This window comes from Acomys russatus, chromosome 9 (genome assembly GCF_903995435.1).
Source record: "Acomys russatus chromosome 9, mAcoRus1.1, whole genome shotgun sequence".
Taxonomy (NCBI): domain Eukaryota; kingdom Metazoa; phylum Chordata; class Mammalia; order Rodentia; family Muridae; genus Acomys; species Acomys russatus.
Window position 1 is genome coordinate 33,868,801 of NC_067145.1, and position 144,179 is coordinate 34,012,979.

A 144,179-nucleotide genomic window follows, 5' to 3' on the forward strand; every position below is an offset into this window, starting at 1 on the left:
CTATCTATCTATCTACCTACCTGGAGCTGAGAGGCTGTGCAACACATGCACATTTCAGGTGTTGGTTCTCTCCTTCTATTTTGGGTCCTATAGATTGAGCTCAGGTTGTGAGGCTTGGAGACAAGCACCTTAAGTCACCAAGCCATCTTGCCCATCCTAATAACCCACCTTAAGTGAGTTGAAAGTCTTTATAAAATAAAGGATTCCTGGTACAGCTATCATCTAACCAACTAATGGGAAACACCCTGCTTTTATTCAATTGTAAACAACCAAGTGAGACCAAGTTAATTTAGATTAAATTGAAGTTTATTGATGTTTATTGACCCACAGAATGAGAAGTAGGGCTAAAGAAACAGATGTCATGGTGATAATGTTGGCCTTTCTGCTCTTTCATTTGCTTTTAGCTCAGTCAGTGTGGAGGGAAGGAGCTAACCTGTGTTCTTTAAACAGGAGAAAATGTCAGTGCCTCTCAGTACTGGTCACAACAGCTGAGTTTCAGAATTTCCCTCGATGTCCATCAGGAGGAATGGATTAAAAAAAAAATGTAGACACGCATCTATTCTGCCATTAAGAAGAGTAAAATTATGCTGTTTTCAGGATATTATCCAAATGCATTACATGCCTCTATAAAATTCTCAAAGAATAAATAAAATGATATTTTAGAAATAAAACTGTTTTTATGAAAGCTATTATTATATATAGTAAATACTTGCCAATTAAAAAACAACAACAAAATGTGGGCCATGCTGCCTTCAGGTCCGTTTCCACGCTAAGCTTCTGTGACTCTATAACCCCCATTGCCAATGTGGATCCTCAAAGTTCAACCAAATAGTCAGCGACAAGGCTGTGCACAGAAGGTATAATCTGTCCCCGTTAATGCTAGAGGAGATAAGTAGCTTGGATTTGTGAAGACTGTTAAGTAATGAAAATAGGATGGATACCTTTCTCACAAGACACTTTGTAATTTTTGGTCCCGTTCTTAAGCACCTGGTGCCAGTGATTCAGCTGAAGCTAAGATTTTTACATGGAAAATGACCTACCAGTCAGTGGGCTTCTAAGTCCTTATTTCTACAGCTCCACTTCAGCAGAAGAGCAGGACAGTGTACCGAGGTAGACCAGTTGCTCTAAAGCAGATATTCCAGACTAGCGAAGATGGATGGGGAACGTAAAAGATGTATCAGATCATCAAAGTCATAAAGGGAAGGCTCACAAAACTTGTTAAAAGTCAAAGTATAATGGTTTAATGATAAAGTATCTTTTAATGGGTAAAATTAAGAGTGCATTCTAAATGAACTGCCGTGTGAACAAAACTGCAGCAAAGGAGTCTGAGATTTCTTTAGCTGTCAAACTGGTAGATCAAGAGCTTGAGGAGTCAAAATCCTTAAGTTACTAGGTCTTCAAAAGGCTTTCAAGTGTTTAAAGAATGAAGGACACTTAAAGGTGCCAATAAGGACTACTTAAAACAAAAATAAAACAAAACAAAAAGTCCAAAGCCGGGTGTGGTGGTGCATGCCTTTAATTCCAGCACTCGGGAGTCAGAGGCAGGCGGATTGCTGTGAGTTCAAGGACAGCCTGGACAACAAAGTGAATCTAGGACGGCCAAGGCTACACAGAGAAACCTTGTCTTAAAAAACCAACCAACCAAACAAACAAACAGAAAAGTTCTGCAGCTGGAAAGATGGCTCAGTGATTAAAACACTTGTCGCTCTTGCAGAGGACCAGGGTTCAGGATCCAGCACCCACATAGCAGTTCATAACCATCTGTAGCTCCTGTTTAAGGAAAATGACACCTCTTCTAGCAACCATAGGCACCAGGGTGCACATGCATACAGGTAAACACTTGTGCACATAAAATAAAAGTAGGTATTGTAAAATAATCTTGATCTAGACATTCGTCAGCATTCATGGAGTATGCAAATGCTGGAGGCCTGTTTTCTATTCTGAACATTTTCTTCCCTCCCCTCCTTGCTTACTAAGAATGTCGTCTAAGTTCTGGGGAGTGAAGTTTCAAAGAATTCAGGCAAGGGAGGGCAGTGGCAGCAGACTTTCTACATCAGACCATGGAGATATCTGTAGAGATGTGCAGTGTACTGCCTGGCCATTATGTCAGATGCACACAGGTCTGCACATCAAGTCTAGGAGACTGCCAGGCACCCAAAGTAAATAAACCTCATCACTTCCTCCTGAGTTCCCTCACTGTCCTGTTCCTGGGGGCAGGAAGCCTCAGTGCCCCTCATACCGTCTCCTGACAGGTCTCCTGGCCATGTCCTTCCCCGTGCCCTGCTCGTCTGTTCAAACTCAAACTCCAATATTTCTTTTTATCCTTTGACCTTTTGTTCCCTTGCACAAGAATCCCACATAAACAAGATGCTGGGCTGAGCCCCAGAAACACTGATGGGTTCCATCTGGGGGTGAGGCCAGATAGGGGGAGCCTGGTAAGCGTCCAGATGATTCTAATTCACAGTGAGCTTAACAACTTGAGAATGCTTAGTTAACAGGAAGTTCTTTAGAAAGAAAGAAAAAAAAAAAAAAAAAAAAAAAGGAAAAGAAAATTTGGTTAATGTTTCATGTTATTTCCCAATCACACACAAACAGTGGAGGTTAGGCAAGTCCTTGGAAGCAAATCTGTATCTAAGCCTGAAAGAGAGGTTTGAAGAAAACTATAAAAATATTTCATAGCATGGTAAATGCCTACTAATTTTTTGTGGGAATGGGAAGTGGGGCTCAGATATCTGAATGCCACCCAGGTGGGATACTGGAAAGCCTCACTTTCTATCTCGCACTTTTAATTGTCTTTGTTTTCTTTTGTTTTCATTTTATTTTATTTCTTTCTGGAGGGCATCCAGTTAGGACCAAGATCTATGGCATTTTTATGTGAAAGAACTGAATCTAACTGGACTGCAACTGGTGACCAATAAGACAACCCAACACAGAATCAAATCCTGACAGAGCCGTCAAAGAAAGGGTACTCGTCCCAATCCAAACCACCCTTGCTGTCTCTGATGAGCCCAGGCTCTGCCGGATGGCATCAAGCCATACCCAGCTTCCTGCTCAGCTGCCCTGGGAGCTGCCTAGAATACAGGTCCTCAGGAGATGCCAAGCTTTCTGTAAGGGTAAAGGCTTTAAGCGCATTGCATTCCAAATCAGAATGGGTCACTGGGTTGTGAGATCATTACTGTAGCAATGAAATCTCATGACTAGGAGGGATACCACAATAGTAGACAAATATACAGAAATAAATAATTTACAAAGGAAAGACAGTGGTGCTCACTCTAAGGCCAATGTGTAGAACATGAGGCCTAGAATCAGACCCAAATCGTGCCTCTACCTCCTGTCAGCTGTGTGCTCTTCAGGAAGTTGCAGGCCCTCTCTGTGCTTCACTGGTCACATGATCAAGGCAAGATTATTACAAAACTTTCCTTGCCACAGTCTTTACAAAAACTGAATTCAAAAATATTGATTAAAGTTCTTGGCAAATGATGCGTAAGACAGACTTTCTGTTCATTCCATGGATGAATCTCTTCTACGGAGAGATGGAGATCACCCTCAAGAGTGTAAATGCTGAGACGAAAGTGTAAAAACAAGAAAGTGAAGAGCACAGGTGGCCATGTGATGGTGTCCAACAGCTAACTTTTAGAATGATTTTCAAAACATTTCTCATATGCACATGCATATGCATGTGTGCCACATGTGTTCAGTGCCCATGGAGGCAAGAAGAGGCCATTAGGTCCCCTGGAAATGTAATTACAATCAGTTGTGAGGCACCATGTGGGCGCGGGAAACTGAACCGGGATCCTCTGCAAGAGCAGCAAGTGATCTTAACCATCTCTCCAGCTATTTGATATGATGTGTGTGTGTGTGTGTGTGTGTGTGTGTGTGTGTGTGTTCCAAGGCTCCCCACAGACAGCCACCAAAAATTTGAAATTATCAAGCATGCTTCCTAAGATGATGAAAACTTTGCACAGGCCCACTCCCAACCCCTGACACCGTCCGGTACACTCTCTAGGTTACCTTCAATACCAAATGCAATGTAAACTCTGTGTAAAAAGTTGCTATACTGCACTTTTGAGGGGATAATAATAAGAAAACATACACATATGTTTAGCACCCTTACAGGGATCATGAGGTAACACACACAGTATTCTACCCTTGCCGAGCAGAGTCTGTCAGTGAGGAAGCCCACGGGTATGGTGGCAAAGGGTCTAAGAAAGGAAGATCTAATCTGTTCCTCTCTCTCTTTTAAAAATTTAGCTGTAATCCCAGCACTCGGGGAGGTGGAGGCAGGCAGATCTCTGTGAGTTCAAGGTCAATTTGGTCTACAAAGTGATCCCAGGACAGCCAAGGCTTTACAGAGAAACCCTGTCTTGAAACAAACAAACAAACAAACAAAACAAACAAACAAAACAAAACAAGTTATTTGTTTAGGTATATGTGTGTTCACCTGTGAGAGGTTATGTGCAGCATAGAATGCCATGCCTGGGAAGGTCAGAAGAAGACATTAGATTCTCTCCAGCTGAAGCTATAGGCTGTTGTGGGCTGCCACGTGAGTGCTGGGTCCTCCTCAGGAACAGTAAGTGTCCCTAACAGCCAAGCCATCTGTGCAGCTGCCTGTCTGCTCTTCTCAATCATCCTGTGCTGCTAGCACCTCCATCCATGTCTGGGTTCTTCTAGAACAGTGGTTCTCGCCCTGTGGGTTGAACCTCTTTGGGGGTTGAATGATCTTTTCGCAGGGGTTGTGAAGATCATCAGAAATCTCAAGTATTTCCGTTACGATTCAAACAGCAAAATGACAGCTATGAAGCAGCCATGAAAATGATCATGTGGCTTCCTCGGCGCTGCCTGCGAGGTGGCTGCCATCTCTTTTGCGGCATCATGGCTGCCCTCCGGCCTCTGGTGAAGCCCAAGATCATTAAAAAGAGGACCAAGAAGTTCATCAGGCACCAGTCAGACCGATATGTCAAAATCAAGCGAAACTGGCGGAAACCCAGAGGTATCGACAACAGGGTGCGGAGAAGATTCAAGGGCCAGATCCTGATGCCCAACATTGGTTATGGGAGCAACAAGAAGACCAAGCACATACTGCCTAGCGGCTTCCGGAAGTTTCTGGTCCACAATGTCAAGGAGCTGGAAGTGCTGCTGATGTGCAACAAATCTTACTGTGCTGAGATTGCTCACAATGTTTCCTCCAAGAACCGAAAAGCCATCGTAGAAAGAGCAGCACAGCTGGCCATCCGAGTCACCAATCCCAACGCCAGGCTGTGCAGCGAAGAAAATGAGTGGATGGCTTGAGTGCGTGTTTTATTTGTGTTTAAATAAAACCACAAAAACTACCAACAACAACAACAACAACAACAACAACAACAAAAAAAAAAAAAAAAAAAAAAAAAAAAAAGAAAGAAAGAAAGAAAGAAAGAAAGAAAGAAAAAAGAAAATGGCCATGTGGTTGGGTGTCACAGCAGCATAGGAAACTGCATTAACGGGTCTTGTTGTTAGGAAAGACAAGAACTGCTACTCTAGAAGATGCTGCTTGTATTCGGCTCTCCCTTTCCTCAGGGAGGAAAACTTGGGAAGAGCTAAAAAGCTTTAAAATAAGCTCAAATTTTATACAAGAATGGATTTAATGATACATAAAATCCACGGCTTAAAATAAGAAAAGCGGTTTTGGAAAAAAAAAATCTCCGATTCCTGCTCACAAGGTAAAATATACATTACGTTAAAATAATAGCGTGGCAGCAGGTACAATGGGAGTTAATTACCACTTCTCCTGCCAGCCTTGGCCTCGCTTCTCCTCTCGCCCTTGCTATCTAGAGCACTTTTCTAACACATACAAACCTCCCACACGTGTTTGCACACTGCCAAGTGATACCCACAACCCGACCCAGAGTCCAACAGTCTTGGGGAGAATTGTACCAAGAGCACACTGATCAGAATGTGTTTTAAAACTAAAGCAAACTGCCTGTGTGTTGGCTGAGACCCCACCCTTACTGGAGAGCGAGCGGCCTTATGAGCATGTAAGGTGCTCTGAGGGACATCTTGGATGGCAGCTTCCTAGCTTGGCTGTTGATAAATTCTCCCCCTCCCTCCTTGCTCTCTCAACAGTGATGGTCAAATCTCACTAATGCATTTGTGCATTTTCCTACAGAAACCAGAAAACCCAAACAGAAAGAGATAGAATGGTATGAGGGAATTAAAAGTCTTTTTATAATCTTTTAAAACTCTGCCATCAGTTTTTGTTTTTTGTTTTTGTCAAGGAGGAGGGAGAGGGAGGGAAAGAAGGAAGAGGAAAGGGAGAAGGAATAGCTCCCACTCAGAGCTCTCATCTGTGGCTGTCACACAGAGACTGGGCCTGAGTCTTCTAGCAGTGATGCCAGCTGTGTTCCAGGTGCTCAGCTGGGCTGCTGGCCAGGACACCTCCACATGGATCTCCGTGTGCCCCGGGCCTTTCTTCCATCAAGACAGCTCCGTTCCAACAGCACATCACCCTGTGCCAACCTTGAGGACCACTCTTTATGGTCTCATAGTGACACTTCTGCCACCTTCTGCTTACCATAGAGGAGAGAGAGAAATGGACTAGCCTCCTGGTTGGAGTATTACTGAGCTTGCACCTGACTGCCACATTGTAGCTGGTCACCTGTCTCCTCGGAGATTCCTCACATCTTGTCTGTCAGTCACTCACGCCAGTGTTCATCCCACGTACACCACTAGTTCTCTTCATATTTTATAACTTTTCATTGAAACTGGAGCCTTCACAGCTGTCAACCTCACCATTGCCCCCTTCAGATTTGATGCCCTCCCACCTTTCTGGAACCCCGTGTGCTCTCGGATCTAACAGCACTGTGATAGTTACTAAGGAAGCCTTACTCACATTCCTGGTTATGGATTCCAAGCTAGCTATGGTCTCCTGCTACAAAGAAATTGGGTCCCTCTCCACACCATCCACCGTGTGTTCGGAAGCTCTTTGTGGCTCTGCCTCCACACTCACACTCATAGAAAAGTGATTCTTTGGCTCAACAGTGCTCTCGCCGCATGCCAACCCACTTCAGTTGTCTTGATTTAGAAAGGGAAGGCTCAAGTTCCAGTGTTATAAACCTTAAGATACGACATTCAATAAGGTCATCCAAGCACTGTGACAATGAGCATTCTCTCCTCTTTTGTTTTAGGACAAGGTCCCACATAGCGCAGGCTGTTTTTGAACTCTGTATGGCTGAGGATGACATTGACATTCCAATCTTTATGCTACGCCACAACCATTCACACTGTATGCAGTGCTTAGGAGAAACCCACTCTGTGCAGGCCAGGCAAACTCCCTCCCAGCTGAGCTATGCTTATCCCCAAGATGGCATCAATCTGCCTCTTCCCTGAGTGAGCAAGTGGACCCTGGTGGCACACTAGAGCACAGTGGCCTTCTCTGGGAAATGGTGGGCAAGAAGATCGTCTTTCTTTGAAGATAGTGATAAGAAACAGGTCTGTGGTAAGGCTTACACACCTATTTACAGAGCCCATAGTCATCAGGAGAACCACAAGGTCTGAAGACCCCAGAGGCAGCACAGCAGGGCACACTGGAGCTCACGAGGCTGAGGGGTCTTACTCCAGATCCCACCGACAGCAGGCAGGGTCTTACAACCAACACTGTGGCTTTAGTCTACACTCAGCATGGACTTCTCAGAAAGACGGAGGAGCACCTAGCCTCAATCTTAGGGCGCTCACATGCATCCACAGTATGGACTTGCCTGGTTTCCGTCTGTCAGCTAACAAACCAACGAACTCGTGCAGGTCGGAATTACTGCAGAATTTCTCGTGAATTCTTCCAGCCCATCCTATCACTCAGCATCATATGCGCGGACATGATACCATCTCTATTTTCTACTTCCATATTTGGTCTCTTACCCCTAAACACTGCCTGACAATTGGAAGCCTCCGAGAGAAGCTTTCAGACAGAGGGTCTCACTTCACCCACTTCAGCCCAGCTGCTGCAAACTGGAATTCTGAGACAAACACCCAATTGGCTTTGAAGGGTAGTTGTGTTCGGTGTTCACATGGGTCACCTTCAGGCGGTCTGAAATGAGGAGGAGCTGGCACTCTGTGGGGGGTCTTCGGGGACTTGTCGGATAAGCCAATAGAATGCTCAACGGGAAAGGGACCCTCAGTTGAGTGCCTAGAAGAACGCCAGGTTCAATAGTCTAAGGAGAATGTGCTCATGTATTCCATTTAGTGAGAGCTGGTTTTGGGGATTTCTTTTACTGCACAAGCACTTAGCAATGGAGGTCCCAGCAGGGCAGTACCTTTGAAATCTCAGCAACACAGCCCACCATTATTCCTTCAGCAAATATCTGTTGAGAACCTATTGTACTAACGCAGTATTCAGACGCCAGGGACACCGAGAGAACAAAGCCAAGTCTTTCTCCTAGAGAGATTATGTCCTAGAGAGATGATATGTGGGCTGACTAAGAAGTGCTGCGGAGGAGAGGCAGAGCCTGGGAGTGGAAGGGGGTTGCTCAGCATAGAGACAATCAAGAAGTCCTCTGATACAGCACCACGGAGCAGGGGCCTAAAGAAAGTGTGAGGGTGTGCTGTGCAGGAGTGTGGAGGAGGCAGGGGACATGGAAGCAGGGTGTGGAGGAGGCACACAGAGGCAGGCATGTGGAAACAGGATATTTCTAGCAGAGGATTGAGCATGAAGGGGAAATCAAGGTGGAAGCCACTTTAGCCAGTCCCACCACCACCCTAGCCCATGCTCTTTCTAGCAGCTTGAAGCTTAGAGATTCCTCTTTATTCCAGACCAAGATTTAGGCTATTATAAGATGTTAATTATGTTCTTGGTAACTGAAAATAGGTTTGTCATCTTCTCAAGAAAACAATGTCCTTGTAACCAGCAGCAGAGGTTTATGTATTCACAAATGAGTGGCACTTAGGGAAAAAAAAAAAAAAAAGGAAAATTGGGAGAGAAAGAAAAAGATAGAAAACGTGGGGAGAAAAGGAGAGCCAGGATGGTTAGCCACCAAGTACCACATGTCAGGCTCAGGGCAGCTAGACTTGCATCTATGAGAATGTGTCGCACTGCAGTGTTGCTGTGATGAAAGCCTTTAAAGGTCACAGTCCGTCACTGAGGTAAGTAATTAGACAGGAGCCTGGAGGAGGCAGGACCCATGGAGGAATGCTGCCTGCTGGCTTGCTCTCTGGCTCACTCACAGGCACATGCTTCGCTTTCTTAAACAGCCCAGGAATATCTGCCCCGGAAATGACGTTGCACAGTGTAGACTGAGCCTTCCTACATCACTTAAAACAGAAAAGGCTATTCCTCACAGACATGACCACAAATGACCTGAGAGAGCCAATTCATCAATTGATGCTTTTTCAGGTGACTCCAGGCAAAAGTGACAATTAAAGCTGCCCGGGACCCAAGGCAAGGTCTCTCCAAACAGTGCATGGGTGTCATTGCGGTATCTCCAGAGGCACCAAAAGGAAAGCTTTGAACTTACAACCTGTGCACGTAGAAAATAGAGCACCAAGCACAGGACTCAGGCGAACCATTTCAAAATGAATTTTTAGAATGAATAAAAAGATACCTCCGCTGCCTACCTAACTCATGAGCTGGGGAGTAGACTCTGGGTAGATCACATGCTTAGCTAGCTTGAGTCCCTCTGGGCTCACTTATGGCACCTCAGCGGGGAAAGACCAATTCATATGAAGTGAGGCAAACAACTCACCTGACTATGAAGTCTTTCTTTCTTTTTTTTTCTTTTATTCTTATTTATTTTATTTTATTGGTTTTTTGAGACAGGGTTTCTCTGTGTTAGCCTTGGCTTCCTGGACTTGCTTTGTAGACCAGGTTGGCCTCGAACTCACAGCGATCCACCAGCCTTCCAAATGCTGGGATTAAAGGTGTGCACCACCACGTCAGGCTATGAAGTCTTCTTTAAGTGCATTTGATTAAAGAATGGTTGTTGTGAAAATATTTTCTGTTTCAAAGATTTATTTATTTTAAGTACTTATTTAAGTACAGTCTGTATGTTTATCACATGCATGCAGTGCTTGCAGAGGTCAGAAGAGGGCATCAGGTTCCCTGAAACTAGACTTACAGATGGTCATAAGCTGCTGTGTGGGTACTGGGAACTAATTTTCTGGAAGAGCAGCGAATGTTCTTTTTAAAAAATATTTTATTAATTTATTCATATTACATCTCAATTGTTATCCCATCCCTTGTACCCTCCCATTCCTCCCTCCTTCCCACTTTTCCCATACTCCCCTCCTCTATGACTGTGACTGAGGGGGACCTCCTCCCCCTGTATATGCTCATAGGGTATCAAGTCTCTTCTTGGTAGCCTGCTATCCTTCCTTTGAGTGCTACCAGGTCTCCCCATCCAGGGGACGTGGTCAAATATGGGGCACCAGAGTTCGTGTGAAAGTCAGTCCCCACTCTCCACTCAACTGTGGAGAATGTTCTGTCCATTGGCTAGATCTGGGTAGGGGTTCGAAGTTTACTGCACATATTGTCCTTGGCTGGTGCCATAGTTTGAGCAGGACCCCTGGGCCCAGATCTGCCCATCATAATGTTCTTCTTGTAGGTTTCTAGGACCCTCTGGATCCTTCTATTTCTGCATTCTCCCATGCTTCTCTCACCTAAAGTCCCAATAGGATGTCCTCCCCTCTGACCCACTTTCCTGGTAAGTGAAGACTTTCATGGGACATGCCCCTTGGGCTAGCGTCTAGATATAAGTGAATATATACCATTTGACTTTTTCTGCTTCTGGGTGAACTCACTCATTATGATCATTTCTAGTTCAATCCATTTGTCCACAAATTTCAGGAATTCCTTGTTTTTAATAGCAGCCAGTGTTCTTAACCACTGAGCCATCTCTCCAGCTCTGAACACATTTTCCTTTAAGTATATTTTTAAATGATACACTTGGAAAACCTCTCCCTGTTGGTCTACTTTATTTATGTATGTATTTCATGTACTTATATCTTTTGTACATTATTTTTTCAAGCACATGGGTACAACAGGTTCCTAGTCCTCAGTAGCCCCATCTTGGAGCTTTTTTTTTTTTTTTTTTTTTTTTGGGTTTAAAACGGCATCATTATCTGATACTCAAGACATCCTAAGCTACTTCTGTGAAGCCTTTTAAATGACCTGAACCAGAGATGACTGGCCTTTCAAATACCACTAATCCTTAACACTGGCTGTCATTATGGGATGCAGGTGTTCCGGTCTCCTGGCCAGACCTGAGCCCCTGGAAGCATGTAATTAATAGGTGTTGATTGATACCTGCCACCCTCCTGGCTCTGGCTCCACCATCTGCAAAGGGCTGTGGCACTGGCTCCTCTGACTCAGGTGTGAGCGAGCTGAGGCGTTCTGTTGACTCTAGGAGTCACCTGCAAGTTCTTACACAAAATAAAGTCAAGAACAAACTCAGAGGAAAACTGCTTTTGTCTGCTTTTTTAAAAACTTGTTATCAACACAGAAGGTTGTCATTCAAAACACGCCATTGAGCTCGTTGACATTTAGATATACAAACAAAAGAAAATAATTTCTAACATAATTTCAGATAATAGCTGACAGCACAAAAATGTGTGTGTGTGTGTGTGTGTGTGTGTGTGTGTGCAGTTGTAAGTTAGTTGAGTCAAAAGTCTTGGCATGTGGCCTATGTTGGCCACTGACTTTCAGTTTTCCTGCCACCACACCCAGGTTCTGAGTTTCATTCTGTTGCGTAGAGGCACATGATTCTAGATGCCTAGAACAAAACCTAAATAGCTCAACCATGGACTTACACAGCAGCCTAGAAATAGCGTCAGCTGCACAGACTTACAGCTGCCTAGAAATTGGCCCTTAAAAAAAAAAAAAAAAAAAAAAAAAAAAGAAACCAGGAACCTCCCTCCACGGCAAGTTCTAAAATGTTTAATTTTTTTCCCAGTGAGTACAACCTATCAGTCTATTACTCTTGTGTATGGAGAAATCTGTTCATGACCACAAATCTCTAATCATGCCCTAAAGGTTCCCCCTGGCCTCAGCCCTTAACACTTCACAGTGGAGATTCAATGTCAACCAGAGTTTCAGAGGAGATAAAATTCAAATTTTATCCTGACAAATTCTTTCCCCATGGTTTCAGAAACCAGAAATGGAAACACAAATGACTTCTCTCGTTTTTCCTGAGGCAAAGTCTTTACGATAGAGCCCAGTCTGGTCTCAAACTCATGATCCCTCTGCCTCAACTTTCTGAACACTGAAACTGTAGCAACGTGCCTCCATGCCTGAGCCTTTTCAACTCCGTACAAGATATTTGATGACAGAATTAATTTTCCCACTGGAGTCATGGAATCAAACAGTTCTGAGGTCCTAATGCTCAAAGGAAATGGCCTTCTAGCAGGGCCCCTGGTGTCTGTTCTGTTTAGTTAGGAGCCAAGACCTTGCACGGCCTCATCTCACACTTGACCCGGTAAACAGAGAGGTCTTTATACTGACAAAGCAAGGGGGACTATCCAGATCCTGTGACTGGATGGGTTATAAGGAACAATTGTCCTAGAACCCAGGAGGTTGACTGGGGCATCTCTTAGCATTTTCTGGCCAGAAGCTTCTAGTACACTGACCTGAGGTAATAAAGAAAAAGTAACCAAGCATAGAGCTCAGATCTCAGATGGATGAGGAGAGGTAAAGTACAACCCTGGCTGAAACACAACCCTGGCAGGAAAGAGGGTTCCTGGGATGGGTGTTCCTTGCCTTTATGCTGTGTGGAATTGTCTTTTTTGGTCCTGGACATTCAACCGTATTTGTCCGAGGCAAGAACCATTAATACTCACTACACAGTCAGGAGTTAACCAGTACCCAGCTTAAGGTAACTTTCTGAGCATGCTACAAAATCAGGGGGAGGGAGTAGAGCTCTCAAATTCTTTCTCGTGTGTGTGTGTGTGTGTGTGTGTGTGTGTGTGTGTGTGTGTGTGTGCGCGCGCAAGTATGCATTTGTGCACATGTGCGTAAATGCGCGTGTGTCTATGTATGAATGTGTGTTAGTGCTTGTATGTGAGTGCATGCATATGTGTATGTATATGTGTGTGTTTGTGCATGTTTGTGTATGTGTGTACATGTGCAGGTATGTGTGTATATGTGTGTGTTTATGTATGTATGCATGCCCAGGGTCTCATACATGCTGAGAATGCACTCTACTTTGGAGCCACATCCCCTCCCCTTCCTGTCATTCTTTTTAAAACAAGATCAATTTTATTACATCAACAATTTAAATAAGGAAAAGCTTCTTCCTCACCTCAACATTTATAGAAAAGAGCCCTTGAAAATGTTCATGTCTTTTGACTTTGACTATTCATGAGACTTTATGGACTATTGTCTCAGGGTTTCTATTGCTGCAGTGAAACACCGTGACCAAAACTCAAGTTGGGGAGGAAAGGGTTTATCCAGATTACACTTTCACATCACTGTTCATCACCAAAGGAAGTCAGGACAGGAACTCACGCAGGGCAGGAACCTGGAGGCAGCACCTGATGCAGAGGCCATGGAGGGGTGCTGCTTACTGACTTGCTCCTCATGGCTACCTCAGCCTGCTTTCTTATAGAACCCAAGACCACCAGCCCAGGGATGGCACCACCCACCATGAGCTGGATCCCCCCTCATTGATCACTAACTGAGAAAATGCCTCACAGCTGGGCCTCAAGGAGGCATTTCCTCAACTGAGGCTCCTTCCTCTCTGATGACTCTAGCCTGTGTCATGTTGGCATAAGACAAGCTGGTACAAACATATAGAAATCTATAGGACCTATGGAAATTATGGAGATCAAAAAATGTATACTTTAATATTGTATTTAACTGATAAAAATCAAAGCAACCGTAGCATTAACCAGGAGACAAACTATCTGGCACGTTATAGAAGTTTCATAAAACAGAATGTTAGCTAGTAACAGAATGCCTGGAGGGAAACACTAGTGTCCCTGAAAAGTGGTTATGCTGAATCAGCGAGGAAAACACCAAAGTCCAAAAACTGACTCCAGATAGAACTGCTTGCTCATATTTTGTTTTCATAGATATGAGCCTATGCTACTTTCATACTGAGAGTTTTGAAGAACAGCTCTAAGTCCTGGTAACATGTGACTTTAATTCAGACATGGTCCTTGTCTGAGCACCCTCAGAGAGGACTGTCTCCTGAGGTGAAGAAATAATAATTTTGATATATTTATTACTTTGTTCTTAGTCTTGGTGTTTTAGTTTATGGGGTTTCATTATTGCTGTTTGGTTTGTTTCATTGGTTCTTGTGCTGAGGATTGAGCCTAAGGCCCTGGGCGAGCACCTGCCTCTAAGCTATGGCCCAGACCTAATCTACCCTTGTGTACGTTTGTGCTTTTTGAAAAGTTTAAAATGCTGCGGAAGATGGATTTTTGAAGGAATCCGATCCTTCCCAGATCTGGCAACGATATGGCTTAGGAGACTGCAATAGGGCTTATCCTGATTTCTCCACAGATTGTATTGCCTTTGACTGCCCTGACTTCAAAAGACAAGCCATGGCCACTCTCTGAGGAGACTGCAAAGGAGAGTGCAGCGGTTGCTGCTTGCTTCATTCTAACTCTGCTTCTTCATTCTGACCATTTCCCAAGCACATTACTACAGGAGAAACCTCATGCAAAGGCCGCGCTGTACAGCAAGTGAAGCAAGCAGAGCTCATAACTATATGTCACAAAATGCCAGGCTCTTCCATGCAGCAAGATGCCCTGTGCTTAAGTAAGAAGGAAAAGCCAGCATCCTGCACAGGCTGACTATGGAGGAAGGGGCAGGCAGACAAACCAGAATTTCACCCTAAACTCTCAAGCCCTGATGCAATTATGTTTTCTGGATTCTGTAGCAAATACATCTTAGAAGATTCCACTAACTTCCAGTGCTATCCAGGACCTTCCTTCCTTCCTTCCCTTTCCCCCTTCCTTTTCTTCCCTCCCTCCCTCCCTCCTCCCATCCTTCTTATGTCTGCAGAAAAAAATCTGATGTTGGGTCATGCCATTTTTTCAATGATGCAGTGTATTAAGTGCCCAGGCCCTCAGCGATTCACCCTGAAGCGGAAAAAACACTATTGTCAGTGTCAGAATGCAGCTGGCCTCCCCTCTCTCTATACACCTATTATTTGTGCTAAAAAATTTCATATCAATTTCTCCCCTTGAGGAGATTTCCTGTGGAACCCTAGACTTTCTAGTTTACTTCTTATGCTTCCTTGGGAACCAATCACCCTTTTTACTGGGTTAGAATTCCCATGCATTGTGTCCCTGTCACAAGTTACCTTTACAAACACACATCTTTGATTCCATCACTCAGGGAGGCAGAGCGCAAAGGATCTCCGTGAGTCAAGCCTCTATGATTTACATAGAGAGTTCCAGAACAGCCAGGGCCACACAGGGAGAAACTGTCTTAGAGAAAAATTAGGGGCGGAGATCACAATTTGTATGTATTTAACCTCTAAAACAAGGTTCAATTGTGTTTTTTTTTTTTAAAGATTTGTAAGAACCATAATTAAACAATCAGTTAATAAAGAAGCTAATTTTAAATTACTTAATACTGTGTGCGTGTTGAACACTGTTTGCTGTCAGCTAAAGAGAATCGGTTAACACTGCATTTTAAACCAGGCATAGTGGTACACACCTTTAATCCCCGCACTTGGGAGACAGAAGCAGATGGATCTCTGTGAGTTTGAGACCAGCTGGGTTTACATAGTGAGTTCCAGGACAGTCACGGCTATATAGTGAAACTGTCTCAAAGCAAAACAGAACAGAACAGATAGATGATACATATGTGTATGTACATATATATACACACATATACATATGTATACATACATATGTATATACACACACATACATATGATAGATGATAGACTATTTTATAAAATTACCAATGAATTTCATTATTCTCTCTTTCCTTACTCTCCCCTGACTCCAACCCATGACCCAGAAAATATCAAAATCTTCTGGAAGTCACTAACGAGATGCCAGAAGGTCCTTTTATTAACTCCTTGATGGTTCCCATTGTCACCGAGGAAAGTGCAATGTCCCTAAGATGAGTGCCCTAAACTATCTGGCCTCGTGTCTATCTTCTCAGCTACAACCTATGCCTTTGATCTTTCAGATCCTGGACACTCGGGCCTTAACCAAAGGCACCACCAACGCCTGTTTCAACTTTGGCAGCTTTAGAAACAGCCAGTGCTGAGTCTGAAAAGTTGTCTCTATGGTTAAGATCACTGGGCATTCTGGCAAGGACCCAGGTTCAATACCCATCACCAACAAGGTAGCTCACACCGATGGCAGGATGTCTGATATCTCTGCCTCTGCTGCACACATATAGTACACAGGCAAGCATTCAGACAAAACACTCTTACACATAAAATAAACTCAGAAAGAAAAAAAAGTTCAGTGCTACCTTGTGCCCACCTCTGTTTCTCTCTTCCCAGGCATCTGGGTTCACCAGAGTTTAGGTTTCCATATTCTGTCCACCCCCACCCACACTATCTGTATACTTAGCAATAAAGGAATAGAAGCTACATGGGTCCTAGAGTCACCTTTTGCAAGAGAGTTATGCAGGAAGAGCTGTCTTCTCCATCTTGGACTTTATTTGCCATCCCTGAGATGTGGGGGAGCCTGCTTACTGTGGCAGCAGTCATCCAATGAGCCAAAGTCTACAAAAGTGTCCTCCCTTCATCTTTCCACAACCCTTTCACCTTGCTGCCATTTCCTCTCTAAATTTCTGTACAGATATCTCCAGGGTTCCTCACCATTCACAGCAAGGTTCATATGTCACTGAATTCACTCATCATAGTCCATTAAAATGTCTCAGCTACAGCTCTTTGGCCTGCATAGACTTCAGATCTCAAAAGAGCCTCACAAGCACTAAGCTTCCTGTCTCCAACTGTGTCCCCAGTGCCAGCATGGAATGTGCCACAGAACATGCGAAACCAGTATTTGAGAACAAATGAACCAAAAAGGACTTAGTTTTTGCCATTGTAATTGCCAATATGATTTTCCTTATTTCCTTGTGTTTGTTTTATTATTTTATTTTAGGTATATGAGCATTTTGCCTCCATGCATGTCTGCACACTATGTGCCTGGTGTCCTCAGAGGCCAGAAGAAAACATTGGGTCCCCTGGGACTGGAGTACAAACAGCTGTGAGCTACCATGTGGGTACTGAGAATTAAGACCTAGGTCCTCTGGAAGAACAGCCAGTGCTCTTTACTGCTGAGCCATTTCTCCAGCCTGAATTTCCTTTTTTTTTTTTTTTTTTTTTTTTTAAGATAAGAGACTTCCTTTAAGGGAAATTTGAGAAACTCCATATGCAAATAAACCAGCAGATAAATCCTAAGTAAGAAAGCCGTTCACAGCCCAACAATTACTGTCTACAAAAACCAGTTGAAAACTGTGTCAATCAACTTACAGGAAGTCAGATCACGTTCTCAAGCAATCAGCTGAAGCCAGTCAATCCTATCGTTGGCCCCCGAAATAAATAATAACTCACAGTTTCCCTGATTTTGTCTCCAATTTCAACTGGAAAGCCAAATGAACCCCCAGATCACTCATACAGGGTGTCTGCTAGCCCACCTCCCAGTTCCCTATAGGAGCCTCTGATGACACTATCCCAGAAGCAAGTCTGATCTTCCTATGTATGGCTTTTCTATTTCTCTGCCTGCCTTTTTGTCTCTGCCAAAATGTGACGGTGGCCAACTCCCTTGTCGCAAGAAGTGAACGAAGAGGAGCAGACGCAGTCTGGTGGCGTCTCGGTGACAGAACCAGCACTTCCAGGGACGTTACTCAGGGTGTAAGATCTCAAACTCTAATGCAGAGTTGCTGAGTCAGAAGTCCTGGGGCCTCTGTGCAGAAACCTGCTTGACAACAGTGTAACCAGGTCTGAATTACTTAGCGTCTCACAGGCACTTTTATCTTTGGAGATGTATTTGTAAGTGGAACCAGAAGGCTCTTTCCCTACGACTAGGTTCTACCAATCTGTTATTCCCCCAGTTACTGCTACCAAGCGCCAGACAAGCCCCAGCTGAAGAGTAGGGAAGGCACATGCCCTCCACTGGGATCCATGCCTTTTGCATAACACAACAACTCTCTTTGAAACCCGCTGCTTTCCTCCCCTCTCTGTGCCACCTGGTGTTATGATCTGTTAGAAGACAAACACCAGTTTTGGCTGTACCTAGTAACTAACTGTTCCCAAGAACCAGCCAAATTATCCCTATGACACAGCATCCTTACTGGAGACATTTATAGAGATTTGCAAGCAGTGGTCTAGTGGGTGGAAATTGCATGCCCCCGTTGGGAATCTTAGTCTGTAGAAACTCTAAGCATGGAGTCATGAAAGATGTCTCTAGCGCTTATTGACTTTCCTTGGGCTCAAATGTATAATTTCCAGCTCTTGAGTTGAAATTCTCTATATAAGCCAGGCATGATGGTACAAGTCTTTAGTCTCAGCACTTGGGAGGCCGAGGTAAGGAGCTATCTTCCGGTCTGAGGCCAGTCTGGTCTACATAGTGAGTTCTAGAATAGTCAGGACTGCATGGTGAGGTCCTACCTCCAAAAAGAAAAGATAGGAGGGAAGAAAGGAAGGAAGGAAGACAGAAAGAGAAAGAGTAAAAGAAAGGAAGGAAGGAAGGAAAGAAGGAAGGAAGGAAGGTAAGTTTGTTGTGTCAAAGAACTCAGCAACCATAGGCTAGGAGATGGGTATAGTACTTTTGGTGGAGACCATTTAACTTATGTATTAAGACTCCGTTGTTTAAAAGCTTCACTAAATAAATTATTTTTACAGAAGCATCTCAGTAGTTTCAACTTCTATGTCACTTGGAACCAGGGACAGATCTATCAGCTGGCTCTAAATCTTAAGTGGTTTCCGGGTTTCCATTTTATTAATCTTTTTAAAGATGAAAAATTGGGTACAGATACAAGAGGGAAAAAAAAACCCACAACAGAAGATGAAACTGTGAGCACTGAGAAATATTGCTAACATCATAAGCTGCAGGGAAGCTAAAATAAAAATAAATGAACCTACAAGAGCAAATGACACCCTGAGCTATTGCAGCACTGTTCTCATCCTGGAGTGTCAGCTGTGCAGTGTGACAAGGGTGTTGTAACATGGAAAACAAGATCAGACGTCTTCCTTCTAACGCGGTTGATAGAATTTTTAAATTGACTGTGTAAAAAGTTCTTTCAGCATCTCACCCTTTATGTATGATGTTATAAAAATTGTCTGGATGGTGATCACGCTTAGGAAATTTTCTTTATGTGAGTTTTCAGTTTTAAAGCTCTTCCAGTATACTGGATTGAGGTTGTGTGGCTTTTAAAGATGGGGGCTCCTCCAGAAACACATTACAAAAAAAAAAGCATCTTCAGCAAATGGTGCCGGTCAAACTGGACAGCTGCATGTAGAAAAACGCAAATAAATCCATATTTACCACCCTGCCTAAATGGATCAGAGACCTCAACATGAAGTCAGATACACTGAACCTGGTAGGAGAGAAAGTGGGGAATAGTTTTGAACTCACTGGCACAGAAGATTTTCTGGACAGAACTCCGCTAGCACAGGCACTTAGACCAACAACTAATACATGGGACCTCATGAACTAAAAACCTGTTCAGCAAAGGACACTGTTATTCAGACAGAATGACAGTCTACAGAAAGGGAAAAGATTTTCCCCCACTCCACATACAATAGAGGACTAACATTCAAGATATATAATGAACTAAGAAAATAGATAATAAGAAAACAAATAACCCAAACTTTAAAAATGGGGCACAGGCCGGGCATGGTGTCGCATGCCTGTAATACCAGTGTTCGGGAGGCAGAGGCAGGTGGATCTCTGTGAGTTCGAGGCCAGCCTGGTCTACAAAGTGAGTCCAGGACAGCCAGGGCTATTACACAGAGAAATCCTGTCTCAAAAACAAAAACAAACAAACAAACAGAAACAAAAAAAATGAGGCGCAGATCTGAATAGAAAATTCTCAAAAGAGAAAACTCAGTGGCAGAGAAACACTTGAAATGTGCAATATCCTTAGTTATCACGGAAATGCAAATAAAAACTACTTTGAGATTTTTATCTTATATCTGTCAGAATGTCTGAGATCCATAAAACAGGTGACAGCTCATGATGGTGAGGATCTAAAACAAGGAGACCTCTCCCCTCCATTGCTGGTGGAAGTGCAAACTAGTACAGATGCTATGTAAATCAGTGTGGCAGTTCCTCAGAAAGGTGGGAATCGCTCTACCTCAAGATTCAGCTGTACCACTCTTGGGCACATATCCGAAAGTCACTTTATCCTACCACAGAGACATTTGATCAACCATATTCATTGATGCTCTCTATTCATGATGGCTGGAAATTGGAAACAACCTAGGTGTCTCACAACAGGAAATAGATAATGAAAATGTGGTACATTTACACAATGGAGTGTTACTCAACCATTTTTTTTTATAAATTATGAAAATTGCAAATAAATAAATGGAACTAAAAATATCATTCTCAGTGGAGTAATCCAGACCCAGAAAGACAAATATGGTAGGTATTATATTATATATGTATGTTAGCATTAAGTCAAGGTAACCAAGGTACAATCCATAGGACCACAGAGGTTAGGTATAGAGTGAAGGACTGAGGAGGGGGCTGGTAGACGGATCTCCCTAGGAACAGAAGATAGACTAGACAGTCCTGTATGGATGGGGTGGGAGCTGAAATGAGAAGATCAAATGGAGAGGGAAGGAAAAAGGCAGGACAAAGGAGGGAATATAAGGAGAGACAGACAAAATTAAGGGCCATTTGAAGGATAGTATGGAAACCTAATACAGTAGCTTCTTAAAATACATACACAAATGAAAGCTATCTATATGAAATTGCTAAATAATGGCTAAACAGAGACCCAACTGACCATCTTTTGTCACCAAATTAAGTTTCCGGAACCAGGATTGGGTTATATCTGAGTCATTAGCCAAAGGAGTCTTGTGGAACCCCCCAAACAACCCAGATGGTTGCCAAGACTACAGGTTGCTCTCCACAAACTGACAGCAAGGCCCCATTGCTGAAGCCAGCACCCACCAACTCACTGAACACGGAGAAGTCAAGCTGGTGCCTACACAGAGTCTTCACCTCTACAGGCTAGTGTTTTGGGTACAGGGAGGTACTCTCCTTCCTTCCTTCCTTCCTTCCTTCCTCCCTCCCTCCCTTCCTTCCTTCCTTCTTTCTTTCCTCCTTCCTTCCCTTGATATATACTATCAAAGGGGAAACATCAACCCCACCCAGCCACAAACCCTTTGATCTACAATGCTGTCCTGCCTGTAAGATCTGCTAGGGCAGTGGTGGCACAAAACTCATGGGAGTGACCAACCTATATCTGATTCAACTGAAGACCCAAGGCCCATTCTATAAGATGGCACCCAGACCTGACACTGCTTGGGTGCCTAAGAGTATGAGACTAAGTAGCCTGAAGACCTAGGGTAAAACCAAATCCTACTGGTCTAACAACAAAACAAAACAAAACAAATAAACAAACAAAACAAAAAACAAAAAAAGAAAAAGGCAATAAAATTACTCCTAATAACATTCTACTATATGCAAGAATCAGTACCTTGCTCAGCCATCATCAGAGAAGCTTTCTCCTCCAGCAGATGAAAACAAATACAGAGACCCACAGCCAGACATTATGCTGAGAGTGAGAGATCCTGGAGCGCTCAGCCCTGAACTGGATGTCTCTATCAAATCCCTCCCCTCAGGGATCAGCGAACCCCACAGAACAGTGCCCTTATTTACAAATACATTATGGCTTCAAGCTTAGTAGTTGTTTTCTTTTTTCTTTTTCTTTTTCTTTTCTTTCTTTTTTTTTTTTTTTTTTTTTTTTTTTACAGGATTCCTGAGTGCGTGAATAAGTGGATCTCTTTGTTTTTGTCCAATTCCAATGTGCCAGGGTTTTAAAATCTGATTATATTCTATTACTATATTTTATTATTATGCCTTAGATGCATATTTGTTTTCTACCAAGGCAGAAAGGGGATGGATTCAAACGGGAGGGAAAAAAGGGAGGAGCTGGGAGGAGAAGAGGAAGGAGGAACCATAATCAGGATATATTATGTGATGGGGGAAATCTATTTTCAGTAAAAGAGAAGGAAAGATGGTACTTCTCAGAGTTAGGGTTCCAGTACCAAAGAGACCGACCCACTTACTTTACAGTGACATTCCAGGTTGTCCCTTTATGTCTGTAGACCTGGACAGCATTACTGTGGGAGGGTGGGGATGGAGCGCCTTTCTCCATGGGGAGAGTTAGCAGGAGCAGACACCTTGCACAGCCCCAATTCCATGTGAACCCAGTTCGATCCCTGGGGTCTTCTCAAAGATCCATGGCTACATGATGCCCAAATACGAGAGGAGGAAGCTTTTTGTCAAAAGATGCTGTAGAAGAGACGAGGCTACATACTTGGCACAACTGAGCTTCACAGTAAGTGACCAATGACCAGCCTCCAGGGCCTGAGCAGGCAATGGCCCTGCAGCTGCCTTGCTCGGGCCACCTCTGTGACTTCTGGCAGGTGAAGGAAGGTTGGATCTATGTGTTTAGGTGACCAGGAAGGTCAGGGGAGTGAACCGAAGGTGACAGAGGCATGCTGTAGAGAAAGTTAAGAGAAAAACAGTGGTGAGTGGGGGCTTGTGTGTGTGTGTGTGTGTGTGTGTGTGCGTGTGTGTGTGTGTAGGTGTGTAGGTGGGTGGGTGGGGGCTTGTGTGTGTGTGTGTGTGTGTGTGTAGGTGTGTAGGTGGGTGGGCGGAGGCTTGTGTGTGTGTGTAGGTGGGTGGGTGGGGCATAAATTAGGCCAGAGCGTCCACACAGCTCTTCAAGCGAATTTCCAACTCAAAGCACAAAGATCAGCTAAGTAAAGTGGCCATAAATGATTAACTTCTAGAAAAGAGATCATTTACACACATGGGCACCGCTGCCTGCAAGAACCTCAGGCCAGGATCCTGCAGCACCGGGCACATTTTGTTGCCAGTCCCTCAAGAACTGGAAAGGAATGACACTCCTTTACCTCAAGGACCAGAATCACTTAGGTCGAAGCTGTGGGCCTCAGACACTGGTCTCGCTGCAGCTTTGAAAATGTGGCAGATTTATCAAAAGGATTCCAAAGCTGGGACACCAGAAAGAGAAAGCAAAACAAAAAGGAAGATAGCACAACGGCGACGGAAGCGGCCAAGCGACTACATGTTTCTCAGCCACCAGAAATGATTCCAAAGCAGCTTTAATTGGAAGGGCTGATTGAGATACAGATTGTGGATGCACGGCACATTCGCCCCAGTCCCCTGCTTCCAAACAGCTTTGTATCACAAACATATTTTCAAATTGGATCACAGCCTCTTTCCCTGGGGAGTTCTTGTTTCATCCAGACAAAGCCCAGCCAGGTCTTCAACAAATAAAATGCAAATGAGAATGGAGAAAATTAATTAGAAACAAAGATCAGAATTTCTTTTCATTAAAAAAAAAAAAAATCCTTGCCCCCGCCCTCTTCTCCCCCTCAAAGTAGCCTTCAAGCACGCTCATTTGCTCAAAGTAAAATGCAATTCAGCACGTGTTTTCTTTGCGGTGACCTTGCCGCCCTGAAATTAATGAACTGGTCAGCCCAGAGATTATGGCTTAAAAGGCGTTTTCCCCTCCAAAGCAGAAGGTCAGGATTATGTTAGAAAGCATGTGCCTGATCCACGGTCATAAAATATTCTTCCCTTAGGATGTGGGAAGCAAGGGCACACTGAGCAAGAAGCCTGTTCTTTGCATGGTTGCTGATCTCTATGGGACAGGCATCAAGTGCATGGTGATGGATATATGCAGAATAAGTATTGTCTTTTTACTTTACACTGTGTCCATATGGATACAGACTCGGGGTCCTGTGAAGGGCATCCTCCCTGCCCACCTAAGGCAGGCTTTCATGTAGTTCACCTGCCTCAGACTCATGGCTCAGAACTCCTCATCTCTTCCTGTGTGCTCTGGGTCCCCAGCGTCACAGAAACCTACACGGTGGCACGGTGGCACATGCCTGCAATCCCAGTGGATGGTTAATTATTCTAGGTCTTTTAAAAATGCATTTAATGCTACTTGGCTGAGGTGGAGCATACCTGGAATCCCAGACACTCTAGGAACCGAGCAGGAGGATCGCAGGTTCAAGGCCAAGTTAGGGAGGTTTGGCCAAGATAAAATAAGGACTCAGTGCACAGCACTTGCCTGGTAACGGCAAATTGTTGCACTTGCATTTATAGAGACATACAAGCATTTCTTTCTATTTTCCTTTTGCCTTGCTGGGGATGGAGAGTTCACACAAGTTCTCTACCACTGTACACAGCTAATCTTTATACACAAATTTTCCTGGATAGTTTTAGGTCAACTTGACACAGGCTAAAGTCATCCGAGAGGAAGGAAGTCAATTAAGAAAACGCCTCCATAAGATTGGGCTGTAGGCAAACCTGTAAGGCATTTTCTTAACTCGTGATTGATGTGGGAGTACCCAGCCCATCGTGGGTGGTGCCATCCCTGGGCTGCTGGGTCTGCCTCTATAAGAAAGCAGGCTGAGCAAGCCATGAAGAGCAAGCCAGTGAGCAGCACCCCTCCATGGCTCTGCATCAGCTCCTCCTTCCAGGTTCCAGCCCTGCTTGACTTCCTGTCCTGACTTCCTTCAGCGATGGACTATGATGTGGAAGTGTGAGCCAAACAAACCCTTTCCTCCCCAAGTTGCTTTGATCATAGTGTTTCATTGAAGCAATAGTAACTCTAATTAAAACACAAATATTTCTTTTTTTAAATGTTTAATTTTGGGGGAGTGTTTTGTCTGAAGTTATATATATATGTATATTTGAAGTTATATATGTGTGTGTGTATGTATGTATGTATGTATGTATGTATGTATGTATGTATGTATGTATGTATGTATAACATGGTCTTGTGCTTTCAGAGGCCAGAAGAGGGCATCAGATCCCCAGGAATTGGAGTTACAGACAATCATGAACCATTTTGTAGGGGCTGGGAGCTAGGCTTGGGTCCTCTGGAAGGGCAGTCAGTGATCTTATTATCCACAGAGTTTTGTGGGTTGGACTGGTGCTATGTGTTCTAATGCTAATTATTGGCCTCCAAGATCTGTACATCCTCACACATACTGGTCTCTATTGTGTATACCTCCCTCTACCTAATTTAAAGTTGTTAAGTTAATAATGCTGCTGAAGCCTGTAACTGGGCAGAAGGGAAGTAGGCGGAGCTTAGGTTCTCAGTCTTAGGGTCTGAGAGGAAGCACGAGGCCATGTGGAAAAGGAAGGGGGAGAGGAAGATGAAGACGTAGAAGGAGGAAAGGAAGCTGGAGAGAAGGAAGTCGCCATGGGCCAGTGTGGACCGTGAGCACGTGGCCATGAGGGCTGGCCTGAGGGAGCAGAAGCAGCCCAGGCAGGAACTATTAAGGCAAGTAACATGGGCTGTGTAGCTGGGAAATAGCAAAATGGCTTACAGGGTTGATACCTGCTCAGTTATTGTGCCTTAAAGCTTTTATAAACCCAAGAGGTCTCTGTTTAATTATTTGGGAACTAGCTGGGGCAGAGAAGCCTTCCAGCGCCATCTCTTCAGTTCCTCCAAATATTTTTTTAGACAAACTCTTGGATGCAGAAGTCCCTGACCTAAGGAATTAAATTGTGGTAATCTATTTTTCTAAGGACTGTCAATCTGTGCTCTGACCAATACCGAGTATGCTTCCTGTTTCATACCCCTGTCCTGTAGTTACAAATTGTTGCTATAACTTCCACTCCTCTGATATGATCAAAGTTAAACATCTTTTCTTGCATGTGTAAAAACAACTCTGGTTTCAAAAGTCCCCTTTCCATGTGATGGTTTCTAGGTCCCAAGAATTTTCAAGGAAGACATCTGGATTTCTGATCTCCTGGGTATCATATCCCTTTTGCATCAGGTTTCCATGGAAACAACTTATGAACCTCCCAATTCAAACAGAACCAGAAGAAAGAATGACTATATCCTCATATCTTTATATGTGAAGGGACAAACGCCAAGGACTAGTGGCTGAATCATCAGGAGCACATTTCTGCCACCACTTCCTGGTTATTCTGGTTCATCTAATAAATTAGATTTCGTGTGCTCCCACTGTCTTTGGGAGCACATGGAAGAGCAGGAGGGTTTTTAAAGCTTCACAACTGACTCTCAGATGTCTCATTTTCTGTACAAGGATCCGAGATGGGTTCACAGAGGTTAGAAGGGTGCTGGAAGCCCCACCCCTCAGAGAAAGGTTTAGGGGCTGTGGAGATGGCTCGGCGAGTGAAGTTCTTGCTATAAAAAAAAATGAGGATCTGAGTTTGGGTCTCCAGTACCCACATAAAAGCTGGGCACAGCAATATGTGCTTCTAATGCCAACACTGGGAGAGCAGAGGCAGGAGGATCTCTGGGGACTCACTGCCCACCAGTGCAGCCAAAATGTCATCTCTGAGTTTAGCAAGAGACTATGTCTCAAAGATAACATGGTGAGCAATTGAGGACTATGTCTCAATGTCAACCTATGGGAGAGCATACTTGTACATGGATGCATATGACACACACACACACACACACACACACACACACACACACACACACACAATTTTATAATAGAGTCAAGCATAGGCATCAATAGCCAGAAAATTGTTGTGAACATAGTGGAATCTGCCTCAAATCCCAGGACTAGGAAGAAAAAGGTAGGAGGAGAAGGCATTCAAGGCTATCCTCAGCTTCATAGCAAGTCTGAGGTCAGCCTGGGCTACATGAAACTATGTCTCAAAAAGGAAAGAAAGAGAAAGAAAAAGAGGAAGAGGAGGAGGGTGGAGAAGAGAAGAGAGGAGAGGAGAGGAGAGGAGAGGAGAAGAGAAGAGAGCAAGTAAAGGTATTTGCTGCCAAGACCAGAGGTCAGTTCCTGGAACCACATGGTGGACAAGAAAACTGTCTCCACCTGTGCTCTGATTTCCACATGCTTGTCCTGGCATGAACACACCTGAACTCAAACATACCATACATGAACACACATACATACCACGTGTACACATACAATAAGTGTAAACAATTTTTAGAGAAGAAAAGTGTGTATGCACACTTCTCAGGGGAGAGCCAAGTTTGTCTTTACAACAGTTCTGTATGTGATTTTTGGTAGCTTCTGAAGTTAGCTCTCAGGGGTTGCTAAAGAAATTGGGGTGGGGTGGTAAATGAAATCATGAGGTACACCCACAGGTCATAAAAGAGTTAAGATATGCTTTTGCTGTAATCAAATAATTTAGTTGTGTTTGTGAGATTCCCAGAAAATTGCAGGTTTTCAGCTGAGAATGGACTGCAGCCTTACTTAAAGGTCACACTTAGAGCAAGCACAGATCATTGCTATTTTCACATTCTGATGTGAACTATCCCTGAATGAAAGGCACACTGTTTCTGTGCAGGCAGTCTTCACAGCAAGAAAGGCATGGTGACTCAAAATAGCAACCTAAGCGAAGGCACAGAGGGAGGGAGGAGTGCTGCTAAAGAAACAACAGTAAGAGACTGCGTCTAGGCCACAGGCTCAGCAGCAGCCAGAGGAAGTGTCCAGAGCAACGAGTTGGTCTGCTTTCAGGGCCTTTAAAATGATTTATTATTATTTACATGTATATATGTATATAACTCTGTATGTATGCTGTGCATGCATGCAAGTGTGTGTGTGTGTGTGTGTGTGTGTGTGTGCGTGCGTGTGCGCATGCACATGTACACCTGTGGAAGCCAGCAGAAGGTGTCAGATTCCGAGTAGCTAGAGCTATAGGTGGTTGTGAGGTGCCCAACAGGAGCTGAGAACCAAACTCCAGTCACCAGCAAGAGCAGTCCCCACTCTTAACCACCGAGCCATTTCTCCAGTGCCTGCTTCAGAGTCGGTATGGACCTTGCTAAGGATTTTGTCCATTGTCCTGAAGGAAATAGGGAGAGCCACTGAATTCCATAAGCACAGGAGAGGATGTGAGGGGCAGCCATCACACTCTTTGATAATAACAAATCAAGGTACTATTTACAGAACCTAGTGCTCACATGGTCATGTAGCACTGCGGCAGGATACAAAGGCGGGACAATTAAGGAGCGTGAAGATAAAGGAGCCTGACCCAGGAGTCTTGCCGAGTGTCGGTCACTAAGACTCAAGGCATTGCAAGCATGTGCGGCTACATTCAGCTCTTATATAGGATCTAAAGATCCAAACTTGGGTCCTCACACTCGGCTAGCAAGAACTTCACCCACTGAGTACACACACACACACACACACACACACATACACACACACACACACACTCACAGAGAGAGAGAGAGAGAATACACACACACATACACACACGTCAATAAAAATAAATAGTTTTTAAAAGATGCTAAACTCATTGTCAAATGTTTGAATTAGGAGAGGGTAAAGGCTGGAATCCTGGGTCCTACTCTTGGCTTTTTTGCTGGTTATAATCACTTCATGAGACAAAAGTCCAAAGGCATATCCCAGAAGCTAAATTTCCAGACCCTATTGCAGCAGCAAGAACCAGGATGTAGAAATGCCAGTCAATACAAACTCTAAAACTACAGGAGTAGCAGCCTGGGAAACAGGTTCTAGTAGCTTCTGTGTTCCAAAGAAGACAGACGTGGGCATCAATATCAAGTACTGAACATTAAAAGGGGGCAGAGCACCATGAGTAACCGAAAGAGCAGCACGGACAGAAAGGTTCTAGCTACGCATCCACGACTCTGGGCCTGGAGTCAATCTTGGATGACTCCAGACTCTTGAAGTCAAAGGTTAGAATTGACCAAAGTTCACATTCTGGGGAGAAGCTGGTGCTGTGCCCCAGCCCTGTTCCCTAAAGGGCTTCCTACCTTTGGTTTGAAAGGTTCCTGTAGTTTTGCTTTTTGTGACTTTCCTTTTACTGTCACAGCAGGCAGCCATACTGACAGCGTGCACACTGTGGACCTGACTAATGCTTCAGGTTCCTCTGTGGTGGGGGTTGGTGTGGGTCCACAGCAGCGGTTCCCTGTAGTCCCCCAGCCCAGCCTTTGGCAATGGCTCTTGGCTCTTATTTATTCAGTTTCAATATTATTTAGTATTATTATGTGTGTAAGTATGCATGATCTGGGGGCAGGTACATGTGCCATGGCATACACATGGTCAGAACACACTCACAGATCTACTTCTTGAATTCTGAGAGTAGAATTTCAAGCACTTAGAGCAACTGCTGCTGGGTAAGGTACATCTGTTTCCATATTAACCATTATTAATCTCCTCCTCACTAAATATTTTTATTCTTCAAAGTCTTTGAGACTGCCTAAAATCCATGAGTTTGCACCACAAGGTATGTTTCCTTACCACCAAAAAACAAAACAAAAAAACTCCAGCTGCTTTGGTTTAATTCCTGTTTAATTCAGTTTATCTGCCGCAGGATGAGATGAAAAACTCCACATACTACTAGGGTAAAAAAACAAAACAAAACAAAACAAAACCCTAAAGAATCTTGTTGACGGCTTTCTACAGGATCAGTGTAAGGGATTTACTTTTGCATGAGACAGTAGGTTCTTGTCTAATTTTAGATTCAATAAAGCATTTCCTGGGATCCACAGGGACCCTGGCTTCTCTTATTACCGACGACACACACACACACACACACACACACACACACACACACACACCCCTAAGAGATTTTGTGAAAAGAGAGAAGAAAAAGTAAGAGAAAGAATTGGTGGCTAACGCTTTTTGTCACCACTGAAGCACATCAGGAAGATGCCACACACTATGCCCGAGAGCTTCCTAAAGGATGATCACCAGCTGGGCTCAGAGGCAGCAAGGCTGGCAGAATACTTGCCTGGCACTACATAATGTGTTGATGCTTGCCTGCAGCCACAGCACTAAAGAAATAGAACCAGGAGAACCAGGAGTTCAAGGGCATCCTCAGCTATGTAGTTAGTTCAAAGGGGAGGGGGGGAATCTCCTAACAGACACTTTCATGAGTCTAAGTGAAGGCCTCTGACAGTTTATGACACTCTGGGCTATCTCCTCTAAATGACTGCTTAGGCAGCCATCGCTGTCATCAGCCCATGTCAGTGGTGTTACATAAAGCAAAGCTAATGGGGGGTAAACCTGACAGGACCTCTGAAGGTGGTAATTCTAAGCAGCTCACAGCAGATGCAGCTGGAGGGTGTGCTCAGGCTTTCCCTTGGTTTTACACCCGGTCTCTTGATTTTCAGAAGCACAGGTCGAGCGGCACAAAGCTTTTGGTGTGGTTGGTTTGTTTGGGAGGGTGGTGTCAGCGTATTCTAATGGAGGGCTTGAGTGACGTTCTAACTCCTGTGTACACCAGTTAATGACTGAATAGGACTTTTGTCTCAAAGTTTAGTCATGTCTTTGGGGTTAACATCAATGTACCACGTATGTATCCAGAGAGGAAATGCTTGCTAGAGCACTGAGCCAGGCCATGCCCACAGCCTTGCTCTTGTCTCCTCTACCAGTAATTGTTTTGTTTCTTGTATTTATTTATTTTATGTGTGTATTTTGCCTGCGTTTATATGTATATACCATATTCTTACCTGGCGCCCTTGAAGGTCAGAAGATGGTATCAGATCCTTTGGAACTGGTGACAGTTGTGAGCCACCATGTAGGTGCTGGAAATTAAACCTGGGTCCTCTGCAAGAACAGCCAGTGCGTGTTCTCTCTCTCTCTTTCTCTCTCTCTCTCTCTCTCTCTCTCTCTCTCTCTCTCTCTCTCTCTCTCTCTCTGTTTCCTTTTGCTTCAGAGTTTAAATTGCTTCATTTGTTTCTTTATCATGCTATCCTCTTTAAACATAAACTATTTCCCCAGTGAAGCACGGAGGCCAATGCCCTTCCCCCCTCAGCTCTCAGCAGCCACATATATCATCGGGGTTCAGTGGTCATCACAGCGACCTCAGCCTTAGAAACAGGCTCCCTCACTATTACTTGAACCACTTTGGCCCCAGAGTAGAAATCCACTTTCCAACCCAAGAGCCAGCCAGTAGCATCTCTGCTACTTTAAGATTTCTTTTTTTAATTACATGTACTGGGGGAGGGGGGAAGCCCAGAGGTGTTAGGTGCCTGAGGCAGGACTTGCAGGTAGTTGTGAGCAGCCTGACATGAGTACTGGGAATGAAATGCCCGGATCTCTGCAAGGCAAGAGCAGGCCATGCTCTGAACCGCTTCGCCATCACATCTCTGCAGCTTTCCTTCGTTTCTTAAAGCGAAGCATTGGAAGATAACAGTGACAGCACATTCAAGCCACCCACGAGCTGCCTGCATGGCTGTGCCATCCCAGAAAAGAAAGCAAACTGTGCGGAATGTTTTTGTGGATATCCAATGGGGAAATGCTTTCCAGAGAGCTGAGCCAGGCCACGCCCACAGCAGGAAAGCCTTGCTCTAGCCTCCTTTTCCAGCGCGAGCGAGCAGCGTAAAACGCTGTCTGCCTTCTGAGTGTTTCTTGACATTTGTGGATAGTGCTTATTAAAAACACAATTTAAACAGCAAAGGCGGTCTATCTTTGCATCTATTTAGGGGCTGAAATTGAGAAGGCCCGGTGTCCTGTGTTTCCCTCTTCCATTTGACTCATCTGAGGTTGACTCACTCTTTAAATTTTGTAGAACACTTGCTCTTGAGAAAATGCTGTAAGCAGCATCGGGGAGTGCTAGGGGCTTGCCCTATGGTACCTGACAGAATCCAGTTACCTCCTTAAGTCACAGTGGTGTCTGCTTCTCCATGCATAAAATTCAGAAAATAAACCCAGAGTTTTATCCCAGCATTCAGGAGAGAGGCAGGAGGATCTCTGCGAGATTAAGGTTAGCCTGGTCTACATAGCCAGTTCCAGGCCATCCAGGAATGTATAGTGAGACCTTATCTCAGTAAGGAGAGGGAGAGAGAGAGAGAGAGAGAGAGAGAGAGAGAGAGAGAGAGAGAGAGAGAGAGAGAGAGAGAGGGAGGGAGGGAGGGAGGGAGGGAGGGAGGGAGGGAGGGAGGGAGGGAGGGAGGAATTCAAGAGAATAATAGCAATTGTCTTGTAAGACCAATCCAACAATGAAATGAGACTAGTTATTGTTATTGAACGTCTTTGACACAATGCCTGGCACAAAATAAACACTAAATACATGTCAGCTTACAAATCAGACATCCTTACTCCAGTCCCTCAGCCCCTGCAGATGATCCCACGTGACTCCTGCTTGCTGAGATGTTTATTCCATTTGCCTTCATGCTTATCCTGGACCCTGGCTGCCTCAGCCTCACCTCCTATTTCTATCTCAAGGGAAGATGTCCTTCCATGCCAAGACAACCCTGCCTTTTAGATCTCCCTTCTTTCCCTCCCTTCCTTGCTCCGTCCTTCCTTTCTTTTCCCCTCTCCAACCCTCCTCCTTCCCTCCTTCACCCTTTCCTCCCTCCCTTCTTCCTTCTTTTGTCCTTCCCTCCCTCTGGCTTGGAACCTTTCTCAGTTCTCTTCTCTCTTAGATGAGTAGTTTTTTCTTGGAAGACACCCTCCTTTTTTGAGCAATTCTTTCCTGCCCTATTGCAACAAATCAACCTTAAACATCATGTTTTCATTATCTGTTGCTACATAATAAACTATTCCATGAAGCACTTCTCTCTCACGCCTCCTGTTAGCCAAGTATCAGTAGGAGTCCCCAATGGCTCCAGAGAGCTATAGCAAAGAAAGCTACAGTCACTAGAATTTCCACATACTTAACACTTAATACCTTGCTACAGTTTTTATTTATGCACACGCTGGGTGCTGTTACCAATAATAACCTTTATCTTACAAAATTGAGGCATAAAACAGAGACAATCTGTATCCTTTTTCCCCCCACGTGTTATTATTACTTGGAATCCCCTTGTCTGGGCTCTGCCTGCCGGTGACACTTGATCACACATAGTGCTGATTCTACAGAGATGTGGGCAACTGAACTACAGAAGCTCCAAAAGACAGTTGGGGGAAAAAAATCAGTTATTTTGTTGCTATGATAAAACACCAAGATCAAAAGCAATTTGTTTGGCCTTACAATTACAGAGGGATGACAGTCCATCAGGGCAGAGATGACATGGCAGGCTGAGAGAACACATCGCTACCCACATGTAGGAGGGAGAGAGAAAGAGCGCAAACTCTCAGAGGCTCCCCAGAGGCATACCTCCTTCAGCAAGGCGCCATCTCCTGAAGCTCCCACAACATCCCCAAACAGCATCATCAACCAGGGTCAAGTGTCCAAAAACCTAGGGGGACAGTTCTCATTCAAACTTCCACAGGCAATGGCCATTGGGACCCTCTGAGAAGGTAGCTAGTGTTCTGTCTGCTTTTCACCAGATAGTATGATCTCAGGCAAAGTTCCCATGTGCAAGCATGTTGTTATAAAGAAAGAAAATCCTTATCATTCAACTTTAACACACTGAAGACTCAGTATCCAAATGCTGGGGTGAAAGCCCACTAGCTCAGAGAGGCAGAGGAAGCACTCTGCTGACCTTTCTACTCAGCTGACATCCCAGAAGGAAAAAAAAACTTTTTTTTCCCTCTCCACTATGTCACTAGGTCTTAAATATCCTTCAACTCAATGTCCCTCCTTCCTGTGCTCACTCCCTGACAGCTGGTTGCTTGCTCTTGCCTACAGAAAGCTCTTGGGTTAAAAGTGTATGCTAAGGCTGAGCCATACCACAACAAGAAGCAGGTTTTTCCAGTTCGCAATTTTAGGGTAAACAATGGAATAGAATATCCTGCAACATAAGTAACTAGGGTTGACTCCAAGTATGCAGAGCAGAAAGTCATTGAAATTGCATTGGCAGAGCCAGAAAGGCAGCGTTGCTGATGTTGAACTTCAGAGACGACACCTAAAACCAGGGCCCGGAGCACTCCAAGAAGAGATGATCCCTGCTTCCCTATACCGTCAGTACATTCCACTGAGCTCCTCCAAACAACATGGCTACACCCCATACTCCATACCCATTCCTCCACCTCCTTCTTCTCCCCTTCTCTCTCCCTTTCTCCCTCCTTCCTTTCCTCCCTCTGTCCCTCCTCTATTTCAGCAGGGCTTTTTTCCTTTTTAAAAGACATTTGTTTGTTTGTTTGTGCCTGTATGTGCTAGTCAGAAGACAACTTGTCTGAGTCTTCTTCGTCTACCATGTAGGCTTTATGAATTGAACAACAGTCCCATCCCCAAGCCAGCTGCTAAGCAAATGGTTGATATAGCTGTGTCTGATGTGTGTGACATCACATTGCAGCAGTGAACCTGCTCAAAACGCTAGAAGTTTCTAATTTTTGAGTTCTGCTTTGATGGAGCAAGAAACAAAAATCTGGAAATAACCCAAACATAATAAAGGCATTGAAAAAAATGTAAGATACCCAAAGAGAAGGGCAGTGTCTGTGACTCCCACTCTTTTCACACTCTTTGTAATTGGCCATGGCCTGCCATTTCACTAAAGCTATTCCATGAGGGTAAATGCGCTTCTCCATCCATGAGGTATTCCTGTGTCTACATTGGGAAGTTAAAATGCTCTTTGGCCATCAGACACAGCAGCTTGGGGAAGAATTTCCTCTGGATGATTTGCTGAGGAGATTTCTCCAGAGAATCCAGGTTAGGAAACTTGGAGAAAAGGCAGGAAGAGGAAGAAACAGAATGGGGCAGGACGCAGTTTCCAAGCAAGACAAATGGAATACATCCCACCTGGTTCCACAAGGGATCTGTGAGCAGAAGTTAGGTTGCAGACCTCAGCCTCCCCAAGGCCACAGAGCAGAGGTTTCATGAGTGAGGTAAGCAATAAGGGACTCCTGGCACCTCAGTTGTGCAGGTGAAGGGTGGCCCTGGGCATCTGTAGGCAGTGTGCTGGAAAAGATGCAGATTTGAATCATGAAAGGACAAAGCACACAGATGCCCTGTAGAGAACAGTACTTTGTGGTGGTGGAAGAGAGATACAGTGCCCAGTACAGCCAGGGTCTGAGAGGAAGCATCCGTGCCCTCCCATGAATCTGCCCCAATTCGGGGTCTATAGCCTTGCCAAGCAAGAAGGGGTTTCTGCCCTTAGCTACTCCCCACTAAGCCATACTTTTCCCTAGTACCCTGAATCTATCCAGGTTCATAGTTGGCTTACCCCAAATATGCCCAATCCTCTTTTTTTTTTTTTCCTTAACATTTTCCACTTTCAAATGCTATGAATGCTCTCACTCATTTTGATACAATGCATTTTTTTCTCCAGGGTGTGGCTCCAAAGTTGGCGCCATCCCAGCAGTTACAGCAGCTCCCTCATGAGTGACATCACTCTCTGAGGGATGTTCTCACACACTTTATTATGAGTGTTTTGTTGTTGCTGTTTTGGTTTGGTTGGTTGCTTTTCAAGGCAAGGTTTCTCTGTGTAGCCCTGGCTGTCCTGGAATTACTCTGTAGACCAGGGTGGTCTCAAACTCACAGTGATCTGCCTGCCTCTGCCTCCCTGAGTGCTGGTGTTAAAGGTGTGCGCCACCATGCCTGGCTTATTACAAATGTTTGTGCTCCCTTTTCCCCAGTGGCCTTTAGCTTGTTGTTTTATTTGTTTTGAGTCTCATGTAGCCCAGGTTGGCCTCAAGCTCACTATGTAGGTGGGAATGACCCGGTCTTCAGCTCTGTGGGGATGGGATTATAGGCATGCACCACCATGCCCAGTGTCACAGGGTACTAGGGATGGGATCCAGGGCTTTGTGCATGCCAGGTGAGGGCTCTACCAAATGAACCCCCATCCCCATCTGTGAAATCATATTTGCATACAACACCTTGTTAGTTGTGTTCATTTGCATGTTTTTGTTAAAAGAATAAAAGCCGTCTTGTTTTTGAGTCCATGATACGTACAGGGCATTTGAGTCATGTTTAAAGTTGAACATTTCATGAAGCTGAGCAAATTCATGTATTTTAAAGAAACCTCTAATGTGCTCACTAACTTCAGTATGTCTCATGCCCTCTCATAGCATCACCCTGATCCTAACAGTTCATGGGGAAGTAGAGAGTCTGGTTTTGAGTCTCCTACCAGAAATATTCTAGGAAATCTCTCCAACTCTGTTTAAATAGTTGTCCTGTGAGCATACCCACAGTCCCACCTCCTCTCGGGGACTGGGTAGCCTCCTGTGTTCTCCTCTATAAGATCTATTGGTGGCTTCATTGTTCCAACGCAGAGTTTAGCTGAGGACTCACAGTACATGGTAGGGTCCTGTTCACCTTCTCTATATCAGCTCATGGTACTTTCCTGTCCCCACACGTCTCTGTCTGCCACAGCCCGCTCTCTGCCTTCCGCACACCATGCTTCCTGCTGTACAGCAACTGTCCTTGCTCATCCCTCCGTTCGAGTGTTTTTCCTTGGAATGAGACTTAACTGACTGCTGATTCCTCCTCCTCTGGTGCAGAAAATGAACCCAGACTTGGGGGTGGGGGTGGTGGGGTACATGTCTTTAATCCCAGCACTTGGGCAGAGGCAGGCAGATCTCTGAGTTCAAGGCCAGCCTAATTAATAGAGTGAGTTCCAGGATGGCCAAGGCTACATATGCGCAGAGAAACCTTGTCTCAAAAAACAAATCAAGGGCCCAGGGGTCCCACTCAAACTAAGGCACCAGCCAAGGACAATACAGGCGGTAAACGGGCACGCCTTTAATCCCAGCACTCGGGAGGCAGAGTCAGGCGGATCACTGTGAGTTCAAGGCCAGCCTGGTCTACGAAGTGAGTCCAGGACAGCCAAGGCTACACAGAGAAACCCTGTCTCGAAAAACAAAACAAAACAAAATACAGGCGGTAAACTTTAAACCCCTACTCAGATCTAGCCAATGGACAGAACATTCTCCACAGTTGAGTGGAGAGTGGGATATGACTTTCACACGAACTCTGGTGCCTCATATTTGACCATGCCCCCTGGAGGGGGAGACCTGGTGGCACTCAGAGGAAGGATAGCAAGCTACCAAGAAGAGACTTGATACCCTATGAGCATATACAGGGGGAGGAAATCCCCCTCAAGAACAGTCATAGGGGAGGGGAATAAGGGGAAAATGGGAGGGAGGGAAGAATGGGAGGATACAAGGGATGGGATAACCATTGAGATGTAACAAGAATAAATTAATAAAAAATTAAAAATAACAAATCAAAGCAAAAAGACAAAAAAATTAAAATAAAAGAAAGAAAGAGAAAAGAAAGGATTTTTTTTTTTTTTAAGAGAAAGGGAAAGAAGGGGGGAAATGAACGAACTCAGGGTTTTGGACGCATTAGGCAAGTGAGCTGCACACCCAGCCATGGTTGGTCCCTCCATATCCCTCAGGCCTCAGTGTGTTAACATCCTATCCACAGCATCCGTTACACCCTTTCTCCATGTGTTATCAGTTGTATGATTCTGCTCATGTTGCCCACAGCCTCATGACCGGAAGCCATGAGTGAATGTCTCCGAGTGCTGTCTCTCTTCTGACTGAGGGAGGTCGCCTTCTACGAATGCCCACAACAACAGCAATGCCTAGATTCTCACACGCGTGGCAGCGATGTGAACGAAGAGGGTGATTTTGAGGTGGAAAAAGTCTTATTAAGACAATTTTTAAAACCACAGAACCAAAATAATAAACTTAACATCACAGTTTACCAGTTTTATAGGATAAAATACAAGCACCCCCAAATCACAAGAAATCCTTGGAATACGTATGACCTATAATAGATACGTTCATGTAGCTCTGCCACACAAAATGGCTGCTCTTGCACAAACAAGATGGCCCCATGTTATAAAAGGTCAAACACGGTCTTAGATTCCAACAGGATGAGAGGTTGGAGCAGGAAGATTGTGAATTCAAGGATACTTTGAGAGAAATGGCAAGATCCTGTCTCAAAACCAACCGAACAGGGCCTAGGGAAATGTTTCAGTGGGTGAATGTGCTTGCAGCTAACTCCTACAAATTGTACATACACACACACACACACACACACACACACACACACACACACACACACACGTGTAATTAAAAAACAACAACAACAACAAAACACTCAGAAAAGCTAATCAGTTCCAAGTAAGCAAGATTGGTTTGCTGTGTGGCTGTTAAATTCCCAGTGGACACTGGGACTGTTTTCTGCATTCCACATTTCACACCAGAAATCCCGGAATCACCCATATGCACACTCTGTTAAGGAATGAGTCTGTTTATTACCAGGTCTTCCAGATAATCCCTGGGAGGCTCTGGGGAAAGCAACGATGCCATATTAGTCACTGTATCCAAGGGCAGCGTGAAGCTTGCCACAGTGTGCATGTAACATAGGGAGGAGACACAGGAATAAAGCCTCACTGCCGCGGCTGAGGGGTGACTGGAGGTGCTGCCTTCCTGCCTAAGGATCAGGACGGGAAGCGGAGGCTGGTGAAGGGGTCCATATGTGATAATGGCTTCACTGACAGAAAGAGAGGAATTTAAGAGTCTTGAGGAAAAGGAAGAGGGCACGTAGTGGTCACATGAGACGGGAATTGATGTTGTGGGCAAGACAGGAAAACAAGTCATCTTCCAGCTTAAGAAGGACCCCCGAGTGGCGCTGACTGTCCCATTGACGTGGGTGATTGTGATTTAAAGCAAGAACTAATCAATACAGCTGTGCACACCATCCAACAGGAATGAATGGGTTAAGGCAAGGTGCCTAGGAGGTGAGGTTTTACATTTCATCATGGTTGCTTCTTTGCTTACTGAGTAAGTCCCCCGGAAGAGGAGGCCTACAAAATCTTGACATGCGCAAGAGGTGACTACAAGAATGAGCTGTCAACTAACATGAGAAGAAAGGGCAGTGAGAACACGATAAAGGGCCTGGAGGTAAACACGCATCAGGACCTAAGAATGACTTAGGCTGGAAAGGCGGCTCAGGATTAACAGCCCTAGATGCTACTGCAGAGGATCAGAGGTTGATTCCTAGCACCAATATGATAACCCACAAGCACCTGTAAGTCCAACACCCTCTTCTGGATGCTAGGATTATCTGCATGCACATGTCCACACGTGCACACAGACACACAAGTACACAGAAGTAAATAATGAAATAAACCTTAAAGAGAAGAATGACACCACTAATCGAAGTTATGGACCTGTTGGGATGGAGTGAGAGACAGAGGGTGAACAGTGAAACAGCTCAGTACAAAAGCTAGTTGTGAGGGCTCATGGCTCAGTCATGGCAGAATGTTCATAGTGCAGTCACGGTAGTGAGCGGCTTAGCAGTATAAAAGAAAATAATGAAAGAAGTAGAGAGATTGACAGCCTGGTCCAAGGTTAAACCTCCATGTGGTCGTAAAATTCTCACAGGGTGGGGTTGAGTTCTGAATGGAAGGGTTTATCTCAGGAATTCTACATGGCATGACATGTTTACCCACATTGTATACAAGAAGGTATTTTGAATAATTGCATAAGGTCACTGGGAGTGGAGGGTTGAGCTGAATTTGAACCATAGTTCATCTTGGTCTGAAGGTTATTAAATTCTTGCAACACACTCTGTACATTCCACTTTTATTGTTAAAGCTAAGCAGAAGTGGATCAAATTATGACCTGTATATCAGCTAGTAAATTCTAAGCCCAGAAGGTAAATAAAGGAATTGTTGAAATGCCCAAGGAAGGGAGGAATCAGGCCCTAGAAACCCTCAGCCTCATTAATTTCATTGTCATGTCATTAATTTCTGGACATGTTCAATACAAGTATAATTTAATAGGTACACCAGAGGCTTCAGAAAGGAAAGTACATAATTGAAACTCGGAAGCTCAGAGCCAGAAGCAAGCTAACCAAGGCTTTGCACAACTTAATTTCCTTGGAAAACACATTTTTAAAAAATGTTAGATGGCTTACCTCATTTCACAAAGTCTACTCCAGGTCACTCAGGAGTGTCCACCCTTGATACCATATAGAGTGCGGTTCCCTTTCTCTGCCCCAAGACTGTATCTTGGCTTAGATGAACAACCAAGCCAAGCCATTTTGTTTAGGCATCTCATCCTGTTTGGTACTCCTGGCATCCATGTTGTAATTTTGCAGATGTCCAGCTGCCTTCAGGTCCACAAACAGTCTCTTCATAGGAACAATTAATGTCAATCACCTGCTGTAAACACTGGCTCAAAGCTTGCCAGAACCCATCTTCCTGATGGTACCATTCCCAAGATGCCCTTGAGAAACTGGGCAGCTGGATGCTTGAATGGTTCAAGCATCTTCGGTGAAGTGTGGCTTGACCCGGGGTGCTTTGTGCCTTCCAGGCTCCTGTTTCTGCAAGAAGCCAGCGCTAGAAGAAGGTGCTTAGAAAAATTGGGAAATGGCTTTCTTCTACACGACTTACTTCAGGAATAATTGATTGAGGCTCATCACCATGACTAAACATTGTGTTAAGCATCCTTAACAACATCGGCTTTCTAAAACGGGGCCTATTAAGGCAAGTGGCAGCGTAGGGCTCATAAATTATGAATTACTAGTCACGGCTGAATACAGATAACCTGTAATCAGGAGACAGATGGTAATTGGAAGCAACTCTTCTTTTGATTCAATTAAGCACCTGAGGAAATCGGTTTTGATTTGGATTTGTGTTTGAAAGCTACAGTATCCTTTAAAGCAGGAAAAGGTGACAGCCCCATGCATAAAACATCCCTGACAGATCTGCAGGAAAGCTTTCTCTACTATGGGTCAAAATCAGTAAATTAAGAGGAAATACCCTATAGCATATTACTGTTGGCAATAACTGTCATTGATTAGCTGGGAAGGGAGGCTAGGGCAGAAACCTTGAATTTCAAAATCTGATCTTCCCCCACCGTTAGCGAAGACTCTGCTCTAACCAGTTTAACCTACTGGAAACCTAGGACCAGGAGGCTGGTCAGTTCCTGCCCAGAGAGCAGGATCCGGATGACACACAGATCCTCATTTTCTATGATAGGAATCGTTCTTTCCTGGTTAAATAAGCTAATTCCCGATATGCTAAAGTATTTATATGCAGGCTTATCGGAAGCAGATCTCAGCAGGCTCACAGGTCCTAAGGAATGGGGCCAGGGAAGCTGCCATTCAGGGGGAGACAAAAAAGGGGTGGGATGCACGTACGGGGGGGGGGGGGGGGGACGACGGGACAGGGGGGATGGGGATGCAGAAAGGGATGCACAAGCAGGGGGGCATGGGGAAACAGGGACTCAGAAAGAGAAAGGGGAGAGAACCAAAGTGTAAAGGAATGTTGATTCAGAACATGGCTGCTCTGGCAAGAGATCACATCCAAAGATCTTCTAGTTGTGGGTCCATGTGCTCTGACTGGAATACAAACATGCCCTTACTTCAGGAGTCAGAAGCAGACAGCTCTGAGTTCAAAGCCAGCCTGATGTAGAGCAAGTGTCAGGTAAAGAAAAGCTTAGGTCCAGGTGTGGTGGTACGTGCCATTAACCCCAAATGAAGGTAAAGATAGTTTGTAAAAGGAAACACCCATGCTTGAAAGTGATGCCTAATTGAGTGGCAGAAAAAGTGACAAATTAGAGATTTCACGGAATAGGATATGCAGTTTTACAGAGAGAGGGGGAAGATTTTTTTTTTTTTTTAAACCAGGACAGTAATAGAGAGATGGATTGCAGAGAGAGAGAGAACTCAGGTGAAGACAAAATGAGCTAGAAAATGAGAAGTCAGAAGATTAGAGCAAATTGCTGAGTTAGTTTGAGGCCAAGCAGAGCCATTCCGGGCCGAGAGAGAAGCCAGATTAAATAAGTCAGCTGGGAAAAGAGTTTGAGCCAGAACAGCTGAGTTGAACTAGCCAGCCCAGAGCTCAGGAAGAAAAAGTAATGGTGAGCTCATTTAAGCAGTAAGTCTCAGAGGCTGAAAACATCCTAGGCCTAGATTAAACTGTATGGAGGCCAGAAGCTTCTAGGCCTAGGCAAACAGTAAGCCTCCAAGACAACTGAAACAGGCAAATAAAAGATACCTTTACACCAAAATGTCTGGATTATAGTGAAGTCCAGTCCCTGGGCTGGAATGTTCAGGGTAGAGGACGGGGTGTGCCAGCCGCACCCTGCACAGGTAAGGAATGAAGGGTGCTGGAAGAGCCTGGAAGCCAGGTTGGCTTAGGTCAAAAAGGCACCTCATCCTGGGGTCTGAAGCCCAACATTCTAAGTCATGGTCCTGGAGGTATGTGGGCATCAGGGATGCAGGCAGGAGGGATGAGATGCAGGAAGCCTCCTGTACTGGTTCCTGTGCAGTTCTGATGAGATGTCAGCCGGAGGCAGATGTGTCCCTCCAACAAGACAGGAGTTGTTTTTTTTTTTTTTTATATATTTATTTATTATTATGCATACAGTGCTGAAAAGGGCATCAGATCACATTATAGATGGTTGTGAGCCACCGTATGATTGCTGGGAATTGAACTCATAACCTCTGGAAGAGCAGTCAGTGCTCTTAACCACTGAGCCATCTCTCCAGCCCCGAAGACAGGAGTTTTTTACAAAATCTAAGAAGTGTGGTTTACTTCCCTGGCAAAAAGATATTGGGTGGCACCATGAATTTTAAAGGAAGGTCAAATTCATTATTCCTAATGTCCAGAATGCTAGGAGCCAAATTCTCCGGTGATTTCTATGAATACAACACTGAGAATTTGCCAGCTACATTACTAGAGGGTGTTGGACCTCTAGGCCTACAAAGATAAATAGTCATAATTATGTTCACATTTGGCCATGGTGGTGGCCAGCTATGATCTCAGCACTCAAGAGCCAGGCAGGAAACTCAAGAGTCAGAGACCCACCTAGGATACATAATGAGACTCTGTTTCAAAAAATCACTCTAATAATAACAATGTTTCATTACAGACTTGGTACTTTGCTTCATATCAGGAGACACATATCCTTTAGAGAGGCCAACGTGGTAGGTGTTTATTTTAATTTTAAAAATGTGTATTTAAATATGTAATCAGATTACCATTTGTTGAAATGAATGTAGTTTCCTAGCATGAAGCTTGGTTTTTGGGGAAAGAATTTTAGGAATATCAAGTTAGAAATATAACCAAATAAGAGTCACTCACATGTGGTTGAGGTTTTATAAGTAATGATTTTGTCCTTGTGTTTTATGTGCTTCATAAAGGTGCCTGTGTTTCTTTGGAAACTATGTAATAATTTCTTTGAGCCAATGAAACTGATATGGGTTTGGTTTGGGGTTTCAGCACTTTACCTTTGACCTAAACCATCTCAGGACTTGGAATTGTAGGGTTAGTGACAGATGTCTGAAATTCCCCTCCTCTGAACTTGCCATGCTGTGATGGGGCAGCTGGCCTGACCAGACTGTGGCTCAGGAAGATAATAAGCAAGCCGAGGATGATGAAGTTCAGGAGGGTTACGATTTTTGCTAGGAAACCATTCTCATAACACATTCTTAAATGTGTGCATCAAGTTTTTCCTGGTACCCACCTAGCCCCGGCTCTACCCACAATATCTTTTGATGTTCCCACCACATTCAAGAAAAATTCTCTGGAGGATCTCAGAGTTCAGAACCCCAGCGGCTAACCTGATTGGTCTATCCCATTTAGAAATTATAACTAACTCTGTGGTGATGACACACTCCTTTCATAACTCCAGAGGAAGGCAGAGGCAGGTGGATCTCTGAGTTTGAGGGCCAGCCTGGTCTACAGAGTGAGTCTTAGGACAGCAAAGGCTCTGCAGGGAAACCCTAGCTCAAAAAACCAAAAACCAAAACCAACCAAACAAACAAACTAAAGGGCAATCATAGTGTGCATAGTTCTAATCTCAGCCCCAGGAAACAGAAGTAGAGGATCCAGAGCCATAGGCCATCCTTGTATGTAGAAAGAATTTGAAGCCAGTCTGAACTGCATGAAACCTGTCTCAAGGCTCCTCTACCCTCTCCTCAGGATCAGGTGGCTTCATTTGTTCGGCCTCTCACACGGGGCTTCTGTGATAGATGGTGTCCTGGCAGGAGAACACCTAAGAGGCAGGACAGCCTACATGGCACACAGGCATCACAACACTAGGGCAGGGCCAGGATCACTCTTTTATACAACTCACTCTCACGGGAATGAGTCTTGGAAGACAGAATCAACTCCAGGAGACCAGTGTTCATCCATTTCTGAAGCAAAACCCATACGAATGTATTACCTTCCACTGGACCCACCTGTTAAAGAGCTCACTACCGTAGTACCACCACTGCGGCGCGGCTCTCAGCATACCGGTGTTCAGGAGGAAACCACATCCAAAACATCACACAACCTCCACCTCTAGGCCTGTGCCCATCATCACGCAGGGTTTCCAGTGAGGTGTGCTAGTAGTACCCTGAAGCTATAGAAACCCAGGTAATTCTGGCTGAAGCACAGAAAGGTCTATTCTTCGCGTTGGAAAAGAAGTCTAGCCGGTCATGGTGATGTGCCCCTATAATCAAGGTCTCTGTCCTAGTCAATGATTAATCCACTCAAGGATTAATTGACTTGGGGGTTAATAGGACATCTCAAGAATGGTTCTGATCTAAAAGCCAGTTCAATCAGGTGATGGTCACTCCATGTTTAGTCCATCTAGGAAGCCTTCCTAAGATGCCTGGCAAGTGCTGATGCTATACTCAGAAACTTTCGCCCTCTAGAGCAAGAGTGTGTTCTTTAAACATTGCTCGATGAACTAAATCACCCCCTTTCAAAATGTTTTTCCTCACACTCCTAGGGCCTATTCCAGAAGGTCCATACACTGACCCTTTTGTTCAAATCTTCCCCTTGTGCTTCTTTGAAAGCCCCACAACCTTATGGCTTCAGGCAACCCTCCATTCTAGGGCAGAGAGACAGCTGGAGTTTGGGTCTATAATGTCCCCGAAAGAACTCGTGCTATCTCCAACTTGGCCCATCATAAACCTTAAGCAAAGGGTTAACTGAAGATGGCCTAAGTCCTCCAAAACTGTGAGACAAAATTAAAGTCTGTCTTTAAACTGATGATCTCAGGTGGCCAATACCAAGACAATTTCGATTCTGCCCACCAGAAAGGTTCTCTGTCCTCACTGCTCTTTTGTCGGAATGCTTTGATTGGCCACTCAGGTGGGGGTGGCAATTTTTAGGAACTCCTCAGTGGCAGAGGTTCACCACAACTGCCTGTAATTTTAACTCCAAGGGATTGGAGGCCTCTAACCTCCACATGCATCTGTACTCATGTGTGTACACACACACACACACACACACACACACACACACACACACACACACACATTTAAAAATATACATTTATAAAAAAAGAAAAAATCTGGAAGAATTGTAGATATAGGATAGGCTGGTCTCATATCCTGCAGCATTTGAAATGTGTCTCAGACTTGGCATTTTGATCCCAGATGGGCAATAAAACTCAGCATATTCATAATACTGTGGTCACAAGGCTCCATAGTGTGGTCAAAGCTAATGATCTCCAAGTAAAATATGTCAGGAGAGGAAACATTTAAGAATATCGTGACTAGCGAGCTGAGTAAGTGTCTTGTGCTATTTATAAATCAACGCTACTGATATCTGAATTCATTTGTGATGCTGTGTTTATTTTGTGATGTCCAGTTATTACCTTAGATGCTTGCACTTGCCTTTTGCTTGAGGGTCTGTGGCTGTCTCTGAGTTGCCAGGCTTTACACAGTTATTTTACTGGAGATGCAGAGTGGAGTGGGTCAGGCGAAGCAACTCAGCGGTGTGCTTCTGCTGGTTTCATGGGTGAGTTCTTAGAACCTCGGACTGGACATTGCCTTATCCTACAAGGTACAGTAAAGCAGCTAGAATCCAAATTGCCAAAGCTACTCTGGAGGCCGAGTGAAACTTGCTTATTTCACAGTCTGAATGGTGTATCATTGAAAACTTGGTCCCAGGCATGGGGCTGGGTTAGGTGGAGAGATTTAAAGGAACTTTAAGGACCTTGTGAGCTTTATAAATACCTCGAAGAGCCTTTTCCTTGGCCGAGGAAATCATGTCTCCTACAGAGAAGAAAGACAATAGCTTCTTCCATGCCTGTGTCATCTCTTGATTCTCAGGGCACCATGGCCCAAGCCTGAGGTGCACAGGTACGGATACAAAATTCAGATGTATATTTTGTTCAGCTTCTCCTAACATCTGCTTGTAGCAAGGGTGGCTAACTGAAGTTGGAGAAGCCACTAGACATGAGGAAAGATGATGCATACTAACTTACTTGGGGTTTGATGTGGATAGTGATGGCTGACATCCGCTTGGCAGGTGATGGAGGCAAAATTCCATCTTCAATTGTGTTGCAATCAAACATTTGAGTAGACCTTATAATGATGCTTCCCGCCCCCCCCCCCCGTTATATTTTCTAATTTAGCCAGTGCAAAAAACCCAAACCCAAACCAAACCAAACCAAACAAAAAACCCTAAAAATAAAGCTCACCCTGTATGGTTATGGTAGTTAAGACATTTAATAAGATGATACTTTGTATTGAAGATGCTCGTCTATTGACTGTTTTATGAATGAAGAAAAAGCAAATAAACCTCTTGTATGTAGCAAACTCCTATTCTAATGTGGTTCTTGTTGCTTGATACTATTTTATGAGAAGTTCAGTAACTCTGCAAACAATCACATAGCTTTGTGGTCTCTGAGCTATGGGGATTGTGCCTCTCAGTGGCCAGTGACATTTACCTATTCCATTAAGTGGAGAACATTGGAAATCTTCACTTTCACCTGATGAGATCAGCAGCACATCATTACCATCCTGTCTCAGAGCGCCTTCAACCCTGACTGTGCCAAGATTGGGTCTGCAAAGGCATAGCTGAATCATGGTTTGAAAGCATGTGCATGGTCCCGGCTTGCAGGGTGACCTTACGCTGTAGACCCGGAGTGCAGGAGACACCAGGCTCAACTGCTGTTCTAATGAGACGGGAGTCAAAGATACTTCAAAACACAAGCTTCTGGCGTGGCACTAGGTCATTGTAGTTTCCCATAAAAATACCTGTTACTGAATACTGTGTCTTTTCTCACCAAAAAAGAGGCTTGGTGCACAGTGAGTCTCTTTGGATGTTGGGTATTTTCTCTGAACCAGGGGCTCCAAGTGCTGTTAGCCTGGTGTAGATGCCAGAGATAGGACCTTCCTGTGGGCCTGCTTCCCTCTTCTCTTCTGGCTCGGAATTGTCAACAGTTCTTATAATGCCCACAGCAGGTCAGAAGGTGTGATGCTCCTATGTGATCCCAGGCAGTAAAAGTGTGACAAGGACTCCAAGGATTGCAGAGCAGCAACACGTGACTGTATGGAGTGAAGGACTTCTCAGGGAAGGGAACCCATCTTGCATGTAAATTTGGTATAGGTACATTACCATGGGCTAACGCTGTTTGGCACAGCCAGTCATGGTGCTGACTGGACCTTTGATGCCTAAGTCAGCCCTAAGAGATGGTGTTTCCACAACTGCATGGTTCACACTCCAGACATGCGTCCCACGGTTGTGCCTTTCTGTCCAACCTACACTTGCAAGTGTGTGGAGAACCTCTGCCACTGAGGAGTTCCTAAAAATTGCCACCCCCACCTGAGTGGCCAATCAAAGCATTCCGACAAAAGAGCAGTGAGGACAGAGAATCTTTCTGGTGGGCAGAATCGAAGTTGTCTTGGTATTGGCCACCTGAGATCATCAGTTTAAAGACAGACTTTAATTTTGTCTCACAGTTTTGGAGGACTTAGGCCGTCATTAGTTAACCCTTTGCTTAAGGTTTATGATGGGCCAAGTTGGAGATAGCACGGGTTCTTTCGGGGACATTATAGACCCAAACTCCAGCTGTCTCTCTGCCCTAGAATGGAGGGTTGCCTGAAGCCATAAGGTTGTGGGGCTTTCAAAGAAGCACAAGGGGAAGATTTGAACAAAAGGGTCAGTGTATGGACCTTCTGGAATAGGCCCTAGGAGTGTGAGGAAAAACATTTTGAAAGGGGGTGATTTAGTTCATCGAGCAATGTTTAAAGAACACACTCTTGCTCTAGAGGGCGAAAGTTTCTGAGTATAGCATTAGCACTTGCCAGGCATCTTAGGAAGGCTTCCTAGATGGACTAAACATGGAGTGACCATCACCTGATTGAACTGGCTTTTAGATCAGAACCATTCTTGAGATGTCCTATTAACCCCCAAGTCAATTAATCCTTGAGTGGATTGATCCATTGACTAGGACAGAGACCTTGATTATAGGGGCACATCACCATGACCGGCTAGACTTCTTTGCCAATGCGAAGAACAGACCTTTCTGTGCTTCAGCCAGAATTACCTGGGTTTCTATAGCTTCAGGGTACTACTAGCACACCTCACTGGAAACCCTGCGTGATGATGGGCACAGGCCTAGAGGTGGAGGTTGTGTGATGTTTTGGATGTGGTTTTCTCCTGAACACCGGTATGCTGAGAGCCGCGCCGCAGTGGTGGTACTACGGTAGTGAGCTCTTTAACAGGTGGGTCCAGTGGAAGGTAATACATTCGTATGGGTTTTGCTTCAGAAATGGATGAACACTGGTCTCCTGGAGTTGATTCTGTCTTCCAAGACTCATTCCCGTGAGAGTGAGTTGTATAAAAGAGTGATCCTGGCCCTGCCCTAGTGTTGTGATGCCTGTGTGCCATGTAGGCTGTCCTGCCTCTTAGGTGTTCTCCTGCCAGGACACCATCTATCACAGAAGCCCCGTGTGAGAGGCCGAACAAATGAAGCCACCTGACCTGGGGAGAGGGTAGAAGAGCCTTGAGACAGGTTTCATGCAGTTCAGACTGGCTTCAAATTCTTTCTACATACAAGGATGGCCTACGGCTCTTGAGCCTCTTACTTCTGTTTCCTGGGGCTGAGATTAGAACTATGCACACTATGCTTGCCCTTTAGTTTGTTTGTTTGGTTGGTTTTGGTTTTTGGTTTTTTGAGCTAGGGTTTCCCTGCAGAGCCTTTGCTGTCCTAAGACTCACTCTGTAGACCAGGCTGGCCCTCAAACTCAGAGATCCACCTGCCTCTGCCTTCCTCTGGAGTGCTGGGGTTATGAAAGGAGTGTGTCATCACCACAGAGTTAGTTATAATTTCTAAATGGGATAGACCAATCAGGTTAGCCGCTGGGGTTCTGAACTCTGAGATCCTCCAGAGAATTTTTCTTGAATGTGGTGGGAACATCAAAAGATATTGTGGGTAGATCCGAGGATAGGTGGGTACCAGGAAAAACTTGATGCACACATTTAAGAATGTGTCATGAGGTGCACAGATATGCATACAGGCAGATACTCATAGATACAAAATAAAATAAATAAGCATTTTAAAATGAGGTTTAAACTTGTTCAAAGCCATAGCCATGAGCTGGGCATGGTGCACATTACCAGTTAGGCAGTGGAGACAGGAGATCATGGGCTGTAGCCAGGGAGTCTACCAAACAGACAGACAAAGCCAGCCACGGTGACAGCTCTTCCAAGACACCCCCCTGCATGGCACCTTGCATCCTCCCTGCAGGTGGTGACTAGGCAGGCAGCTCTTGGGTCCCTAGATTGACACTGGAGCAGACATGGGGCATTCATCCGCTTCCTCCATTTGAGTTCAAGTCCTGTGACCCCTGACCTTACAGTTTATGATGTCTATTCCTGCCCTCATCTTTGTACCACATTTCCCATCTCATCCCTCCTTGTTCTGTCAAACTGCCAGTCAGGCCCTGTGACCTCAGTTCCGCAAGGTCAGAACACTGCATCCGCCTGGATTGGTGGCATTCCTGAATCTGAGTCTTCAGCATGAGTGGCTGGAGAGGCCTTAGGGCAAGCATGTAAATATTGCTGAATTGTGCTCTTGATGTTCAGAAGGCTCTTAGCTTTGGACCCTAAAGGGAATTAGAAAACCCACCCCTCCATGTGGCACTTTGGCATGGGGGCTATTTGGAGCTGAAGACAACTAGGAAATAGCAAATACAGGCAGAATTATCTGCCCTAAATCAGGCATAAATTTCCCTTTGTGCCAATGCCCCTTCCCAGCCTTTCTCATCAGGCAGAAGAGAACCTCCCTTTTCCCTGGAGACAGAAAGTCCGGCACCAAGACCAGGTTACATAAACAACCTTTGCCAGAATAATCCTTATCTTCTGTTAGGCTGGCACAGAGCCACATCCCCACAGCTCACCACTCCCACGAGGCCTGACTTCCCTCTCTCGATTCTCCACCCTTCTCAAGGTGGCACACTGGTTTCCAGGCCCCTGCTTTGGTAGTGTAGTGGTATTTCCATTCTAGGAAATGTTCTATGTGTGTGAAAACAACCCTCTCCTGTGTGTGTATCTTTGTCAGTTAATTTGAAAGCCTCAGTAGGGAGAGGTGAAGCTTCTACTCAGCATGGCCACAGTGACAGGAGTTGAGAAGTCTGATGTGGCCAATGGCAGAATCCCTACCAGACAGCTGGGACATGACGGGATAGGCATTCCTCAACTGCTGAGCTCTGTGAGTGAAGTGCTCATTCATTGGGAAATTCCAGAATTGTTTATTCTAATCTGAGTGGTGGAAATTGGGATGGGAGATTCTCAATGCCACAGATCATCTACCAGTGTGTGTGTGGGGGGGGGGGGGACCAAACCCTTCACACCCAGCCCAACCATGTGGTTCTTCTCCAACCTGGGGCGGGGGGCTGTTGGCCACAAGGCCACCAAAGCAAGAGGAGCAGAAGACAAGGCACAGAGCTTGGAAGGCTGCAAGCAGGACGGAGATCAAACACTCCAGGAAACACTTCAGGAGCTAGTACAACTTAAATCAGGGAGAACAAAGGCTGTATAGCCCTTGGGGAGTAGTTGAGGGCCTTCCAGGATAGGGGTACATAATTGGTTGAAATCAGGCAATTTTGGGATGTTTGTTTTGTATTTGGCAGCTGTTCCTATCATATGGATGGAAGCACAGTATCTAATTATCCTATAGGCGCAGGGAGGGGAGAGCTAGGGAGCTGTGCCAAGGGCCATATATCAAATGTGGTTAGGGACATCTATGTGTACAGACACTCTCTAGATGAAGTAAGGCAGAGAGCAGGAGGCTCTGCTGGGGAGAGGGAGTCCTGCACCTGAGCTCAGAATGGCTATCCAGATTGGGAGAACGGCAACCTCAAACAGCAGGGTCCTTCCAACACAACCATACTTTGTTTTTAAGATGAGACTGATGACAGAAAAAAACAAAACAAACAAAACTTTGTATTAATTAGAAATACTTATAATGTCTACTTGTCTCCACTGAGCAAACACTAACATGAACAGGGCTTTTCAAACCGAGTGTATGATTCATCCTTGGACATTGTGATGGAGCCAGAACATTTGTTCACAGCCAGGATTAAAACTCACAGACCTGTGATGATACCAAAAGTGTTACATCCCTTTGTGCCATGCTACGCACAGCAGAGGAAGCAGGCTGGTCTGGTGTGATGCAAGCAGGGTAGTAAACTGGCAGTGATGGAGCAGATTTCAGTGGCTGCCAAGGCAGCTCTACCATCACCATTGCTGCCTTGACTGTCTTGACCAGCAGTCAAGCCCCAGAATAAATGGAGTCTCAGATGGTCATGGTGGAGGAATGTTGCAAGCATGAAAGAGAAAGCCAGCCTACCTTTATTTATAAACCTTGGGCAGCGGGGAGAGGTTTGTAGGTGAATGTGTCTGATTTGCTGGGGCTATGGGTGTCAGGATACTTAATACCTCATTTACACGCAGCAACACAGGGGTCCTGTCACAAGAAGGAAAACACAGTACTTAATTACCTTATGAGTGGGGGAAGAACTTCTAGGTGCGATTATAGGTTATACACTGAAAGCTAGGATCTCCTTAGCATAGGGTGGGGGGGTACTACAAGTAATCCCCAGGTGCTTGCTAAATAGGTTCTATCTGGAGAAGGCTGGGCCTGTAATCTTCCCTAAGGGCTATGTGACACTCTTTACAAGATCTGGGGTTCTCCAGATCAGGTAAAGAGTGAACCCTGCTGAGAAAGGGAGTCCATCAGAGTAAACTGAGCTCAGTTGGTTCTGTGGTTATGCCAGAGTTCAACCTTTCCAGGAGCACTCCACAATATTCTGCCTCCCACCCAGGCCTGTAGACAGCGATCACAACAATGGCCTTTATAAACACCACTGGGGCCAGCAGACCGTGCCATGTGTCTCACTTGCATATGGCCATTTGGTTCTTAACACTTCTATACATGAGACAAATAGGGTTATTTGTCCCTCCATAGTCAGTGAAGGCCAGAGTATCATTCCAAAGCTGAGGAGTACAATGGACATAGGAAGTTGAGTCTGAGTCCAGGGTCCAGGCTATAACCCCTGCACTCCACCCCACCGAGTCAGAAGCAGGCCTCTCCTGATGGGGAGTCGATGCCAGGCTTCTAGGGTCAAAGTCTATGGTTACTTACTCTGGCTTGGATGAGCATGTTTCAGGGGTTCATGTCTTGGAGGCTTGAACCCCAAGATGGAACAGTCTAGGGCAATCTGTGGATCTTTAGAAGCAGAGGTCTTCTGAAAAGTCTGAAGATCACTAGGGGTGGGATTGCCCTCCAAGGGATGTGGGAACCCAGCCTGTCCCTCTTGTTCTCTCTTTGTCTAGCTTTGCTGTGCTACACACTCTTCTATGATGTATCACCAAACCTAAAGTTATGGAGTCATCTGCCATTGATGTTTAATGATTAAACCGTGAGCCCAAATTCTAACCACCTTAGTAATATCATTACTATAAAGGCGAGCTAACTCAAGGAAAGCCGATATTTGTTTTTTGGACAAGGTCTCACATACCCCAGCTGACTTAAAACTCATGAAGTGCTGAAGATGACCTTAAACTTCTAACTCTCCCACTTTTACCTCTCAAGGGCTGGAATTAGAGGTGTACGCCCTGAGGCCAATACTTAAAGTAAAACCCTGAAAGTAGTCCTGGAATTTAATAAATAACTACTGTCAGTGATTCTTTTCCAAAGTTCTTCAGTTCCTGTTTCTCCCAGAAGGAGAACACCACTCTTGTCTGATGTCATCTTCTAAAAACAGATTTTTAGAACTGCTGCAGAGGAGGGGACTGGGAGACAAAACTGACCCTAAGTTGATTCTTACAATTCAGTTTTCAAACCTTAGTGTAGAACTGAATCTCCTCAAAGTAGGATTGCTTCTTAGAACTTTCTTTTCTATATACATAATTCAGAGAACTAGTTTAACAAGAATTTTCACTTAAGAAGTCTACACTGGTAAGAGCCTGCTCTGCGGAGCTGATGCTGTCAGGTGAGGAAGCATCCTAGTTTCTAGGCAATGGAGCAGAACCAAGCACCACGGAGAGGCTCACCCTGGGGGCTGAGCTCTTCACCTTCCTTGTTTCTGTGACCTTGAGCCATTCTTTGCTCATGCTCCTATGCCTCATTGCTGTGTTAAATGTGGCTAGTGAGTGGAGTCTTGTTTTCAGAAAGCACTTTCTAAAAGCTACCTGCCAATAAAATGCATAATTAAAACATGAGGTGGAAAATTATTTAGCAATTAAATAACTGCCTACCCATTAATATACATGTGTGGTCTTGGTTTTCATGCATTAATAATTAAAAATTCTTCAATTGGAGACTTAGAGAATATAAATTAGGGCCAAATTTATGTTCTATATTAAGGCTGGAAAATATGCAAATCTCAAGAGATTCTAGGTCTGAGAGCTACAATTTATACGGAGATTTATATAGCTTTGAATATAATTGTTCTTTTGCCCATGGTTATTTCAGATTAAATTAGTCTAATTCAAGTATACCCTGAAACCTACTTAGCGTCTCATTAGAGAGAGGGCCCAGGAGTCCCTTATTTCCACATACCAGCCCTGCATGATGAGCTCCTGTCAACAAGGGAGGCTGAAAACCGCAGTAATCCTTTGATAGAGCAGTTGGGCCCCAGTAAGCACTAGAGGCCCCATCCCTGTTTTCCTTGCTGTTTGCTACATCAGCATCCATTTTTACTTGATTTTTGTTTTTTGAGACAGGGTCTTAGATAGCCAAGGCTGATGATGAACTCCTGACCCACTGCCTCAGTCTCCCAAGTGCTTAAATGACAGGTGTGGGCTACCATCCCAGCTAATCAATACTGATGGAGACGCAAAGAGCTTATATGTATCCTAAAAAACAATCTCAATTCAGCCTTTTACCTGGGGATCAGAATAAGTCACAGTTTTACTTATTATTGGTGCCTTTGTCTGTTTTTCTTTTCTCTCTAAAACACTGATTTGGGACTCATTCAACAAATAACATTTTCCCCTTTACGGGTCTTAAAATAATTTCTGATAAGCAAAGTAAAAGAGCAAAGTAAAGTTAATAGAGGTCACCTTTAGTTATCTAAACGCACTTCCTAGCAGCCATTGATAGCAGGTGTTCACTATCCAGGGGGTTAGTCATGTGGACACTGGGAGGATCAAGTTCAAAAGTGAAGTCAATATTTGTCTTCATTGACAAACAATCCTCAAGATCAAACAAGTCTTGCTATAGCCAGTGAATTCATCTTGGTTATTTTGCTAAGCTGTTCCTGAGAAGGAGATGAGCAAGGCCTCCAGAGGTATTTATTTACCAAGAAAGACAAGAACAGGTTCTAGACCATGCCCATAGATGTGTGATGAACAGGTTCTAGACCATGCCCATAGATGTGTGATGAAGAGTCACCTGTAGTCCAAACGCCCCAATGTTTAGGTGTTGAAGAGTCAGCCATACTGTCCCCCAGGCTGGAAAGATGCATGTGTGCCTAGCACAGCCACTTTGGAAATCTATCTGGTGCTATCTCAGAAAACTGGGAATAAGGCTTCCTCAAGAGCCAGCTATTCCACTCCATGGAATATACCCAGAAGATGCTCCAGCACACAACAAGAAGATTTGCTCAACCATGTTCATAGCAGCCTTATTCATAATAGCCAGAACATGGAAACTGCTTAAGTGTCCCTCAGTAGAAGAGTGGATAAAAGAAACTGTGGTACATATACACTATGGAATACTACTCAGCTATTAAAAACAAGGAATTCCCGAAATTTGTGGACAAATGGATAGAACTAGAAATGATCATAATGAGTGAGTTCACCCAGAAGGAGAATGAGTTAAATGGTATATACTCACTTATATCTGCACACTAGCCCAAGGGACATGTCCCATGAAAGTCTTCACTTACCAGGAAAGTGGGACAGAGGTGAAGACTTCCTATTAGGACTCTAGGTGAGAGAAGCAAGGGAGAATAGTGAAATAGAAGGATCCAGAGGGTCCTAGAAATCTACAAGAAGAACATTATGATGCGTGGAGCTGGCCCTCAGCCAGCTGTCTGTGTGTGTGTGTCTTTGCTCAGCTGTGACACAGTCACCAACTCTCACCATGATGCTGGCTGCATGTTGTTTGGACTTTCTACTCTCCGTAATTATGACTTATTTTTAAGGACAGGGTTTCAGTATGTAGCTCCGGCTATCTTAGAATAGCCTCAAACATAGAGATCTACTCATCTCTGCGTGTGTCTCCTGGGTTCCAGGATTAAAAGTGCATGCCATATGCCCAGTCCAAGTAAAACTCTATCACTGAGCCTTGAGAGATGGCCCAGTGGGTAAAGCACTAACTGTATTAGTGCGAAGACCTGAGTTCGGATCCCCAGCACCACATATGTGCTGGGCAGGCATGGTTGGCTACCAATAACCCCTGTGCTTAGAAGGTGGAGGAAGAGGCCTCTTAGAGCAAACTGGAAAGCTAAAATGAGTTCTGACTTCAAATGAGAAATGCTGCTTCAGTATGTAAGGTAGAGAGGGAGGGAGGAAAATACTGAACATCTACCTCTGACCTCTAGACACACACACACACACACACACACACACACACACACACACACACACACACGTTCAAACACATGCAAACATGCACGTATACACACATACACACATACAAAGAAAATAAAGTTCCATATCTTGCTCAGCCTCAGCCTCAGGTATTTTTAGAGCAGCACAAAACAGACAGACACATGTTGGGCAGCTTTGCCCCTTCCTGGTCTACAGGAAGTGTGACCCCTTTGTGTGTCCCTAGAGAGAGAACCAGCTCTCCCAGACCCCCAGGCTTCAGCAGTCAGGGGTACTGAAGTTGACTGCTCTCAAGCCTTGAGCTCCTTTACAAAGTAAAGCTTCCACGACTCCCTGCTGATGCTGAGGCTCAGGCATGTGAATGCTGCACATCTTGCTTGGAGGCCAGGGATGCCTGGTGTCTTCAGCTGGAGGCAACACGCCTGACTCGGGCTCTTATTTTCAGTGGGATTTTGGTCCCAATGGTCCCACAGCATTTGCACCTTCCTCTCAGACCCAAAGCTTCCCAGCCGGTCATCCTGCTTATTGTGTTTCCACCCTATTCTATGCATTAAACCATCTTCATCTTATTTTAAGAGAGAGGCATGTCTCTGTGAGCAGTCTGTGTTCACAGCTAGAGCTAGGAGGGCACTTGTACATGTTTGAAACTACAGAGCTGCTTTGACTGGCATGGAGGAAGGTTTCCTGAGGGAGGTCACACGAACGGAGCCTAGAGCTTGTAGTTCAGACCAGAGCACCTTAGAGGGCTGTGAGCTCCAGTCTGGAGAAAGAAACTTAGAAGCCATGTGTCACGAGGGTGAAGAGACTGGTTCTAGTTGGCAGTGTGTGTGTGTGTGTGTGTGTGTGTGTGTGTGTGTGTGTGTGTGTGTGTGTACCTGAGCCATGAATACAAGAGACTCATCAGAGTTTAAGGTGAAAAAGGAGATCAGAGCAGAGCCCGAAGATATTTTTTTTTAAAGATTTATTTATTATATATACAGTGTTCTGCTTGCATGTACACCTGCACACCAGAAGAGGGCACCAGATCTCATTACAGATGGTTGTGGGCCACCATGTGGTTGCTGGGAATTGAACCTGGGACCGCTGGAAGGGCAGCCAGTGCTCTTAACCGCTGAGCCACCTCTCCAGCCCTGAGCCCAAAGATATTGATTCGCCCAAGGTCATCCAGTTCTGCCACTTCTAGGCACCAAACTTTAATGCAACTTGAAGGGGAAGAAGGAAAGGTGTTGCTGTTAAATTACCAGTGTGGCTAATAGTGTTTATCATTAGGCCTATAATTATTACAGCAGTACTTTTTAACCCGCTAGCAATAAATCAAAACACAGATGCCTGCTATATTTTAAGATAGCCTTTATTAACCTGAGGCAGGGCAGATATTAATCCCTAAACTACTTCCCATAGTAGGGAAGGTGTGGGATACCTGCCCCAATCCCATGCCATATGTTTCTAATAATGTCTATCAAGCTACCTTCCATCCATAATCCCAAACACTTGCTAATTATCATCATCTGGGCCAATTCTCTATCCATGCCGGTCATGTGCTTCTCCTCTACCTAATCCACGATGGTGCAACCTTCTTCTCCTCCCCTCTCCTTGGGTCTCTCTTCTTCCCCAGAGTCTCTCTGTCTCTCCAAGCCTTGGAATTTAGCCATGCCCATTCAATTTGCCCTGCCCAGGTGTGATGACCTTTTATTGGTCAAACAGGTTAGGCTCTTAGGCAAGGTGGGTCACAGAGACAGCAAGCAGTAATTAGCAACAAAAGACATCAGACCAACCTCCAACAGAAAGGAGAAAGAACTGTGAGGTTAGGGAGGGACAGATGGAGAACAAAGGACAGACAGAAGGGAGGAATGTGAAGAGGGAGGGGAGGAGAACTTGTCAGGAGAAGGCTGTGGTACAGTTTTTGTTTCTGAAACCAAAAGCCTCACAGAAGCAAGAGAGGGGATAGAGGCTGAGGGGAAAAGGGAAACGATATTTGTCCTGGAGACAGATGTGGCCCATAGGCAAAGGGTGGTTTACAAAAGTAAAAGAGGAAACCCTGTGTTTGGATGAGGTGTTTAATTTTGATTAGATAGGTTAATTAGGGCAGCCAAAAGGGAGTTTTTGATTGCTGTATGCCAATACTTTGATAGCTGGGCCTTGATAGTCATCCTCAAGAGGAGAAAGTGGCCAAATAAGGGAATAGACCATTGTGTCTAGCTCTAGGAATGTAATCTAATAGTTTTTGGCAAGTAGGAAAGCATGGCAGAAGGGCAAGGCCTGCCAGAGCCATGCTTGCCATGCTCACGCTTGTTAGAGCCCCTTTAATCACCATTTGCAGGGAAGGTGTCAACATAGCAGGAAGGCATAATCATGCCAGGGAAGGTATAATCATGTCAGGGAAGGCATTGTCATGACAGGGAAGATGCCATCATGGCAGGGAAGGTGCCATTATGGCAGGGAAGATGTCATCACGGACAGGGAAGATGTCATCATGGCAGGGAAGATGCCATCATGGCAGAGAAGACTGGCATCAGGATTCGTCATGAGGTGACTGTTCACTTTGCACCTGCTGTCAGGAAGCAGAAAGTGAACGGACAAAAAATGGAACCAGGTTATCAAACTTCAAGCTCCGATCCCAATGACCCACTTCCTCCAGCATTACTCCAACCTCAAAATACTCCACAGTCTTTCAGAAGAGTATCACCAGCTAGCGACATGAATTAAAACACATGAGCCTATAGGCAACATTTCACACGTGGATCACCACACTGTGAGTAGGTATATATGTACGAGGGAGGTAAGGACCATCCTCTCTACTCCAGCCTCTTTATAAATGAGAAAGTCAGACACACACACACACACACACACACACACACACACACACACACACACACACACACACACACAAGTGCTCAACCAGGTCCTGACACTGACCTTCTCACTTCATCCTCAGGGAGAGGTGGGGTAACGGAGAAATTTTCCCTGGAACAAATGTGTTATGAACTATGCAATAGCATTTATAACACTTGGCTCTTATGAATATGATGAATTCAAGTTCCATAGAATATGATGTTGGCACATGTATTTTTAACGTTTTTTCAATAAATAAAATGCACTCCATGTATGGAGACTTTATATTCCGGGAAATCACATGATGAACAGGAGTGCAAGTCTTCATGGTATAAAATATAAGGCCTCTCACTTTGACAGAAAGCTATCACTGGATATAACAGGAGACCGTAGACCATGCAGGCAATTAACCCTGGGCACTGTGTCTTAGACTCTTGGGTTCTGAGCTCCTAATTCCACTGTTGATGTCACTGTGGGGTTGATGTCACAGAGGGAAACTCATGGCTCTCCGACATATGGCCTTACAGCACAGATCCAGCATCTTTCCCCTCTCTTATCAGAGACGCTCTTCTCTATCAAGGGTCTTACTCACTGAGTGGCATTGAACAGTGACATTTCATTGCTTCGCTTTAATTTCCAAAGTGATCTAGTCAACACTTGCTTTAGAAGCACTAACGTGTGAGGGATTTCTTGCCCTGTTCTGCTATTGTGGGAAACAGGGTTTCAAATGGGAGCATCTTTTCTCTTTAAGGGCTGTGGTTTTTATCTTGTTTTTTGTTTGTTAAAAAAAAAAAAAAAAAAGATTTGAAGTGTGTCAGGCTAGGGATCCCTCAGAGAGCCAGTGAGTCATAAATGTCTTAACACAGATTTGCTTGTTGTTTCAGCTATTACAGTGAAAAATCAAAATCAGTATAAATGTCAAAGGATGGGGGGGGGGTGTTACAGGATCCTCACATGCATAAACCTGTGTGTAAGTCGTAATGGAATTCAGGGTCAAGGATATTTAATGACAGGGGAACTGTCTCTTGGGGGATGTAAGATGAGACTACACACCAGGTCAAAATTTGCTCAAGATTGTAAACTTTATTTTTAATTCCATGGCTTAGTGAATATTTATTGAGTAAATAGATAGAGGAAAACATTAACTTAGGAAGATAAAATCTCGAAGCTATGTGTATTTTAAATTAAACCACTCCCTCTCAAATAAAAGACTGCAGAGATCCTGTCACTGTTACTACAAACAATGTTGCCAAAAGAATTTCCTCCTTGTGGCTTTATGCATATAAACATAATTAAAACATGTTTGCTTTTGAGAGCAGAAATATGTTTCTCAGGTGCTAATGCAGAGTCTTGAGAAATGAGTTGAGAGTAAAACAAAAGATGCACAGTCTCTATTTTCCCTGATCAATTGTCTCCTTAATTCTCTCATGCTGTGCCTTGTTTCTCCAGATCTGTCCTTTGTTTCCATAGTGATGCACTCCCAATGTGAAGTTTCAATTGTATCACTCTGGCTTTCCTTCAAGTTTCAATAGCTTGCTATCATCGCCCAGTTCTCTTTCAAAGTGATTAAATCCTCCAATCACTGGGCCCCTTAACTGCCTCATTTGGGGTGCTGATGTGGGAGCTGGGGACATAGGAAAGGTGCTAGATGGAATGTAGGAATGGGTAAAAGTCATAGAGAAAAGGATTTGAGACTATATTAACAGCAAAGAAAGTACGCCTCTACTTTCTCCAAATAGTTATCTAGTCTTCCTAACAAGCCATAAACATCGACTTTGTAAGTGACACATTGATGAGTGACAGAGAGCAATATGAGAATGAAGGGGTATAGTCTGTATTAGAGCTTGAAGAATATCCTTAATACAGAAAGTCTTTACAAACCAATGAAAAGAAAAATGATAAGCGTTCAACTATCATTTGAATATTGCTTAAGTATCTCTTCCATGGGTTCATGTATTGAAATTTAGTGCCTCTGATGATGAATCAGGCATATGGATAGTCAGCTAGAAACTTAATCCAACTCCACTGTTGTGCTGGCTGGTTTTATGCCAACTTGATACAAGCTATGGTCATTTGAGTGGATGGAACCTCAGTTGAGAAAATACTTCCATAAGACCAGTCTGTAGGAAAACTTGTAGGACATTTTCTTAATTTGTGATTGATGGGGGAGTACCCAGCCCATATTGGGTGGTGCCATCCTAGGCCTGGTAATTCTGGGTTCTATAAGTAAGCTGAGCAAGCCATGGGAACCAAGCTAGTGACCAGCACTCCTCCATGGCCTCTGCATTAGCTCCTATGTCCAGGTTCCTTCCCTTTGAGTTTCTGCCCTGACTTCCTTCAATAATGGCCTATGATGTAGAAGTGTAAACCAAAGAAATCCTTTCCTCACCAACTTGTTTTTTATCATGGTGTTTCATCATAGCAATAGTATTCTAACTAGGACAATGGTGATTTGAGAAGGGCCTCCGGGAAGCAATTCGCTGAATAAGACTCTTCTTTAGATCTCTGTGAGTTCGAGGCCAGCTTGGTCTACAAAGTGAGTCCAGGATGGCCAAGGCTACACAGAGAAACCCTGTCTCGAAAAACCAAAAAAAAAAAAAAAAAAAAAAAGACTCTTCTTTAGGTTTCCTCACAGCGTTATAAAACAGATTGACTCACATTTCAGTTAAAACTTGGAAAAAAATTGTTTTAGTTACAGTTTTATTGCTATGAAGAGACACCACGATTATGGCAACTCTTATAAAGGTCAACATTTAATTGGCTGCAGTTCAGAGGTTTAGTCCGTTGTCATCTTGATGGGCAACATGGCAGCACGCAGGCAGACATGGTGCTGGAGAAGGAGCTGAGAGGTCTACATCTTGATCCGAGGCAGCAGAAGGAGACTGTGAGCCATACGGGGTGTAGTTTGAGCACAGGAGACCTTAAAGCCTGCCCTCACAATGACACACTTCTTCCAATAAGGCCACACCTAATAGTGCTACCCACTATGGGTCAGGGCTTCAAACACATGAGTCCATGGGGGCCATGCCTAGTAAAACCACTACAAAGATATAAATAGGCAGTTTACAAAGAAAAAAGAGAAAATGGTCAATATGTTATCAGGAAACTCGAGGTTCTTAGGCTCATTCATAGGGAATTTAGTATGGAACTTAAGCAGAATCTGGAGGACAATTTTATTGGAGTTTGAAAGGAAGCCCACAGAGCAGGCAGGTCTCAGCAGCTACAGAGAGGGAGGTTGGAGGAGGGAAGGAAACTCCATGCTGTTTGCATTACTGGCATGGAGGTCTGTCATGTGGCAGCGAGGGAAGCTTCTCAGAGAACTCATGATCACAGAACTCAGAGTACAGAAAGAGCGTGCTTACGTTCTGAACAAAGATATAGAAAAAGAAGAATTTCAGCCCAAACTCGGAAAGGTGGGCAGACCCAGCCAAGCCTATGGATTAGAGATTGCACTAAGGGGAAGTAATTCCGGGAGACAACAAAAGAGAATCTCATTAAAGGTATAACTATTCCGCCCATCTGTTTCACGTGGCTTGAGGTGAGCCCACCTTCCTAGGGATGCCCCTGTCTTCCTGAGAGTTTCCTTGGCCTGCCCACCTGGAATGCTCTGTCCAGGCAGAGGTTCTCTTTTTTTGAGCAAGAGTTTTTCCTTACTTGGAAACAATTGCCGCCCTATCTGCAAACAGAGAGAAAAGCCATTGTGTATTGGAAATCAGAGAGGATGCTGAAGCAAGTAGGACTGCAATTGAGAGAAATGGCTGCTTTATAATTCAGTGAGAACATAAATTGGTGCCATTTTCTTTAACTGTTTTGAGTTTTTTTGGGGGGGTTGTTTTTGTTTTTGTTTTTTTACAAATTTTAAGTATTGTATGTTTGCATGTCTCTGTGGTATGTGCATGTGAGCGCAAGTACCCACAGAGGCCAGAGATTGTCCAACTCCCTGGGTCTGGAGTTATAGGCAATTGTGAAATACCCATAGTTCTGGGTTCTCTTCAAGGATAATTTGGGCTCTTAGCCACTGAACCATCTCTCCATCACCCTGGACAATTTTTGAGCCAGAATTCCTTCTTTTGGGGACTTACCTTAAAGGGAGGATAATAACAGTGGCATATGTGAATATAAAAATGGTTATGCAAAGATAGTCCTCTTAGTTCTGCTCTCATACAAATAAATAGAAGCAACTTCAATGTCCTTCACTAGGGAACAATTATATAAATGACTAACTCAGCAGAGAGAATGTAGAAACGCCACTGAAATGACCATAGAAATCCATGTTTCTTAACATGAATAGATTTCATATTGACATGGTAAAGTATGAACCTACCTAACCTGCGAGGGAGCAAACTTGATGGTGTGTAAAACTTCTGTAGATGCAGAGGTGAAAATAAATGTGAGTAGGTTTCCACAGAATTGCTGGGGATACTTGTTGGGGTTTAGGCGGCCGAGCAATGCGGTGTAATCCATCAAGTCACACCACACAGAGGAGATTTATTAGGGAAGGGAATATAGAAACAGTTTCTGGATGAGGATGGTGGGAAAGAGGGGCGGGGAAAGGAACAAGTCCTCTTATAAGATGGCTCAGTGCACGTGCAGGGAGAGGACATGTGGCTTGTGTAAAGTCAGAAACGTGTTTCATCTTGGTGCCTGGTGATGAGGTGTCCTGCGGTCATGAGGTTCTTGGGGCTGGCTGTGGAGATGCCTGATATCCTACTGTAGCCTTGTCCCCTGGGGCTGGCTATGGAGGTGCCTGATTGCTAATATCTGTCTCTTTTTGTTTAATTAAAAAAAAAAATAAGGAACTAGGAATGGGTGAGGTGGGAGTGAGGGTGTTATGTTCTAAAATGGATGCTTCCTCAGCAGGAAGCTTGGGGTGATGAAATCTTTGGGTATCCTAAGAAAATGGGGTAAGGTCGGGCTCGAAGTTCCGGGAGAGCCAGGTGTTTTGTTGTTGTCCAGGGTCTATGAGAACATGTGCGGCTAGGAAGAAAAGTGTAGATTCAGCTTACTGCAAGTCCGCGAGGTTAGACTGGAGCACTTGTAGGTACCTGCTTCAGTGCTGTCCTGGATGCAGAAAACACCTGGGCCTGACACGAAACCGGGACCTATGTGTGGGCAGAAGACAAAGTTAAGTAAGTTAGGGAGAAATTTTTTTCCCTTCCCTTCCTTTCCTTTCCTTTTTTCTTTTTCTTTTCTTTTCTTTTCTCTTCTTCTTCTTCTTCTTCTTCTTCTTCTTCTTCTTCTTCTTCTTCTTCTTCTTCTTCTTCTTCTTCTTCTTTTCTTCTTCTTGTGTGTATGTGCACATTTGAAACTTTTGGACACATGGTATTGGTAGTTATGGGATGGGAGTCTCAAAACTAGGGAAACAGAGAGGAATCCCACCTTCGTAAATAGGCAACAGGTGGAAAACTTAGGCTGCACTTACTTGTAGTCCATTTGACCCGAGAGGTGGATTTTGGTGGATTTTCTGTAGCATATAAGAATCCTTTCTAAATTTACAAAAGAGATAAACTTTAGACATGTTAGCATTGCAGTTGTTTGTAATCTATAGTGAGATACATATGGTAGAAAAAGGCACTAGATGTACATCTTTGTGTTATCAGCATAAACACTTTTTAAGGTGAGCTCAGTGAAGGCAGACGCCTTCCATGAAGTAGAAGGGGACAAAAGTTCACTTGATTTTGATTTTCAGTCTAACTACGTACATCATGAAAGAGGGATTTTTCCCTTCTATCCAGAAGACTGAATGTATACAAATTTAGCACAATGAGAAACAATTTTAAGTCTGTACAAATAAAAGGAAATTTAAAACTCTTGAGCTTGGAACTATGACAGTGGATCATATTATGGAATTTCCCCCCAAGAATTAGATTAACAAATCAGAAACTCCACTGATTCAAGCTCTGAACAGTCTTAATACCACAGTAGCACAGCAACAGGAAGAACTCTGAAGCATCACCTTCTTACAATGACCCAGGCTTTCACTTGTATTTGTTATCCTTAAAATACCTTCTTAGACCCTAAACTATTTTCTTAGGTCCTGGTCCTCAAAATGTATCCCTAGGCCTTACATAAGCCTTATATCTTTCTTCCTATCTAATTATTCACCATGAGACATAGGTGTCACTGCTAGGAGCAGTCACTTTACTTTAGCTAAAGGAATGGTAAAGTGTTATATCTGAGACCCGCTTTTTGACTCTGGTAACAAGGTAGCAGTATCATCCTTTAGGAATAATGGGGCTTAAACAATGAAGAGGACTGAGAAGGTACCTGAAGCCTATTTATCTTCAAATATAAGGCCTGTGAGTAAGGAAAACCCATTTGCCCTTTCAGTAAGAGATCCAGCAGTTAGTGGTTTGAACTAGCTAATGAATTGACTAATAGGCTAACATGGTAGATTACCTTGGAATAGGGGCTAATTGCCTGTTCTCTAGTTGTCAGGAGAGCTAGAGCTAGAGAAAATGTCTCACATTTTCAGCAATGTGAGACAACAACTCTCCAGGTGTCCAGTTTGTCCACAGTTCAGGCTGATCCCTAGAAGCAGGCAAGACATTGGGGGCAGTCTTGCCCAGTGGCTAGAGTACCACAATTCACAGTTGAAGCCATTTGTCATTGTTCCCAAATTAATCTCTGTACGTCATAATACACTTAAATATATTTAATGCCATATTCAGCAAATCTCTGACAAGCTTGAGGGTTAGCATATCTCAGTTAAGTAATCTTTGACTGTCTTTAGTTATCTGCTCTAAACTACACCTTTGCATATATAAAACAGAATGTTATGATCTGTAATTATGGAATATTCTGCAGAGAAGTGTTAGATCTATCTCAAATAGATCTAAATAAGTGAACTTTGCCTGTTTCTAGTTCTTGTTTAACTTTGAAAATGTGTGTAGGAGTCTAAATAAAGCTTAATTCTGCAATCAAGCACACTGATTCTTAGCATGACTACAAATATATTTATGGATGTGTTAAAGGATTTGATCATTCATAAGATGAGTGACTATGAACTTGCATTTCTTAATCATTAAAGACTAGAATTTTAGGTTTCATCCCTGTTAAGATGGAGCCTTAAAAGTTATAAACAGTCTATAAAGAGAGTATAACAGTTTCCTTTATGATATAGTTTATGAAAGTCTATAGCGTATAGAAATCTAAAGCCATATTATGGGTTAGTAACATTAGCAAAATCAAAGATAAACATTTTAAGACAGTGATTATTAACCTTTTGAGCGTAAATTTAGAGCATAATAAACAAAGTTCTAACATTGTAAACAAATGACTGTCTCTAGAATTAATATATCCCAATTTAAAACTATCTTTGAAATCACCCATTTTCAGAGTCAGAAATACAGTAGAGCATTGTAAAATAATTTTAAATTTACATTTGAATTTATTATATCAAATCCATTGGCCGGGAAGCCTGGAGGTAAACCCAGAGCACAGACAGCTAGCGACAGGACAAAAAAACAGCATTCATTCATTTAAGCATTCAAGAATTAGTAAAGACATACGTGGTTAGATAAACATTTTAAATTAGCTGTTTTTATCTGAATAGATCTTTATAACCTTGTAAGTTCACCATCATATAAAGAATATTTTGAACCAGGGTTGAATTATATATGTAGCATGTTATAAAAATATAACTTTGAATTTCTATAACAATCAATACCAACAAAAAAATGAGGCTTATTGCTTTCTTAGTCTAAAAGGAGATAAAATAATCAACAGAGTATTTCTTAGGACTAAGAGGCTTTATAATTGTTGTTTTATACCATATGGTTATTTTAAGATGATGGAGTCACATGGCAGGTTGCAAGCCATGTGACTTGACATGGTTGCTATTTTAAAACACCTGTTTCTATAGATGTTTCTCTCTCTCTCTCTCTCTCTCTCTCTCTCTCTCTCTCTCTCTCTCTCTCTCTCTCTCTAAACCAGAGTTGAACTTAGATTTGAAACATCACACCCAATAAACAAATTATACAAATCCTTAGGTAAGAGCTATTTTTTGAGAGCAGAATGTAAAGCAATCAAAAATAAAATATTTTTAAGAGTTGGGAAGTAGAGTCTTATAGATGAGAGGCTTCGGGAGCATAGGGCGGAGTTTAGATATCTATGGGTCATTTGTCTGTAAGAACTTGGAAATTTGGTATGCCAATTTTTGGCTTTGAATGAGGCCAGGTTTCCCTAATCGAGTCAATTGAAAGGAAGAGAGAAGAAAGTATGTGCTTGAGGCCCCTGCAGGACTACTATGGGAGAGGGGAGGGGCTGGTGGTGGCAAGTGGTGAGCAGGTCCGTGTGGAAAGAGAGCCATGTGGAAGAATTGGATTCTTAGGTAGAAATTTGGGATCAAATTCACAGACAAGTGGAGCCAAATAAACAGACAGGTGATCTGCACACACCTCAGGACTAGCCTTGACGAAGCTAGTTGCTGCAAAGCAGCCAGTGGTGGGGTGAGAGTAGGTGCCAGCGTAGGAGGATTAGAGCAGCCTGTTGCTGGAGAGGGAGGTGAGGAGGCTGAAGAACCTGGAGAGGGGGACAGAGCTGTGGGCTGGGGCCAGAAAGTGGGTGGTTTGTTAGCAGCGTCAAAAGTAGCAGAGGATTCTCGAGGTTGAGATTTTATAGCTAGAAGGAGCCGAGCAGGGAGACCAGAAGAACAGAGGGAAGGTTTGGAGTGAAGAAAAGGGAAAGCTTGAACATAGGGAACTTCCTTCCGTTTGCCAGATCCCTGGCAGTAATTTTAAAAGGTCCTATATACTATTGGGGTCTAAAGTGCTGTTAAGTGGCCATTTGGATCTGTTACCTAAGAGATATTGAAGTCAACTTTGGTTGCAGAGGCATGTAAGCTTAGAAGCCCTTAAAGCAGCCGCTGGACTTAGTGATCTGTGATTCTCCAGAAGGCATCCCAGAGGGGAACATGGAATGACGTGTGAATGGACTGTTCCCATGGGTGAGAGGTAGAGTCAGTGACTCATCAAGGCGTCCCAAGAGCGAAGTTTGACTCAAGGAAGTGGTAAATTCTGTTCCAGAGATTTGTCAGTCACTGGTCAGAAACCAAAGGCAAATATAACCCAGACAGACACGGTTTATCTAGTACTAGGATTTTTGGTGTGAGAAGGGTAGGGATAGATGAAACCGTGATGGTAAAGGGAAATATTGCCCAATGGAAAAAGTCCTAAATGAAGGTCAGCAGGAAGGGCCTGCTGTAGCCATGATGGCTGTAGTTGGGGGTACCTTTTCAAAAGTTTACTGGGGGGGGGGGCAGGGGCGGAGAGTGGCGAGGGCAGGGATATGTCAGTCCTTCAGACCTAAAGAAGCATTTACGCTGACCAAGAAGAGGAACTCACCAATCCAGCCAATGTTTTGTATAGGAATGTAACAATTAGGTAGCTAGAAAGTGAGCCTGCAGGTAGGCGGATCAGGAATAGGCTTCCGGCACTGTGATTTCTACCCATGCTGCGGGTGCGTGGGCACCGGGAGAACCTATCCAAGCTACAGCACCAAATCTTGGGGGTTTAGGTAGTGGGGCTAAGCAGTGTAATCCGCAAAGTCACACCACACAGCAGGTCTCACATGAGTGATTTATTAGGGAAGGGAACACAGAAAGTTTTTGGGTGAGGGTGGTGGGAAAGAGACAGGTGGAGTGGAGGGTGATGGGGGGGGGGGACACACAAGTCTTCTTATAAAGTGACCCAGCGCATGTGTAGGGAGAGGACATATGATTTGCAGACAGCAAGCCAGAACTGGGTCATTGGTGATGCCATGTATGCTGTCACGATTTTCCTGGGGCTGGCTGTGGAGGTGGCTGAATCCTAATAATCTGCCCTTACAGCAAGGGGACAGAGGCCGCCTTGGTGTTGCTGGGAGATAACGCTTTCGAGTGACTTTTATTTTTATAAATTCTATGTTTTATGAATATTTTGAACCAGAAAATTGACATCAGGAAAAACAATAGAGATAGTTCCATTTTTTTTTTAACATGCCATTTTTTTTCCCTCATGTAAGCTCTAAACAGGCAAATGTAAAAGGCCCTTGCAAAGCAGTCAGAGATAAAAGGAAACAGCATTAACTGAGCAAAAGGTCAACCGTCTGTCACCCCCCTCTTCACCCTCACTCCAAACCCCGTTGCTAAGTGGTAGTTTAGTAACTTTGAGAAAGGGCATGGTCAGGAGGCTGAGCAAAGGCCACGAGCCTCCTGACTGACTCTTTGTATCCCTGCTCGACCCACAAACCGGCTTTTCCTTCTGGCAAATTAAGGTGACTATTTTGGATAACCAGTGAAAGTTTTGGCTTTTGTAAGGCGAGACAAGCCTTGAACAGCACAGAAGAAAACACAAAACAGAGTATGATTCAGACCATGTCATGTATGGCGTTGACACTGAAATTACAGTCCTGCGTTGGTGCTTGGCGAGGGTTTGGATCTAATTACGAGGTATTCTCCCAAACAACACCTCTCTGCGTGTCATGTGCATGTCTGAAAATTTCCTTACATCAGTTGCTGGCCAAAAACATTCTCTGTGTGAAAACCCAAATCCTTATTTGTTTGTGCACTCTTGTGCAAGATTTCCAAGACTCTTTCTATGAATCAAAAACTTAACAGGAGGCCTGCATGGTGGCACCCACCTGTAATCCCCACACTTCGGAAAGAAAGGCCAGGGAGTAATGTGAGTCCCAGGCCTGCCTGGGCTGCAGAGACCTTGCCTCAAAAACAAGCACAAACCTTCACTAGGAACACGACTGTGTGCAGTTCCCTCTTCCCCAAGCATGTTTGGCTAAGGAAAGCATCCAGCTGTTGGTACGCATCCCTCCGGGGAGACCCAGGGAAGCCACAGACCAACCACATGTGCTGGTGGAGTGACACAGTCTCTTGAGTTATTTGTTCCAAAACACAGAACATGGTACCGTTATGACCACGTTGTTTTCTGGAGAGGTCTCACATCTGACAATCTGACATTAGGTCACATTCCTGAAGGGTGAGTTTTATGTTCAATAATAAGAAATAAGGCAATAAGAGATAATAAGATGCCAAGATACCAGACAGCAGGTATTATATTATATGGGGTTTATTAAATGAGCATGGGGAGAAGAGGAGAGGGGGGAGGGCTACCCCAGAGGGAGTTCGAGACAGAGAGGAGGAGGGAGAAAGGGAGAGGGAAAGGAGATAAGGAGGTAAGAGAGGGAGGGGTGAGGTAGGTCTGTCCTTTTATATACTGGGCAAAGCCACGCCCCCATGGCAGGTAGGCAATGACATCATAGGTAGGCAGACTGAAGCAGAACCCTCACATTGAGCCTGTGTATCCCAGCATGCCCCTCCTCTCTGGGCCTGTGTACCCCAGCACACTGTTCCTCCTCTCTGAGCATTCTTTTCTCGGTCAAGCCAACCTTGCCCTTGCTGGCCCCAGCCACCAGAGGAGACTTTGTCTCGTCAGGGCATGGGTCTCAGTGATTGCCTCTGAAGGCTGGAGAAAGCATCACTGATGGACCACGTCCAGCCATCTGGAGCTGAACGGAGCGGAGTGTGCACCAGCACAAGGCCAGTCACTAGGGGAGACCCAACAATCCCATCCTCCTCCTCTCCTTCAACACAAAAACCTACCTGATGAAGTCTGTCCTCTTTCTCCCTCTCTCCCTCTCTCCCATTCCCCATGCATGGCTGCTCATAACAACCCTGCAAACTATAACCTCATCTTGCAATGAGCTCATTCTGGCATTTCCATCGTGAACATGGGTCTGAAATCTAAAGAAGTCACAGAGAGCAACCAGTGGGCTCAGTTAAATCACAGACACCATCTTACCCAGCCCAGTACTTTCCTAAAAGAGCTAAACTCATCCCCCAAGGCGGATATGACAGAGGGCTAGTTAGCTTCCTGAGTTAGCACCCTGTACCCTGCCAGGCACTAAAATGCTAAAACCTCCACTCTCTAATGTCCACAAATAGTAAGGAATTCCTTTGTTCTGTGGCTGCCTGTGGTCCTCCTTGTCTCAGCGCCTAAAGGACAGCTATCTGGCTTTGAAGAATCTTTATTATGTAAAACAAGCTAAGGTTGCAGCTCAGTGTTAGACACTCACCCAGCATGCATTAGAGGCCTGAGGTTTCCAAACAGAAGCAACCACAGCAAATCAGGACAGACATTTTGACAACATGCAGTTGGGTCCCTGTAAGTATATTCAGACCACTGCCAATTAGGAGGGAGTATCTGCAAAGTAACACAAAATATATCCCTTCAAATTTGACCACTCCACAAAAATGCAACTAGTCTAAGATCAGTGTTTACTGCCTCACTGTTATTTGATATTTACTTTAAATTCAACAGGCTTATTCACCTGAATACCCATGTTATCTCAGGGTTCTTGGTTAAATTTGTTTTTCACCATGACTGGCAGCCCAAACCCAGGAAGCAGTAGCCATGCAAATAAGCACCCTAAGATGCTAAGTGGCTTTAGGGCCTCTCACATCAGACCCACCTGACCAGAGGCCAGGAAGGAGAGCAGGCAGCCCAGGCATCCGTATGGCAGCTCTATCTGTGTGTGCTTCCTGACTGTGGTCCCCATGAAGTTTCAGGGCATCATCTAGGAGGCAGACATCAGCTGGAGACCACTCAATGTAGGCTCAATTACCCCAAAGCAGATACAGGCTGAGGACTAGATGTAAAGGCTAAAGAAAAACAAAACAGCAGCAGCAAAAACAACAGGTTTTACCTTAAGTTTTGCTTTGTTATCTTGCCTTCTGAGAGGCAGGCAAGATGGCTTACTGGTAAAGGTGCTTAGTGCCAAGCCTAGAAACCCGGATCCATTGCCAGGGCCCATGGGGTAGAATGAATGGGCTGGGAGAACCAGCTCAGGCGAGTTGGGATTGCAGATGCACACACTACAAGGCCATCACTGTATGAATGATTTTTAGCTGACATTGCTTGGCAAGCAACAAACAGGCTTATTTGCTCTACCTAAGACAGATACTCTAAAGGAGCTTGCTGTCTGTTGTCAGCTCCTTAGGTGCTCATCAACTATAGGAGACTAACAGAGGAGCTGGAGTCAGCAGCACACCCAGCCACACTTGTCCACACTTCCATCTCTTCAGCATGTACAATTACACACTGTAATGGGCTTCATCATGACATTTCATGCATGTCTCGTTTTTTTATTTTGAATGTGATTTTTTATTTTTCAGATAGGATCTCATCATGTGGTCCTGACAGGTCCCAGAACTCACCCTATAGACCTGGCTGGTCTTGAACTCAGGGAGATCCACCTGCCTCTACTTCCTGAGTGCTAATATTAAAGACATGTGTCACCATATCTGCCCCACACTGTATATGCTTCAATATTCATATGCGCACTTTGCCTTCTCTTGTCCCTATCCCATGACCCATTCTTGTCTCACTGTGTCCTCTGAGTTTCATGTCTGCCCATTATTATTTAAGTATTTATTTATTATTTGCTCTGTGGCTGAGTGATTTCATTAAGCTTTTTTTTTTTTTTTTTTTTTTACAGGAACATGGGCTTCACACTAGTGGCTACACTACCGAGGAAAATGTCTCTCCCCCCCTCACCAACAGTTAAGTAGATATAAATTCTCAGGGATGGGTAGGGCCCATGAGCTCTCCCCTTGCCATGGCACAGTATGCTTTGGCTCAGTTGCAAGAAGATCTTGCGCAGGTAAACAGCCGCTTCAGGTTCAAGAGTGCAGCGGCCATGTTATGTCCGCAGTGTCTCTTCTTGCCTCTTTCCTGGAAGCCATTGGCTGCCCCTACATTGCCACGTTGCTTCACTTTCCCCCATGTCTCTTAAATCTCTCTGAGTTTTAAATTACCCACTTTTCTTTTCTGTGATGTTTCCATGTATAGAATATATTTGTGTAGTTTTTCCTCCTTTTGTCTGTTGTCAGTGCACTTTGCAGACTCAGTTATGAAGCCCTAAGAGGGTAGAGAGGCCCTCTTCTCTCCTTCAAGAAATAACCAGACACCCTCAGTTGCATTTCTTCCATAACCATACAATAGATTGATACCCTGCACATACACATGATGGTCATTTATCAGTGTAAAACAAAATCATACTTTTAAAACGCATTGCTCAGTGGGATGCTTCCCCTGGCCTGCATCTTCCTGTGTGTTAATTGGGAGGATACTGAGAGAAATCCCTCTGACAGTTTCTCCATTACCATGCAGACACCCACAATAGCCGACCTGACCCTTGGCTCTGAGTTGCCCCTGATGCACACGGGTCTGAAATTGCAGCGGCGGAAGGCTTTCATGAAGAATCTACACACAGAATAAGTCTCTTCACTGGGTCCAGATTACAGCAGTTCCACTTGGGTGGGTTAATTCAGCCTGGTTCTAGTTTGAAATCAATCTGAAAAGGTTCTGGAATGATTGCATTAAGCAGGGTGGGGCAAGGCGAGTAAGGCAGAGGTAAGCCAGTTGGAGAGGAAGATAAACGGCTGCTGGGGCACTCAACATGGAGCAGCCTGCTTCATTGCATAAAGACATACCTCTGTTTTTGGACAAGGCTGTGGTTTTATTTAGAGGACTTGTGTCAACACCATTCCATAACCTCTCATTGCTAGAGCTTACGTCCATCCACTGCCTCCTTCATCCCTCTGGAATTAAAGCAGTGCAGAAATTGTAGGTAATTTACAGACGTGTGTTAGTTAGCTTCCGTTACTGTGACAAAATGCCTGAGGCAGTTAGCAGTCAAAGGGAGGAAAGGCTTCTTTTTTTTCTTGGTTTCCACACCTTGCTGAGGTTTTGGTTGTGCTGCAGACACTGGTGGGGAAGCAATGGAAGAAGGTGCTCGCCTCACCAAATCAAGGAGCAAGGAGAGAAGTCAGAGTCCCAGCACTCCTTCAGGGGCATGCCCCCAGTGGCCTAACACCTCCTTCCATTTTCAGCTTCTAATGTTCCATAGGTCGGCGACCACCAAGCGGGTAATGTCAACATGAACCTTTGCAGGGCATTAGTTCTGGACCACAGCAAGCAGAACATTGAGGTTTGTGAAATGGCAGAGGCTAGAGAGTGTCCTTTACAGGGCAGGCAATGGGCTGGAAACACCAGGAGCCAGCACTGCGGTTCAGATACCAAATCTTTCTTCACCAAGATACTCTGGGCTTTGTTCTTTCTGCTTCACTTGGGCAGAAGTGCACACCCACATCACCCAGGGAATCTGTGCTAAAAGGAGCTGGTTATAGAGGTTAGCCCAGCTATACAACACCTCATGAGAGCGCCTCCATACATCAGTTTTGGGTTGGATAGCGGGGAGGGTGGCACAACCAAGGTGAGGCATAGAATGAGCTATTCCATGGGAAGAATGCTTAGGAAAGGTACAGAAGGCTCCACGGGTGTTAAGGCAAAGAGAAACCAAGGAAAGCTGAAGGACTGAAAATCATCCCCATGGTAAAGGACTAAAGAAGTCGTGGCTTTCTCACAAGACCAAGAGAAACTATCTTTATCAGCAGTAGCCAAGTCCTGTTAGCCAACCTGTTACTATGGAGTATTCCTTTTAATCATCTGCACTAACATAATAGGCCAGAAACAGTTTGAATCCCCATTTTGTAGGTGGAGATGCTGGCCACAATAGCAGGGCTGGAGAGATGGCTCAGGGGTTAAGGGCACTGGCTGCTCTTACAAAGGACCTGGGTTCAGTTCCCAGCACCAATGTGGTGGCTCACAATTCTCTATAACTCCAGTTCCAGGGGACCCAGTGCCACCTTCTGACCTCTGCAGGCACTAGGTATACATATAGTACACAAACATTCATTCAAGCAAATACTCCTATCCATAAAAGAGTAAATAAATCTAAACTTAGAAGATATTTCCAATATCACATGATGGCTGCAAGGCTCCCATTCAGGCAGTTTGAAAGTCCTATGCTTGCCTCCATGAAATCATAACTCATATCTGACCTCACATGTTCACAAAAACTCTATGGGATAGCATTGTAGTCACCATTCTATTGCTGTGAAGAGACATCATGACCAAAGCAACTCATAAAAGACTAGGGGCTTGCTTAGAGTGTTAGAGGGTTAGTCTGTTAACCTCAGACATGCATGGTGCTGGAGTAGTAGCTGAGAGCTTTATATCCCAATCCACAGGAAGCAGGGAGAGAGAGAGAGAGAGAGAGAGAGAGAGAGAGAGAGAGAGAGAGAGAGAGAGAGAGAGAGAGAGAGAGAGAGAGAGAGAGAGAGAGAGAAACAGAGAGCGAGAGAGAGAGATTATATCTGGCTGTGGGCTTTTGGAACCTTAAAGGCCACTCCCAGAAAATATCTCCTCCAACAGGAACACACCTACTCTAGTATGGCCACACATCTTTTGTTTTTTAATTAAAGATTTATTTATTTATTTATTTATCATTTATACAGTATTCTCCCTGCATGTACAGCTGCACACCAGAAGAAGGCACCAGATCCCATTATAGATGGTTGCGAGCTACCATGTGGTTGCTGGGAATTGAACTCAGGACCTTTGGAAGAGCAGCCAGTGCTCTTAACCTCTGAGCCGTCTCTCCAGCCCCTGGCCACACCTCTTAATCCAATCCATTAATTGACAACTGAGCTAACTGAAACCACCACAGATGGGTACCTTATGAATTCCATTTTAGAAGTGAAAAGACCGAAGCTTGGAATACCAGAGCATCACACTGGCCGGGAACCTGGCTTATCTGATTCCAACTTTGTTTTCAGGTGAACCTTGCGTACAACACGTCCCGCCTCAGCTTCTAACAGAAAGAAGACTGAACAGGAATCTATGTTCAAATCCAACCAAGAGGAATGGGGCTTAAACTGAAGACATAAAAACTGTTGGTAGGACAGTGAAAGTAAATTCCCAGTCATCCATCAGGGAAACGAACACACCGACTGTGGAGGGGGAAATCCTCGAGGACTTGGGCGACTTTATTCATCTTGTGATGAGGGGCAATTTGCGGTAGTGTGGATGCTTAACAGGGCCCTGTGTTCAATCCCCAACAGAGGAAAGAGAGGAAGGAGGCTGAGAGGGAGGTGGGGAAGGGAAGTTAATCTCCCTAAAAACCAGACGACCTGGAATGTGTATTGAGACTGAATTTGGTTATTGACCGGCAAGAAGGAAAACAACAGCACTTTGTTCCCACACAGAAGACATCAGAGTTGGCGTCTTTTAAATGAAAATAGTTCCTTGGCTCTCGCACTTGGCTACATATTTTTCTTTTTTAACAAAATTAAAAATACACTGTGAACCACGCCTTCAGTTCCCAGTTGGGAACACACTAAGGCCAGTGTGGCTTCAAACAAGCTGTCCCGGGGTCCCCTTCCTCACGCCTCAGTTCTGAAGCGCCTGGGCTGCTCCACCCTTTCTCTCAAAGCTAGCTGTTCGCCTGAGAACACAGAGCAATTGAGAACCTCTCTACGCTTCTGTTCCTGTTGAGGGCTGAATTTGAACTCATAAGTTATTCTCTATCCGTTGGTTTTCTTCCTCTAGACCTTTATGTTGTAGCCCGTGCTAAGCCTCCCAGCTGCCTGCGGTCGTAATAACTGGAGGCAAAGGACAACGGGTCTGAAAAGGTAGCGCAGGCACCAAAGTGAGAGCTTGAGGACCTGAGCTTACGGCAGAGCCCACTTAAAACGCCAACAGGGTGAACTGGGCTGCTACCGGCGCACGCCTTTTTATCCCAGCCCGCAGGAGGCAGAGGCAGGTGGATCTCTGTGAGTTCAAGACCGATCTTATCTACAGAATTTGTTTCAGAACAACCAGGGCTACACAGAGAAACCTTGTCTCAAAAAATAAAAACAACCAACCAACCAAAAACACAAAACAAAACAAACAAACAAACAAATAAAAAAAAAAAAAACCAAACACAAAACCCCAGCAAGGTGGCCCTGTGCCTGTAGTCCCAGTGCCAGGAGGTGGAGACCCATAGACAGATGACACTGATCCTAGGGAATTGCTGGGAAGTCTGCTGAGCAAGATGGCTCAGCACTAAAAAAACGCTTGCCACAGAATCTCATGATCTGAGTTTGATCCCTGGGTCCCATGTGGTAGAAAATAATTGATCTCTGCAAGTTGTCTTTCTGATCTCTACATTCATGCTCTCAACCCCTCACCCCCATCTCCCTACCCACCCCACCCTCCCACCCCACCACACACAAAATAATTCATACATAAATGTAAAAAAAAAAAAAAAAAAAAAACAGATAAAGACAACAAATCAAGGGACTAGAGATAGCTCAGCGGTTAAGACCTTAGGCTACCCTTCAAGAGGACCTGGGATCAGGTCCCAGGACGCACATGGTGGCTCACACGTACATGTGACTTCAGTGCTCTGGATCCTATAGCCGTCCTCTGGCCTCTTCGGCACTGTAGGCACATGTGGTACACACACTAACATTCAGACAAGCCAAGTCATACACAGACAAACATGGTGCTGGAGAAGTGGTTCAGCCATTAAGAGCACACGCTGCTCTTACAGAGGCCTGTGTTCAGTTCCCATCTATAACTCCAGTTCTGAGGAATCTGCCTCCACAGGCACTGTATGAGCATGTGGCGAGCATGCATACATGTAGGAAAAACATACACACACACACACACACACACACACACACACACACACACATACACACACCCCTTTAAAAAAACTACCAAGGTTGAGAGTAATTGAGAAAGATACTCAGTGTCAGTCTCTGGCCTCCGCATGGGTACTACATGCACATGTGTGCATCTACACACACACACACACACACACACACACACACACACACACACACAGCGATACTCTGTAATTTCAAGTGTCACTTTTTACCCTAATCATAGCTATCTCTATTAATCATAGTAATCACGCCCTCATAGTTTCAGCAGACATAATCAGTCACCAGACCACAGACATTAGGCCGGCAACAGCAACAGCCTGGGGGAGGGGGCAGGTAGCAAACATCACCCCCATTTCCCCAAGGACGAAGCTAAGTCTCATGTAACGGCAGCAACTTGCTTCTGTTTGCGCAGGATGGAGCTGAGATCTAAGATGCCATGGTTACCCAAAGACCACTTGGGTCCTGTGTACCTGTACCACTCCCTCAAAATCATAACCAGGTTCTGTTTTCTTGTTTCATTCTCTCTTCTTAAAAGTTCAGAGCGTAAGTTTATAGAGGTCAATGGAACACAGAAGGATCTCCAGAAGGGAATTCCAGGAACAAGTGGGTGGCCCAGAGATCAACACCCCCCCCCCCAATGACTCAGGGTAGGTACCAGGCAAAAGGTAAGCCATGAATCCAGTCCTGACAACAAGCTCTAAAGCAGAATGGTGATGCTTGGGCAGCTGTTTCCAAGCCCCCTGGGGACCTGACAGGATTGATTGGATGTAACAAGATTTATGTAAAATTACAGGCAGAGGCGAGACACTGACTGGTGGCCTCTTTTCATCAAAGTGGCAGCAAAGATGTAAAGTGAAAATGCAGCTTGCCCAGAGGCAGGGGATCTCACAGAGAAGCCACAACAAGTTAAAACAGTTAGCCACACAGAGGACTCTAGGTAGGTAGGTAGGGGTGTGTGTGTGTGTGTGTGTGTGTGTGTGTGTCAAAGTAGGGGGCTTTAAAATGCCAATGCAGTGGCTAGAGCTAAATACAGGGATAAGATGTATGTGGCGGTCACTCTGCAGCATTTAGGCGGGCTTCAGCAGTATTCATGCAGCCCCCAATCTCTGGTAACTTCCATAAAAAGATGCTCACACTTGTTTGAGGTAGCAGGATGGTCCTAGTGGAGGATCATATGCAAAGGTCTAAGTTAGCCTTCGATACACAGTAAGTCAAGGCCAGTGTGGGCTACATAAGAATTCGTCAGAAGAAAAATTGTAAAGGAGAGGGGGAGAGAGAGAGAAGAAGAAGAAGAAGAAGAAGAAGAAGAAGAAGAAGAAGAAGAAGAAGAAGAAGAAGGAGAAGAAGGTTGTTTGTAGAACAGAGGCCCCAGCTTTGTTTCCCCTGGAAGCATGCAGAAATCCCTGAAATGGAGCAGGATGGTGTCCCATCCAGCAGGACCAGTAATTACGGGGTCGGAATTACGGGGTCGCGAGGGGAGCCATACCTGAAATGATGGGACGAGAAAGAAAGAGGCGAGACCAAGAAGCGTCCCTATCAAGGTCCGTTTATTGAATCAAAAGCAAAAGCTTATATGGGGTGGAGGCAGGAACTAAGCAGTAGGAGGGGCCCGAGAATGTCTCCAGATAATACCATCAGGTCAGGGGAACAGTTTCTATCTTATCTTAGCTAACTATCTCTCGGGAAGTCCCGATCTAATCTGCTAAACAACATCTGCATAAACTGAAAGGAAGTTATGCAGAGGCTGAAAGAAAGAATGTCATGCTTTGGAATGGGCATCAGTATTTTTTCATAGCCAGTAGACGGTTAGCCTTGAATGACCCCGGGCTGGCTCCGAACAGGATGGTCCAAACCACTGAGTCACAGTGTAAGGAACACAGCTCATAAACTCATTCCTGGGTATGAGAATAGAGCAAACCTGGAGCTTGGGGTGGAACATGAGCAAAAAATACCCCAGTTTCAACAGCTGCATGACAGGGACACAGGAGGAAGATACCAACATGAGTTGGAAGGCTCGCGGGTACATATGATTTTGTGTTTCACAAGACTGTGTGTATTGGGGGGGAGGGCACATTTTCCTAGGTCTGCAGCCTAGAATACTCATTGCCTGTAAAGTGTTACCTATAGGGCTAGGGCAATCGCTCGGTGGGAAAAGGGCTTGCCCTGCAAGCATGGGGACCTGAACTTGAATCCCTAGAACCTACACACAGCTGGGTACAGCAGCACATATCTGTAGTCCTGTTGTTCTGACTGGGGCTGACAATCTCTAGAAGTCGACAGGCCAGCTCTCTTGGTGTACACAGGAGCAAACCTGTCAAAGACAAGATGGAAGTCCAAGACACAGTGGCATGTGAACACCTCTCTCTGTGTACAAAGTATCTGCAAGAGCATATGTTACAGATAACACACCTGATGTCAGAATATCCCACCCTCACCCAAGCCATGAGCAACAGCTTACATGTGTGTGTCATGCATGTAGTTGTCATGATGACAGAGACCCTGTGGATTTCCTTGACCAAGTGGCCATTCCTGGTCCAGAAGAATGCCTCAGAGTAAACCCTTTCATTGTCTCTGTTCACAAAGAAGAATGACCACCATTTTTTAAAACACTTGTGGAAATTGGGAATCTGGCCCCGTGGTGACCAGGTCATGCCACCACTTTGGACAATAGCAGGACAGATGATACTCAACTCAACGAGCCGTAGTCTTTGTGACTTGGAGCAACTTTCCACAGCCTAGAATGGGTTCATCTTAGAGAGAGAGAGAGAGAGAGAGAGAGAGAGAGAGAGAGAGAGAGAGAGAGACAGAGAGAGAGAGAGACAGACAGACAGAGACAGAGAGAGACAGAGAGAGGAGAGAGATTCTTAAATCTAATTTGTTTCTTTCTGTTTCTTCTTTGAGCACAACTACTAACAAACTGAAAACAGCCCCCTCTGAATGACCAACAACCTCCCACTCCACCTATGGGCCTCTCGCATTTATACCTTCTGAAAAATTTGCAGAATTCCAAACGTCGCACAATCAACAGAAACTATCTGCAGCTGGCAAAAGCTAGAACATGAGGCAAATCATAGTCAGCTGCTGTGAAGCAGCTCCATATTCCTACTCCTGGGATTAAAACTAAAACATATCCTTTAATGTTTCTGTGTGTGTGTGTGTGTGTTTTTAAAGAAAACAAAATTCTAGAATTCTCACTACAGTTCAGTCACCATGTGTCCACGTCATGGGACATAGCAGAAACAATTCTCCTGAAATTGCCTGTTCAATCATGTATGGCCCTACACTCTGGGCTTCTCGCACCCAGAAAGCTGAGGCAGGGAACCATGAATTTGATGTTGGCCTAGATTACAAAATGAGACTGCCTCACAAACAAACCCATGAATTGAGGGACATGTGACACCCACTCCCAGTTGCTGAGGACACTGATTTGAAAGCCTGGGAAGGTGGGACCGTGGAACCTGATATCAGCAGTGTCCCACTGCCAGTGACACACATGTGATTCTTTAAGCTAAGCCCTATGATTGTGACAGGCCAAGCAAAGCCTCCCATGCCAATTAACAGATGCTTTCTTCAGGTGCCTGTGTGTTTCTAGTCCTTGGTATGTGGCGTCTTGTCTATTTTCAGGTACTTTATCAATAGCCTTGCTTCCAGATAAACACATTCCATTAAATGAGAAGAAATGCTTTTTAAAAAACATGTTTGTGGCCTTGGTGGTGGTAACGGTTTGATGAATACGTTCTTGCCCCCAAACTCCTCATAGTATACACATCAGATGAGGATGGCTTTTGGGAAGACAACCGTACTTCACTAAAATGTTTTTTTGTGTATTTGATAATGTCCTTCAGCATAAAGTGTGGGCAGCTATTTTAAACAAATTTGTTATAATATTGAGGGAATAGTAGTTCTGCCATTTCTCTAAGGACTCTCACACAGATCTGGGAGATTTTTTTTTTTTCTTAAGGGTGCTTAACAGTCAGTTAAGTAGCTGGTGCTGCGTTCTGCAGCACTGAGCAGTCCTCCCTTTAAAGAATCAAGAACCCTTGCAGCATCACTCTGGAGAACATCTGTGTCTTTTTAAGGCTTTATTGAAACTCGCTGGTTTTAAGTGGCCAATCCAGTGATGCTCAGTACAGTTTGCATCTTCTCCGAAAAGTGATTATTCCAGGCCTATGTGGCTTTTCTGTGGAGCTGTATGGTTGCTGCGGTTTCTAGGTTACACACTTGTACAGAACGCCCAGTGCTCACTCCCTGGAACTCTGATTGAAAGATCTTCTTTCCCCTGGGCAGATTTTAAACAATATTTGGTCATCTCTATCCTACATCCAGAATACTGAGAATTCTACCCAGTGACACTACTTACAATGTTCCCCCTCCCAAGATTTGTTGTTGAGTCTGTTGCAATCAGAGATCAAAATGGGATGGATATTCCACTAGCAAAACCTAACACAGTCAGTGCATTTTTCTTCCCTGACGCTTGGCAGCTGTGCAACCTATTGGTCATGAGGAAAGCTTGCTGCAGTTCATACTTTAAAGGGGACATGAAGTCTGTATGTTCACATGGGCTTCTTAAACAGCGTGCTCTATAATTTCAAAGCCAACAGATCCAACAGCGCCACGGAGAGCTGCTCGTTGAATAGAACTGTTACGTTTTCAGTGAGCATATATTTAATAATCAAAAGCAAAAGGAGAGAGACAGGAAGAGAGGAGAGGAGGCAAAAAACAAAAACAAAACAAAACAACAACAACAACAACAACAAAAAACCAGCTGCAGCTCCAGTAACACCTTGTGTCCAGGGCTTTTTGTGACACCCAAATCCCTGGCTGCTCGTGCCTCTGTAGTTTGTATGGAGCCCGGGGACCCCATTTTATCTCCTTCTCCATTGATTCTACCAGCTATGCTAGAAGAATGCTTCATAACAGTCATGTCATGCTGCCTAGGAAACGAGGGCAGGGAAGGAAGCCTGTGCATGTGCACCAGAGATGCAGGATGCCTCTTGTGCTGGGCGGCACAGGCAGAGGTAAGCTGCCCAGGGTGGAATGGAGCTCAGGTTCTCTGGACAGCCATGCTCTTAACTGCTGAACCATCCTTCCAGCCCTTGGATACTTATTTTAGAATTCCTCCAGCTTGTCGAGACCATGTAGAGAGGTTCGAATGAGAAGCGTCCCCATAGCCTCGTATATTTGACTGTTCGGTTCTCAGTTGGCAGCGATTTCGGGAAGAGTGTGGGCCCTTTCGTGATATGAAGCCTTGCTGGGACCATCCATGAGAGTTCCCAGCTTCGCTTCATTCCAGCTTGTTCTCTCTGCTTCCTACGTGAGGTTGAGATGTGATCTCTCAGGTTCCTGCCTCTGCTGCCTGGCCTCCTCTACTGTTAGGGACGTATAAGCCGAAAGAAACTTTTAAAGTTGCTGTTGGACATGGTGTTTCACCACAAGAACAGAAAAGTAGCTGATACAATGTGGAACGCTTTTTTCTCACAGAACACTGGTGTTAGCCTGAGGAGGAGCTCCGCACAGCTTAGGAGTTCATAGCGAGCTAAACTCCTGAAAGACAGACATCTCACCAACGAGGATGGGCAAGTAGTGAATAAGGATATGAAAAGATGTTTCCACCAGAGCTAACAGGAAATAACCAACCACAACAACAGAGAGCACTGCACGATGGTTAGGATGGCCAGAATCAAACACGGGCAGCACCAGTGTTGGCAAAGGCTGTGGAAGTCTCTTTGCTTTCTCATGGAACATGGTGTGGCTCATTTTGCCACTTTCTTACAGAGCTGAATGCACTCTTGTGTGATCCAGCAACCCGTTCTTTTTTTTTTTTTTTTATTTACCCAACTAAGTAAAAAATGCATTTCAGCACATGGATATTTTTAGCATTTGTATTTCATAGTTACCAAACTTAGAAACAACCAAGATGACCTACCTGTGATAGATAAGCCAACTCAGGCAAGTCAGAGAACGGAATATTTATTATTCATCAATAAAAAATGAGCTATCAAGCCTTGAAGAAAGATGGGGGAATTTTAAAAGCATATTACTAAGCTAAGAGGATGATACATTCTTTGATTTCAGTAATATGATATTGTGGGAGAGCAAAAACTGTCATAAAATCAATGGTTCTGGAGGCTAGAGAAGAAGGAGAAATGACTGGGCACATACAGAGGACTTGGAGCATTTGTGAGGCCCACTATGGTGTTTTAGGATTCTGTTGCTGTGAAGAGACACCGTGACCATGGTAACTCTTATAAAGGAAAACATTTAATTACAGTGCAGAGGTTTAGTCCATTATCACCATGGCGGGAAGCATGGCAGCACGCAGGCAGACATGGTGCTGGAGAAGGAGCTGAGAGGTCTACATCTGGATCCAAAGGCAGCATAAGGAAACCAGATGGTATCAGATGCCAGATATTGTGTTGTACAAAACTTTATTAAATGAATATGGGGGGGAGGAAAGGAGGGAAGGGTACCCCAGACACACACACACACACACACACACACACACACACACACACAGATAGACAGAGAAAGAGACAAGAAGAGTGAGAGGAAAGAGAGAGAGAGACCACGTGGAGGGTTTGTCCTTTTATATAGCCCTGGCCAGGGCCATGCCCCTGTGGCAGGGAAGCAATGACATCATAGGTAGGCAGAGTGAAGGAGAATTCTAACAGAGGCCATACCTATTTAAATCACAACATTGTATGAGTTCAAAATATGAATCTGTGCCAGTGTTTTGGTACACAGAAAGCTGGCATCCTGAAGTTAACTGTGGACTCTTAGTGATGATGGGTGAGGGTAGGTTTTCCAGTGGGGGACATTGCCATGTGCTGACTCAGTGTTATATAAAGGAAACTTTGTAACTTTTTGCCCAGTGTTTCTGGAAACTTCAGATTTCTCAAAAAAGTAATGTATGCCACAGTAAAACCGGTAGCACACATCTGTAATCCCAGCATTGGGAAACAGAAGTAGGCAGATCTATGCAAGTTTCTGGTCAGTTTCATCAGTGTAGTGAGTTCCAGCATAGCCAAGATACATAGTGAGATCTTGCTTCAAAAATAAATAAATAAAAATTTAAGCCGGGCATGGTGGGGCACACCTTTAATCCCAGCACTTGGGAGGCAGTGTTCAAGGCCAGCCTGATCTACAGAGAGAGTTCAGGACAGGAAAGGCTGTAAACAGAAAAACACTGTTTTGAAAAAAACCAATAAACAAACAAACAAACAGACCAACTGGTAATCCATTAAGATGAACATTACACACTAGTGGACTCTGGACCACACACTTTTTAGACTGCTGTACTTGCTTATATTACCCATCTGTTACCGATGTTTAAAAAATGGGTGCAGAGTTGGCATCAAGAAGTGTCATGCCAGCTGGGCGTGGGGGTGCACACTTTTAATTCCAGCACTGGGAAGCAGAGGCAGACAGATCTCTGTGAATTCGAGGCCAGTCTGGTCTACAAAGTGAGTCCAGGATATCCAGGGCTGTTGTACAAAGAAACCTTGTCTCAAAAAAATTAAAAAAAAAAAAAAAAAAAAAAAAGGAGGAGGAGGAGGAGGAGGAGGAGGAGGAAGAAGAAGAAGAAGAAGAAGAAGAAGAAGAAGAAGAAGAAGAAGAAGAAGAAGAAAAGTCATGCCATTTGCACAAGGCTCCAAGGTAGAGTGAAATGTAGAACACACAGGTCTCCCCAACTGAAGTATATTCTACAAAGTCCTGTTCTTTGTAATGAAATCTTAATTGTTTGAGATTACCAATAAAGACTCTAGATGCTGGGGTGAAAGCATGCTAGCTCAGAGAGGCAGAGAAAGCTGGACTTGTTGCTCAGCAGAAGTCCCCAAAAGAAGGAATCCTCCTTCCCCACTCTGTCTCCAAAATCCTCAAACTAAACGTCTCTCCTTCTATTTGCTCAGTGCCTCTTTATCCATCCTCCTGACTTCCTTTACTCTCTATGTTTTTTTTTTCTTCATATGTCTACTCCCTGTCAACTGGTTTCTTGCTCCACCTCTTGACCTATGGTTGACTTTATTTAATCCTGTTTTCAAGCAGAAAGCACTTGGAATGAAGGTGTGTACTAGGACTGAGCCACACCACAAATAGAAATAGGATTTTCCAGTAAACAACAACACAATCTTGGGGTTCATAGTGTGAGCAAATATCATGCAACAAAGTCTCATCTTCCAGAAGTTTCCTTGCCTACTTTGTGGAATCCTCAGAAAGACAGATAAGCATCGTATAAATGTCACAGTGGTCTGGAAAGGGAAAAGGCAACAACAGTAAAATCCATCAAGATGACCAACTATGGTATGGCTTAGTATTGAAATTTTAAAATAAAATAACAATCTTTTATGATTTAAAAATGTAAAATTAGGGCTGGAGAGACTGCTCAGTGGCTAACAGCACTTGCTGCTCTTCTGTAGGACCTAGGTTTGGTTCCCAGTACCCACTTTGGGTAGATCTCAACTGCCTGTAATTCTATCTCCAGAAGATTTGAGGCTCTCTTCTGGTCCCTGAAGGTACCTTTCCCCTCCACAAATATGACATCTATCCATCCAATTTTATGTATATCCATCCAAATTTATGTATACTCACATGCATGTACATAAAATTTAAATCATCTTTTAGAAGTGTAAAATTGTTCAAATGCATAGAACAGTCTCCACAGAAACAGTTAGCCACTACCTGCTCCCTTAAGGATATCTTGTCTACCTCTTTAATTTAATTAAAAAAATTTTTTTTTGAGACAGAGTTTCTCTGTGTAGTCTTGACTGTCCTGGACTCGCTTTGCAGACCAGGCTGGCCTCTACCTCCCAAGTGCTGGGATTAAAGATGTGAGCCACCACCGTTGGCTCTTGTCTACCTCTTAATCTGCAGCTCTCTTTCCCTATTAGGACTAGAGTGCTTCAACCCTGTTCTTAGTTTGAAGTGACGAACTTCAGCAGGATGTAGTCTGTAGACACAGCACAGAGCTGAGCATTTGTGTGAGACCCAGAACCTCCACAAATCTTCTCCCTTTGTATTGAGCCCCTGCATTTCCTTCAGCCAAATGTTGGGTTTTTTCCGGACTCTTATTTTATGTCTATAGTCTTTCCGAACAGTCTTGGTCTATAGCTTCCATTCAATTGTCTTCTCACTGACGTTTTTGAGAGTGAGATCTCACTGTTACATATTATATTTGCTGATAGCTATGCTGTACTGTTTCCTTGATGGAGATGCAGTTTCCCAGTTCATTTTTAGTGGGCCCCACTACCCTGTGCTTGGCACAGGACAAAGGAAGCTCCCTCCAGAGAAGTGGAGCAGGATAGGAAAGTTTCTTTTCTTTGAGACAGGATCTCATGTAGCCCAAACTTATTAAGAAACTAGGGATGACCAAAGCTTATTTTTCTAGCTCTATTTCGGAAGTGCTGGGACTGTGTGCAGGAAACACCATACCTCTTTATGCAGAGCTGCAGATCAAATTCAGGGCCTTCTGCAGGATTATCAAGCACTGTGATGCTTAGAATGAGAATGTTCCCCATGGGCTCTGGAATTTAAATAACTTGGTCCCCAGCTGGCAGCTGCTAGTGCTTTGTGGGGGAGCTTTAGGATGTGTGGCCTTGCTGGAGGTAGTGTCCCTGGGTACTGGCTTTGATGTTAAAATCCATGCTCCACTTTCAGCTCTCTCATCTCTTTACTTCCTGTTTGCTCTCCTTACTTCCTGTTTGCAGACTGAAGATGCGCATCCTCAGCTTCCTGCTGCCATGTTTCCCTGCTGTGATGGACGCTCCTCATCCCTCTGGAATTGTAAGACCAATAACTATTTCTTTTATAAGTTACTTCTCATTACAGTGTTTTTCCATGGGAACAAAAAGGAGCTAATACAAACCTTCTGGAATCCAATTACATCCCAACCAGACAACTTTCTTGATTTAGAAGATTCTGGTCTAAGTATTAAATAAATGCTTATAACTCAATTCTATGTTAGGAGAAAGCCTGAGAACAAATTTTCATGCATTTTGTGGCAGAGTAGTCATCAGTGTGGGCGGGTGAGTTTTCATCAGTGTCTCTTACTGAAGCAGTTTGTGTCTTGGGGCATCTGTTCTCCTCTTGTGCCAGCAGTCTCATACTCAGACAGGGCATCAGCAACCCAATGGGCCTAGGGCTATGGCCTCATCTACTCTTTCAGATGTAGCTGGACATTCAGGGATGTTTGTTGCATGAAATAGTGTGCCTTGTCCTTCCCAGCCAGAGGACTAGGGTGTCTGGTTCACCATGCTTCCAGATTCCGGGTACCTGTCACGTACTGGCTCATTTTTTATCAGAACAGCTCAGTTTGTTAGTTTGGTTATAGGCATCATTATTGAAGATTGCATCAGTTATAAGTGGGCTTTTCAGATGACCTGGGTAAGATCATTGCTTATTTTATGGGGGGGGGGGACTTTAAAATATTTTATTTTATGTGTATGTACCATGTGGGTGCTTGGGGCCCACAAAGGCCATAGAGGGCATCTGATCCCCTGTAGCTGGGGTTATGGTTGGGGTGAGTTGTTATCTGGGTGCTGGAAATCAAAGCCAGGTCCTCTGGAAGGGCAGCCAGTGGAACCACTGAGCCATCTCTCCAGTCCCGTGAGGCCTTTATTATATTTAAAAACAGGCATTTGTAATTAAAGTGAGAGAGGAACAGTTAAAGCAATTTTCATTTAAGTTTTGGTCAAAAGAGTAGGTCCCTGTCCAACAACCACTGATGTGAACAGCATACACATGGTGTGAGTCCTCCCAAGCTGTACTGAGAAATCTGGAAGACACTCACTGCTTTGAAGAGCTTTCCTAAGAAAGTAAGGCAAATTAGGTCACACTTTCTTCGACAGATGTTTAGTGACTGGCCCGTGCCAAGTGATCCCAAACTCTTAAGGCCAGCACAGTTATGAATAATGGTTAGCGTCTATTCTATATAGCTCACTATTCTATTTTCATGTTTTTAACACAAGTGTCATTATGTCTCTCATACTTGAATCACTATGTAGCCAAGATGGACTCAGAATCCTCCTGCCTCAGCCTTTCGTGTATAGAGGCTCTAGGTATGCATTACGAGGCATCAGCATACTGTCTTAACTAGACCTTTTATATAGTGAAGCCGCACTGTGTGTGGCACCATACCTACCTGTCAACGATAAGGCACACGGTGACATGTGCAGTGAGTGCTGTTGCTTCTCCTAACTAGGCTTCATAGATCAGCCATAGAGAGCAGCGGCTGAGACCTGGGCTCATGCGACACAGGAGAAAGTTGAGTAGATGAGTAGCCCCTGTCAGGAACAGTCAGTGCTGACTCCTCCTCCCCGAGGTGTGTGCTTATGGGCATGTCCACACAGTATCTCATCATTAACATTTTCTTAGAAATAAGAGAAATAGAAGAAGCAGTTAAATGTTAAATACATTGCAGTATATATATTATATACGCGTGAGGGTGCTTGAATCTAGTCTGTATGAACAGAGAACAGCAGCAGCTTTAGAGAGAGGTATGTGAACAGAGCTCCTGGCCTGAGAACGCTACATTGAGTACGTCAACAATGTCAACGGTTTTTGCTCCCCTTGCAAATCTTCAACCTGACAAGAGCTTTCAGGAAAATTCATGGCAAGTTTGTCTTTTTTAAAAGCTATGTTTCTATAAATCCTACCGAAGTGCCATGAATGGCACCGTAAATCATGTCACTGGGCTGAGTAACGAGGCTTTCATTTCCTGGATCGTGCCAGGACACCCAGAGGCTTTCATCGAGATTGACTCTCGTGCAATATTTAATACCTATCCATGCAAAAAAGGGGACATTTTGATGTGGACCGAAAATATTTTAACCATAATTTCTGCTGAAAGGAAAATAAATAGAAATTGATGGTCTTAGGTCTGATGGCTTTAAAGAGCTGCATTAGTCACCACGGCAGAGAAAAAGCAGAGCCAATGGGGGGTGAGGGGGGGGGGAAGTAACCCTCTTCACTAAATCAATGCGGATGTAAGTTCTAGTTTTACATGTGAGTGTGACTGGCACGTCCGATTCTAATGCGGGTGTCGGCTGAGCACTTTTTTCTGGATTTCATTTCAATAGTGAATGAAAATCAGAGGCTGAGGGAGAGGGAAATGAGGACACAGGAACACAGCAGGCGAAAGCCCATAGCGTCTCCACACTGGGAACACACACGCCTAGACAGAAGGCCCGGCAGATAATGTGGAAACTCTTTCAAAGCAGCCTGTGTGGTAGCAGCACCTAATCACCCAGCCAGACTCCAAGTCAACTGGGCATCCCTTTGTCCAGGAGTTAAAGGACCCTGACCTGTGATTTCTGTCTTTTGACGGCTTCTCATGATTCATCTTCACTAACCCTCCATCACTTGTTCATGGTAACCTGTCTTCTCACTGCCTGGGTTCCAGTTGCGTACAGAAGCCTGACAGCCACAGTCCGAACCCTCTGCATCTTTTCTAGACCTTGCTGTCCCTGGCTTTCTGCCCTGCCACCTTCCATTTTCATTATCTACCATTCTGTTCTTCTCATTCTTTATCTTTCAAAGGTCTCACTAAATGCCAGCTCCCTTGGAGCCCTGAACTCCTCCCACCCCTGACTCCTCCCTGCTGAATGGAAAAAAAAAATAAACAAAAGGAGGACATGACTGATCCTAGGTATGATGGAGGAGAAAGTTTATTATAGATATGAGGGAGATCTAGCCAGAGGCTCAGGCATCTAGGAGAGTCAGGAGTGGACAAGGCTGTGAGCTGGCTCATGTGAGGAGAGTGCGGAGGGCACAGGAGAGGGGAGACTTAAAGGCCAGCAGGGCAGAGAGCCAAAAGGGGGGGGAGGGGAGGAACACATAGCCAAACTGGCTGGGATATAAAGGGAAAGGCAGCTGGGGTAAAGACAGCCTAGCGCCTGGGCAGGGTATGCCAGCCAGGGGGATCCAGTAACAGGTAGGGACTGAGGGATGCTGAGAGGTCCTGGTAGCCAGAGTCGGCTTTGATATGCTACTAGGCATTTCAGTTGGCCATTTGTCCAGGTTTGAGATCTAACATCTGCCTGTTTCCACAGCCCCCTGACATGATTTTCTTGTTCTATTAGCCATCAGGGTTCTGCAGGAGGCAGAGAGATGCTCATATTAGGAAGATTGAAGGGGAGGAGTGAGAGTTAGGACAGGACACGAACTCGGCATTGTGGAGTTGCCAAGGCTTTCAGGGTTGAAGAAACAAGAGACAGTGAAAAGCTAAAACCATTCAGAAGAGGCGAGGCCCTGTTGTGTGTGACCCTAGGTGAGGTAACCCTGCAGGCAGGTCTGGGAAATAACTCTTCTGTCTTTATTTTCCTCCCTGCTCTTTGGCCTGATGCTGAGGTTTTCCACTGGTCAGATCCAATATCAATCTGAGAACAGGGAAGGGTTAAATAGTGTTGTAGTTCAGCTATGAAGGTGAAGAGAGCTAGAAGGGCTATAGAAGGTGGTGGTGGTGGGGATGGCATTTAGCACATTCCATGTTGGTTCATTCACAACGGCGTCTCCAGACAGCCTGAATTCCCTGGGAGAGAAAGAGCGACTCTGATGTCTGTGGGCATCCTTAGCATCTAATGCACAGTCAGTGTACTTGTGAAATGAGTTAGTGAATATGGTAACTTGTGCTTGCTCAAAGATTGTGCTCTGTAAAATTGCCACATGCTTTCTGGAACCCATGTTAAACCGTAGCAGCATAAGTACAGTAGTGTGTGTGTGTGTGTGTTTTTAAACGATTTATTTCTTTTGTTTTATGTCTGGGCGTTTGCCTGCACTCATGTTTGTGCCCTTTGAGTGTGTGCCTGGTGTTCTCAAAAGCCAAAGGAGAACACACCATCAGGTCTCCTGGAACTGGAGTTACAGATGGTTGTGAGCTGATATGTGGGTGCTGGGAACTGAATCCACGTCCTCTGGAAGAGCAGCCTGCGCTCCTAACCACTGAGCCACCTCTCCAGAGTGCCCCTCCCCCACCTGTGGAGGCTTCAGCTGGGTGTTGGATAATACGGTTGTGAGCTGCCCAGTGTGGGTTCTGGGAAGAGGGTTACAGTCCTCTGGAAAAGCAGCAAGCCCTCTTAGTTGCTGAGCCATCCTTCCAGTTTCCAGGAAAGGGTGTTCAACAATGAACCAAGGTGTGGACGTTTTCTGTATGGCATTATCATTTATTCTTGGTGCTGGAGAGATGACCTCTTACAGAGGACTGGGGTTCAGTTTCCAGCCCCTTCATTTTGGCTCAAACCACCTGTAATTCCAGTTGTAGGGCATCCAATGCTTTCTTCTTGCCTTCACAGGCACCAGGAATATACACGGCACACATAAATATGTGTAAGTAAAACACTCACATGCATAAAATAAAAGGAAATAGATCTTTTAAAAATGTACATTTTGATAAAAACCAAAGTTACATTGTTAAAAACTAACCTGAAGGTATCTTTTTTTGATCTGACACCATCTTGCTAATAAAGAAAGAAAAGAAGAAGAAGAAGAAGAAGAAGAAGAAGAAAAAGAAGAAGAAGAAGAAGAAGAAAAAGAAAAAGAAAAAGAAGAAATTTAAGCCTTAACTTTAAACCTAACAAACCTCCAGGACATTGCTCTGTGCATTCTCTGTTTTCATCGGCTAGTCTGGAAAAGACCACTCAACAAGCCTGCACTGGGGTGCAATAAATCCATCAGCCCCTACGCTCCTGGGTGGAGCTCAGAAATTTTCCAATTCTCCACAAAAAGGGGATGACTCTTTAATGTGATAAATCTCTGAGATCTGTTACATTTTTATAGGGAGTTGTTTTACTCAGACTATTGCAGCTATGAAATATTAGCCTGAAATCTGTGCTGTGGTTTAAAGTCTACCTCGTGATCGTCACAGCCCTTAGTATGTATTGTAATCAATCTTTTGTGTGGACGTCCTTTGCAGCTCAAATCTCATAATCTATGAACAAGATGTGTCCCTTACGGTTGTTTTTGCTTAGAACATTACACATCACCAATGCCAAATATTCTGACGTATTCCATAACGCACACAGCTCTTATTTACAGATCGTCTCTTTAGATTCTCTCAGAGGACCCAAGTATGTCATTGTCCTCATAGATATTATTTTTTTTAATTTTGTTCATTTGTGTGTGTGTGTGTGTGTGTGTGTAGGTCAGAGGACAACTTTCTGTAGTCACTTCTATGGTTTTGGGGGATCAAATTCAACTTGTCAGGCTTGACTGGCAAGAGCCTTTACCTGCTGAGCCATCTCACTTGTCCTTGTCCCCACTTTCTAGGTGATAAAACTGAGACTAAGAAAATTAAATATAAACTGAAAAAAGCTAATTTCCATAATTGTGTAAAGACTCATTGAGAGAATAATTTGTCCAGCCTTGACCTTTGGTGTTGTCTTTCTTTCTTTCTTTCTTTCTTTCTTTCTTTCTTTCTTTCTTTCTTTCTCTCTTCTTTTTTGTTTGCTCCCCCCGCCCCAGACATGGTTTCTCTGTGTAACAGTCCTGGCTGTCCTAGAACTTGCTTTGTAGACCAGCCTCTATCTCTGGAGTGCTGGGATTAAAAAAGCCCTGTGCCACCGTGCCCGGCAACCCTGGTGTGTTTTCAAAGTTACATTTTCTTTATACTTTTCTAATTCTTTTAGCTTCTCCTGATTTTTTTATGTAGTTACCTAGCACTGTACAATCACCTCCCAATAGTGGCTTGAGCTAAGAGCTGTTAGCTGTTCATGGTTGGCTGGGTGGTGGGTGAGCGGTGCCTACTGACTAGGCATCTCTTGTGCTTTCTCTGATCTCTGCCTTTACCTGTTTATTTGGCAGTTCCAGGGAAACTCACTGAAAGGCTGAAAGGTCATAAAATGGAGAGAGAGAGAGAGAGAGAGAGAGAGAGAGAGAGAGAGAGAGAGAGAGAGAGAGAGAGAGAGAATGGTGGGAAGAAACCACCAGTGTGTCTACCCCTATATTTTCTTAGAAGCAACCAAGGTGAGGGAGGGGCGAGGCCCATCTTCCTGCAAAGGAGCACTAAACACCTTTTTGATTGAAGGAAAGCCAAATAGTTTAAGGACATTGTTTTAGACTACCTCAATCCCCTTCTCTAAAACATTGGCCTGAATTAGCACAGATCCGCTTAAGTGATTCCCCAAGCTTGTTCAGCTGGTAGATGGCCTCAGGACTACTGGATGAAAATTTATAACTCAAAATTCCTTGCTGCTTTTTCATGGCACCAGAAAAATGTCTTCTGACCAGCTCGAGGGGCCCAAAGTAGATCCAATCCTTTTAGTGGCCTTGGAAAAGAAATTACACCAATTTTATTAAAAAAAGATTAAAAAAAAAAAACAGATACATTCATTTGTGTGCTTTCCAAATGAATCACTTTTTGGGAGGGGTGTTGCTGTTATTAATTGGGTTGTATTTCTCACTTCTCAAGATCCTTTTGTACTAATTCTCAGACCTACCACTTAGGCCAGTGCCACCTCTTCATTTTTTTTACTTTTTATTTTATTTTTTTAAATCAAGTATGCTGGGCTCTTTCTTTCCACCAGTAGGACCTCTTTGATTCCCCCACCTCCATACGCGGTCCCGCCTATCTTCCAGCTCTTCCAACTCGCTGTGTCTTTAAGGCTGGCCATACGCTTCTGCTCTTCCTGCCTCCGTGCCCCAAAGCGCCGGGTTTACAGGAGTGTGCTACCACTCCTAGCTGGAGAAATATTTAAGATTAGGATCTGACACGTGGCTCGGGGAACATTCTTTTGCTTTGCTTTGTTCTTTTAGGCCCTAGCGTCCTCAGTTGAAAATATCTGTTGAATCAAAAACAGTGGTGTGGATATGAAATCTCGGCAGGTTCATGGATGAATTTTGGCAACTCTAGACTGTAAGGATAGACTCTTTTAGGAACTTTGTTCAGCTGGAACGCAGAGAGAGACTTAAATGAAAAATGGTGAATGGATGCTGGTTTCACTGGTGGACTGTGAGTGTCTGTGTAGACTGGCCAGTCCTCAGCAACCTAATGCAAGGCACATCTGTACTGTTGTGACAGTAAAATAACAATAATAGTAATAATAACAACAATAATGTAATTATTATAATTATTTTAATAAAGTTTTACTCAACCTGATAGACCCATTATTTGGAATGTCACTAACATAAGGATACCCTTACGGCACTTTTCATTCTTATTTTCACACTGTCTTGGATTCTGGTGTGTATTGTACGCTTAATACAGCTCAAGCTGGACTCGCACTGTTTCAACTGAGCAGCCCACGACAGTACTGACAAGACTCTCAAGCTTCGTCGGGCCTCTGACACCTCAACCGTTTCCTTCGTGAATCTCTTGCCTTGCCTTCATCCCAGCTCAAAACATCTGTCACAGAGACGCCCCACTTGATGAGGCCCCTGTTATTCTCTCTCGGTTTTGTTGTCAACACAGAAGAACATAGCGACCTCATTTATAAGCTATTTGCTATCGTTTTCATCAGGGTGTAGGCGTCTCCGGGACAGGACTTTATTGATGCTTTAAACCTGCTGGGTTTCTTTTTCTTTCTTTCTTTTTTTTTTTTTTTTTTTTTTTTTTGTGGTTTTTTTCCCAGTGCGGAGCACGCCACCTAACCCACGCGGATCGCTGGGTTCACACTCTGGGGACGAAAGCCTTTGGCTTCTTCGAAGCGGGCGGCAGAGGGCAGCCGGGCGCCGAGTCACAGGTGGGGCGCGCGCTCGGTGCGGGCGAGTGGGTGTGTGCGGGGTGCGCGCGGCGGGGCGGGAGCGCGGAGCCGGGAGGAGCCGCGAGCGCAGCGGAGGAGGAGGAGGCCGAGGAGGAGGTGGCTGCGTCCCCGCGGGGCCGAGCTGCGCCCGAGGCAAGGAGCGGAGGCCGCTCGGAGCTGTCCGGGACCCGGACCCGCCGCGGGGCTCAGGGTGCAGGGAGCAAGAGCTGCGGGGCTGGGTGAGTGGCCGCCGCAGGCAACCGGAGGAGCGGGAGGGCGGCCCCGCGCTGGGCGGGGGAACAGGTGGCCGGACTGGGTGCTTTGTGTCCCTTTCCTCCGCTGTCCTCGCGTCGTCTAGAGGCGGAGGTGGGAGCCGGGGAACCGCAGGCACGGGGCTGGGGAGAGGCAGTGCGGGGCGTGTGGGGGTCCCCCAGCCCGGGCTTAACAAAGGGCGCGTGGTCCCAGCCCGCCGGAGGCCTCGAGATCGGGGCCGAGCCCCGGGGACCCCGATTTCTTAAGGGTTTGCCCTTTCATTCTTTTCCCCATTTCTTTCAGAGGTCTGCGGCTTGGTGCATGAGGGGCCCGCAGCGGCGCGGCGGCGGTGGGGATGGTTCGGGCCGCGGAGCCGGAGTGGCCTGGGTTCTGGTGAGGCGTGACAGTCTATCATGACTGTGTTCAGGCAGGAAAACGTGGACGACTACTACGACACCGGCGAGGAACTGGGCAGGTACCAGGAAGGGGTAGCGGAAGCGCGCGGTGTGGGTGTGTGTCGGGGGCGGGGGGAGGGGGTGGTGGGGAAAGCGGTAAACAGATGTTGCTTAAACCAGGCATTCCTCTAGCCCTTTTCTGAGACATTTGGATGGTTGAGGAAACAGTGCCTTACTCGCAAAGGCCAGGGACCAGGAATAACTGCGATTCTAGGGGTGGAGAGGCAGCCTACAGTGTAATTACTGCGCACAGAGTATGGTCAGAACCCCTGGTCAAGAACAGACTTCATTGTGTGCACTAACTCCTGTTAGCCTTCGCCCTTCTGAAACAATGAGACAGTCGCTAAGAGTCTAACTGCAACTGGAGGGACCGCCAGTGTGTGATTTCAGCAGAGTATAAGTTAATTAATGGGCATTTAAAATGCAATACTCCCCCTTGTGCTGAATTTTCAGTGCAACACCAGCCAGGATTGGTAGTAGGTGTGGAACTTGCCAGATGTTGGCCTTGGATTTTGAAACTTCTTCCAGCCAGGAATAAATGGCTTGGTAGTGGTGGCTTCGGTGTCGTTTATGGCTGCCGTCTAGATTCAGGGCATACCAACACACTGGGAGGTGTGATTCGGAGTGGAGTGTGTTAGTGTGTTAGTGTGTAGGTGTACAAAGAAGATTTCTCTGGGAGCACTTGACGACCACTGGGTGTCTTTTTCTATTAACCCACTAAGTGTATTGATCTCTGCTTTCTGTGAGCAAAAAGCCCAGGATCCATACCGTTCAAAAATTATAATTTGTTTTGTGGAATTTGTGTATTGCATTGTGACTCTAGTAGGCAAAAAGATTTATAAACAAACATAGTTGCCGTTTCTTGCACAGTGTGTATTGAACTTTGTATTTTTCCATACATACCCAACAGCCTCATACCAAGTTTTTTTTTTTTTCTTCATGGAAAGGAAATTAAAAGAGGAAAAAGACCAACATCTTCTATTTCCTAATTCGATTTTGAAAGATATCTAACTCAAACTTTAAAATCGTTCAGATAGCCTAGGGATAAAAAGATCTCAACAGTTACCACACAGAATGCTTAAGCCCAGTGTAGCCTTGAGGCATCTGTGATCCTGCGCTTAGGAAGACAATACCATTATCTTAAATCATAGTGAGTGAATAAGGCAAGGTTCTGAAAGATCACATTTCATGGATGTGGTTAAGACTGAGGTTGAGAGTGTGCAGTTGAAATACTTGGTTTAACAGGAATTTAACCATTCCCCATCCTGTGGTTTACAGCAAGATGTGTCTGTCGGATTGTCTCGGGATTAAAAAATTAAAAAGGTAGAAAAAAAGATTTTGATATAATTTCTGTAAGGTTGACAAATTCTGTAAATTATCTTGCAAAAAGGGGTGGTAAAAATTAGGTGATAAGATTGTTTTATGAACAAAATACATTGAGTTTGTTTCTCTTACGGTCTTTTCATGAGTTATGCATTAAGGGGGGAGGCATCCCTGTGCTTAGCAAGTGGGTTTTTGATCTTCATTGCGTGGGTGTGATGACAATGGAGAGGATTTGCTCATTTGTCACTAATGTTTTGCTTTGATTTTTGTCTCTGTCTACATTTCTGTGCATGTAATTCCCTTCTCTTCTCCATGAAAGACTAATTGATAAGTTATTTATTTATTTAATAATTTATGTGACCTAGGAATTTTGAAGAGGTACTCTGGAGAAATTGGGAGTTGGGGTTTTTAAGAAAGAAAACACCCACCCACCCATCTATTGTGATAGACGCTCTTGTTTTTACCAAAAGATGAAACACACATGATTGGCTTTTTCTAAGCATCTTCCAAGTCCTATGATTTTATTATGTCTTGGATGTTATCACTTCTGCCAAAGAAGCTTTGATGAAAGGTGCATAGATAGAGAAGATGAGACATGCATGATGTCATCATATGTCTCTGGAAGACTGGTAGCAGAGGGAGGGGCTCACGGGCAGAGAAATGGAACTGGGCAGGTAGGTGGCCTGAATGCAGGGTGACGCTAAGCTCTGAGCTGTAAACTGCTAAGAAGAGCTCTAAGTAGACCAGCAGGCAGAGTTTAAAACTTTTATTTATGAGCCCGTGTGTCTGCTACGTAAGTCCAGGTGCCCCTGGAGGCCAGAAGAGGGCATTGGCTCCTCCATTGCCAGAGTTTCAGGCACCGAGGAGCTACCTGATGTGAGTGCTTGGCGTTGAACTCATGAAGACCAGCCAGTTCTCAACCACTGAGCCATCTCTGGGATTCTTTAGTAATCTTTAAATGCAGCTGTTCATTGCATAAGTGGGCTGAGAAAATCCTTATCTATAAGAGAAAGGATGTGTTTTTAGGACAGTAGAACACACTGCTGTTATGTTAATTGGAAAAACTGAGCGAGTACAACTTTTGAATGTGTGTGCATGTGTCTGTGTATTGCCCATGACTGTAGATCTTCTTGTTGATTGCTGAGAACTTTCAAACTACCATGGGTTTTGCAGGAGTGACAGATAAGACCAAAACCTGTCTTTGCAATTTCACGGCTTTTTGACCTTCCAGGTCATAACTGATAAGCCCAACGTTTATTTCATAGAAGTCGTGAAGGTTAAATCGTTTAAGGTGTGCCAACAGTTTGTAAGGCCTAAGAAGAAACCGAGGGTCTATAGGGCTGACCAGGTGGGTAAGTGTCTGAGATAGGCTGATGGCTCTGTGGACCCCTTAGGATTTTCATCCACTCACCTGCTTCAGGAGGGGGAGCCACTATATGAAAATGGTCCTGGTGGAGACCATTTCTGTGGCTGACTGTGGTTGGCTTCTCGGATTCAGGTTAATGCAGCTCTGGGCTAGAACTTTGCCCTCCAGACAGAAGCAGGAGGTTGGGGAGGCATTTTCATCAGACGATTTTGGTACCCTTCAGTGCTAACAGGAGGTTGGTCTAGCATTTCTTGTCCTTCCTGAGAGTCTGAGCATAGCGCTCCTTTCATGGCGCACAGTGCTCTCCAAGAGGAGTTCTGATGAGAGCACCTTTCAGCTGCTGTTATGTTATGTCATTTTAATCGCCCAGCATACCCTGGCGTCTTCTCTCATCTGAGACGGTGGACAGCTGCTTGCTGGCTTGCACACCACTAGCCCTGGTTTTACTTTTGGGCATCACTGAGCTTGACCATGAGTTTCCTGGGTACCTCCTTATCCACTGCTTTGCTGAGGGACTCTGTCACTGTCTTTTGTTTCATGGTTTGATCTTACTTGGTATTACTGAAACCTATTTTCTTAATAACTCAAAGAGTTGTGTGTGTGTGTGTGTGTGTGTGTGTGCAGGTGCATGTGTGTTTGTGTAGGTGCGTTTACCTGTGCACATGTGTGGAGTCCAGTGAGAGCATCAGGTGCCTTCCTTTTCTCTGCCTATTCCTTTAAAGCAGGCTCTTTCCTTGAACCTGGGCTCACATTTCTCTCTCTCTCTCTCTCTCTCTCCCCCCCCTCTCTCCTCTCTTCCCCTGCCCCACCCCTCCCCTTTGGCTTTTCAAGACAGGGTTTCTCTGTGTAGCCTTGGCTGTTCTGGTCTCGCTTTGTAGACAAGGCTTGCCTCGAACTCACAGTGATTCCCCCTGCCTCTGTCTCCCAAGTGCTGGGATTAAAAGCATGCGTCACCACGCCCGGCGGCCACATTTTCTTATGTAGACCAGCAGTCAGCAAGCCTCAGCTATTCTCTTTCCTCCAATGTTCTCTTCAGAACTGGAGTGAGTTGCAAGAGTAGGTGGGATGCCTGGCTGGCTGTATGAGTGCTGGGATTTGAACTCCCAGCCCCTGACTTGCACAGCAAGCACAGCTCAGCCACTCCATGGTTTACAGAAGCCAGATAGATGACTTATCTGCAGGGTCAGGGCCCCTGGGTTTTACATTACTGTTCATCGTGATCCTTGCAGTTTGCTTGGGAGTTCTTTTGGAGGATGCTCTGTGGTCCAGTGTCACTGTGGTCCTTTCTCTACAGGATGTGTGGTGTGCTGAAGATACAAGGCCAATGTATCCATGAGCAAAGGAGCTCAGAGCTAGCTGGACTTAAAGGGCAGCTCCTAAAGCAGAATGGGCTTTCCTTGTTACACTGTTTTGAACACCTACATGTATGGTCTTAGGTGAATTAGAATCAGTGGTCCTGGATTTACGAAACATAGTCACTGCCTGATGTTGTTCATTTAATAACCTGCTTTCTGTGTCATGGCAGGCGTCACCCTGCACAGGAATAGCCTGCCTGATTTCCCAGGTAGTGACAACCTTAGACTTTCTCATAGTGTCTTCATTCTTAGTGCTGAGTTAGATGAATGGTACTTTGTAGATGCTCAGCGATGTGCGGTGGTTGACTGAACAGGAGAAGTATAGACATGGCCTTCAGTGAGTGGTGATGGGGATGAAGACAGATGCTGATGAAGGTGTCGAAGCTGCAGCTCACGAAAATGAAGCCTTCACATTTGCATTCTCTGCAACCCAGCAGCGAGGAGCATAGCTGCCCGAATTTCCACGAGTGAGATCAGTTTTAAGCAAAACAAATGGAGTGGAGCATTAAGTATTTCACTTCGGCTTGGATGGTGGTTTGAGGCTTATGATTCAGATTTATTACCTTCCTTCCCCATTTGGCATAAAATCCATAGGCATTTTAATTGAAAGTACAAAATAGTGGGAAGGCAGGCATGAGCCTGGTGGTATGAGCGAGGGTGGTGAAGGTTTGTGTTCTGGCCCTGGGCCAGTGTAGCCAATGGCAGGGCCTGTGTGCAGCAGAGTCTGTGGCCCTGACCTTCTTGGCCTTCATGGATGCTCTTTCACTCTGGGCTTGTGTCTTATCTTGCCTCTAGGAACGTGCCAGGTCAGTTTTGTTGACACACCCCAGGAGAACTAAGGAAACCGGGGACACTGAGGGATGCTCAGATTCATTCTAGGATCTAAGTACATCCACTTCTTGAAGTCATGGACTGTTTCCCTCTAGGTCTGGTGGGGAGAGGTGGGTGAGTGGGTGGAGAGGCACAATGTTCACTTCAGGGTACCACCTGAGATGCTGTGCTGGGATGGCATGGGGAATTGGGTGCAATGAGACAAAGTCAAGGTCCTATTGGCTGACTCAGCAAGGAAATGTGTTATTAATTCTGAGCCGGTTGCTGAGCCAACCCAGACATGGTGTCATAGAGATGCTTTTCTGATCAAAAGACACACACACACACACAAAAACCATGTCCTGACTGGGCACAGGTGGCTTCTCTTGGCATTAGGCAACCTGAGGCCACAGGGCTGGGTGTTCAGCATCCTCTCTTCTGTTCAGGGTTTAGTCACAGTAACTTTCCTAAAACAGCTGGTTAGTATGTGACAAGAGACCATCTGAGGGCTGTGGTCTAGGCCTGAGCTATTGCCTATAATGTTTAGGCTGTGATGGTTTCCCCCTTCCCAGAGCCAAATTGAGTTGGTATTTGAGAGCAGTGTCTCGGACAGCTCGGTATGCCTGTGCACCCCAGCAGACACAATGCAGAGGATGGTTGAATGTATGGGCTATCTTGGCCTTCTGGGGACAGAATACTTGATGAAAACACATACAGGTTTTTGGCTTATGGCTTTGCAAGTTTCAGCCCACCACAGCAGAGAATGTGAGCACACGGCAACTGGTTCCGAAAGTGTGGCAGCCCTCCCTGCTCAGGTACTGGCGGATCAGGAAGCAGCCAGTCTAGGCTGCAGCTATAGGTCAGGGTGTATGTAGCTTTTTGAAGCCCTGCCACTAGTGACCTACTTCCTTCAGTTTAGGCCCCACCTCCCTGAAGTTCCTCAGTCCCTGGGAGATGTTTCAGATTCAGTCACAGCGTCCACTTCACAAAAAAGGTTTTCTTAGAAGCGTGCCAAAGCTGGCCCTGGCTGTAGCTGCCCTTGGCCTTCTGATTGTGAGTGTTCTCTCAGGTCTTAAGGATGCTCTGACAGACTCACCTTCCCTTGCGTCTTGTGCTCAGCAGTGACACCAGCACACAACATAAGGTTTAGTCAAGGTAATAGTTTAGTATTTTAAAAACTTGACAAAGCTCTTAGGTTATATTTTAGTTTCTCGTACTGCAGTGTGAAGACTCTGGTCTCCCTCCCCTGGCTCTGCCTCCTAAATGACCTACAGTGTTTTCATTTCATGGTCATTCTAGCTCAAAACTTGTATATGATCACTTGGGTACTTATGGGGAAGGCGACAGTCGTTTGACCTGCTGTGATTTTTCTGGGGATAACACAGAAGGGCAAAGTGCATCTTCCTCTTGGCCTCCAAGTGGGTCACATAGCAATGTATGCCCAGTAACAAGTCTTCATGTCCCTTCCTGAATCCCTCTAAGTGGGGAGTTAGGATGGGGTCGGGGAAAGAAAGTCAGCATTTGTTTTTCTGTCTTCCTACTAAAATAGTTTAAGCAAAGATATAAATAAGAACCCTCCCTGACTGGTACCTTTCTTAGGAAAAACGGAAGGTGTGGTCCTGTAACCCTAGTGCCGGGCAGAAGGCGAGGATCTCTGGGACTGGCTTCAGGCTTAGTTCCAATTTAGTGAGAGACACAGTCTCAAGGGAATAGGGTAGTGGCTGATGGAGCAGACGCCCAGTGTCCTCCTCTGGCCTCCATGAAAGCTTAAGCAAGCACACACGCACACATCACCCACAGCACCTTAGGCTACTTGTACAAGATGTGAACGAAACAAGTGAGTTTTACATTTAGACTTGGATTTCTTCACTAACCAACTCTTTATGTATGTGCAAGTCTTTTAAAATCTGAAAAGAAAACAAAAACAACAACAACAACAACAACAACAAGAAATCCTAAACACTTAGGGTCCTAGTCATTTTGGAGAAGGGTCACTCAAACTCTTTATTTTCACTTGCAAGAATGAACAGGTGTCCATTGCTGAGTATTTCTGTCAGCAGTTTATTTTTCTACTTCTTCTTTTTCTTTTCTTGTTTTCTCTTTTGAGGTACTGGATGATGAGGCTTGGGCTGTTCCACCGAGCCACTTTTGGGTTTTGGTGTATGTGTGTGCACATGTGTGCCTGTTTATGTGGATGTAGGCGCATGAGTGTGTGCTTATGTGTGATTGTGTGTGGAGGCCACAGGTCTTTCATTCTTCAGGAGCTGTCCACCTTGTGTTTTGAGACAGTCTCTCTCACAGGGACCTGAAACTGATGGCTGTGCTGTGTGGCTGGCGTGGGATCTAGCCACACGTCTCTACCTCCCCAGCTCTGCTTTTACAAGTGTGTACTACCACGCCTGGCTGGGTGCTGGGGACCGAACTCTGTGTGGCCAACACTTCACTGACTGAGACAGTTCCCCAAATTCCATCTTTACCTTTTTTTTTTTTTTTCCTTTTGAAAAGTTTAACATAGTGTCTCACCTTGTATTCCTGGCTGGCCTGGAACTCATTTGTAGGCCAGGATGAACTCAAACTGTCTGCCCCTGCCTCTTGAGTGCTAGCTGGGATTAAAGGCATGCACCACAACCGTGGCCATATCTTTTCCTTGACAGTAGAAAATTGTCCAGACTGTCTCCCATGCTTGGCCTGCAGTGTGGGATTTTTTCCAGTTGAAAAAGTTGAAGGAGAATGATCAGTGCCTTTCTTCTGACTCTCCTGAGGAAGGTTGGCATTTTTTTCTGAGTTTCCTATCTATCTGCTTAGCAACTCAGAGGTCTGTCTGTTGCCCAGCCGCACAAGAGGCAGGGTCTGTGCCATTTAAGTAACAGAATTAAAAAATAGGCACTGAGCTCTGCTGGGGAGAAGCGAAGCCATCAGTGTTGACGGTGGCTCAGTTCTGATAGTGTCTTCTTTTGAGAGGGTCTGTGCTGCACTGTCTTCTCTGTGGAGCTCACTGCACCCCCTCTGTGTTTTGTTTTGAGTAGTAAGAGTGTGAGTTAATGGCAAGGGGATGGAATTAAGCCTGCTGCTTTACAGGAGAGCCTGAGCTGCAGAGCGTGTGTGCATCCTGTAGCAGATGGACCTCACAGATGATGGCTGCAGTTAGAGATGAAATCACACGTGGTGTCACAGATGTTGCCCTAGACACCTGTGAGCCAATAGGTACAAACTACGCCTGAACCTCACTGGTCTGAAAATGTGAAATCTGGTGTGTTCAGGAATCCCAACTACTGGACGATGGACGTGATGCTCACAGTGTTATTTTGGATTTTCACACGAGGAAAGCTTAATTGGTGAGCTCATCAACTATTCCAAAATTTAAAACATCTGTGACATCTGGTACATTTCCAGCCTCAAGTGTCACAGCTAGGGGACACTCAACTTGTAGTATTTTATTGATTCATCAATGAGATGGAAAGCAGCCTGCCAGAGGCTTCCTCTGCATACCTGGGAAGGGGTGCAGAAAGCCGTTCAGGCCAGGGAGGTGAGTCAGTTGAGTTTGGATCCCCCCAACACCCAAGTAGGAGCTGGGTGAGCAGCGGGTGTGTGTCTATAACTCCAGCAGTGCAGGGTCAGTGACGGCAGGATCCCTGGGGCTTGCAGGCCAGTTAGCCTAGCAGAACCAGTGAGCCTCAGGGTTAGTAAGAGGAAAGAAAGGGCCAGGAAACTTCAGGGCCAGGGGGCTCCACTAAGAAGAGAAGCTACAAAGGGAAACAGAGGGAGAGGGAGAGAGACGGAGGAAAAGGAGAGGGAGGAGAAGGAGGAGAAGGAGGAGAGGGAGAAGAAATATCTTGCTGCCTTCAACCAGGAACAGCTGCTTAGTAAGAAGGGATCTTGAACCTGTTTTGTGGCTTGGTGACACTGAGACGGTGTGTCAGCATCTAAATTCATTTTTTAAAAAAATGTGACATTCTTGAGATAGGGTTTCTTGTATAGCCCTGGCTGTCTAGAACTCACAGAGATCTGCGTGCCTCTGTCTCCCGAGTGCTGGGATTAAAGGTGTGTGCCACTACTGCCTGGCTTAATGTGGCATTCTTAACTTCTCTAAAGTAGATAGACTTTTCCTAGCTTACATTTAACGGCCAGATACAACCCAAGGGGTTTGACGAAGGGAGGCTGGATTGGTTTGCTATGGATCTTTATGCAGAGGGGAGTCTAAGATGAGTGCCTGCAGCCCTGACCAAGACAAGCCTGCCACAGAAAGCAAGACACAGGACAGATCCGGAGGCTCTGGTTATTCCTGACACATACTGATTTGGGATGTGAAAATGGGTGCTTGGCCAACTCAGTTCTGCCTTTGCCAAGAAAAGTCCATTAGGTTGGTGGTTGAAAGGCTGAATTGTTCAGATTGGCTGAATGGCCAGGCTCTGCCAGCTGCTGGTGATGCCCACTGCTGCTGCTGAGTGGCCTCAAGTAGCATATGGCTTGTCTAGGGACCTGCTGTTGAAAGATAGACTACTTTAAAGGATTCTTCCTTATTTGTGGGCTCATCTTTGGTTTATAACAGCCATGCTGTGCAGGGCGAGAGACGGCTCAGTGGTTAAAACACTGGCTGCTCTTTCAGAGGATCTGGATTCAGTCTCCAGCCCCTACATGGTGGCTCACAAACATCTGTAATTCCAGTTCCAGGGGATCTGATGTCCTCTTCTGGCTGCTGTGGTCACTGAGCCCACACCTGATGCACAGGCACACAGGCAGGCAAAACACCTAGACACAAACAAAATAAATATATATTTTTAAAAAATTGAAATAAAGAAAGGTGAAAATATTTTTTAGAGTCTGGTCAAGTCATTCTGATCTGAAGGATTTGATTGTTTTCTCATTTCCTCCATTCATCCATCCAGCTTCCTGCCAGAGATAGACACGAACACTGCTGCGTTAAGGAGCACATACAGTGTGTGTCTGTCTACATATCCACTGTAAGAAACTGGAGTTAAGATGTGAGGGAAGGGCACAAGGAGCCTGAGATTTACTAGGGACTACCACCAGACAGCTGGAGGTAGAGCAGAAGTTAACATTTTACAGCTGAGAAAACTGGGGCTCTGAAAATGACCCAGGCTGGGTCTAAAACCCTTATCTAGCTACCCAGTGTCTAGAAGCTGGTGAAGAGTGCAGCTCAACATCCAGAGTGATGGCTTTCTCCAAGCCCAGGATTCTCTTCCTCAGACCTCAGTGTGGTCTACATAGCCCTCTGTTGGGTGGAGCTTCCTGTGCATTGCGCATGCCTCTATCTGGCATAGCCCCCGCCCGCCCCCCGAGGAACCTCAACCCTGCCTGTAACACAAAGAAATGCCTGTCGACATGGCTGTCTATGGGTGCACAATCTTTTCTCTAGCCAATAAGAATCACTCAGCCACAGGAGCAAGACTCAGGAGTCTTAACTGACAGCTACAGGGGCTGAAGGCACGGGGATCCCGTGTCCTATAGGCAAAAAAGAAAAGAATGTCTCTGAACTTCAGTGGAGTGTATTAAAAGAAGGATTTGAACTTGGGAGGTCCAGGGCTGGGACATATAGACTCAAGGACTGGGGCAGTTTCCTCTGCCTTGTTCTGCCTGTTCCTGAATGCTTGTCCCCTTTGTCACTGCCCGGCTGGGACTGAGAGTAAGGCCTAGAGACCCTGCCAGCTTGACTCCTTGCTACTCACCCTCCTGGGTGGCAAAGCTGGGGTTACTTTCCTTGTGCACATTCTGCTGTAATGTTTGTGCAGTTGCTCCTGGAAGGTCTTGGAGGAAGGGTCCAAAGGAAAGACACTAGGGTGGGTTGTTGTAGGGTATGGAGTTCATTAGAAGTTTCTGCAGATAGGTAACAGCATGAACGAATCTTTGAGGAGAGTTCAGACCTCAGCACCAGAGGCTGACTTTGGCTGGGGCTCAGAAGACTGGAAATCTGGGCTCTCAGGGCAGAAATGGATATTCCTTCCTCACACCTCTCTGAGGATGGGGGAGGGTCACAGGACAGGCCTGCAGCTGGGCTGGCTTCCTAGGCAGCAGGCAGGGAAGAGGGTGGGCAGTTGGTTGTGGAGCTCCTAGACTCCCCCCCCCCCCCCCCAGGTGAGAGAACTTGGTCCTAGGAGGTCTGCTATTTAGAGATTGGCAGACAATGTCTCTGTAGGGTGCCTGTCAGTCAGGGCTTCTGCAGCTGTTCCAGCCTGGCCTGCCACTGAGTTCGGATTCCACATTCTTACATTCCAGCCTTTTGTTTATATTAAAAAAGAACCAGGAATGATTTCATCAAAAAAGGAGGTAGAGGACGAGACCCAAGAGTCCATAGGTGTTGACTCAGCCCACCTTCTAAGATGGAGAGGGATGATGAACATGGAGGGCTGTGCCTGGCATTTGTATTTCCTATCAGGAGGATGAAATTAAATCCAAGTAGCATGCTGGACAGTGACCTGGATCAGCATGCAGATTAGGATTAAAGTGCAAGTCATCCTAGATGGAAGTTTGTGTTTGTGTGTGTGTGTGTGTGTGTGTGTTAGTTTGGGATTCAATCTCTTTCATCGAAGTTATGCTGAGTAAGAAAACTCTTTTACAAAGACAGTTATAACACCTAAATCTTAAAATAGTGCAAACATTTGATTCTTTACTTTTTATTTTAAATATTTTCAGTTCTGTGTCTGTGTGTGCCTGCGTTTGAATGGGTACATGCTTTCAGATGCCCGTCCCGTGGCCCTGGAGTTAGAGGAGACTGTGGGAAGGCAAGCATGAGTATTGGGAACAGAACCCGGGTCCTCTGCAAAAAAGGAGTGGGCACTTCATCCTAAAATATCTCACACGTGAATCTTTTCAAATATGGAAACTTGGTTTAAACAAAGTAGGGGGTCTGGGTAAATAAACAGCTGTATAAAAAAGGACTAAAATAAAGGCATGAAATCCTCTTTACTTGTACCAAATCAAGAATGTCACTCTTACCACTTACGTACATATTTAGCAAAATTTTAGGCATCCTTTAAACATGACAGGTTTTAAGAAGTATAAAAGTAAAGCCTTTCTTTAGGCTGGAGGGAGGTCTCCTTTGAACAATGAAATCTGTCATCTTTGCTTTCCATGAGTTTATTGTGGGGAAATCAGTTAGTGGCAGGTGTTGTGAGGGACCCACAGCCAGTGGCAGGTGTTTACTTAACTATCAATATAGAAGACTGATGACCATAGGTACAGTGAGATTTTGTGTGATGGGCTAGGTTTCTGTAGACCTAAGTATTTGTCCAGCAAAGTAAGTTTTATGAGCCCTATATAATCTACTTGGAATGTCTCAAGTGGGAATAACTGATTCTTTGTAGCTGATTTTTTTCTGTCTTTCAGACATTTATTTGGCTTTTAGAGAAATACAGCCCAGGCTGTAAATGTCCTATTTAGTAAAAGTATAAACCAAGTCTCCGAGTTTCTGAGCAGGTTTTGTCAACACCACTAAGAGCTTATCACAAAAACAAAACAACAAAAATTTTACTGTTAGAAACAGAGTGCTGCGTCAATTACATCTCCGAGTGACAACTTTAAAGTGTCTCTCTCTTTTTTAAGACCAGAAACATCTGTGTTTCAGGTCTGTGTCTCTTTTCCTGTGGTCACATCTGCCCATGACCTGGCCTGGAATGGGTCTCACTCAGTATTAGACTGAGTGATTAACTGGGACAGACACAATCAGGAGGCTGGAGAATTAAGTTAGAGTAAAACAGCAGCTTCCCTACACAGTTTCTGGGAGGCCTGACAGGCCACTGGGTGAGAATCACTGTGTTCTGGCAATTCACGAAATGTCTGGGGAATCAGGGTTGGGAGTGCGTTAGTGACAGCTTGGCTTTGACAGGAAATGTCACATCCCCGTCAGGAAGGCACCGGACACTCTATGTATGGGAGGGACATGAAGGTGTTCTCTTCTAGGTGAGAGGCCAAAGTAATAATGAATGATGAGTAATAATGACTAATAAGCAAGAATAATGCATTTTGTTTAGCTACCGGGGCATCTACCAGGAGCACCTTTTTGCAATATCCGCTCAGTTGAATCCTCTAGACCTGTGCCTCTTGAGATCTTCTGTTTCAGGCTTGGCAAACTTTTTCTGTGAAGATAAATATTTGAAGAGTTCAGGGCCACATGGCTTCTGTTTCAACACTGGTTGGAGTTCAGAAGGTGCACAGAGAAAACGTGTCTGGACGCCTGTGGCTGTTTCCTGATAAAACAGGCAGGGCCATCTTCGGTTTTCAGCCTGTGTACCATAATTAGCTGACTTGATAAAACAGAGGTTTTACTGACACATTAAGCCAAGAGCGCACGTAATTCAGTGTGCCAGAATAATTAAGGGTCTGAGCTAAGATTCAGAGTTGATCCTGTTTGCTTCTTAGTGTCAGGGCCCACCCTGCTGAGCTTTCCTCCTTGCTGCTGATAAAATTAGCCCCACCCGGTTCAGTTTCTCCCAGTTTCAAAAACCCTCTGTCCCTGCAATATCAGCAGTACCTCGGTTCCTCATGGGTCCAGGCTCTTGCCTCTCACTCAGCCAAGTACTGCTGGGACAGCAGGGAAGCCCACGAGTGTCTTCCAGCAGCTCCTCCGTGCACGGGAAGGGATGTGGATAAACTGGCCCCTTGCCACTGGCCGAACAGGTCCCGGATTCTGCCCTTGTGCTTGTGTGGAAGTTGGCTGAGGTCTCTGGCTCCACTGTCTTCTCTAGCTGCACTGGTTAGGTGTGGCCAGCCCTCATTGCCTGCTGCCAGCCTCCAGGCACAGGGTGAGCTCCCTGCAAGCCAAGGTGTGCTTCTGGAGTCTGAGGCCCTCACTACAGCTGGCCTGTTCCTCCCTGACTTTCCTTGCTCCAAACTGTGGTCTCCCAAAGTGGGATGTATCGCTCTGATTTTCATGACTCCTTTCAAGTTACTTTTTCTGTGGGCTTGTTGCTGTTGTACCGGCTGATTCACCGTTTTTTCAGCCAAAGCTGGATAACTGTGCTTTCTGCCTTTCTAGCAAGTGGGATGGGGTAGCCATGGGGAGCCCCACACAGTGTCATTGTTTCCTCAGCTGCCCCACACAGGGGGGGGAGGGCAGGGGAGGCTTTTAAAGGTAACCTGCTCAGCACTGAGGGTCTCTGGCAGGAAGGATGAAGTGTGCTTCCTGCTGGCTGACCCCTGGGGTCTGGCACTTGTTTCAGATCTACTGAGAAAACCCTGGAAGGCACTTTATATATGAGTGGATTGCAGCTGGTTGGGAGGGGCTAACGTGGAAGACTGTTAAGGGGAAGGGGGTTGCTGTGGGAAACTGGACTCTATCCCTGTGGTCCAGAGGTCAGGGATGCTGAAGTGCACACTGCATCCTCTGGCAACACAGGGAGTGGATGCCTTGTCAGTTGGGTTAGCTAGAGCCACCAGTACATGCCGCTTTGAGGAAGCGACACCATCATCTGACTCTGTCCCACCACCCGGGACATAACAGGAATGAATTCTCTGCAGGGAACAGGGTGGCGCCCTGTGTAGGGAAAAGGGAAGGAAAGATAGATGGGTGGGGAAGGGTGGGCAGAAGGGAAGATAACCAGGAAAGGGTGTTCCCCAGTGATAGTGGGGAAAGGATGACCTGCTTGCTCTGCTGTCCTTCTCTCTGTGGGTGTGGCTGTTGGGTATCTGAGCTGTCAATGCCCTGGACTCCTCTCTGCTTCCGTACTGAGTTTGTATCTTCCGTCCTGCACAGAGCATCAACATAGTGACCCCTCAAGCAAGTGTGCGCTGCCGTGCTGCTCCCACTCTGAGTGTTTGTACGTGGGTACGTGTGTACTGTTATTGGACTCCCGAGGGCCAGAACCTGAACCTCGGCAGCCCTTCTGTGGCAGCTTGAGCTACCCAGCCTCAATAAGCCAAGTGGATAAGCCAGCGATAGCAAAGAGGTCTGTCCAATGTGACGGTTTTGGGAAGAGGGACAGAGAGATCCTGTGACCCTCCGGCCCCCAGTCTTGTTGTGGGGCGGGCTTAGGTTTGAGCAGAGAAGCCGACTGGGTCAAGCTGTTGTTTCTTAGCCTGTCACCATTGTCTAATGAGAGTTTCCTTCACGGCAGCCAGCGTAACAACTTGTAAATACCGTTGAGAGAGAGACTTGACCCCCCATGGCTTCAGCCTTTCCACACTTGAGGTTCCTGGGGGGAAAATTCCATTTCTTGGGGTTCGGTGTCTCAAGAGTCTGATAGCCAAGGAGGACTTTTAGAATGTCTGCAGGACTGTCTGGATGGTGGCAGTACCCATGGTCAGAGTCATAGGCCATTAGTTCTTGCAAGGAGAAGGTACTTCAGAAGTGGCAGGTTGACAGTCAGCTCGGCTAATCGATACAACCAGGAAAATTTGAACTGAAAGACTGAAGCCATATCTCTTCATATGTGTTGTTTGTTTTGATTTTTTGAGACCTGATTTTCTTTTCTTTCTTTTTAAAAAAATATTGTATTAATTTATTCATATTACATCTCAATTGTTATCCCATCCCTTGTATTCTCTCATTCCTCCCTCCCTCCTGCTTTCCCCTTACTCTCCTCCCCTATGTCTGTGACTGAGGGTGCTTCCTCCCCCTGTATATGCTCATAGGGTATCAAGTCTCTTCTTGGTAGCCTGCTATCCTTCCTCTGAGTGCCATCAGGCCTCCCCATCCAGGGGACATGGTCAAATATGGGGCACCAGAGTTCATGTGAAAGTCAGTCCCCACTCAACTGTGGAGAATGTCCTGTCCATTGGCTAGATCTGGGTAGGGGTTTGAAGTTTACTGCACGTATTGTCCTTGGCTGGTGCCATAGTTTGAGAGGACCCGTGGGCCCAGATCTGCCCATAATGTTCTTCTTGTAGGTTTCTAGGGTCCTCTGGATCCTTCTATTTCCCCATTCTCCCATGCTTCTCTCACCTAAAGTCACAATAGGATGTCCTCCTCTCTGTCCCATTTTCCTGGTAAGTGAAGACTTTCATGGGACATGCCCCTTGAGCTAGTGTCCAGATATAAGTGAGTATATACCATTTGACTCTTTCTGCTTCTGGGAGACCTTATTTTCACAGGCTGAAATTTCTGGTCCTCCTGTCTGTCTTAGCCTCATCAATGCTGCAATGATTTCTAGGAGTCTTAAAAGTAAGAGTGACCCAGGGCTGGAGAGGTGGCTCAGCAGTTAAGAGCACTTACTGCTTTTCCAAAGAATCCGGGTTCAATTCCCAGCACCCACGCCGCAGTTCACGACTGTCTGTAACCCCAAGATCTGACACCCTCACACAGACATACATGCAGGCAAAACACCAATGTATATAAAATTATTTAAAAAAAAAAAAAAAAAAGCAGAGTGACTATGGTCAGTCTCCCCATGAGCTTTCACTGGGACTAAGCTCAGCGTGCCCGTTGTTCACTGTAATGTCCACAGAGCCGGAATAGAAGGACGGGCCTATCGTCTGTGAATGCATGCACAGGCAAAGAAGATGTGCCACATGCAGATGCCCCAAAGTTTTCATGTGGGTTGGTTCCAGGATCCCCTGCAAATAACCAAGCTCACGGACATTCAAGTCTCCCACAGTGTGGGAAGATATGTCACACCGAATGCACATCTTCCTGTGTACCTGAAAATCACTGCTAGGCTATCGCTAACAGCTAATGCTGTGAAAATTTGTCTTATACTGTATTGTCTAGGAAACAGTGATCGGGGGGGGGAAAAGGCCTGCACATGTTTGGTGTGGGTGTGGCTGTTATAGGCTTGATTATGTGGCACGTGTATGACCTGAGAGAGGCTGGATCTAAGGAGGCTGACTGTAATCACTGGACGTTCCATAGAAAGTACATGCTAGCCCAGAGTACCGGTTCTCAGCTGATCAGGCCAGCCCGCACTGTGCAATGAAGTCATTTCTGAAAACAACTTCCAAAAGCATAATCTGTTTGTACATGCTTCCCTGCTCAGAGTACCTGTGGGGACACTAGCTTGTGAGCGAGCACTCAGCTCGTGCTGACAACGCTAGAGGGTGGTTCAGGTGGTGGGGGAATCCCTCCCTAAACACAGTGGCGTTCCTCACCATGCAGCTCTCCTAACAAACACATGGAAGTTCCAAGTCCCACAGAGGAGGCAAGCCCTGTCAGAACGCAATGTGCTCAACCCTGTTGTTATTGCAGAAGGGAAGGGCTCCTTCTCCTGGCATGCATGCGCCACACAGCTGTGGTCACTCTTTCCTCAGTGGCTGCTTGCTGGATATCTTCAAATTCAAAGTTGAGGCGAGCAACATGGTGTAAGCCTGTGTGTTCTGAGATCTCACAGCCATTGGCCAGCCCCGCAGTCCTGTCAGATCACACTATTTTAATCATGTTTGAAGCTAAGGTGTCAAAAGGGAAGATCTTAGTATTGAGTGGGTTTCCTGGCATGTTTTAATGGATCCTAGTACACGTGGGAAGGTGTGTGGTGGGTTCTGAGAGCACAAGATGTAATTGTGGACTGAGGCGCTCTATGGGACACGCCCCAAGATGCAGCCAGGGAAAAGAGCTTTGAAGCTCTGTGAGGTGAGGAGCTGGGAAAATCTGGTGCTTGGGTTTGGGAGTTCCTTGCAGGCACCCCAGGAGGAGGGAATGAAGTGTCCTCTGAGAGCCTGCGGAAGGATCTGGGAAGATGGCCAGGGGCAGCGGGGGACATAGCAGCTTCCAGCCCCATTCATCCCTTCTCGTCTCTTCCTCTGATAGATAATAAAAGGGCGGAAGACAGGAGGATACAACACAGGAAGAGCTGATTGGGAGAAAGCATTTACAGATAATTTTGGGGTGTGTTGGGGAGAATTCTGATATTGGCAATAGTTATGTGGCTTATTTAGTTTCTTTTTGACCCTTGCTGCTGCTGGTGGTTTTGTGCTTTTGTACATCAGGAAAACAGATGTCAAAGAAGCTAGGTCTGAGGGAGCAGACTTTGAAATGGAAAGGCCCACATCTGAAAAATTCAAAAAGCTCAGATTTCCTATGGTCTTAATTAACCTATTTAGCAGCTAAAATTCATGTAAATATTTCAAAATCCAACCCTTCCCCTAAATTGGCAACTTGAAACCCTTATACTTGTTAGCATTTCTGGTAAGGAGTAGCTCACCTGTGTGTGCAAGCATGTATGTGTAGGTGTATACATAGATGCACAGGCACACAATCAATGTGTGTGATATACACCAGAGGTAGAAGTATGTGCACAGGGGTTACATTTTATTTTAGTCACCAACCCATGGTTGACCACTCTCTTAACAATTTGTCTCCTCCTCCTCCTCTTCTTCATGCTCCTCCTCCTCCTTTTTTTAAAAAATGTTTTTCAAGAAAGGGTTTCTCTGTGTAGCCCTGATTTCCCTGGAACTCTGCTCTGTAGACCAGGCTGGCCTTGAACTCACAGAGTTCTGCTTGGCTCTGCCTCCCGAGTGCTAGGATTAAAGGCATGCGCCACCACCATTCATGGTTCCCTAACAGTTTTTGCTGTCACATCTGAGAACTGGCCACTGTCAGATTGTACCTCAGATGGAGCTGTTTCATTACGCTGAGCCTGGTTGTGCCTTCAGCCCCAGCAGTGGCTCGTTCTGTCCTTTTAGCTTCCATTGTCCTTTCATGACTGGCTGACTTAGTCTTGCCCAACGGTGTTCATGCTTAGCAGCCAGCTCCTAAAAAGCAGCCTGCTGGCTCTTTCCAGCATCCTCTTATCCTTACTCCTGGACTCAAGGAGGCATGGGATATGTAGTGAGAGAGCAGTGAACAGTGGTGCAATGGAGGAACTGGGCTCCCAAGCAGAAACCCAGAGCTGGTTGAGGGGACTCCCAGTTCCTGCCCCAGGAGGACAGGGTTGGCTGGGAAGTAAGGATCATATGATGGGAAAAGGCTGCGAGGGACTGGACTGGTCCAGAACTGGCTGGCCATGGCCTTGCCATCTCAGGGACGTCAGCCCTCAAGCAGTGGCACGCAGAGAGGAGAGGACTATCTCCTCAGTGTCCGTTTCTTCCAGCTTAATTTTTATCCTCATCTGTGGATCGGAAGGCCTGCTGGCCGCAAGGTTAGTGTTTTATGGCTGTCACCCACACTGAGCTGGAACAGCCTGTTACGAGGAATGAGGGGTTCATACACCTGTTCTCGGATAGGGCCCTTACCCATTCTGCATCTAAGGAGGCGATGCGTCCACAGAAGTTACCCTGCTCTCCGTAGCCCCCTTCCTGGGGAGCTGGCCAGGTTTACGCTGCGGATACGCAAGTCAGTAAATTCATGAGTAAGTGGTTTCCTGTTCCATCCACACAGTGTTCTCATTTGCTTTCTGTCGCTGTGTGAAAGCCTGCGGATGCTGTATGGTGTGCCCACTGAGGGGGGTGGGTGACACAGAATGAAGTCCCTGGGATAGACAGAGTGCACTGCCTTACACAAGATGGGTTACAGGGATGGGGAGCCCGAAGAGATATGTGTGGGGGTGCAGGGGCCTCTCTGTCATTCCAGGTGTTTGGACCTCCATCCTCTGACCTTCAGGACACCTGGCAAGAGCCCAAAGCTTTGAGCTTGGGGTTTGCTTTTTCTGCATGGAGGCACCATAGCGTTAATGCTGGGTGGTTTGTCAGCTGATGTGGAAGAGGGTGAGAGGCACATGCACAAGACCTTGAAATTCCAAGATTCTCAGAGCCTGAAGGAGCTGGGATGGGTTACCTGGCAGGAGCACGTCTTCATAGCCCTCCAGGGGAGGCACACGTTTCTAGGGGACACTGTAGTAAAATAAGCAAGACCTTTCCAAACTCCAAACTGTTTGGTGAACCTCAAGGTCCACACATCCTTTATAGCTCAGAGGAGACTTTAGCAGGAAGCCATTAAAGTGGGAGAGCTCATCCTGTGTGGGAGTGGGTTGATGCCAGAACTTTCTGTACCTGCTTTATAGTACGCCCAACACAGTGCATCACTAAAATGAGTTGAACAAACGAGTGACGGAAGAGTTAGGCTCCCAATAGAACCTGAAGTGGCTCAGACTGGGAGGACATCTGGGGGCCTGGAGGTCTTATGACCTCCTTCATGCATTGTGAACACCCCAGATGTGTCCATGGCTGCTCCTTGTAGTGTGCCTGTGTGCATGGGCACAAAGGAGAGCTCAGTTAGCCATCCCGCTAGCCATCTCCATAGGTGAGTGTGCTGTTACTGAGATCACGCAGATAGAGCCTCTGTGTTTGTTTGTTTTTTTTTTTTAAGATGCCAAAGTGCAGTTTACCTAAAACAGTAGCTATTTAAATTATTTGTTGGCCTTTGCTTTTTGCTAATTACTGCTCAATTTCCCCACAACTGTCTCTTTTAATTAAATTTTATTTTATGTGTCTTATCCTCATGTATGTCTGTTCACCATGTGTGTGCCTGGTGTCCATGCAGACCAGAAAAACTCATTGGAGCCCTTGGAACTGGAGTTACAGAAGGATGTGAGCTGCCATGTGGGTGTTGGGAACCGAATCCTGGTCTTGTGCAAGAGCTGCCAGGGGTCTTAACCATTGAGCCATCTCTGCAGCCCCAAAGTGTGCCTCATATATAGTAGCATTCATTCTTTCTACTGTACAGTTCTGAGGTTTTTAAAAAAGTATTTGTTTATTTATTATTTATACAGTATTCTGCCTGCATGTGTTCCTGCATGCTGGAAGAGGGTACCAGATTTCATTATAGATGGTTATGAGCCACCATATAGTTGCTGAGAATTGGACTCAAGACCTTTAGGAAGAACAGTCCGTGCTTTTAACCTCTGAGCCATCTCTCCAGCCCCCCAGTTCTGAGTTTTAATAAATGCATAGAATCATGTAACTTGCTCCCCGCCCTGTGATCTTGACATGCAGTATTTCCCATCCAAGCTGTGTATACTTGCCATCCTCCTCCCCTTGGAGATAATTGTCAGTTTTCTGTTCTGGTAATCTGTCTCTTTCCAGAAAGATCTAGAAATAGAATCACAGCATTTATCCTTTTTTAGTTTGCCTGGCATTTGTGCTTATGTTTACAGTCACCTATATTCATGGTTCTCACCTTCTTATTGGTAAATAGTATTCCGTTGTGCAGTTTATCCACTTACAGCTGTGGGGCATGTGGGTTTTTATAGCCTATTACAATGATCAGTTGTCCATGATCAAGCTCAGCAAATTTCAGCATTTTAAGATTTATTATCTTTAAATTGTTCTACTTCCTTTTTAGCTATATAAGTGTTATATTATGCTTGATTCATAAAGTGACCTTAATGTGTGTGTGGAAGAAGATTGTAGTGTGTGCAGAATCAGTGCTGAGTGTTCGCATGGCTACCCGTGGCCCCCAGGCGTCCTCTGGGGGTCTGGGTCTTGTTCTCTGAGGGTAAGCAGGAATAACTGTACTGGAATTTGGTTTCCCACTACTAGTGGATGGGGATGCCTTCTAGATAATTAACCAAATGTGTTTGGTATCTCTCTTGAGGGCAAAGGTTTTTACGTATTGTGCGGTTCTTGTAACAGTGCAGCATGTGCCCTTTCTGGTGATGGTGGTGGTGCTACTGTTGTGCTGCAGCATGCTGGGGGATATTTTGCTATTATACAATCCTCAGCTGGTTTCCACTGTACTGTCTCCTGATTGACAAATCTTCTTTGGGTGTTGAGCAACTGTGGAAATGTTACACGAATATTTCTCTGAACATGCAGAGTCCAAACTAAACCATCACTTTATGATGCTTTCTACTCCAAAGACAGTCAGGCAACAGCAAGACTCCACAGTCCTGCTAGCTGGGGAGGCAGAGCAGGGCAGCGCCCACTGAGCATGTGCACCTTAGCTAGGAGACTGGACACTGATGAAGGGGGGGCACGTGGTGTTGTTAGTTGTCTCTGATTTTTTAAAAAAAGATTTATTATTTATTATTATGTATACAGCACTCTCATTAATATAAATGGTTGTGAGCCACTGTGTGGTTGTGGGGAAGTGAACTCAAGACATTTGGGAGAGCAGCCAATGCTCCTAACCTCTGAGCCGTCTCTCCAGGCCCTAGTTGTCTCTGATTATTGTTGTCCATGGATTATGAAAATAAATACTATTTGCACTCTCTAAAAGCTAAGTGTGTAGTTTCCCATGTCAGCAAGGAAGGTGTCTGTTGGCTTCCTTAGCAGATTGTATCTTTCTGGTGATGTGGTGTTGGTGTTTAGTGACCCCCCACCCAAGCCCAGAGGGGTGTGGAAGGCAATTACCATTTGACCAAGGCTTACATTTTTCTGGAACAAGTGTGTTGGGGTCAAATGAAGTGGGATATGGCCCGTGGCAGGTTTATGTCTTGTAAGTTCAGTCCGTAGCATGGTGGTGTTTGTGGTGGTTAGAACCTTTGATAAATCAGGGGCAGTGACATGTAATAAGGTCACAGGGCTCCATCTTTATGCTGTCATGTGGGAGTGGGCTAGGTCTCATGGGAAGGAACTAGTTCCAGAGAGAGGGAGGCTTATCTGATCCTTCCCTGGTCTCTTCCTTCCTGCCTCTCCCTTTGACCTCTCTGTCTCTCTGTCTCTGTCTCTGTCTCTCTCTCTTTCTCTCTCTCTCTCTCCTGTTCCTGCCATGGTGCCATCCACCACCGAGATGTAACTAGAAGAAGTTCCTCATCGGAGGCAAAGCCAACAAGGGCCCACCAATTTTGAGATTTCCAGTCTTCAAACTTCTGAGTTAAAGAAATATCTTATCTGCATCTCCCCTCAGGCGTTTTGTAATAGTAACGGAAAGTGGGTTAGAGAGACCCAGGGAGCTTGCTGGTCTCTGGTGCCGAGTGTGTTCTCTCAGAACCTAGCCGTGATAGTCCTTGAAGCACGATGGGTTCACGATGGCTTTTGGTGCTGCTGGAAAGTTCCTGCTTCATCACCTTGCTCCGTGGGCTGGCGGAGAAGGGCTGTGTTCTGCACAGGTACAGCCTGCAGCAGCTAAGCCCTAGCAAGCACAGAACAGAGCTTGCTCCAGCTGAGGTGGACTCCCTTCCTGCAATTTGTAATCTTCTGAATCCAGGTCTCTAAGGAGGGTGATCTGCAGACAGATCCCCAAAGCCTTTAAAAGACACTTGAGTGGGTGCACATTTAGTACTGACTTCCATTAACAAGTGTCTTAAAACAGCAACCTTGTATTTTTCTTGGAGCCTTTCTAAGCACCGAGCTGTTTTTGAGTTGACACTGGGCTGGGTTATCGGGACTTCCCCTGGGGCGACTCTTCACAGCTCTTTATTCTTACAAGTGACATCTTAAGCGTTTACACAAGGAAGCACATTAAGCCTGGAGAAAATCCTAGCCTGGGAAGTGATCTCATGGCGATGGTCTTGTCTGCAGCTGACCCTTTACTGACCAGAATGCAGAAATAGCTGATTCTCCTTGGAGGCTGTAGGCTGCTGACCTGGAAATGGAAATGGAAAATTGAGTTTCAGAAACATTTGCTATTGCACATGTGCGGCCCACCCCATAGTATTTCAGACACATTTGTTGACGAGAATTTCAAGCAGCAAGCCCGATGCTAAACTAGTTAACACGTGAGCAGGGTAGTTAAGGACAGCTGACTGACTCTTGTCTCTATTTGGTCTGAGAGAAGAGACTGTTGTTATGCTAAACACGCCAATACCTTTTCCCGCTAGGTGTGTTACTGCGCATCATCTAGTCTGTCTTCCTAAGTGCTCTTCTCTTCCCTCAAGAACAGCATCCTTAGCACTAACCTTCTTCAAGTTTGTTCAGCAGTCTCTTACTCAGGGAAGCTACCACTGACGGCTCCATCAGAAGCACTTCTTCTCTTTGCAAAGATGGCAAAATAGGAGTAAACGGAGCCATGCACATGTCCCTTCAATGTAGGAAGCTGGCAGACGGAGCAGCTGACTTTCCCTGTCCGCACTCTCCAGCCATCCCAGCACACAGCCCTGGAAGGGGGCTTGGGTTGACTTATAGCTAGCTTTTAGGGGGGCTTTCTATGAAGCACAGTGACCACACTAGACTTTTTGAGGGTCAGGTAATGCACCTGCTATTTTTGACCCATTTTTGAGATTGGAGGAGAAAGTTATTAGTATGTGGCTCCAGGCATGCCCTCTGATAACTGGTGAAAACTTCTTCCGCCCATGGTATTGTATCTTCAGGAATTCCACAGTTATTTCCTTCTGGGGCCTGGAGAGACAAAAGGGTGGAGATCTGAGGTTTCTTAGCAGCACGTGCTAATCCTAACATTAGGGAGGCCGAGACAGGAGGGCCCCTACGGCTTGCTGGCTAGCTGTTCTGTCTGAACTGGTCAAAAAAAGAAAAACAAAACAAAACAAAAACTAAGGTAGAGAGTGACTTAGAAAGACACTTACCTTTGACTTCTCATCTCTACATGCATGTACACACACTGTGAACGCACACACACAGGGAAGACATACACAGAGACAAATACAAAAATTAAAAGATCAAGTTTATTTTACTTCTAAACCCCACCTTCCTTGGGGATTGCGACATCTGGGGACAAATTGAGTGAGGCAATGTCTGTTTGTGTTAACTGCAGTTCCAGGGATGGGGCCTTCTGAAGAGGATGTGCAGAGCGAACCGTCCTGTCCTGTGGTGGGTGGGGACAAGCCTCCTGGGAAGTCCCTATGGGGTCCTTTAGAAGATCAGCCTCTCTGGAACAAAGGTAGCCATGAGGGCCAGACTGGTGACTCCTCCATATTCAAGCAAGGCTCCCTTTCAAAGGAGGTTTTAAAGTAATTTCTTTCCCCAGAGAATGGAGCAGCTGTGAGCCAAACATTAGCATCGGGCCTTTTAAAAATAGAGGCTGATGCATTTCAGAAACGCTTACCCTCTAAACAGTCAACTGGAGGCATGAATATATCTTAAAGTATTTACCTAACCCCCATGGGAGAAGAAGGAGGAAGAGGAGGAGGGGGAAGGGGAGAAGGAAGAGGAGGAGGGAGAGTTTTGCCTGAAATGTTAGTAATAATAATTAAAACAAAACAAAACAAAACAAAACAAAACGAAACCCAAACAACTGATGCTTCTGTTATGGTGCGGTGGCCTGAGTGCTGTCATGTCCAGTGTTGTGTGGGTCAGGGCTGGCATATTCACCAAGGCCCTTCTGAGTGTGTGTTCTGGGGAGGGGGTTGGCCTTCTACTTGCCTTATTCAAAGGCAACATGGCAATTGAAAACTGGCCTGAATTTTTCCTTTTGGCTTTTCTTGTGTTTGCCTTATTAAGCATGCATTAGGTTGTGACTGGGGAACACAGACTAGAGAGAAGATAAGAGCAGTTATGGTGGAAGCCATCTGCAGGCTCTGCCTGCACAGTAGAGGGCGAGTCTGGGGCTGCAAAGGCTTTGGGTGGCATTTCAGCAGGCACACGCCTCTGTTGGTATGCTGATGGGCTAGAATAATCTCTTCAGTGGGTACAATGAGCATAAATGTTGCAAATGCTGAGATTCAAGAGACCTGATTCCATAGATGAGGTCAGCTTAGAGGAAGCCCCAAGGCATCACTCAGCTTCCAGTTGCTGTAATTAAAAAATCCCTGAGAGATATACCTGAAAAGGGAGAGAGGGAGACCTGATGGCACCATACTTGCATCTCAGAATTTGCCAGGCTGGGGTAGGTAAGTCTCATGTGTTGCAGGCCACTCTGGGCTACATAGCAAGACTGCCTCATAAAAACAAATGAAGGCAATATTTATTTTGGCTTACCTTCCAAATGTTTTGGTCATTTGCCTTTGGGCCTGGTTAACGCAGGTCATCATGGTAGGATGTGTGTGGTAGAGGGATTGGTTTACTTGTGGAGGTCAGGAGGAGAAAGAGAAAGGAAGAGATGGGGTCCCAGTGTCCCCGGAAGGCCATAACCCAGTGACTTGACTTCCTTTGGCCAGACTCTCCCTTCCTGTAGCTCTCCCTGTTGCCCACAGTAGCACCAGCTGGGGGTGAAGTCTTCTGCACGTAGGCCTTAAAGGCCAGGACCCTAGCAGCCCATTTTTAGAAAGGAGTCTTGACCAGGTGCCTTTTTGGTTGGCATTTTTCTTTTTTTGCAGGGTGTTACACATAATGCTGAGAGTACAAGCCTGGTGCTTGGTTGCTCCTTCCACACAAGCATTGCTTAGTGCTTGCTAAGGCCTGTGTTCCTGCTCGCCAGGTTGGGACTGATGACACGCTTTATCCCCCGTCATTTTAGTAAGGATGTTGTGGTGTCACAGCGTGTCCCGTGGACAAGTTTTCACCAGCAGTCAGCCGAGAGCCAGTGATTTTAGCCAGCTTTGGCTGCTCTTGCTGTGTAGCAAGCCAGTGTGCAGGGAATGACTTTTTACATTTTTAAATGGGAAAAATATAAAGAATATTTTGTGATACAATATTTATGAGAATATTTATCTTAGTATTCAAAAATAAATCTGTATTTGGACACAGCTGTAACATTCTCCTGTCTGTCACTGCTTTTGTTCTACAATGGCAGAGCTCCAGGGTTGTGACAGGTCCCATGCTGGCCTCATGGGTACGAATATTGATTGTCTATGATGCTCCAGGAAAAGCTTGCCAACTCTGTGCTTTATCTTTAGGGCAAGTACGTACTGTTGTCCTGTATTGTTTGTTTGGTTTGAATTTTGAGATCTAAGAGGTATCAAATCATTTCAATTTGTGTAGTAAAGCTCTTACTCTGATCACACATGAAAATCTGAAAGTGTTAAACAGTGAGAAAGTATAAACTTCAGTACGCAGAGGGCTGTCTGCAAAAGCCTTTTGACACTCAAGAAAAAGAAAAGCTCTCTCTCTCTCTCTCTCTCTCTCTCTCTCTCTCTCTCTGGCACCCCGTTGTGAAAACAATTCAAATATACAAAGAAGTTGATGGTCTTGGATATAAACTATATGTGTAGAGGAATGGGATTGTCCACAGAGGCTTTGAGGACCTGCTAGGCCGGATGGAGAGATGGCTTGGTCGTGAACACCCTGCTCTTACCGAGGACTCCAGTGTGGTTCCCAGGATGCAGGTCTCTCAGCGTCCATCACCCACAACCTCCCCTAACTGCAGCTCGAGGGGACCTGACACCCTCTTCTGGCCTCCCAGAATAACTACACCATGCAATACACACACACACACACACACACACACACACACACACTTAAAAATAAAATAAATGTTAAAAGAGAAGAAGAAATGAAAGAGAGGAAGAAAGAGGAAGCCTTGTTGGGAGAGGTGTGCGCAGCCATGTGGAGGGTACACAGATCTTAAGATGCAGGTAAGCATGTGACACAGAGAGAGAGAGAGAGAGAGAGAGAGAGAGAGAGAGAGAGAGAGAGAGAGAGAGAGAGAGAGAGAGAGGATGTGGGCTTGGGCCAGGTTGTCCAGGCTTGGCTTCTGGGCCATCGTGGCCTCTGCATTCCTTCCTGTCTCAGGGGCAGTCACAGAGGAACACTGGACAATTTGGCTGTGGTTATGCCAAGCCTTTTAGGCCTGCTCCAGCAGAGTGTCCTGAGGCAAGACTGTCCCTCTGGCAGCTTAGGGCTGGAGTGAGCGTGTACCCACAGTGTTCTAGCCTGCACCTGAGGGAAGGAGGTGGTAGCCACCTGCTGTGGGAGGGACCCATGAGGTGCCTTTTGCATAATGGCCGGCCATACTTAACATCCTTGTGCATACTTATTTCCCCACAGCAGTTCTCCGGCCTGCCCTTAAGGTCTAGTCAAATGCATAGTCACAGCCTCCACCTGTACTATTGGAGTTTTGCCAGTTTCTTTTTTCTCACCTTCCTTCCTTTTCTACCCCAACTCCCCTCTCCTTTCCTCCCTCTCTCTCCCCTCCTCCTCCTCTTCCCTCCATAATTTCTTTGATACATTTACCATTTCTGATTGCTCGTAGTAGAAGCTACCACGGCAGGCTTTATGACACCCATCCCTATGTCGGGACAGCTTGGAACGGTCTGTCTCTTTCTATGGCTGCTAACAAGAGTGCTGACCCCAGATAGCTCCTCCTCCTCCCGCACTCTCTTTTCCCTAGAGTTCCGAGTCATTACGAGGACCTCAGCAAGCACAGGCTTAAGTGTACCCAGTGATCCCATCAGTGGACACCTTTGGATGGGTAAACTGGCTTTGACTTATGTGCCTTTCTGTTCAGGCCCTTATTAGAAGAATGGGAAATGAGTGTTCTTGCTTGATCCACTTTGCTGTAATTGATTCCACTGCCAAAGGCACTTGCTGTTCAGGAGATTAGGGAACACGTCCTCTCTGTTAGTTCCTACCATGAGAAGCTCCTGATGGCTGTGATGGATAATCGACGAGGGGAGACATCTTTTCTTTTGTGGTTGTGCTGCTCAGGGGAGGTTCTGCTGCGTTCTGCCTGTGGTAATGGTAGTGGTCATTGCTGGCCTGGACAAAATGGACACCCCCATTAGCTGGGTGTCTCTTCCCGGTGTTGGTGTCCCTCAGCATCACCCAGGCAAACACAGGTTCTTCAGGCAGGTTCTAGTGCCCAGTGTTTGTGTTGTACAGGAATTGAACAGATCTAACTTGTACCACATCTGGGGTGTGACTTTTTTTTAAAAAGGGTGTGAATTGAATCTGCTCTTCAGAGGGTCAGCATCTCCCACTGCAAATGACTGACACTTCTTAACCTGCCACGTGCAGCTCACTCTAATGTGGTGATTTACTTTTGTCAAGGAACTTGTCTCTGGTTCACTGACATGTGTCCCCCCTCATAGTCAGACGTGCTTTGTTTTGCGGGAGTGGCTGCAGATGTGGCAGAGGCATACGGGCTCATAAATAAACTATGTTTGCCAATTCTTTGCAGAATTGTTACATAAATATATACTCTTTCCAATAAATAGATGAGACAGTTATGAAATACCTTTCTCCTGAGGTATTGTTTGAGGCCCTTTCATATGTTTCTGTGTCTCCTGGGGTAAGGGAGAGCAGATACTTATACAGTAGAAGGCTGGTGTGATTTGTTTTGTTTCTTTCAGTATTTCTGGAATCAGGCCTAACGGGTTCTACATCCTAGGCATGCCCTGTACAACCAAGCCATCTTCAGTTCCAATTTTAGGTGTTCACAGTTTTCTTCCTCTTGCCTGTAAATGTTGAACAATTTCTACATAGGGAGGAATGAACAGAGGGTCACACCTTCCTGCTTTCCTTTTGTTTAGTTGAGGCCCAGGGTGACTTCCGGGTCAGGAGCCATGGGACAAACAGCCTCTGGGTTAAGGACAGAGGTCCTAGCCTGCAGTTCCTCCAAGGCTCAGCATGTTTTCCTGCTTTCTCTTTGGGTCCACGTAGCACAGAGGGTTTACAGACACATCCTCATATCTTCACATGAGGACGAGCCAACTATGTAAGTCACAGCACCTGTCTACAAACCCAGGTGTCCTGAGTGAGGAGACTGGGGGGGGGGGCTTGTGGCTCAGAGGAGGGGGCTTGTGAGACAGACTCTTCCCTCAGGGAAGAGTCGGTCAAAGCCTTTATCTGTCTGGATGGATGTAAAATCCAAGAGCCTAAACTATGACAGTTGAATTGGCTGGAAAAAAAGAGAACAAGTCTACAAGTCATATGGGAATTATAAAATGTTTTAGAGATGATAGTTTTAATTGAGTCAATAAATAATTTAAAAATAAATAAAGCATTCCAATCAAGTTCTGGCTCCGCTCCTTGGTTCCAGCCCACAGACCTTCAGAGCCTTAAATGAAGGCAGCATTGGACAGCATTTCCTTTGTTTCTCAGAATTCTACATTTCTTACCTTTATTTAGTTTTTGATTGTCTTGAATGGGTGCAGTAACAATGTAAAGCAAGAACAGGGAGAGTTTTTAATCAACCTGTCTTTTTATCATTCCCTTATGTCCTGGTAGAGCTTTATCATCTCAGGTGAGAATAGTTGTTTTAAATTAAACTGTACTTTGACAAACTTGAAGTTAAAGAAACGCCCTCTTTTAAAAAAAAAAAAAATTACTTTTGAGCATGTGTGAGTGAATGGCATGCGTGTATGGATGCAGAGGCCAGAGCGAATGTCAAGTCCCTTGGAATGGAGTTACAGGCAGTTACAGGCTGCCTTGTGGGTGCCAGGAGATAAATTCAGTACCCTGGAGGAGCAGCAAGTGCTCTTAACTGCCGAGTCATCTCTGCAGCCCAGGAGATGCGCTCTTACTAACTTGGAAGACGCCAGTAGTGATGCAGAAAGTGTGTAACCTGTTCTGCTTGGCATGCTGTGTGTGTGAGGCAGATGTGGTGTGTGTGTGTGTGTGTGTGTGTGTGTTGAGTGCAGTGCCTATATGTTTATGCTTTGTTGTGTGGCTTCTGTGTACGGCATGTGCAGTGTATGATTTCATAAGTATGTTGTTTATGTAGCATGTGGTACTAAGTGGTGTGTGTGTGTTTGTGTGTGAGTCGGATTGATGTGTATATGAATTTGTGCGTTCATGTATGGAGTGTATGATGCATGTTCTGGGTACATGCATGTATGCAAAACCCATGTACATGTGTGGAGCACCTTGTTTCTATGTGTAGGTGTATGTACTGGCTACGGCGTGCATGCTTGTATGCTTGTGTGCCTTCAGGGAAGCCCTGGAGAAGTCCAGAAAGGATGCTGGTCTAAACCTGCTTTTGATGGAGGAGGCTTCCAAAGCAGCTGTTAAAAAAAGGTGCATCCGCATATTAGAAGACAGCCATGGTGAGGACCAGATTGGTTCCAGGCCAAGGAGTTGCAGCCTGGCCGTATCAGGCCCCTAAAGCTATAAACATCAGAGAGCAAAGCCCCAGGCAAACTGGGGGAGGGGAGTGTGGTGTGTTCCATCCTGCTTATGAAAGTAGTGGCTGCAGCTTGCCACTCCCCCTCCCCCACCCCATGGGGATCCCAGCTGTTTCACTGGTTAAAAGGCTTTGTAGCTGCTGCTGCTTAAAGACTTCAGTATCTTCCCAGCTTTGCTTTAAGGTCAAAAGGATTCTAATTAAAGCCAAAGCTGTAATCTGTGTCAGCATTTAAATGAGCACCAAGGCCATCCTTTCGGGATCTTTGCAGAGGAAATCCAAGATGGTAATTTCTCACAGGACTGTTGTCTAATAATTGAGCCAAATAATAGCTGTAAAGAATGGCTTAGGGTTTGCTCTTTTGAAGTACATTGTAAAACGACAGACTTTCCTCCTGTACACAGCAGCCATAGGAAGAGAACTGGTGTAATTTTCGCTTCTCATTCCGCCAGCACCCAGAGAGAGAATGGTCATCCTTGTCCGTGTGTTTCCCCCCTTAGCTGAGCACTGTCCTGTTGTAGGTGGGAAGGCTGGGGTGGCTATCGCCTGCAGGACTGTTATCTTCTCACTGAAGGCCTCTATGAAGCTCCCAAACCTCCGACAACATGGCTCATTTGTCCCGAAATTTATTATCAGGGCAGAAGTTTGAACACAGTTCTTTGAAAACATTAAGCCAGTAAGACCCAGTATTTATGCCAACAGCTTCCTCGTCAGAAGTTCTGAGAGCCATCACATACTGCAGAGAAAACTGTGGACGAAGAGCGTAGACTCTCCATCCCATTAACTAAGCATTAATTTAATGGAAATGGAAATCAAATAGTAAAATAGTTCACATGACATCAAAGGATTGCTCATCTTTATAAACAGTGTGCTGACTTTATTCTGTTTTAGGAATTAACTGTACTGACTCTTAGGTTGTCCATTTGGCTAAATCCTAAGAATTATGTCTTGCTACCCCACTGAGCCGCATGGAGAAGCCACACTTTATGTGTTAGCTTAGATTAAGTTATTTTGGAAATGAGAATTACAGAATATTAGAACAGTTACTGTCAGGTGTGGTGGCGCATGCCTTTAATGCTCACACTCAGGAGGCAGAAGCAGGAGAGCTCTGTGAGGCCAGCCTGATGTACATAGTGAGTTCTAGGACAGCCTGGACTACGTAGAAACCCCGTCTCTAAACAAACAATTATTTAATTTTAAGGCAGTTGTTTTGTTATTATTGTTGTTGTGAGCCAGGTTTTTTTTTTTTTTTTTAAATCCCTCAGGATCATTTTGCCATAGCCTCCACTGCAGGGACTCCAGGTCACCGGGCTCAGTGTTTGGTTTCTGATTTAAGATGTAGAGCTATATAGTTTAGGGTGCTTAGGTTACACATGCTCCTGAAAGTGGGGTCAAGCCTTTTCCCAGCTGCTGTTAAGTCATTTGAGTATGGTTGCTGACAGGATGTTGTGTGCCGTGCTGTGCTGTGCTGTGTCGTGCTGTGCTGTACCATGCCGTGCCGTGCTGTGCCATGCCATACTGTGTCGTGACTCCCCCACTCCGTGAGCCTTTGAGTGCCTGTGTCGTTATCTTCTTCATGCTTAGGGCATAGTTGACACATGAATAATTGTCGAATAACAATTTAGGCTGAAGTAGATAGATCACAGAAATCCATTTTCAGTGTTTAAAATAAAACGAATCTCACACAGAAACAAGCCTGGTTTGGAAGAACGTACTTCAGCGCTTGCCGCATTTTAATTAAGACACTGGGTTTTTCAAACAGCAAAAATATTTACGTGTGTACGTGTCAAACCTATTTTTAAGGAAAGACGAAATTATAGCATCAAGTAGAACATCCTTTTTGAAGACACGTTTTACCTTCATGTGCTCATTTCTATTCTTTGCTACATGCACACACATGTAAAGGTTCAGCCCCATTGTGTGCTTGTGGGGACGAGATTACGTTTATCTATCTATCTATCTATCTATATCTATATGTAATCCTGCAATTTATTTTTACTTAATAATAGAGCCCAGATGGGCCTTTGGGCCAAGGTTATTACTGTAGATCTAACCCATCAAAAACACTTGAAATGGGGCGGGAGTGATGGCTCGGAAGGTAAGGGCACTTGCTTGAGTTTGTTTCTGGCACCCATATTGTAGCTACACACTGCCTGTAACTCAAGTACCTGGGAATCTGACACCCTTGGCCCCTGTAGACAGCAGGCACTTATGTGGTGCACACACAATAAATAAGTATACAGGAAAAAACCTGAAGTATATTTTGATTAAAATAGAGATAAGTAAAAATCAGTCTATTCTTACTAGTGGATATTTTTCGAAATACATGTTTTTATTTCTTTGAGAATTTTGTATGGTGTATATTGACTATGTTTGCCTCAACTTTGCCCCTTAGCCCCTTACCCTCTGACTTAGTGCTCTCATTTTTGAATTTAAGGACCCATTGCCTCCACTTGGTGCTGCCCAGGTCTTGCTGGCTGTGGGGCCACCTGCTGTGGTGGTCTACTTGCCAGGCCAGAAGCCACACTCCCAGGAACCATGGCCCATCCACAGCTCCTCAGTGAGGCGTGGGGCCCATGAGCCCTTCTCACTCAGGCTAGAATATTGTCTGGCTTGGATCTGTGTAGGTCGTGTGCAGGTGACCACACTGTGAGCTCACCAGTGAAGCAGTCCTGTCACCTCCAGAAGACACTATTTTTCTCTGGTCCTCCCTGACCTGTGGCTCTTAAATCTTTCTGCCCTCTCTTCTGAGATTGTCCCTGAGCCTTGAGGAAGGGATGGGATGTTGAAGACCCGTTTGTGGCTGAGCACTCCACAGTCACTTACTCTCTGCACTTTGACCAGTGATGACTTTCTGCATTAACTACCATCCACTGTGCCAAGAAATTTCTCTGATGAAGTCTGCGAGCTGCATGAACCTATGAAGAGAGATGTTTTTAAATTTTCTTAATTGTTTTAAATATGTGTCTGCACATGGGATCTGCATGTGAGGGCAGGTGCCAGTGGAGGCCAGAGAGAGGTGTGTGGTTCCCCCCCCCCCCCGGAGCTGGAGTTGCAGATGGTCTGTGAACTGCCAGGTGTGGGGTGCTGGCAACAGAACCCAAGTCCTCGGTAATAATAGTGTGGTTCCTAAACCACTGGGGCCATCTTTCAGTTAAATGAGTCTTGCTTGCTGTCTTAAGCCTCGAGGATCACTTTCTGGCTCACACTTACCCTGAAGAATGACGGAGGGGGACGGTCACAGCCTGGTGTACATCACAGCATCGTGCGACATTTGGAAGTGGCCTGTGGTGTTTAAGCAGAGATCAGATGATGAGAAGAAGTGTGGGCTCATCTTCAGATTGACGACGGAGTCAAGGGGTGCTAGAGTCTCTCAAGGGCACGTTTTCCCAAACTATCTTTTACGCGCATATCAGTGTGCAGTTGTGACTGGCATAGCTGTTGTTGGTGGTAATGTGATAGCTTTTTTGTTGTTAAAATCTATTGAGCATGTATGTGAATGTGTGTGTGTGTGTGTGTGTGTGTGTGTGTGTGTGTGTGTAGCATATGTGTTAGTGTTTTCCCAATTTGATGTGATTAAATTTTGTTGGTATTTGTTGCTTGTATATTTTTTTTCAGGCGAGGCACTAAAATGATGTTGTCTGTCGTTAGCCTTCAGGAAAATACAAAGCAAAGCACTTTTAGATTTTATCTCTGCTCATGAAATCAAATGAGAAAGATGCTGGAGAGGTTCTGGGGAAAGAATCCTTGTCCACTATTGGTGGGAATGTAAGTCTGGTGCAGCCACTATGAAAATCAGTATGAGGGGCTGGAGAGGTGCCTCAGAGGTTAAGAGCACTGTTTGCTCTTCCACAGGTCCTGAGTTCAATTCGCAGCAACCACATGGTGGCTCACAAACCATCTATAATGGGATTTAGTGCCCTCTTCTGACATACATGTAAATAGAGCACTCAAATAAATAAATAAATATTAAAAAAAAAAGTATGAAGGTTTCTTAAAAGGCTAAGACAGAACTACAGTATGACCGCGCTATGCCACTCCTAGGCATATGCCCAGTGGACCCTATGGCAACAATATTTGCATGGCCATGGCCATGGTTAATTGCTGTGCTATTTACAGTAACTAGGAAGTGAAAGCAGCTATATGTCTGTCAACTGATGAATGGATAATAAAAATGTGGTTGCGTATACAAACCGGGATTCTATCCAGCAGAAAAAGAGAAAACTATGACATTTCCAGGAAAATGGATGCAACTGGAATTACTGAATGAGGTGACCCAGGTCCAGAAAGACAAATGTATCATCTCTCTCATGTGCAGATCCTAGCTTTGAATTTGGGGTTCTGTATTTAAATGTAAATGCATTCAGAGCCACCGCCAGACCTCAAATGAAATGCTTCCTCACCTTCGCCATGGCAGAGCCCATGGACATCTGTGGAATGATGTCATAATTACAAACAGAGCTTCTTGTAACTTGGCTAGTTGTTAGCGTGTTGTGCTATAATTTAGTACTGTAATCAGACTGTATAGTGGCAGGAGAAAATGAGTGATGTCATTGCTCCTACGTTGACATTCTATGGGAGTTGTTTTTTAACAGCTATGATTTAGGATATAGCATATGGTGTGTAAAGCAAGTTTGAGATGTAAAAGACACTGGAGAATGCTACTTAGCTTTGATTATACTCAAAGCAGTGGTTCAGCTAAGGCTCTGAAGAAGCGAAGATCCAGTAAAGAAGGGGCCTGCGTCATAGGAAAGAGGGATGCACGTAGTGGGAGGTGACACCCACAGCTTAGTGGGCATATAGTTTTCCTTCCGCATACTTAGTTACAATTAACAACGTCTTATGGGGATGTTTTTGATCCCCTTCCCGCATGCAAGACAGGGGCTCATGAAGTCCAGTTTGGCCTGAAACACTTTGTACTTGTAGGTGACCCCTTAACTCCACTTCTCAGGTGCGGGGCTCACAGGCATGTCTCCTCACATCCAGCTTATATGGTGCTTGTCACAGAACCCAGGGGTCACAGGCATGTCTCCTTACACCCAGCTTATATGGTCACAGAACCCAGGGGTCACAGACATGTCTCCTTACACCCAGCTTACATGTTGCTGGTCACAGAACCCGGGGTTTCTTGCATGTGAGGCAAGGACCTAATCACCTGAGTCACACCCCTAGCCCTAAGCCCAGTGTTTTAAATGCATTGACCATTATTTTTTGAAGACAGAAGTGCATTTTGACATAGTTAATAAGAGTAATGCACCCAAAAATTATTCTCAGGATTGTTTTACCATGTCCCACAGTATTTTTCGTGATGTCACATGTCCTTATCTGAGGAATTCTACAGTATAGTTTATGAACTGGGTAAGGTGATACCAGCTCAGGAAAAATATGAAAGATTCCCTTTTTATTTATTTGTTTTATTTTTTTGGTTCTTCAAGACAGGGTCTCTCTCTCTACATAGCCCTGGCGGTCCTGGAACTCTCTCTGTAGACCAGGCTGGCCTTGAACTCACAGAGATCCACCTGCCTCTGCCTCCCAAGTGCTGGGATTAAAGGCGTGTGCCACCGCTGCTGCCACTACTACTACCTAGCTATGAGTCCCCTTTTAAATGCCCAGAATTAATGCATCATAATTGTGTGAGCTTGGATCCTTATGATAATATTGTGCCGGAGGTCTTTTAAGAGCTGGGGACTCAAAGACATTGTGTGATCTTAATTAGTGGCTTCTGTTATTTATTTATTTTTCCTTTTCTTTCTTTTTCTTTTTCTTTTTGTTGTTCATTTAATTTTCACTTTAAGATGAACATTGCCAGCAACTTATTTTCTTAATTTCCTATCTTGATGTACATCACATTGAATTATACTGTCTATTCATGTATTTTTAAAAATTTATTCAGATTACATCTAAATTGTTATCCCCTCACTTGTATCCTCCTGTTCCTCCCTCTCTCCCTCTTTCCCCTATTCCCCTCCCCTGGGTCTGTGACAGAAGGGGACCTCCTCCCCCACCATATGGTCACAGCCTATCAAGTTTCATCCTGGTAGCCTGCTTATCCTTTCTCTGAGTGCCACCAGGCCTCTCGACCAAGGGGAAGTGGTCAAATATGGGGCACCAGAGTTCATGTCAGACTCAGTCCCAGCTCTCCACACAGCTGTGGAGAATGTCCTGTCCATTGGTTAGATCTGAATAGGGGTTCAATGCTTACTGCATGTATTGTCCTAGGTTGGTGCAGTAGTTTGAGCAGACCCCTTGGGTCCAGATCTGCCCATCATGATGTTCTTCTTGTAGGTTTCTAGGACCCTCTGGATCCTTCTATTTTCCCATTCTCTCATACTTCTCTCACGTAGAGTCCCAATAGGAAGTCCTCCCCTCTGTCCCAGTTTCCTGGTAAGTGAAGACTTTCATAGGGCATCCCTTTTGAGCTAGTGTCCAATTATAAGTGAGTATATATCATGTGAATCTTTCTGGGTCTGGGTTAATTCACTCAGTATGATCCTTTCTAGTTCTATCCATTTGTCCATAAATTTCAGGATTTCCTTGTTTTTAGTAGGTGAGTAGTTCTATCCCAGCACCCACTTGGAAGGTCACAAGTGTCTGTAAATTAATACTGTGTAGTGTATGAGAATATGTGATCATGTGTGCAGGTGCGTATTTGCATGCACAATTGTATATACACATGGATACTAATATTGGGTTTATTCGTGGGAGTAGTATGTTTATACATATCTTCTGGAAAACCTACCTAGCATTTTTCTTTTTTGAGACAGGATTTTTTTTCTGTGTAGCCTTGGCTGTCCAGGACCCACTTTGTAGTCCAGGCTGGCCTTGAACTCAGAGCTCCACCTGCCTCTGCCTCCCGAGTGCTGGGATTAAAGGTGTGCGCCACCACTCCTGGCTGCATTTCTTTTGAGATACAATCTGTACTTTTAAAAAAGTAAGTAATTTTGCAGTGCTAGTGACTGAAACAGTATTTATGTATTTGTTTTGAGACAGGATCTCACTGTATAGCCCTGGATGGCCTGCACCTCCCTATTTAGGTCAAGCCGGCCTCATATTCATGGTGACTCTCTTGTGCTGACATTAAAGGCATGTGTCACCATGCCTCTGTGTTTATAGTACCTTCCTGGTGGTCTCCACGGACAGAGCTCTCCCAGCCTCTCCTTGGGAAGAGATGGATTCAGACTGGGAATATGGGAAAAATTGTAGCAATACTTTTTCAGCAAGTGCTTAATAGTGACGTAATGTTAGTTTCCCTCCTACGCTCCAAAATGCAGGAGCAGCATTTTGCTTTCTGGAAAGACAGAGGATTTATAAAGTCTCTCTGTGCTTCTAAGCTTTGCTCTTTGGTTGGCCAGCCGTTGCACATATCTTGTAGACTTGAGAAGGAGCCTTCAGCACTGTGGGTGGAGTTGTTTCCCTGGGCGACTGGGAGGACATGATTGGCTGCCTTGGCTATTTACCTCCCTACCTTGAATAGGCTGTCAGCTCCCCTTTAATTTTGCCACAAATACAGAACACTCAGACCAGCTGAGGCCTTTAAGAGCACTTAACCACCATTACAAATCTTTCTATTTATTTTTATTTTTTTGGAGACAGGATCTCACTGGGTAGTCCAGGCTGGGCTAACTCACCGGAAATCTGCCTGCCTCTGCCACTAGCATGCTGGGATTAGAGGCCTGTGCTATCACGCCCAACCACCCAGCACCTTTTATCAGCAATTCTCAGCTTCCAGGAGCCCCTGTGTTCCTCCTTGCAGACCAAGCTTTCTGGGGGGAGGTGTGAGGAAGTGCATAATGAACTTTAGAAATGGTTTTGGAGCAGACCACCAAATTGAAGTTAGTAATCTCCTCTGGTAGCCCCGTTGAGACAAATGCCTCTCTGCCGCACACAAGTAGCAGCACACTTGGAAGCTGCTCTCCCAATCATCCTGCAGGACTCCTGTGAGAAGCCTGAGAGGCAGGGTGTGCTGGAGACAAACTGCCTTCTTGTAGCTTTCTGTTTTAAATTCAGGAACAGTGAGGCCAGCTGGTCGGGAGACCTCTCTGCCTGGGGGAAGAGTACCCACAGCTCCCAACAGGACAGAGCCCTCTGCATCACTCATGGAGGATCAGGAGGCAGTGTGAGCCAGGCAAAGCATGCACAGCAGCCTCTGTTGTGGTTTCTGTAGAAAGGAGTGGCCAGGCAGGGAAGCTGGCTTTGGCCGGAGTGGGCTGTGTGATTTCAATGGGCACTGGGGCCTGAGGGGTCACTTCTTTGAACAGACAAAGCCTGACAGGCTGTTATCAGGGACAGCAAGGAAAGAGGTGCTGTAGAGAGTGTCCTTTCTTCCCAGACCATTGATGAAAGGTGACAGGAAAGGAACAAAAAAACGCCCGCAACTGCAGACGAAAGGAGAAGAGAATCCTGGCGGAGCTCAGGCCTGAGCATCCAAGTATCAGCAGGCAGTGAGCACTGTGACCTCTTTCAGGGCAGAGTGGGTCCTGATACGGTGACATGGAGAAGCTGTAACCAAACCAGAGTGAGGAGCTGTGAGGAGCTGAGAGGAGGGCGCTCTGAAGATAACCATCTCAGTCTTCTGTGATAGGCACAGGAGAGTCTAGCCTGCCCCAGACGCTAGGCTGGCTCTGAGACCATCACAACCAGGATCTAGATGAGCAACTACCCTCTGGCATAATCTCTGCAGCCAGTAAGCCGCGGGGCTTCGAGGGTTAGGAGGTTCCTGTGATACCCAAGATCAAATTCAAAGACAGCCAGGAGTAGGCTTGCCTGGCCAGCTCAGCTTTCAGCCTGCTAGCCTGGGAGATGTGATACTGTGTATGGCATGCCTGACCTTAGCAGTGGTCCCACATTCTCCAAGGCTAGGTAAGGAGCCCGGAGCCTTGCCGAGACGGCCAGTAGGAAGGCACTGTTCCCATACAGGAGTCTCTTCATGTCAACCTGGTTGTTCAGTGCAGCTCTTGACTCTCCGGACCTGGGATCTTTCTCTGAACCTCGCCAAGCACTTCACAAATGAGGAGGAGAGGGACTGTACAGGAAGAGGAAATGTTCCAGCCCCACCCATGATAGGGAAACAGCTTTAATATAGGGTGGGTGATACTCAAAGACTGCAGATTGGTTTCTGAAGCATCCTGGCAGAGACCAGCATGGTGACCTCTCTGCAGTAGGCACAAAGATCAGCAGATGTTTTCCTATGGTGAAACATACCATTTTAACCTCTTTAAACTACATGGCTCAGTGTCATTTCCTCACAGGCCCATGCGTTTGAGTACTTGGGTCCCCAGGAGATGCCATTTGGTGAGGTTGTGGAATCTTGGGAAGCCCAGCCTTATAAGAGGAAGTGGGTCTCATTGGGCTTTGAGGTTTATAGCTTCTCCCCACTTCCTGTTCAGTCTCTGGTTCCTGTTTCCCCAGAGACATGGGGGAGGTGAGGAGTCAAAAGCTGTATGCTCCTATTGCCATGCCTCTGCTGCCATGACTGTCTGCTCACTTAAACCTTGAGCCACATAAATCTTTCCTCTGTGAAGCAGCTGTTTATCAAGTGTTATAGTTAAGTGATGTCCCGGTTAGGTGTTTGTTTGTTTGTTTTCCTTTGTTTTTTTGAGACAGGGTTTTTCTGTTTAGTCTTGTCTGTCCTGGACTTGCTTTGTAGACCAGGCCGGCCTTGAACTCACACTGATCCACCTGCCTCTGCCTCCTGAGTGCTAGGATTAAAGGTGTGCACTACCATGCCCAACGTTGTTTGTTTGTTTTTTGTCAACTTGACACAAGCTAGAGTTATTTGGAAAGCTCAACTAAGAAAAGTGTTGCCACCAGGTTGGCCTGTAGGTGTGTCTTTTATTACTTGGTGTGGGCAGTGCTAACTGGGCAGGTGGCCCTGGGTTGTCTAAGGAATCAAGATGAGCAGGCCACGAGGAACGAGCCAGTGAGCTGCACCCCTCCACGGGCTCTGCACTGATGTTCCTGCCTCCGGGTCCCTGCTGGTTTTGTGTTCCTGTCCTGTCTTCTTCAGCGATAGAGTATGGACTGAGAGCTGCAAGTGGAAACACACCCTTTCCTTCCTATGCTGCTCCTGGTGGTGGTGTTTGCCACCGAGTCCCTGACCTTAAGAGATGTGGTGAGAAGAGCAGTCAACCATGTGCCTGTCCGTGTGGTTACCATCCTCCTTCTACACGGCTGTATCACCCTCTCAAAACGAAACTGCACTGAGCACCAGCCAAGCCTATGCTGCGAACCTATGTCAACTGCCATTCCACGGGCTCAGCCTGCATTTAAAGCTAAGTTCATCAAAAGGCGACATCAAGTCCTGGGTATTGTTGATAGGGCAGCGAGGCAAGAGACCAACACAAGCCTAGTGGTCTGACTCTTTGCATGTGCATGTGTGCACAGACGGGTTCCTGTGTATGACTGTGGGGCACATATGCATGATGTGGAGATCAAAGGACAATCTGTCTGTCAGCCTTTGCCTTCGGTCTTGCTTGACACAGGATATCTTTGTCGATGACTACTGAGCATACCAGCTTAGCCAGCCTGTGAGCGTCCAGGAGCTTCCTATGTCTGTCTTCTGTTTTGCTGTAGAAGGACTGCTATTACAGAGCTGTGATGCTATGTTTTATGTGGGTTCTGGGAATTTGATTTGGGTCCTTACACTAATGTAGCATGTGCTTTACCACTTGAGTAATCCCCCCAGCTTTTATGGGGTATTTTTTTTTTGTCTTGGCTTTCTCATGTCATAGTGTAGAACTAAGTGATTGAAAATCTTTTTGATCTGCACAGTCTCTGACTCTTAGTTAACATATTGGGAATTTTAGCTGCTATAATATACTTAGTAATTATATTAAGATATAATTAATCTAATGATTGCCACTGATTATCAATTTATGTGATTTTCCATCTAACTGTGAGTCCCACAAGAAAGTAGAGCCTGTCTGTCCTCTTTGATACAGTCTCGTCTCTAAGCACTGTACATGGCATATAAATATATGTTGTTACATACTTATATATTTGCATATATGTGGATATATTTGCATGCAATGTACAGTGCTAATTAGAATAATTGATATATAAAATACACAATGTATTACATATACATATAAATATATACATAAAATATATTTTAAAAACATTTCACAGTTGAGAGAATCAAAGAGAGAAAGAAGAAGAGAAAGTATGTGATCTGTCACTCATGTCAGGGAGGGACTTGGAGGGACTCCTAGTAGGCTCCTTACTGGGTTTTAATGAATTCAGCAGAGTGAAAAGAAAGAACCAGATGGGGAAACTTCACTGCAGACCAAGCGATCTCTAGCTCAATGGTTAAGAAGTTCCTTCGAGAATGGTTGACTCCTGTCCCAGAGTCAGCTGTGATGGAAAAGGCCTACGATCTCAGTATATGGGAGGCTGAGAGGCAGGAGGATGCTAAGCCAGCCCGGGCTTTCTAGTTGAGACTGTGTCTTTAGGGAAAAGAAGGAAAGTTCATTTAAAGTCTGTTTATATTGATCCGTGTATATACTTAGGAGGCGTCTGCAGTAGTGGCTCTCCATGTGGCTTCTCCAGTAGACTCCTAGTATTAGTCATCCTCCACCATGGCCCCTTCTCGTCCTCATGCTCCTATCATCTACCCTTTCTAACTCAGGTTCCCTTCATTTCTTCTTTATAACTCTATTTCCCAACTCTTGAAATAATCTCCTCCTCCCCTAGTGGCCCTTTACTGGCTACCTCACCTCTAAGAAACACAGCCATCTATGAGCGAAGCCATACAATGTTAGTCTTCCTGGGTCTGGTCTCATTCAGGATGATTATTTCCAGTCCCATTTATTTACTTGAGAATGTAAATGGAAGGATGATACCCCAGCGAGACACCACGTGCTACCAAATAAAACCCCAGTACTGAGACAGGTCACATCTTTCTGAGTTGTAGCCAGCGTCATACCATTGATCCGACAAACATTCCAGGTTATGACCAGTGCTACTTGTGACCCTCCATAGCCAGACGTCAAGACCCTGTTGCTGACGGCACCACGTACTTGAGTCATAGAACACGAGAAAAATCTCCTCGGTCCTCAGTGGAAACTTTATCTCAACTGGACAAGGCAAAAGATACTGTATGCTTTGCTAGAGGAGAAAACCAGTCATCAGTGGCACCCTGCTGTGAACCCTGCAAGCTACAGTGATGACCTGCCTGGCAAACTATGCCCAGAGGGACCGGAGAGATAGCTCAGCAGTCAATGGCACATACTTTTCTTGCAGAAGTCCCAAGTTTTAGTTTTCGACACCCAGTACATAATGTTAGGTACCTCACAACTGCCTGCACTCCAGAGGGATCTGACAATCTCTTCTGGTTTCCATGGACACAGACACACAAACACACAGACCTCCCCCGCACCCCTGCAGACATATATAGACACATAAATACACACAGACACCCCAGACACAAAAACACAGATATGCACGTGCGTGTGTGGTGTGGGCCCACCCCCACACCCCTAAGAATAAGTGAAAACTAAATAAAAAAGAAAAGAAAATCACATTCCAAAGTATCATATAGACAGCATGTGTATCTCCATACAAGTTGCCATGTGCATAAAGAACTGCTGAATAACTGAGTCCTGGGAAATATGCATTTGATTTTGTTTTCAGTAATTTATAAGGATCTTTCCTCCCTCTCCCTTCATCCTCCCCCCTCCCTCCCTCCCTCCCTCCCTTCCTCCTACCTGACTCCTCTTTCTTCTTTTCCTCCCCACTCCTTGCTTGCTTTTCTTTCTCCTTTCTCAGGACCTCTTACCTCACGGTCCTCCTGCCTCAGCCCTTCCCTTTGCTGGCCACCATACCCGGCAAAGGAAGTTATCCCTAGAGAGCTCTTAGGTGATGCTCTTAGGATCTGCATTACTGACTGTGCTTTACAGAATGGCTGTTACCTCCAGCAATGCCCTAAGGAATTATTTTTATTTTGGCCTGATAGCAATCATTAAAGTCCAGGGAAATATTGGAAGCAGTTGCCAAAATGAAATATAATACCAAACTTGTGGCATCTTCATTGCATCTAGAATATTCAGGAGCTGGAAGGTACAGCGTAGTGGTAAGTGGTATGCATGAGGAATCTGCTCCATTCCAGGATCTCACTTAAGATTTAGTTTTAATGAATTTTACCTTAAGTATGATGGTGGCTGAGGATGGGAAGATGGAGGGGATCATTCACAGGAACGCCCTTTCCAAGTCCTACTACTCAAGACTCAGGTGTGAGCTCTTGGATGCATCAGCAGGGGTGTACTGTGCCCTTGGGTCCATCAGCAGGGGTGTGTGCCCTTGGATCCATCTGCAGGGGTGTGTGCCCTTGGATCCATCAGCAGGGGTGTACTGATTGCTTATGTGGCCAGAAGGCCTCCTGAGAGAGTCTGAATCTTCATGGCGCTTGGACTGCCCAGAACAGCACCATGACCTCAGATGGCCTCTGGTTAGTTGGTTACACCAGGAGGATACACTGAAGCCAGTGCTATTTCCTGCCCAGGCTTCTGGGTGACCGCATCAGACACTAGAGAGTGACAGGGCTTCTGTCCCTGCTTCCTGTGTGCTCCAAGAGGTCTTTGAGGAAGGAGGAACACTGCCCGGTGGCAAGTTCCTAGCCACGGCTCTTGTCAGATGTGATGATGTGAGGGTGCGTAGTTCTCTGGAGGTTCTGTGAGCCAGGGTGCTTGTTGGCCTGGCAGAACAACTAAGCCTGCAAACCCCAGAGTCCACAGAGCTGATGGCAAGAGCCCTCTGCATGCACCCAAGCCTCACAGGGGTGACTCAGAGCCCTGGGGGTTCCTCAGTATCCCTTTCTCACCAAAGGGAGTTTGCACATCTGTAGAAAGCTCACCATCCCATAGGACCTAGGTCCAGTCATGCTGAGAGGCCACTGGTACCCTTCTTAAGTGGGATGAAGAAACAAGGCTGAGCCTGGAATAAACCTTTTAAAGTAACACATCTGCCTTTCCTTGGGTCTTTCCTTCTTTTCCTTTCCATGCAGAGACCAGAGAGAAAGCAGAAAGACCCTGGCACCACCTGCTACTCTACGTCAACTACAGCACAATAATAAAAATGACAAAAACCCTTCTCCTCAAATAATTAAAAAGCCACGTCCCATTTTTAAAAGCCCACAGAAAATTAGATGTGTCTTAAGATTATTTATTGTTAAATCAAGTAGGCACCCTGCGAATGCACACTATGAACAATTACTGGCTAGCTAAAAGGTGGGCGAGTTTCATATCAATATGATTCAACGGTGCCTGGGGAAATTGTTACTTAGAGCAGTGGCGGTAGTCAGCAGTTCATGTCTCTGCGAGGTATTGTTTTGCTCTAAAAAGACAAATGGGAAAATGAGACATTATGAAAGAAGCAACAGGGGTAAATGGGCCATCCTAATGACTACTTCGGAGCGGAGGAAGCTGTTTGCATTCTCAGGAGTTTCAGATAGAAAGCGTCTGGGGTGGACAGTCCATTCATGATAACCCAAGTGCCTGAGCACACGTTGGGTTGGTGTCATCTCATGCCCCATTACAGTAGTCCTGTGTAGTCAGCACAGACGTACTGATTTTACTGTTTAGGAAACTGAGGCACACCGGTGAAGAACAGACCAAGCGTCCCCAGAGGCTACAGAGCTGCCTGCAGGGCCCACCTGTGTGCTTGTCATCACCATCCATGTGTCCCTTATGCTGCTAGTGTTGGACAGGTAGCTTCAGTTTGCTCTCTCGGTCCCTGACACACAGTGGACTAGGCAGCCTCCATGCCAGATGGGCTTCCAGTTGTTTCTTTTTTTGAACGTATGTGTGTGTACCCATGTCAATGCACATGGAGGCCAGAGATCAGCACTGGGTGTCTCCCTCAGTGGCTCTCCCTTACACTTTTGAGACAGGGTCTCTCACTGAACTCCAACTTTGCACATTTGTGTAGACTGGCTGGCCAGCAAGCCCTACTACCCATCCTTCTGCCGCTGTTCCCTAGCGCCATGGCATTTGATGTGTTGTTTCCTTATACTTGGGCGATAGGCACTTCATTGATGAGTCATCTTCCTGGACCTGAGTTGTTCTTGAGGAGATGATGGGATGGCTTTTCCTTGCTGTGTTTTCAATGAGGGATTAAGAGCTAGTTTTCCCTCCTGGGTGGAAAGCCAGGCTTGGGTTCGGCCATGTCCTCTTTCTGAGTCGAGCTGGGTCTGTTCCATGAGGAGTGGGCCCTGTGGAGTGAGAAGAGCATCCAAGACACATTGAAACACTGGAATCGGGGTGGATGGGTGGCCTTAAGGGCAACTGTTCCCCTTCCTTGCCAGCTGCAGTTCAGGGCCAGGGCCTGGTGTGGTGACTGAAACTCAGTGGCTTTGTCAGTTCTCTATTGATGAAGCCTCTGGTCTCAGTGCAGTTGCTCAAAGCGAAGCTTCCCTGGTGGCGTCACTTCTGCCCAAGGACATGCAAGAGTCACTTGCAGAGTCTGAAAACTTAGACTTAGACCATGGCTGAGCCTGAGGCCAACCTGTACCTTTCACCTCCCCATCTTCTTTCCTGTATCCTGTCTTGTTCTTCCAAATAAGGTTGTACAGTCTTTTTGTAAGTCATGGGATCAAGAAATTGTAACCTCAAGGTGATACTGGATCTGCAGCTGTTTCCTGTCTAGGAAGTCCTGGAGACTGTTTTAGAATACTCACAACCATCACTTTGAAAAGACTGAGAGTCTCTAGTGGTCCCCAACAGACCAGGCTGAAAACCAAAATGGAACCATTCGCAACCAATGCTCACCAACGAGAGTCTTGAGTGGAGGCTGTTTTTTCAACCTCTTGGCAAAGCAGGATCAGAGGGAGGGAGGACGACCTAAAGTCCCAAATACACTAGTGTCTATCAGCATTATAGTGAAATTCCCACACAGAGAGGTAACCAGGGACTGGGGAGGGTGCTCAGTGGGAAAGTGCTTGCTTTGTGAATAAGCAACAAGTTCATTCCTCAGAACCATGTAAAAGAGGCCGTGGTATCCAACCTTGTAATATAGTTCTGGGGTGCCTGAGACAGGAGGATCCCTAGGGTTCACTGGCCAGCTTCCCAATGGAACTCCAGGTCAGCCAGACACACTACTTTAAAGAAGGGAGGAGCAGAGCCGGGCATGGTGGTGCACGCCTTTAATCCCAGCACTGGGGAGGCAGAGGCAGGCAGATCGCTGTGAGTTCGAGGCCAGCCTGGTCTACAAAGTGAGTCCAGGATGGCCAAGGCTACACAGAGAAACCCTGTCTCGAAAAACAAAAAAAACAAAAAAACAAAAAAAAAAGAAGGGAGGAGCATGGTGCCAGAGGAATGGCATGTGAGATGTTCTCTGGCCTCCACATATGTGCAGCCTCTCACATACTTGTCATCTGAAAAACTCAATTCTAACTAATCTCTTATTTTCTTTATTGAAACAACTAAACTGAACTGTGTGGACCCTAGCCACAGCACCTCTGCCTGGGGGCGGGGCATGCATTCCCCACTCATTCCAGTTGTTTATTGAGAATCTTTCATACCTGAGGAGCTGAGGAGGTACCTTTCTTCAAGAAGCGCAGATGTGACTATCAAGTGTGGGTACCCCACTAAGCAGACCCTCCTATCTCCTATTTGAAACAATCCTTCTGCGTTCTTGAGCTTTCCTCTTCTGCTGGGTCCCCTAGGAGCTTTTACATTGCCTGATCTGGAATCAGAAAGGCAGCCGATTAAGACCATTAAATTAAACTCATGCAACTTTGTCCTTTAATAGTGCAGCGTCTTTGGGTGGTATCATTCGCTCTGCGGCAGAGTCCCCACCCCTTGTTCTAAGCATTACCCATTGAGAAGGGGTCTGGTAGAAGGGAAGTGTATTGGATGTTTAAAGAACCTCGTTTTGTTGGGTAAGTAACTAGTGGTGCTTCGGGTATTCGCCTTCTTGTTTACTCAGCCGCAACAATCTTCCATTTTAGTTTCAATTGTCAGAATTGTGAGGAAGAGCCCAGTGTTCTGGCTGGTCGCTCATGGCAATACTGTCACCTCTCCCTGGCCTTTGAGAGCTTAGTGAAGAAGGCACACTGACTGACTGGCTTCCTGTGAAGCTTCCAGAACCTCAAGGTGACTGCTGTCTTTTCGGCTTGATGCTCATCTATCTTGGCTTGTCAGTTGCTCTCTCTGAGGCATCACGAGAAGACGCTAGACACAATAGATTAAACACTTTTGGCGCGAGCAGCCCATTGGGCGACATTTCAAAAGCCAAGGAAAAATCTACCAACCAATGGGCAAACCTAACAGAGAATGGATAATTGATAATGTACTTCTTACAAATATATATACACACACAGAAAGATATCTGTCGCTGTGTGCAGATATCTGAGCCATGAGAGGACATTGCATACAAACACTCATGTATGTAGAAATGAACAATTCCTAGATATTAGGTGTCCTTGGCTTTCTCCTGTCTTCAAGGTAATTGCATAGAAGGGGCTGTGACTGAGAGGGTCCCTTGTCAGGGTGGCAGGTTCCTTCATGGACCCCTTCACGCCTCATTGAGGGGCCTGTGAAAGCCACATCTCGGGGGGCTGCATGCAGTCCTGTGGTTCCCCCTCCCATTGCCTGTAAATGGATCCCTGATTGGCAGAAGGAGGGGGTGAACCCCACTGTGTGGAGCCTGGCCACAGCACCTCTGCCTTGGGGGCCATGAGTTCTCACTCATTTCAGTTGTTTATTGAGAATCTTTCATCCCTGGGAGCTGAGGGTGTACCTTTCTTGAAGAGGTGCAGGCATGACTGTGAGGTACGGGCACACTGCTGAGCAGACCCTCTTATATCCTACTAAATAATAACCAGCACTCAGAGAACTAAGATGCCACCTTGTCGGGTCCCAGCCTGTGGGGAAAATTGAATCAGGGTTCACCTGAAAGAGGGAGTGGGGATTGAAAGTCTGATACAGAGACTCGAGAAATAACGAATCAAGTCAGGACATTTCTGATCAAGATTCACTTTATTGCCGACTAGCAGGAACATATATAGGGCAAGGTCAATAGGATCTATTCTTATCTCACTCACCCTAGCCCCCGGGCAAGAATACAATAGCCTGAATCGCTCCCTGTAGAACTTCCTAGTTCTCTGAGTAGTTTCTTGTAAGAACTTCCTTGATCCTCTGGGTGGTTCCAAGTTGAGACTTCTCTACTTCTTTCAAAGGTAAATAGTCCAACAAGGATAGCCTAGAACACAAGACCT

At 45.3% G+C, this 144,179-nt stretch overlaps 2 protein-coding genes across 2 annotated transcripts; both read left to right on the top strand.

Annotated features, from left to right (window-relative positions):
• The first annotated feature begins 4,830 nt into the window (after window positions 1–4,830).
• Window positions 4,831–5,326, top strand: LOC127193876 (60S ribosomal protein L32-like). Its single transcript, XM_051151134.1, has one exon. It carries the CDS (start codon window positions 4,873–4,875, stop codon window positions 5,287–5,289), a length of 417 nt encoding a protein of 138 aa, XP_051007091.1. The 5' UTR covers window positions 4,831–4,872; the 3' UTR covers window positions 5,290–5,326.
• A 42,981-nt stretch (window positions 5,327–48,307) lies between these two features.
• Window positions 48,308–95,504, top strand: LOC127193608 (keratin, type I cytoskeletal 9-like). Its single transcript, XM_051150853.1, has 3 exons — window positions 48,308–48,360; window positions 94,713–94,986; window positions 95,303–95,504. The coding sequence occupies exons 1-3, from the start codon at window positions 48,308–48,310 to the stop codon at window positions 95,414–95,416; spliced, it is 441 nt and encodes a 146-aa protein (XP_051006810.1). The 3' UTR covers window positions 95,417–95,504.
• Window positions 95,505–144,179: the final 48,675 nt, after the last annotated feature.

Bases quoted from the DNA above. Each gene is read 5' to 3' on its own strand.
- LOC127193876 (XM_051151134.1), top strand. From the start codon at position 4,873: ATGGCTGCCCTCCGGCCTCTGGTGAAGCCCAAGATCATTAAAAAGAGG.
- LOC127193608 (XM_051150853.1), top strand. From the start codon at position 48,308: ATGCTGAGAGCCGCGCCGCAGTGGTGGTACTACGGTAGTGAGCTCTTT. The intron at 48,361-94,712 runs GTGGGTCCAGTG...GCTTCTTCGAAG, and splicing joins GGTAGTGAGCTCTTTAACAG to CGGGCGGCAGAGGGCAGCCG. The intron at 94,987-95,302 runs GTGAGTGGCCGC...CATTTCTTTCAG, and splicing joins AGCAAGAGCTGCGGGGCTGG to AGGTCTGCGGCTTGGTGCAT.